Source organism: Diceros bicornis, chromosome 6 (genome assembly GCF_020826845.1).
Source record: "Diceros bicornis minor isolate mBicDic1 chromosome 6, mDicBic1.mat.cur, whole genome shotgun sequence".
NCBI lineage: Eukaryota > Metazoa > Chordata > Mammalia > Perissodactyla > Rhinocerotidae > Diceros > Diceros bicornis.
The window spans coordinates 11,849,995-11,994,173 of NC_080745.1; the positions used below are offsets into that span (position 1 = coordinate 11,849,995).

At 39.2% G+C, this 144,179-nt stretch overlaps 2 protein-coding genes across 5 annotated transcripts in view; both read right to left on the bottom strand.

Annotated features, from left to right (window-relative positions):
• Window positions 1-5,755: 5,755 nt before the first annotated feature.
• PTPN20 (protein tyrosine phosphatase non-receptor type 20) lies at window positions 5,756-118,189 on the bottom strand. Of its 4 annotated transcripts, XM_058542841.1 has the most exons (11): window positions 118,145-118,189; window positions 98,568-98,662; window positions 63,827-63,918; window positions 58,052-58,149; window positions 55,220-55,332; window positions 34,577-34,725; window positions 31,714-31,804; window positions 16,445-16,779; window positions 12,165-12,380; window positions 6,994-7,056; window positions 5,756-6,131 (listed from the first exon to the last, which is right to left on the bottom strand). In XM_058542841.1, the coding sequence occupies exons 2-11, from the start codon at window positions 98,599-98,601 to the stop codon at window positions 6,066-6,068; spliced, it is 1,257 nt and encodes a 418-aa protein (XP_058398824.1). In that variant the 5' UTR covers window positions 98,602-98,662; window positions 118,145-118,189; the 3' UTR covers window positions 5,756-6,065. The 4 variants fall into 4 exon arrangements, 2 of the variants coding, with proteins under 2 accessions (XP_058398824.1, XP_058398822.1); XM_058542839.1 differs by lacking the exons at window positions 31,714-31,804; window positions 34,577-34,725; window positions 63,827-63,918; window positions 98,568-98,662; window positions 118,145-118,189 and having other exon boundaries at window positions 6,105-7,056; window positions 58,052-58,147; XR_009220402.1 differs by lacking the exons at window positions 5,756-6,131; window positions 6,994-7,056; window positions 12,165-12,380; ... (2 more) ...; window positions 34,577-34,725; window positions 58,052-58,149 and having other exon boundaries at window positions 55,273-55,332; window positions 62,864-63,918.
• A 23,974-nt stretch (window positions 118,190-142,163) lies between these two features.
• The window catches only part of LOC131406942 (putative protein FRMPD2-like), a 10,755-nt gene continuing 8,739 nt past the window's right edge, over window positions 142,164-144,179 (bottom strand). The window contains exon 5 of the mRNA XM_058542843.1: window positions 142,164-142,577. Coding sequence (XP_058398826.1) covers window positions 142,230-142,577 — 348 coding nt within the window. The 3' untranslated portion in view covers window positions 142,164-142,229. The remainder of the gene's footprint in view (window positions 142,578-144,179) is intronic.

Consider the following 144,179-nt stretch of genomic DNA (forward strand, 5'->3'; position numbering starts at 1 on the left):
AGGGCTCTTGGAAAAAATCTTCTGAGTCTTGCATGTTGACATAAATTTGCATCCTTCATACGTACATCAAGGTCAGTTTCACTAGATATAAAATCCTTGGCTCGTGTTTTCTTTCCTTGAAAATCTTAAATACATTATTCCATTTTTTTCTGTCATAAAGTGTTACTTTCAAAAAGCCTGATAATAATCTAATTTTATTTTCCTCATAGATTCCCAAAAGATTTTTTTCTTCAAATTTCACTAGATAATTTCTTGGCATTGGTCATTCTCATTTGATATTCTCAGGTACATACTGTAATATTTCAATATGTAGTTTTAAATCTTTTTTATTTCAGGAATATTTTCTTGAATTATAGTTTACTATATTTGTTCTGTACCTTTGTCTTGGTTTCCTTCTTTAAAACTTCTATTATCTATATGTTAGTCTTCTTTGCCTATCATTGATATTTGTCATGCTCTCAAGTTCTGCTTTCTTTCTTCATTTTGTTTTGAAAATGTTCCTCATCTTAAGCCTTTTCTTTATCTGAATGTAACCATTATAGACCAATTCATACTGGCTATATTGTATCAATAACAAAATACCGAAGTTATCTTGCAGGGGCAATAAGCAAAAGCTACAAGTCACAGAGCTAGAGCCTGTGTAGAAGATGGAAACCTTGTCCTCAGATGACCTTAAGCCACCTAGGAACCAAAAGCTCCCTAACTACAGAACTCAATGTGACGTGAAAGCAACATGGGGAACTTAACAAGAAGGAAAGGGTCCCTTGATTTGTAGCACACTGGACTATTAAGAGCCTTACACTCCCACCATCCAATCAGATTCCGCCAAGCTAGCATTTTGCATAACCACCCCCATTCCCAACTCCTTAAAAGGCCATCCCCACTTCAGCTGTGGGAGACAGATTTTAGCCCTGCCTCCTGTCTCCTTTCTGGTCAACCCTGCAATAAAGATCTTTCTTCTATCAAAAGCCAGTGCTGTAGTATTGGCTTCTATGTGCATGGGGCAGTGAGCCCTTGCTCGGTAAATTTAAGGTGTCAGGTATTGTGTTTATTCACTTGTGCTCCTTCTAGTTTAGTCTTCATTTCTTAAATTTTTTTGTTTCTTTCTTGATTTGTCATACCATTTTGAATTTTTCTAATTCTGATTTTTGTTGTCCTTCTGTGTCTGATGTAATTTTTCCAATGACTTTAAGCTCATTTTGAAATACTAGGTTATAGTTCGATCTGTTTTTTGAGCATGTCTTTCTGGTATAGCCTCACTGTCTGTAGGGAGGCTATTAAGTTCCTTAGTCTTTCTTACAGTAACTTGTATGGGATTTGATCACCATACTTTTCTATTGCTCATTTTTATGTGAATTTAGTTTTCTTGAACTTTTAGGTGGCTTGTTCAGATAGCTCTCATAACTTCCTTGAGCTTGCCTTCTGAGGTTTTCTGTTTCTGATCCCCTCACTCACTTTTATATGGACCTCACTCACTTTTATATGGATCTTCTCTTTCCTTCATCCCTATTATCCCTTCTGCTCAATTTTGATCCTATAGTTTCTCCTCAGTGTGGGACTCTGTTCTGGAAAGGAGTCTTGGCTGGTCAGCTTTTACAGTAGACAGGAACTAGACTGCTCCAACCCTTTAGGCCTTACAAAAATACTCCTTGTACTTATTCCCTTTTGAAGTGGATGATGGCAATACTCATCCAGTTTCAGCTGCTGTCCTCAAATTATCCCACTACACTTTCTAGTAAATGTCTGTTGCCTATTTTGGCTATTTTTGGGTCCATGTGTTTGAAAATAAAATGGGTCCTTCACCATAGAGTTTGAGAAGCACTGATGTAGAAATCAAAGGAGGGAGAGATGAGTGTTAGGAGGCTTCATGGAAGAGGTGGCTCTTAGGCTGGGCCATGAAAGGCAGTCAAGGTAGGAATAAATTTTGATGTTCCCCAGGGCTCTGACCTTGGACTCCATCTCACTTTCTTAGGGGAGCTCATCCATTCCCATGCCTTCAAGCATCACCTTCAAGGCAAACATTCCCCCAGATCTAGGTCTTCAGCTCAGGAATCTTTTTAACATCAGACATGTAGAACTGCTTGGAGGTCCCACAGGTGTAACAAATTCAGCATGGCCCAAACCAAGAGCATGACTTTCCCCCTAAACTTTGTCACTGCATCCCACAACTTATGATATGTTGTGTTTTCATTTTCATTTATTTCAAAATATTTTCTAATTTCTCTTGTGATTTTGTTCTTTGACTCATAGGTTATTTAGAAGAACACTGTTTCATTTCCAAATATTTTGGAATTTTTGCAATATCTTTATGTTATTGATTTCTAGTTAATTCCATAGACATACTTTATAGTTCCTATCCTTTGAATTATATTGAGACTTATTTTATGACCCAAAATATAATCTCTGTTGGTGAATGTTCCATGTGCACTTGGAAATGATGTGTATTCTGCTGTAGTTTGGTGCTGTGTTCTATAAATGTCAATTAGGTCAAGCTGCTTGATAGTGTTATTGAAATCTTTTATATCCTTACAGATTTTCTGTCTACTTATTCTGTCAATTACTGAGAGAGGAATGGTGAAATATCCAACTATAATTATAGATTTGTCTATCTTTCTAGTTTTATCAGTTCTATCAGTTTGTGCTTCATATATTTTGAAGCTCTGGATTTGAAATGCTATTTAAAAGTAGCCAAAGCATACAATAAATTCACAAATATATATGAGTCTGTTAAGTCTATTTCTTGACTATTTTGCTCCATTGATCCATGGAACTGGTATCCCTATACCAGAAGCATTGTTTTAATTACTATGACTTTAGACAATACTTTGATTATTGCTAAGGTACCCTCTCTTCCTTCCCCACAATTAACTTTTCTTTTTTAAAAATATCTTGGTTCTTTACATGTATTTACTACTCATTTAGGATGTGAGCATCAACTGGTCAAGTTCTTGGTAAATTTAATCTTAAGTGTTTTATATATTTTATATATCCCTGTTGCTCAGAGATATTTTTCCTACTGAAGATATAGAAGAGGGATTGGCAGATTTTTTTCTTTAAAGGGCTAGATGGTAAATATTCTAGGCCATATGCGCTTATGATCTCTGCCACTACTAACTTGGCCATTGCCACTGTAGCACAAGAGCAGCCACTGACAATATGTAAACAAATGGGCATAAAACTTTACTTACAAAAACAGGCAACAGGTCAGATTTGGCCTGTGGGCCATAGTTTGCTGATCCCTGATATAGAGAAAGATTAATTTTTACATAGTTATCTTGTATCCAGACTTTGTAATGAATTTCTAATACTATATTTTAGTTGAGTCTATTATTTCTATGTGGGCAAATATACAAACAGAAGATCATTTTGTTCTAACTTTCCAATATTTATACCAATTATTTCTTTTTGTAGTCTTATTGCATTGGCTAGATAACCCTAGAGCAATACTTAACTATAGTGCTAACAGAAGGTATTGTTTTGTTAATGAGTCTCTATTTTTTCACCTCCAAATATGATGTTGCTATTAGTTTCTAAAAAATGTTCTTTACCACGTTCAAGTTTCAGATAGGATGGTTGTATTAGATATCTTTTAAGATCACTTCTAATTCAAATCGTTTCATTATGAGGTCATTACTTACTGCTTTTTGGTTGCGGCTGTAGACAAACTGAGTCTTCCACTGAGCAACCCATCACCTCCATTGAATTCCACTGACCTGTTTTTACTTAATAGATACTTTCCAAATCTTCTGGTTCAATTACTTGAACCTCAAGACAACACAGAAGAAAATTAATTTTTCCAGGGATTAAGAAAAATTAAGTAAGAAATGAAACTTTTTTGTTTTAGAGTTATTTAATGTGTTTTCCTTCGAGATTTTTCAATAAAAATAAATTACTGAAATGACCTTTGAGTAGTAAATGTAAACTTAACTGAAAATTCAATAATGCTCTAGATAGACTGGAGGTGAAAGGTCCAAAGAAAAATAAATTAGTAAGACTTGTATGAGAATAAAACCTACAATGTTTATTCTGAAAAGCTTTGGTCCAAGCTCATATAACTTTAAAAATATGTATTTAAAGTTGAAAGTTAATAAATGAATATATGCTTATATCTAAATATTTAAGAAGTTCCTCTAAATAAGCATTCAGATACTCAGAAAGGTGTTGACGGGAGTTTCATATTCATATCCTACACAAAAACTGATTTATTGTTGGTATGAAACTTAGTATTTCAATTAGTCACAAGTTTTTAACTTGAAATTCACTTTCTAAAAATGAAATAAAAACAAATGCAATCAGTACTTCCATATTTACTTATCTAATTTCCCTGAAAAACTAAAAATTAGTCCCAATATGAGGCACACACTAAAGAAGAAAAATGTTTACCATCAAGAATTGTGGAAATTTTCTTTACAAGAACACTTCAAGGCCCAGAAAATAAAAATACTCAGGCAATACATAGTAAACCTTGCATAGAGCCCCTCTCAGGAATATTGTTTTACACTATTATTTTACAATAGCAGAGAGAAAACAAAATTAGGGATACAGATATTAAAGGCCAATCATCAAAATTAAATTAATGTTTAGCATAGACTATTATTTATGTGAACAATGTAAATAAATAGAATCATCAATTTGATTTAATATAAAATACATTTCTGGCATATAATTATTTTTAAAATGAGAATTATCAATTTTAATTCAACCAATTCAAGTATTCATTCAGCCAAGGGAACAAAATAAGCCTCTTAAAAATTCAAGATTTATAGATTAATATTAGAAATTTTCTCAATATAATACATAGAATATTCTGATCTCCACGGAATTACACTATACAAAGACATGTATCAATTGCTTTATAGCTAATAATCAAGTATAACTGGCCACTAAAATTCCTTGACCAAAATATCACTAATTGTAGGAGGCAAAGTCCTATAATAAGATGAATGTAATAATGGCCACATCTTTTCAAAAACAGAACATAGAAGTTTTCGTTTTTACAACTATGAATTTGGTTTTCCAAAATCTGGTTCCCAAAGCCAACTTCTAAATGTTACAGCAGAGATGGGGCAGTAATGGAAAGAAATGATTTAATAGAACTCTGAAGAAATAAAATAACTATCGTAGATCTTAGTTTGAAAAGTATATCTGGCATAAGAGATACTCAGAATTACATAATAATGCTTATATCCAAGTTTATTGGTTAGCTCAAGGGCAAAGAGTAAGAGGCAAGTAAAATGTAATATTTGCTTTGAACAAAGCAGACTGAGTAACATGTTAAGCGTTAGGGTGGAAAGAACTCAAGCTGGGCAAAGTTTTCCTCCTGGCCTTTCTCTATAAACACCTATTTTAATTTTGAACGGTTCACCAGTGTGCTCATGTAATGGAGAGGAGGAGCTCTGCCCACCCATGACATGCTTCGCAGACCAACAGGTCCTTGTCCAGCTGCTCTAGAAAGGCAGCTCGTCCTCTGAGGTCCCCGTGGCCCCACGGAAGCGTGGAAGTAAAGGAAAATGGAATCCAATTTGCGTAGAAAGTTAACCCACCATAATTGGACTCGTTAATGAACTGAGTTATTTAAATACCAGCTAAAAGTATAGACTAGCTAAAAAACATGGGTAAGCATCTGTCTTGAAAATACCGGTAAGAGGTCATGCTATGATCCTGCAGTTTACTGGCCCTACATTCTCCCAGAATAAGGGCTTTATAAGGTCCTGGAAATCCTCAGCTCCATCTTTCCAAATAAAATGTTAATGAATATAGTTTAAGTCCTTTTGTGGGCTCTGTAATCCTTTCAACCAAATAGGCTGCAGTTGTTTTATGTAACTTTTGTTTCATTGGTAAATGTGGGAGGGTATTTTGATGTTACCTAAGTAAGATCAAGGGGTACACACTGTTCATCCCAAACCAAATGACGCTGCCTTCAAGAGTTGCCAGAAAGAAGATGAAATGAGACACCAAGAAAGCACATTGTACCCATAAGCAAAGCCCTTCAGCACAGCTCGAACGTGTTCTTTATGAGGAGGCTCCACTTGGTAATTTCAAGTGTGAAGCAACAGAAGTCTTTCTTAATGGAAAGTCAGAAGCTTCTGAAGAACTTCAAGCACAATTTTATAACAAAAGCAATACTGCTCCTACATACACATATATGAAAAACAATAGAATGTTAAGTAATTGAATATTCACTTTCAGAGAACACACTTGTAATTTTCAACCACAAAGGAAAGTTCCTAAAAAGAGCAAACATTTAACCAAGAACTTCTTTATGTAAATACATATTTTAAAATATCAAAAAGATAAGTTATCATAATATAGTTCTTGGTCTAGAACTAGCTTCTGAAGGCTTAACTGAACAGAGGGTTAACTGATTCTCAATCTCCATCTCCTTACATCTTCCCTGGATAAATCAAATTAAAACATTTTTTTAGATGCAGCCTCAGGTCTCTCAGGCAACTTCAGTTCAAATAAAACACTTCATATCGTTCAACACTGGCCTAAAAACAAGTCAACCTAAAGATTAGGGACCTGTTTGTTTTCATCATCCATACTCTCTTGACCTCCCTCTCCCAATGATTAGTAACTAATCTGTGACATAAACGGTATCCTGTTATGACATGCCGCTGACTTGGATATTTTAGTGGCGAGTAAAGATCCCTAAATTGCTATCCAGAAATTTATGAAAAATGACTTTAGGTATGTTACTCAAACAACATGGCATTATGGACAAAGCACGTGTTTGGGCATCAGGAGACTTTAGTTTCAGTCTTGGCTCCTCCACTCGGCACCTGAATGACCTTATGGAACAGACTGCATTGCTCTGAACTTGAAGTACGTCATCGGCAATCTCAGAGCAAAACTAAGGTCTACCTCAAACAGTGAGGATTCAATGAAATCATGTAGGTGAAAGAGCTTTATAAGGTTTAATGTGCTATACATACAATGTTAATCTTTCTATTCATTCTTCTCCCTATTAGAATTTATGTGGTGGGAGCTTACCTTCGTTTGAATCATGCCATAACGTTGTTCTCTCATTTGAGCCACTATGTCGCTGATGCTGAACTGCAACGGGATACAGTAATTTTGCATTATCCATATAAGGGAAAACACAAACTCAGATTGCCAAGTAAGTACTCCATACTTCTTTCCAGTAAAAGAGATGTCAAGATTTAACCAGAAAGGTCTCATTTTCAGTCATAAGAAAATGTACTATTTTTAACCTAGCCTAATGGATAAGGATGACCTGTTTAAATGGGTTTCCAGGAAAAAGCAGGAAGCAATCATTTATAACAAGAAATGCTCTCCAAACGAAATAACAACAAATTTGCCCCTGTGTATACTTTTCTGTTCTCCAAAGGGAGAACTTAAAGCAGCATTATAATTCTGGAAAGGTCTGAAGCATAGAAGACATTTTCTGGCCACGATGGTAACACAGCTGTTTCTCATATAAAAAGCCCTCTCAACTCAAATGGAGACGCTGAGCAACAGTTGGCCCAAAACCAGATTCTGTGCACGGAGACCAGCACTACCTAGCGTGGTCGCTGAGCTGGTGCAGGTCCGCAAACGGCTGTTGCTAATCCACAGTGAGTCCAGAAACTGGTAGTAAGTGCTTAGAAACTCTTATGGCAATGTGATAGTGGCAAAGCACCGAGGAGCATCATCAGAAGAACAGAATATAGACCAGCTCGGGTGTTGCTGAACTTGCCTGGCGAGTCACACGTGGTGCAAGCTGAGGACCAGTCACGTGCAGTGAGACCATGCTGACACATGAAATTTTAAGGTTTGTCAACTATAACCCAAAAGTATATAAAAATTAGGGAAAATGTAAGCATTCCTTTATTTTTATAACTTGTCATTTTTATAATAATTTAAAATTTTAATTAAGCCTTTAAAAGTTTTTATACTGAAATAATTATCAATGCACAATGAGTTGCAAACAAAAATGTACAGAGAGATCCTGTGTATCTAGCCTTCACTCAGTTTCCCCCAATTATACCATCCTATATAACTATAGTATAATATCAAAACCAGGAAATTGACATTGGTACAGTCCAGAGAGCTTATTCAGATTTCGCCAGTTTTATATGCAATCATCTGTATGTGTGTGTGTGTATGTGAGTGTATGTAGTTCTATGCAATGTTATCAGATGTGAAGATTCATGTAACCGCAACCACAATCAACATACATAACTGTTCCAACACAAGACTTCCTCAGGCTATCCATTAGAACTACCCATCCACCCCAATCTCTAACCCTTGGCAACCAGTAATCTGTTCTCTATCTTTACAGTTTTGTTATTTCAAGAGGATTACATGAATGGAATCATGTAATATCTAACTTTTTGAGATTTACTTTTTTTTTATTCAGCATAATTGCCTTGAGATCCATCCAAATAGTTATGTGTATCAACAGTTCATTACTTTTTATTGCTAAATAGTATTCCATGGTGTGGACATGTACCAGTCTGTTTAACCATCAAGTTACTGAAGGATATCTAAGTTGTTTACAGTTTCTGGATATCATGAATAGATCTGCTAGGAACATTTATATATAGGTTTTTGTGTGAATATAAGTTTTCATTTCTCTGGGATAAATACCCAGGAGTGCTATTGCTGGGGTTATATGGTAAGTTTAGTTTAGTTTTGTTTCTGTTTTTTTTAAAGAAACTGTAAAACTATTTTCCAGAATGGGTATACCATTCACGTTAATTTTACCTGGAATTATGATTCCTCACATATTGAGTTTTGTAGCCATTATTGATTGTGAATTGCTAAAACCACACTTGTGTAACTTACAAAGATGTACTGGCTAACAAAGCAAAGGAATCATTAAAATTTACTTGTCATTTACATAAAAAATGAAATAAGTTCAAAGACAAAAGAATTATTTTAAAGCATATTAAATTAAAAAGCCAACAGAAGCTGATGTTCAATATTTCACATGTAACAGTAATGCTTGGCAGGCTTACAAAATAGCACTTTGAATTGCTAAGACTAAAACTCCATATATAATTGCCAGGACAATGGTGAAAGACTGCACTAAGCATGTTTTCTTGGAAATTTTGGGTAAATATGTGGCAAAAAAAGATAAAGTACCACTTTCTAATGACACCACAGTTTGACAAATTCAGGGACTGGCTAATGATATGGAGTGGTATCAATTTCAGAAACAAATAAAAGTAGCAAAGTACTGGGGCCAGCCTGGTGACATAGTGGTTAAGATCGCGCACTCTGCTTCAGCGGCCTGGGGTTTGCAGGTTCGGAACCCGGGTGTGGACCTACGCACCACTCATCAAGCCATGCTGTGGCAGGTGTCCCACATATAAAGTAGAGGAAGATGGGCATGGATGTTAGCCCAGGGCTAATCTTCCTCAGCAAAAGGAGGAGGATTGGCAACAGAAGTTAGCTCAGGGCTCATCTTCCTCAGCAAAAAAAGAAAAACAAAAAAGTGGCAAAGTATTTACCACTGCAACTTAATGAATGCATAGATATTGCTAACATAGTGATTCTTTCAGTGTATGTGTGATTTGAACATGATGTGATAAGAAGGAAGAATTCTTCCTTTATTCAGTTTGATTACTGACAAACACAATTAGGTCTAAACTGTATAAAAATGCAAAGTACTACATTGTCACAAGTGTCTGGAGCTTCAGCTTTGTGTAGGATCATCTTCTGGCGGTGGAGCTGCAAGGACAAGAACACAGCCTGAGGGAGTGCAGAGATCAAGGCACTTAGGCCAGAAGATAGATCAACACACTGCCTCATCAACAAAGTCTCGAAACAAAGAAACCCCGCCCGATGAACTCAACAGTGTACTTAGTGGTGCAGTAAGACTTTTTAAGTATGTAAAGGCTAATATGTTAAATTTTAGATTATTCACTTCATTATGTGATAATGTGGTAACTGTTAATTAACAAATGTTATCACATGCTAAAGACAGTTAGAGGGGAAAGTTCTATTGAGAATGTTTGAACTACAGAGCAATCTGTGTTTCTGCAAGATAAGAGCCAGTTTGTTCCCAACGTGTCAAGGATTTTTGAGGAGGCTTGATTAAAAATGAAAATGGCTAGAAAAATAACAATTAATAAAAAGAAATAAATGGTTACATATTCTTAGATTTTCATATCCTTTAGCGTTGTAATTGATAAACTAATCTTAAAATGTCATAGGTCACAACTTCTCCAGCCGCACATGACTGGTATGCAGCCTGCAGCGTGTAAGACTCCCACGTGAGTTCCACACCACACAAACTGGTCTACACCCTCTTCAACAAGACCAACCCACTGTCATGCTCTTGGATGTCACAGCAATACACCAAACTGCTTTGAAAGTTTCTAAATGCTCACTCTCAATTTCTATAAACTTATCTTGCTGTAGACAACAAACATCCACAGATTGGTGTTGGTCCAAGACCATTTTTTAGTAGCTCTGGTGGACAAAATTTTTGAAAAGAGTAGAGAGGGGCATCAGTAAGAAGATTTGACAGTTCAAATCTCTATGGAAAGCGAATAAGGAAACAACGGATGTATTTCCTATTTTTGAACCACTATATTTCATCAAATCTAAGCATCCTTAATTGTAAGATGCATCATTATTTCACGTACCACTAAGAAAAACACTGTCAATTAAACTGACAGCTAACTTATTATAAGACACATTTTGAGTTTAAAGAAGGTATAATGTGGAAAAAAACAGTGTTCCTTGGACTCAGGAAATATAATACTTACAGGTTTTGAAGGGATATAAAATAAGGACAAATATAAACAAATTATTTTAAGAAATTATGATGGAGAATATATAAAAGAAAAATTATGCTAATACATTTTCTGCTAAAAGAATAAAACAACATCAGTTATGGGAATTGATAACATCAGACTCATACTACCTAAATTTTCAGCATTTTTGAGGAGGTCTATTTTTTTTTTTTGACCCCCCAGTTTACATTCATTCTTAGGAATAAAACTCTGAGTTTGTTCTGGAAAACATTCCTTTCTCATTCTTAGCCTTATGGCCTGGAGTGGTCCTAACTGGACCAGCATCACCCACAGTGGTGAGCTCAGGGAAGGGCTTCAGTGAGAAACAGTGAAATGCTAGGAGATACTGGCTCAAGCTTCTGAGAAAAAGAAACACCCCCTGTCCTACAGGGAGTTACTGGGAGAGGCCATTTTTGTATCCTCCCACACAACATGGCATGAGGATGGGGAGTTCTGGAACTGAGGCAGCCATTTTGCAGGGAAAGCCTCTCTCACTGTCGGGGAATGACTATGTAAAGCCAGAGACAGCAGAGATTTAACTTTTGTTCTGACAACAGCATAACTCTGCAGCATTCGCCTACCAGGGCAAATGCCTCGTCGCCCGTTTTCCTATGACTGAGGTGTGGATTTCTGTATCCTTGTGGTCACGGTAAGAGCCACCTGTCCCCTTATGCCTGCTAAGTAAACAGATGTCTCCTCTCCTCACTTTCACAGCACAGGGAAACGGTTTAGTACGTAAGCCTTTTTGGCCACAGAACTGAAGTCACATTCCCTAATCAGTTTAATCAACAATAAAGGTACTAGCACAATCACCATGTGTGTAATTCTTGTGTCTACCTCTTAGCTGGCTCCAAATTTAGGAGGAAAATAAAGAATTATTAATTGACTCAAAACCAACAATATTATTATTCCTTATTTTACATATGAGAAAACTGGGCTTCAGAGAGGATAAGCACTTTGCACAAAGTCACCGAAATCTCAAGTATGTGGCAAAGCTGGCAGTCAAATCTAGTGGCCTCTCGTTAACTCTCAAGTCTACCCTTTTCCCAGTGTGTTCACACGCGTGTATTTCTGTTCAGTAAAAACAGATACACTTCATCAACACTCTCTAACAAGACTCTAAAAACTGTCTGTGTGGAGGAGGGAAGGAAAAGGAAAATGAACTCACGTTACTGTGTACATACTATGCTCCAGACACGGTCCTAAGCCATTCCTTTGCATAATGTACTTTAATTCTCACAACCACCTCCAGGAACCTGCAGCAGTTAAGTGAGAAGCAGGTACCCAAAACTCACGTGCTTTCTGTTTACTAAGTTGCTCTTGAAGGACAAATATTAGTCTTCAGATATTAGAAGGCTGTTAAAAGTAGAGTGTTTACCAACAGCATTGGTTTATCTGCTTAATTCACACACTTACTGAAAAGTTCTTTTCAATGGCACAGAACACAACATCCACACATAGGAACACCCCTGTTCGGCCCACACCAGCACTGCAGTGAACAACCAGGGGTCCGGTAAGGTGGCTCTTCCTCACATAACGAATATACTTTATAAAAGCATCTACTGAGGCAGGAGTGCCATGGTCTGGCCAGTCGGTGAACTGCAAGTGTTTTACAGAGTGCCGAGTTCCTGTCTGTTGAGAGAAAGAGAAAGGGAGAGAGGAAAGAGGGAGGGAGAGAAAGAGAGGGAGGGAGAGGGAGGGGGAGAGGGAGGGAGAGAAAGAGAGGGACGGAGGGAGAGAAACAGAGGGAGGCAGAGGGAGGGAGAGAAAGAAGAAAGAGAGAGAGGGAGGGAAAGATGGAGGGGAGAGAGAGAAGAGAGATTTATCAACTTCTTACATTAGAGATCTCATTTCAATTCTGATATATCAATAATAAAATAATAATAATAATAATAATAATGGCTATATGGTAATACAATAATAAAAGTAAGAATACTGACAGGTAACATGAATTGAGCACTTATCATGTGCCAGGTACTGTGTTAAGGACTTCACATGCATTATCTCCTATAATCCTCCCATCAACCCCGGGCAGTAGGCACTCTTTTATCCTCATTTTACAGATTAAAAGGAAAGGATTGGGGTGACTGAGAGATGTGTGCTAGGTCAGAAGGCTCACATGTTTAGAGTGGGGACTATACTGTAAGCCTCCTGAATCCAAATCTACTGTCTCTCTTCTGCACCATGAGGCTGCAGAAGAACCAGGAATCCAAACAACTGAGAGGGAAAGATGGGCTAATACGTTAAGAATAAGAAAGAAAAGCAATCTATCTTAGCTTAAATATTATGACCCTAAATTTAATTTTGGAATTTTAAAATTTAAGTAAAATTAAAATTTAATTTTAATTTAATTTTAAAACAGGTAGCTGCTGTCATGTTGCTTGACCAGGGGGCACCAGCCTGCTCTGACGATGACGGGGTGGTTAAATGACCGTGTGACTGGCCTTTGGCCCCTACTCTTGTGCTGAGCCTCCTGGAAGCAGAGTCACGGAACTCTCTTCAGGGTTGACAGTTCACCCATCATCACTTCCAAAGAGATTACCCTTCCCCAGTGTGGAGCCTCATTTTACTTCACTGGGGACCCTCGTGAGGAAACTCAAGAGTTTCTTACTCCTCTGCCTCTCCCTAATGCATCTCTTTTTCCCAAATTCCAAATGAAAAAAAGTTTTCCTAAATTCCAAATAGAAATAAGTTTTCCTATGTTCAAAGTAGAAAACTCAAGTTTGATTCATTGGTACATAAAATTGAATGATGAAAATAATACTTGAAAATCTTGTGAAGGTACCAAGTTGAGGATAGCTCTCACCCTATCACATGACTCAGGGGTTAAATCTCTCCTGCCACTGCATGACCACTGAGAAATTGCCCAAAAGGGGCCCTCACTGCCTTCCTGACCCAGTGCCATGAAGGCAGAACCCCTGATGCAGATTCTCCAAACATAAACTTCATGGTTCTGAGGCTTGTGGGCCTCAGCCCAAAGGCCGCCATCCTAGACCCCTTGCCAAGCCTCCACAGGTGGACTCCAGCATTTGAATCCTTGCAGACAGATCATTTCTCTGGGCCTCCCACCTGGCCTATATTCTCAAAGCATGCTGTTCTCCTGCCACAGCACGTATCACACGTCATTTGGAACTGATGTGTTTGGTGTCTTCCTTCTCCACTAGACTGTAAGTACTCTAAGAGTTGAGACTGTGTCTGCTTTATGTCTCAAGCACCTGTCACAACACCTGGTTAATAGGAGGGGATCAATAAATATTAGGAGGGTGAGGGACCAGGCGAATCCCCAGGTGTACAGAGCAAGCACAATGCCGAGCACACAGCCAGCAAGCTCTCCATCAATGTCAGCCATTATGATTATGCTTGGCTTCCCTCGTCACCACTCTCCAGTCCTCCTTGTACTCCTCCAACCCTCCTCATACTCCTCTTTTCTATCCTCCCCACCCCCCCACTCCTCCATCTCTTCAGCTTCTTGCACTCAGGTCCCCCATCCTAGAGCAAACTCTTGGAAACCCTCATCATTTCCCTAAATGCTTCTTCCACTTCCTTGCCTTGCCTCCCACAGGCACTTCACTCTGCAGCCCTCTCTAAATGGGCCACTATTCTCCTGTGCTCCAGGTACCACAGAGCATAGAGATTAGGTTGCATACCCTTTGCTGCCCACCCCTGTTTCCAATTATTACTCCTTCTCCTTATATAAAAAATCCTATTCATACTTCTTAGCTTCATGTGCTCAGTGCTACCACCCAGCGGTTAAACCTCCTAGTCGATCGCCATATTCACTGAAGATTCTGACCCTTTCCCTACCACAGATTCTGACATCATCCAGCCCAAACTCAGGGTTTCAACAGCCCAACAGACACTCTAACATCACAGCATTTTTATTTCTCTCTTGCAGAGGAGACCTCTCCTTTCTTCCAGTCCTCACAATGATGATCACTCCTTGGACTTACCATCACCTGCAATATCCAGTATCAAAACTCTTCCAGTTCTTAAACTCCAACATCACTTTCTGACCAGGAGCTCGTATGCTACCACCTCAGTTGTGCTTCACTTCAACTCCAACAACAATGTGACGAAACAGAGCTCTCCTGTCCTTCATGTCCTCCATTTACTCCTAGTTGACTGGCCCCTGATTCCATTCACCTCCCTAAATTTAGACTTCATGGCTGATTATGTGAATCATTCTCTTATCAAACTGTCAACTTCTTTCATCCTTTGAATCTTGCCACATGTACTGGACAATATCCCACCCTGGGTCAGTCCCACAACCTGTGTTCAGGAATCCCATACTTAGGCTGCTGGGAAGAAAATAATCACACAGTTGCATATTTTATTGCTATTGCAAATTTATGGGTTCCAACCTCCAGCAACCCTTTTCCTGGGCATTGTCTGTGTCCCAATCAACTCCTTTGGTGATGACTCCAAACCTCGTCACTCTTTTTAAGCTTCTTGTTTTACTCCCACCCCCTTCATTCCTGTTGAACACATGTATCACCTACCTACTAATTAAATCCACTTAGAGCAATGTAACTCATCACTTTCTCCTATAACCCATTCCTTTTCTATTTTCCGAATCTATTAGAGCAAGAAATCTATGAATTATTCTAGACCAACACTTCCCAATAGAACTTTCTACAACGATGCAAATGTTTTAGATCTGTGATGCCCAAAATGGTAGCCACTAGTAACATGTGACTAAACACTAGAAATGTGGCTATTGCAAGTGAGGAACTGAATTTATTTTATGTAAATTTAAATAATTTAAATTTAAACTTAAATAGCCATATGTGGCTACCATACTGGATAGCATAATTTTTGACTACTCCTTCTATCACTCATAAGTCACAAGTCATAAGTCACATATAAGTCCTCCTGTTTTATCTGAAAAATACCGAAGTCTCTGCTTTCCATCTCAATGCCAACTGCCCTAGTTGATCATGCTGCCTTCTTACAATGTCTCTCAATTATCTTCATAATAAAGTTCATGCTCCTTAGCTGAAATCCAAGACATTTCATGTTCTGGCTGGTCCCTGCTTATGTTCTGTAGCCTCATTTCATCTCTCATTACTCCCTAGCATTGAACTTTTACACTCCAAAAACAGACTACTTATTTGCTATACATACCCTATGCTATTTTATATCTTGATCATCTACTTCCTCTTTCCATCTTTCTCATTTGGGTAATTCTCAAACCAGATGTCACCTCCTCCAGCAAGCCTTCCCAAAAACCCCAAATAAAGCTAAGTACACTTCCTTTCCAAGCCCCCAAAGTACCCCGTACAGATCTCAATATTACCACTGAGCACAGTAACTGGAAGTACCAATGAGTGCACCAAACTCTCCACTACTCAGTAAGAAGTGATGGTGCCTGGCACAGTGATTGGCATACCTTAAGGACTCAATACATATCTGTCATACATGGCAGAAGTAGCCGAAGTATATCCCAGGATTAGGCAACTTCCAATACTCACTCCCCCTCACCACCTCCCTGTTTCAATTTTTTCATCTCTCCAGTCAGAGTTTGGTTAAGGAGAAGCAGAAATGGTGTTATCTTAGTTTCTGGTATGAGGGAGAAGTAAAAATAAGTTACTTAAAAAAGAATCCCCAGTCTAAATCCTATCCTATCGCTAACTTCTTATCCTGACACGTTTATATAATGCAATATATATATCTAATAATGATTTTTTAAAACTTACGGACTTCCTCACAACTTGAAATATTCGAATGATGAAATATTGAAGTATCTGGTAGTTCTCCAGGAAGATATGACAGCTTTTCAATTCCAAAGGCTTCTTCATAGAAATGGGCCAATAATGGTGGCATTTGATAATTCCACCTTCTGTCTCTCTGGTTATCATGACAATAACATTAGAATTATTTTCCAAAACCATCTCCCAAAAGTCATCTGTGGTAGCTGGTAGTGGTCCTTGGGTAGCAATATAAAAATACTCTTCTCCAGAATTGACTATTCTAATATAACTAGCATTGATGTAGTCCTTGTTTTCTCCAAGAGGAACACGTGTTGAATCATCTATTACAAAAACAGAAATATCTGGTAGATAAAGGAAAAGTGGGAGATGCAATACACCCAAATTTCATCAAAGCATGTCACACAGGTAAACCCATTTATCTCTTTGACCAGTGGAGAAGATGGCATAGAAGTTTCTTTTCAAAAGGTTTATTTGAGTCCATGAATTTAAATTCTTTCCTCCCCAAAACCTACTGGCATGATCTAAGAAATATACAATTAGGGGAGTTCTTTGTTTTTTTATATTTTTAAATCAGTTTCCAATAAACATAGAAGGATGCCATCAGTATCCAGACACTTTGAAAGATTTCTGTTAGATATGGCACAAGCAGGATTAGGCCAAGGAAGGAACCTACTAGTCTGCAACTGAACACAACAAAGGAGGAGCCCTCTGAGGGAGCAAATGAATGACCTTCTCCTACAAATCCAGAGAACTTGCAACCCAGAGCAGCAGGGGCCAGGGGGAAGAAAGAAGACAAGACTGTGATAGTTGATCAGATACAAATCCTAGGATTAATGGAATTCTAGCAATGCCCCCACACAAGGCAGTCATCTTTTATGTCCATCCTCAGCTTTCACCTGGTGGAGTGGCATGCTAACCAAAGCAAAGACATTGTGGCAAAAGGATGCTACAAAGGGAATTTGCTCCAAGTAATGTGGGACTTATCTAACATGGACTACTACAACAAATATGAGAGGGGAAAACCAGCTACTTGGCTCAATAACACACTCTGTTGGCCCAGGAGCTCCTTTTTCACTTTACATGGACATCTGGAGCTCTGGCTGCACCGCGGCTCCCACACAGAGAATAAATGCACTCAGCAAAGGAGGCACCTTCCCTGCCACGCAGTGGCCTCACCAACAGCCCCTCACTACCACTCAAAGTCATGTGGACTACTTATCTCGCTATGACCAAGACAACTGAACAGGGGCTTACACAATTTCTGACAGAATCCTTTTCAAATTCCAACATAGCAAACATAAACCTCCCCTTGTAAATATGAATAAACAGGAAAAACAATCACTAGATATATAAAAATATCCAGTACTTCACAAGAGGAGACCATTCTGAGAAATCACAGCAAATGTTTTCCTTTCTATAAGAGCGAAGAATACTTTAAAAACTCCTATTTGTATTTTAAATGAAATCCGAGAGAACATCATTTTATCTTTTAAAAGGATAATATATATGTTTATTGACATAAATATGTTACATCATTAAATTATAAAGGAGGTAATAAGAGCATTATAGGGAGATCCTTCATCCTATATATGAACATACATACATTATATATAAACATATAATAAAAACTCTGGCAAGTATTCATCAAAATGCTAGCAGTGGCTATTTTATTAATCTAAATTTTTATAGTGAATATGCACTACTTTATAGTAGAAATGCATTTTTCTATTTTCAAAAAGGAGACTACTTGTGTGAAAATTAAACAATCTAAAACAATAAAAGCTTGCTTTCAGATAAAAACTACAATTGCTCAATAAAAGCCCTAAAAGTGAGAGGTAAACAGAAAAACTAGTGACTTAGAACACTGGCTTAAGAATTTTCCCAGAACTCAGAAAAAAAGATGAAAAAAATGACAATAACGATTACACTGCTAAAGGATGCAGAGCATATAAAGAGAATATATTAAAAGAATTTCAGAATCAAACTATGGAATACAAGTAAGAAAGAACGAACTCAAGTGATCACAGGAGAAAAGTTCCCCAAACAGAAGAGACAGTAACAGAATTTAGTGCAAACATGTGTACCAGGTCTGAGCAGCATGGTATGTACTCTGCATGTATCACCTCATCTGAACTTCAAAATAATCCTTTGATACTGAACACCCATTAGGTCAACAAAGAAATCAGAAATCAAAAAATACCTGGAGACAAATGAAAATGAAAATACAACATACCCAAATCTATGAGATATAGCAAAAGTGGTACTAAGAAGAAGTTTATAGCAATGCAGGCCTACCTCAAGAAACAAGAAAAATATCAAATAAACAATCTAACTTTACAGCTAAAGGAACTAGAAAAAGAAGAACAAACAAAGCCCAAAATCACTAGAAGGAAGGAAATAATAAAAATTAGCATGGAAATAAATGAAATAGAAACTAGAAAGATAATAGAAAAGATTGATGAAAATAAGAGCTGGTTATTTGAAAAGATAAACAAAATTGACAAACCTTTAGGTAGACTCACTAAGAAAAAAAGAGAGAAGGCTCAAATAAATAAAATCAGAAGTGAAATAGGAGAAATTATAACAATACCACAGAAATACAAAGGATTATAAGAGAATACTATGAAAAGCAATATGCCAACAAACTGGGTAACCTAGAAGCAATGGATAAATTCTTAGAATTCTACAACATTCCAAAACTGAATCAAGAAGAAATAGAGAATCTGAAAAGACCAATCACTACTAAGGAGATCGAAACAATAATCAAAAACCTCTCAAAAAACAAAATGGCTTCCCCAGTAAACTCTACCAAACATTCAAAGATTTAATACCTATGCTTCTGAAACTCTTCCAATAAATGAAAAGGCTGGGATGCTTCCTAACACATTTGATGAGGACAACACTACCCTGATACCAAAATCAGACAAGGACAACACAAAAAAGGAAAATTACAGGCCAATATCACTGATGAACATAGATACAAAAATCCTCAACAAAATATTAGCAAATTGAATGTGACAATATATTAAAAGGATCATATACCACAATCAAGTGAGATTTATTTCAGATTTGCAAGGATGGTTCAACATTCATAAATCAATCAATGTGATACACCACATTAAAAAATGAAGAATAAAAATCACATGATCATCTCAATAGATGCAGAGAAGGCATTAGACAAGAGTCAGCATCCATTTATAATAAAAACAATAAAATGGGTATAGAAGGAAAATACTTCAACATAATAAAGGCTACATATGACAAACCCACAGCTAACATCATACTTAATGGTGAAAAACTGAAAGCTATGCCTCTAAGAACAGGAACAAGACAAGGATGCCCACTTTTGCCACTCTTATTCTACAAAGTATTGGAAGTCCTAGCCAGAGCAATTAGGCAAGAAAAAGAAACAAAAGAGATCCAAATTGGAAAGGAAGAAGTAAAACTGTCACTATTTGCAGATGACATGATTTTATATATAGAAAACCCTAAAGAATCCATCAAAAAAACTATTAGAAATAATAAATGAATACAGTAAAGTTTCAGGGTACAAAATCAAGACACAAAAATCAGTTGCATTTCTATACACTAACAACAAACTAGCAGAAAGAGAAATCAAGAACACAATCTCATTTACAATCACAACAAAAAGAATAAAAAACTTAGGAATAAATAACCAAGGAGGTAAAAGACGTGTACACTGAAAACTATAAAACATTGTTGAAAGAAATCAATGAAGACACAAAGAAATGGAAAGATATTCCATGCTCATGGATTAGAAGAATTAACGTAGTCAAAATGTCCATATTATCTAAAGCAATCTACAGGTTCATTGCAATCCCTATCAAAGTCCCAATGGCATATTTCACGGACACAGAACAAAGAATCCTAAAATGCATGTGGAACAACAAAAGACCCCAAATAGCCATGGAAATCCTGAGAAAAAAGAACCTACCAAATGGGAGAAGATATTTGCAAATCATACATCCAATAAGGAGTTAATATCCAAAATACATAAAGAACTCATACAAGTCAACAACAAAAAAACAAACAATCCAATTGAAAAATGGGTAGTGGATATGAACAGATATTTTTTCCAAAGAAGATATACAGATGGCCAACAGGCACATAAAAAGATGTTCAACATCACTAATTATTACAGAAATGCAAATCAAAACCACAATGAGCTATCACCTCACACATGTCAGAACGGCTATTATTAAAGGGCAAAAAATAACAAGTGCTGGAGAGGATGTGAAGAAAAGGGAACCCTCATACACTGCTGGTGGGAATGTAAACTGGTGCAGCCACTAAGGAAAACAGTATGGAGATTTCTCAAACAATTACAAATAGAACTACCATATGATCTAGCTATTCCACTACTGGGTATTTATCCAAAGAACACGAAAACACTAATTAGAAAAGATATATGCACCCCTATGTTCATTACAGCATTATTCATGATAGCCAAGACTTGGAAACAATGTAAGTGCCCATCAATGGATGAATGGACAAAGAAGATGTGGTATATACATACACACAATGGAATACTACTCAGCCATAAAAAATATGAAATCTTGCCATTCGCGACAACGTGGATGGACCTTGAGGGTATTACGCTAAGCAAAATAAGTTAGATGGAGAAAACCAAATACCCTATGATTTCACTCATATGTGGAAGATAAAAAACCAACAACAACAAACAAACACGTAGATACAGAAAACAGATTGGTGGTTACCAGAGGGCAACAGAGGTGGAGGGAGGGCAAAATGGGTAAAAGGGGACATCTGGACAGTGATGGATGGCAACTAGACTTTTGGTGGTGAACATGATGTTGTCTATATAGAAGTCGAAATATAGTGATGTACACCTGAAATTTATATAATGTTATAAACCAATGTTACCTCAATAAAAAGTAAATTAGAAAAAACAATCCTCTGAAGGAGGCATATTATTAGTCATGCTTTTCAAATGAAGAATCTTTACTCAAAATGGCTGAGTAATTTGTTCCATATTATGCAGAAATTCTTCCAGACTCCTCATTCTACAAATAATTCCATGATCTGCCACCCTTCAAGGAAGACTCAGGTTTGCAGATGGAAACGCCTCACCAATGCCCAATGACAATATTGAAGAGAACCACCAAGACCTCAAGACCAGCAGGGGTTAAGGTCACAGAGACAGGAAGCAAAAATTGTAGATCACTAGAGGTAATAGTGAGTGGTGCCACTCTCATTTACAGCCCTTGATTCCTGAATCCTGGAAGAAACAGCACCATATATTGGATGCTAATTTAGAGCATATACAACCTCCTAGAGAACATTGCTCCAGCCCTGTGAGGTACTGCCACCCAGCTGGTACTGTAACTGAGTCTTCAAAAGGCCATTCCACTGCTCTATCAAGCCAGCTGCTTCAGGATGATGAGGAATATGTTAAGACCAGTGAATTGCATGAGCATGAGCTCATTGCCACAAATATTTGCCTCAAAGTGAGTTCCTTGATCAGAAGCAATGCTATGTGGACTACCATGATGGTTGATAAGGCATTCTGTAGGTCCACAGATGGTAGATTTGGTAGAAGCATTACATGCAGCGAAGGCAAATTCATACAAAGTGTCTGTTCTAGTACCAAAAAAGCACTGTTCCTTCTATGATAGAAGCAGTCCATTGTAATCAACCTGCCATCAGTTAGCTTGCTGATCACCCTGAGAAATGATGCCATATTGGGGCCTCAACGTTGGTCTCTCCTGCTGGCAGACTGGGCACTTAGCAGTGGCCATAGCAAGGTTGGCCTTGGTAAGCAGAAGTTCATGTTGCTAAGCTCATGCATAACCTCTATTCCTGCCAGCACGTTCATTTTGTTCATGAACCCATTGGCCAATTGTAAGGGTAGCTGACTGGTATCCACAGATTGGGCCATCTATCCACTTGATTATTAAAATCCTCTGCTTAAGTCACCCTTTGGTAAGCATTCACATGGGACACAAGTATCTCCATGTTTTTTGCCCAGAGAGGTCCACCCACATATCTCTTCCCAAGACCTCCTTGTGATCAATTTTCCAGTCATATTCCTTCCAAGACCCTGGCCATCCAGCTAAGCCATTGGCCACAGCCCAAGAATTGGTAGAGATTTGTACCTCTGGCCATTTCTCCTTTCAAGCAAAACAACCAACTAAGTGCACTGCTCAAAGTGCTACCAACTGGGAAGATTTCCCTTCACCACTGTCCTTCAGGGATGTCCCAGAGAGGGGCTGTAGTGCTGCAGCTGTCCACTTCCAGGTGGGGTGTGCAGACTGTGCAGAACCATCTGTAAACCAGCCCCAGTTTTCTATTCTTCAGTTGAGTGATAATAGGGAACGCCTCATGAGGCCACAGGTGCAGGTAGGAAAGAGAAGGAAATGCAGCAGGAGAGTGGACCATGGGCATTTTGGCCACTTCATGTAACTTACTTGTGCCTTCAGGCCCTGCTCAAGCCCGAACTTGAATATATCACTTCCATTTGATGATGAAAGCAATGCTGCTGTTCAGGCCCAACTTTCTGGCTTGAAGGCCCATGGTTAAGTGTTCAGTCTCTACTAAGGCCCAGTAGCAGGCCAAAAGCTATTTCTCAAAAGGAGAGTAGTTATACGAAGAGATTGGCAGGGCTTTGCTCCAAAATCCCACGGGTCTGAGCTGTGATTCACCTATAGGGGCCTGACAAGGCTCCAAACAGTATCCCTATCTCCCACAGATACTGCATCTACTGGATTATGTGGCCTGAGTAGCAGAGCAGCTTGCACAGCACCCTGGACCTGGTACAGAGCTTTCTCTTGTTCTGGACTCAAAACTGTTAGTTTTGAGTCTCTTGGGAAATGGGCCAGAGTAGCACACCCAAATGAGGAATATATTGCCTCCAAAGTCCAAAGATACCCACTAGGCATTGTGCCTCTTTTGGCTGTAGGAGGCGCCAGATGCAACATCTTATTTTTCACCTTACAAGGATTATTTTGACACGCCCCACACCACTGGACCTCTAGAAATTTCACTGAGATAGAAGGCCACTGAGTTTTTGTTGATTCATTTCCTACCCTCTGATACACAAATGTCTTACCAGTAAGTTTAGAATAGTTGTTACTTCTTGCTCACTAGGTTCAATCAGCATAATGTCATCAATATAATGGACCACACATCACAATATAATGGTGTGATGTCTTAAGTAAGTGAAAGGTGATCAAGATCCCTGTGAACTATGACATAGGGCAGGAGAGTTGATATATCCCTGAGGTAGGACAGTGAAGGTGTATTGCTAGCCTTGCCAGCTGAAAGCAAACTGCTTCTGGTGGTCTTTACTAATGGGTATGGAGGAAAAGCTTTTGCCAGATCAATAGATACACACCAGGTAACAGGGGATGTGTTAATTTTCTAAAGCAATGAAATCATATCTGGTACAGCAGTTGCAACTGGAGTTACCACCTGCTTCAGGTTACAGTAATCCGCTGTCATTCTCCAAGATCCACCTGTTTTCTGCACAGGTCAAATAGGTGAGTTGAATGGGGAAGTGGTGGGAATCACCACCCCTGCAATTTTTAAGTCCTTGATGGTGACACTAATCTCTTCACATTCTCCCCCATGAATGCAGTACTGCTTTTAGTTTACTATTTTCCTAGGTAGAAGCAGATCTAATAGCTTACATTTGGCCTTTTCCACCATAATAGTCTCCACTCCACAAGTCAGAGAAGCAACATGGGGATTCTGCCAGCTGTTGAGTATGTCTATTCCAGTCATGCATTCCAGAAGTGGGGAAATAACCACAGTGGTTCAAGACCCACTGCAACCTGAGCTAAAACTCCATTGATTATCTGACCTCCATAAGCACCATTCTAACTGATAGACCACAGCGACGCTTTGGGTCTCCCGCAATTAGTGTCAGATTAGTGCGAGTGTCAGTAGTATTGGCAAAGAAGACTCTTCAGAGTTTAGGGGTCTGCTGTGCCCATCTTCATCAGGATCTTCCCATATGTTTCTATGCCAATTTTCAGGATCCCACTCCTTCTCAATCAATGCCCTCACTTTAACAGCCAACACCCTGCATGGTTGGGAATTCAATTTGCATTGTAATTCAGCCATCTGCAGCATGAAATGCTGGGTTTGATTTTCAGCAGTCTCAGCTCCATGGCTACAGGAGATAAAGGCTTCTTTCAGGGCAAATATAAAAACTTTAGGTCATTAATGTGGTGCTTGAGATGGAAATTCTAATCCCTGAGATCATCCTTTTCTTTGTCCACTTGTCCAGTGCAATTAGGAGCAACCAGCCAATCTCATTATACTTATTAGTTTGATAAAAATATTTTAAGGTATCAAATACAGTGATCCAGAACCTTGCTTCCTACAATTATTTGAGTGGAATATCCAACAGTGAGATTTTGTGTATCTCTGTTGCCATATCACACCATGGATTACCAGTGCTCTCTCTACTACTGGAAATAGAGTCATTAATGCCTTCACATTTTATCAGATTAGGGAACTAATTCATAAAACATCCTTAAGGTTCTATTCCTTTAGAACAATTCTTGGTACCAAAATTTGTATTAGTCAGTGTTGTTCAGAGAAACAGAATCAACAGGCTGTGAGAGAGTGAGAGACATTTATTTTAAGTAAGAGAGATTTATTTTAGGGAATTGACTCACATGACTTGGGGGCTAGCCAGTCTGAAATTTGCAGGACAGGCTGCCAGGCTGGAGATCCAGAGAAGAGCTGATGTTATGGTCTTGAACCCAAAGGCAGTCTGGAGGCAGAATGGCTTCTTCCTCAGGGGACCTCCACCTTTTTCTCTTAAGGCCTCCACTGATTGGATGAAGCTCATCCACGTTATGGAGGGTCATCTGTTTTACTCAAAGTCTACTGATTTAACTGTTAATCACACCTGAAAATACCTTTACAGCAACATCTAGACTAGTATTTGACCAAATATCTGGGTAGTGTGGCCTAGCCAAGTTGATACATAAAATTAATCATCACACAAGCTAAAAATTGTAGTAAATGATTTGAAGGAGGAAGATCTTTCTTGAAACTTAAATTAGTTCCCTAAAAGACCAACTGAAAGAAAGAAAATAAAAACAAAACTAGGGAGAGATAGCAAGTACATGCAAAACTACAAAGAGGCAGAAGTAAAGAAATAATCAGAGAAAAGAAGAAAGTCTTAGAAGATAGATTCAAGAGACTAACCCTATACATCATAGGAGCTCCAGAAAAAGAAACAAGTGTAGATTGAGGAAGAGCAATGATTAAATAACTGAAGAAAGTCTCCTACAGCTAAAGGAGGATCGAATCTGCAGACTAACAGGTCCTGTGAGCTCTAGAGAAGACTGATGAAATGAAAAACACCTGGTAACACTCTTGAACGCCAGGAAAAATTAAAACGTTATAAGGTTTCAGAATAAAAGAATACGTTTCCTGTAAAAGAACAGGAGTCAGATTACTGTTATATTTCTCATCTAAAACACTGGAAGCTGGAGGACAGTGAAGTAGCACCCAAAGAAAACTGGGAGAAACGTACTGAAATCCCACAATACTAAAATCAACAAAGATATTCATTTATCGGGATGAAGAAAAAGGAGCAAGAGCTGCAGATGGGCCGAGTTTGAGACTCTTTACTACTTAGCCCACCTCTAACCAACCAACCAATGAACTGGAACAGAGACCTCAAACTAAGGGAAGATGGGAAGAAAAGGAAACAGTCGAGCCACAAGCCTTGCAAAATATAGTCTTATATCTATATAAAGAATGACTGAGAACCTATCATTAAGTGCTAAAAATGGTTTCTTGAAATAGAAAATAACATTCAGCACAGCAACACATATTAACAGTCTAGAAAAAGAATTCATGTCAAGAAGCACTACTGCATGGTGGTTAAGCCTAGGTTGAACCCCAGATCTGTCTCCTATTTGCAGTCTGACTGCAGGGAAAGTAATTAATCTCTCTAAGCCTTTTTGTAAAACAAAGACACGAAGAGTTCCAACATCACAGGGTATGGTGAGGGTTAGATGAGTTACTACCTACGAAGGACTTGGATCAGCGCTGGGCACACACAAACATATTACTACCACCCCGATTATTGTTATTATTTACTCTTACTATTGCTATTCTAGAATGGAACGATACAGTGTATTAGTCTGCTAGGTCTGCCATAACAAAATACTACAGACTGTGTGATTTAAACAACAGAAATTCATTCTCACAGTCTGGAGGCTAGAAGTCCAAAACCAAGGTGTCAGCAGGCTTGGTTTCTTCTAAGGGCTCTCTCCTTGGCCTGCAGAGGGCCGCCTGCTTGCTGTGTCCTCACGTGGCTTCACATTTCCTCTGTGCCCATGCATCCCTGATGTCTTGTTTTTTGGTGAGGAAGATTGGCCCTGAGCTAACATCTGTGCCCATCTTCCTCTATTTTGTATGTGGGTCGCTGTCACAGCATGGCTTGATGAGCAGTGTGTAGGTCTGCGCCTGGGATCTGAACCTGTGAACCCAGGCCGCCAAAGTAGAGTGTGTGAACTTAACCACTACACCACCAGGCTGGCCCCCCTGATGTCTTTTGAGTGTCCTAATTTCCTCTCCTTATAAGAATACCAGTCAGATTGGATTAGGGCCTAACCTAAGGGCTTCATTTTATCTTAATTACCTCTTTAGAGGCCCTGTCTCCAAAGACAGTCACATTCTGAGGTACTGGGGGTTAGGACTTTGACATGTGAATTTTGGGGGAACACAATTCAGTCTATAATGTACAGTATACACTCTTTTCGTTGGCTTTTTTTACACCATATGATTATTTTGAGATTCATCCATGTTTTTGAATGTCTCACTAGTTTGCTATTTTTCACTGCTGAGTAGTATTCCATTCTAGGAGGAAAGACCTGGCCACCCACTTCCAAAAAACTTGGCCACGAAAACCCTATGAATAGAGGTGGAGCATTGTCTGATATAGCGCCAGAAGATAAGAGGATGGTGCAAAAAACACCAGGCAGGGTTCTGCTCTACAGTTCACAGGGTTGCTAGGAGTCAGAATCGACTCAACGACACTAACAAGACAAGTATTCCATCGTGTGGGCAAACCACAATTTGTTTATCCACTCTCCTGTTGATAGACATTGGGCTGTTTTCAGTTTTTGGCTATTGCAAATAAAACTGATATGAACATTTATATGCAAGTCCTTATACAGGAGTAGAACTGCTGAGTCATATGGTAGGTATATGTTTAACTTTATAAGATAGTGTTAAACTCTGTTCCAGTAGTGGGTGTAAAACAATATCTTACTATAGTGTTAATTTCAATTTTCCTAATGATTAATGATGCTGAGCATCTTTTCACATATTTGTCACCCATTTATCTTCTTTGGTGAAGTGGCTCCTCTAATCTTTTGCTCACTTATTGTTGGGTTATTTGTCCTCTTATCAAATTACAGGAATTTTTTATATATTCTAAATACAAGTCCTTTGTCAGGTAAATGTTTTGAATGTATTTTTCTCCCAGTTTGTTGCTTGCCTTTTCATTTTCATACGTGTGCTTTGAAGAGCAATATATTTTTTAATTTGATGAAGTCCAATTTGTTTTTTTCCTTTGTAGTTTGGGATTTTTGTGTCCTATTAAAAAAAATCTTTGCCAAACCCAAGGATGCTAAAACTTTCTCTTAATTCTGATATTTAGGCCTATGATGTATTTTGAGTTAATTTTTGTATATGATGTGAGGTAAGGGTCATAGTTCATTTTTTGCTATATAATTTTTTTTGGTATAGCAATATGCAATTGTCCAGAACCACTTTTGAAAGATTATCCTTTCCTATTGACTTGCATCCTTGAATTCAGATCTTATCATCTGCTCTGCCCTCCTCACATGACTGTAGAGAACACTCAATGAGATATGTGAAAACATGCTCTGAAAAATTTAAAACTAATAGAAATCTCAGTCACTATCATTACTTGTTGGTTCTGAGTGTATCTTGACCCAGAGAGCTTATTCTCTCATCTGTGAAATAGGAATAATAATATCTGACTGGTCTACTTGAGAGGGATTTTATTAAGATTATGCATTTTAAAATGCTTTGTAAATTGTCAAGTGCTATAGAAATGCAAGATATTGTCTATACCTGAAAAATCTCTGGATTACATAATGAGGCCCATTTCTGCTTTGCACAGTAATACAGGGCCATAAATATGACTGTACAAGCTGAAACTTCAAAAAGATCCTCATAATCAACAGGACAAATTATGATTATTCCATAATACTTAAAAATTTTTGTCAAAACATTAGAAACCCTTTTACTGTTCATTATAAATGTATAAACGAAGTGGAAAAATAGCAAGACTAATATTTATTTAGAGCACTGTAATTTAAAACATTAGAAACATTGAAAATTAGAGCATTTAATTTGTAAAGAAAACTTATCAAGAGTTATTTGAAAAATGTTTGTGTCTTTTTGTCACATAACTCACAAGACAGCATCTTTTCCACCCCTTGGTGAATTATCAGACTCCCCTGCAAGTTTGGATCAGCTTCTACCCTTTTATCCTTTGCTTTTACGATGTTGTGGCACAGCTCTAAGAGTTCCTTTAATGTGAAGTTTTTTGCCAGCATCACTTCCTCTAGGATACCTTCATCCTTTCTGTCACAAGCACTTCCCTCATTTATGTCGCAGTGTCAACATTTTCCCGGTCAGCTATTTCTTTTATAACTCTCTTTACATTCTATTAGAATTTCACTCCCAGCACGATCACTTTTCCTTTCTTTTCTACAATTTCATCTTTGTTGGCCAATTCCCTCTTCTGATTATTTTTGTTATGTGGGTTTATCACTGAAAGATAAGGAGGCAACACAACTACGTGGTTTGCTGTCTGTGCGTGTAACAGGCACACAGTGACCACCTGCCAACATATTTTAAAAGAAGTGACGATTAGTCACTGATCTGATGTGCATCTGTTATTTACATAGTGATTTACAAACTAAAGAGCTAGAAGTTGTTTGTACCTTATGCGATTACTCACAGATAATATATAGTGACTACTGAGATTTGAATTGTGTTGTTGAGGGACTAGTGTTATTTAACTAAACACAGTAATGAAATCTGTGCATAGAGGAGCCATGCAGTGAGGACTGCCTGGACTCCCCTGTCCTGAGATGTGTGAGTTCCCCCATTGAGTGTTCTCAACATTTCAAGAGGAGGGAAAATAATTATTTCTCTGGCTTTCTTGACGTGAGTCTTCAGGAACCTCCTCTATTAATTCAAGAAATGTGTGGTGAAGAAATCAAAGAAACTTTCTATGATGGTCATTTAAGTAGCCTTATTTTAGATTAAATTACACTGTGGTATGACCTTCCTCATTTATCTATGAGGTAGATACATTAGTGAACTTTTAAATAGAACTTGGTTGAACAATAGTTGATTTTCTTTTAACAGAAAATCAAAAAGTTTTGCATGATTTTCCTTAATCATTTAACCTACTTTTTCATATCTTTGCATGTCTTTAGTTGTCACTTTTCTTATCCCAGAATAAAGAGTTCAAGCCAGATCAAACGTTAAATGTACCCCATCCCCTAAAAGAAGTTTCTTATAACCCTGACAGGTGCATTTTAAAGGCCTGTTTGCATTCAGTCTCTCTAAGGGCTAACTGCACATGTAGGGATAGGAATTATATAATTGGGAACTCTGACCTCTTGAAGTGGTACCAAATTGTTGGCGTTCTCTCTTAAAATGTTTAATAGTGGTTCATCACCCTGATTTCACAACAGCCATCAATGCACTTCTGTACACTCTCCCCACAGCTTCTTTTCTGTCTTCTGAGACAGCAGAATAAATTATTTTAACTAGCCTGGGAAGGTACTCATTACTTTTATGATCACAAAGTTATTTTAGATCTGAATGAACCAACCAAACACGAAAGTATTTACCCAGTGATGGCAGTCACTGTGTTCTACTCTGATCTTTATGACAACCACCTCAAGTCTAGTAAGAGAAACAGAAACGGAAACAGAGAATTAAAATACAGTTTGGTAAGTGAGGGAGGGTAGTCATAAGATGGTACAAAATTGTTAGAGAAACACCAAACCTAGCTTTGAGAAAACGAAGAAGGTCTGACCCAGCTAGCTCTGAAAGACAGTAGGGATTACCTCAGCAAAGGGAGGATAGATGGTTCTTGCAAGAATTGCAGGTTCCAAGGCCTGGAGACAAGAAAAAGAAAATGATGAATTCTAGAAACCAAAAGAAGTTCTGTGGGAGTGCTGAGGCTAGAGAGGTGAAATTTACGCCATGTGAAAGAACTTAACCATGACAGTAACAGAGAGCCAAGAAGAGCTTTAAAAGGAGAGTAACATGTTCTGATTTGCATTTTAGGAGTATCATTTCAGAAGCTGCTGTGAGTAGATGGGAACGGAGACAGTGAAGAAGACAGAGACCAGCTGAGAGATCAAATAGGCTCAATCTACGTTAGCAGCGGTAGAAACTGAGAGACGGGGAATGATTTTAGACATATTAAGGAGGTAGAATCAAAAGGATTTTGTGACCATTTTGGGATATTGCAGGTGACGCCAAGTTTTCTGGCTTGGACAACTGGGTGGAAGGTCAATTTGGAGGAAAAGAAATGGTAATTTAATTTGGAAAAAAGTCGACTGTGAAAGGAGTGTGAGGCATAGAATGAGATATCCTGCCTAAAATTAAAATGGTGCTGTGTTTTGTTTCCACTCTTCAGATGGCCTGAGACAGACAAATCCTGTGAGTAACCAGGTGGGGAGCGGAGTGGCACTGGCTTCACCCAGCACAGCAATGTGTAGGGCCCTTTGGAGACAATCAAAGGGCAGCCTTCTGTCAGAGGGAAGACTGACAGCTTGACTGTCCAGGACACAGGATATAAATAACCCCAATTGTACTTGTGTCTAAACAAAATGGCCAGAGAAGGTGGTCAGGGCTTGGGGTACCAAAAGTGACAGATATCTCAGACTACTAGACTTTATGTTTTCAGTGGTTCATGAGAAGCAGCAATGCATAAGAACAAGGTTGAAGGACTGCTGTAAATAACCCTGGGACAGTGGCTGGAAGAAGTACCTAGAAGAGAAGACTTGACCTTCACCATGTCCTAGCATATCCAAGAATACGCCCAGGCCACTCACTGCTGGCTACCAGAGCTCTTCATCGTGGCCACAGGTCAAATGCTTAATTCTAAAAGCCATACAACTCACTTTTTAATCTTTTCCCAAATGTAAACAGGAAAATAATCAAAACCATTTTTAGCTTACATGGAAGAACATCTCGGTATCTGTTTTTGTCTCTGTTGCGTGGTTCATTCCCAGAGGTGAACTCACCAGGTAGGTTCTTATATTCTAAAGCCTTTAAAAGGTAAGAAATATAAGTCATGTACTTACTATAACAAAAAAAAAACAAAAAGAAAAAAAACTGCCTCTGTTTACTGTTCATGATTGTTAAACCCCTATATGACATGACTTGACGTTAAGTATGTTGTGTGATACGCAGACAAGTCAGAACCCCATTTAAAAAGTACTATATAAAAGATCTCAAATTTGAGATGTCAGTTGACAAGTTGCTTGAAGAGGAAATGTTAAATTCTCTGGAGATACTTTCTCCCTTGAATTTCAATATTTTTCCTTTTTCATAAAAAAGCCAATACAGAAATATTTACTTCTTAGGACCTACCCATAAATCTATCATTTTATAAACAAAAATAATAAGTAACTACAACAAAAATATATAAATATATAAACAAAAAAATACAAACAATCTCACAATTTACTCCTTGCCCCATGAAGAAATTATAGCTAGGATACTAACTAAAGAATTCTTCCTTTCAAAAAAATTTCTTTACCCAGTGCGAATCCAACAAACATTTGGTATGTACTCGGCACTGCTCTAGATATTGGAACACAAAGATGCACCTGAAAATTGCCTCATCCTGAAGGAGCTAACGGAGCAGTTGGAGATGCAGACCTGGTCAACGTACAGATACTAGTATAGATGACAGCACTAGATTGCACCTGAAGGGATGAGAAGGAAAGCTCCTAGAAAGGAAGCAGCACTTGAACTGGGCCTTCCCGAGTCATTGGAAGTTATGAAATATGAAACTCTGTGTGTGGAAGGAGAGAAGAGCAAAGATGGCTGGGGAGCATCCCAGGTGGGGGACAGGAATAAAGACACGGAGCATACAAGTCCTCTCAGGGAACTGGTGAACAGTATGGTAACGAGGGCACAGAGAAAATGATCCAGCCCAAAAGAAAACTAAAACTACCTGGGAAGGCCTTGTTCCCTATACAAAGGAAAGTGAGAGGCACCCAGTCCTACTCTATTAGAATATTTGTGGATAAAGCCTGAGAGTCTGGACCTTTTAAAAGCTCTTCAGCAACTCTTGGGTAGCTAACTCGGCACCACCAGTCTTTAAACACATGTTGGCAAATACTGCCATGTGGAATGAGAATCCAGTGAAGGTTTTAAGCAGTAGGATAATATGATCAGATTTTTACCTTTTTAATCTTTCTGCAAACCAATTCTAAAATTAATCTGGTAAAAAAAATCTTTAGGAAGAACCAGAACAATTTTGTAAAAAAAGAGTAATGAGGGGAGACTAGTCTTAACAGATGGTAAAAGATAATATACACCTACATTAATTAAAAGAGTTTGGTACCAGTACATGAATAAACAAGTCAATGGAAAAAGTCCAAGAATAAATTTAAATATATGTGGTGCTTCAGAATATGATAAAGTGGCATTTTACATCACCAAAGTTTCAAAAGGATCTTGGAACAACTGTATAGCTATATAATGTTTGGTCCCTACCAAATACCTTATAACAAATTAAATTCTAGCTGTATTAAAGATTTACACATTTAAAAAATCATAGAAGTATTATTTAAAAAACATGAAATAATTATTATGACCCTAGAGTGAAAGGGGCATTCCTAAAAGACAGAGAAAACTCTGAAGCCCAAAAAGAAAAGATTGTCATGTTTGATCACTAAAAATTAGTAGTTTCTTCTGGGCCAGTCCCATGGCGCAGTGGTTAAGATCTGCACGCTCCACGTCAGCGGCCCAGATTTGCGGGTTTGGACCCCGGGTGCAGACCTACACCACTCATCAGCCATGCTGTGGCGGTGACCCACATATAAAATAGAGGAAGACTGGCACAGATGTTAGCTCAGGGCTAATCTTCCTCAGCAAAAAGAGGAAGATTGGCAGATGTTAGCTCAGGGCTAATCTTCCTCACCCCCTCCTCCTCCCCAAAAAATAGCTATTTCTTCTTAGTAAATGTGTGTGTGTGCACAAATAACAAAGTAAAAAAATTTACCGCATATAACACATACAAAAGGGGTAATTTCTTCATTATATAAAGAATAAGAAAATATATATCATTATATAAAGATAAGAAAAAGAATAAATATAAAATTAGGCAAAGACCTGGAACTAGCAGTTCACTGAAAAAAACATGAAAGGCTTAAAAACATATGGAAAGCTAGTCCTTGGTTTTCAAATAAAGAAAAGCAAATTAGATCATTAACAAGAAATCATTTGTCATTTAAGACATAAGCAAAGATCCAAAAATTTGATATCACAAAACACTGGTTGTCTGTCCAGGAATTTGTTCTAAAGAATACTCACACATTTGCACAGGCCTGTGAAGAGGGGTGATTGTTTATAACATAACAGCAAACTCTAGAATAATCTAAATGTCCATCAGAGGGGACTATTTAAAGAAAAGGTCTTTATCCATATAATTAACTGCCACACAATACTTAAAAAAAACAAGATAGAGCTCTATGTGCTGATAATATATTTGGAAATTATTTCTTATGTGGAAAAAAATTTTTTTAAGGAAAAAAAGGGTAGAATAGTGAGTAAAGCACTGTCAACAATTTTTCTGGAAGTTTATATGATAAACTTAATAGTGGAAAGGGGGTCTAGGAAGTCAAGGGAGAAAAAGAGAAAGACTTTACCCATTATAACATTTTATGTTATTTTATTTTTTTACTATGTACACCCGTTACTTTAAAAACAAAAACAATGTATTCAGTCAAGAAAAAGAAAAGAAACCCTCTGGTAGTGATGTGGAAACAGAAATCACACACAGACTTTTGTTAAAACCAAAATGTTTACCATAAATTCCTGGATGATTTCATAGTCTGCTCTTTTTTTCTCGAGCATTTTAAAACAATCCTTGATAGCTGATTGCTCATGAAAACTGAATATTAATGGTCGAACCTGAGCCAACTGAGCTAGCTCCCTTTCAGAAACAATTTGTATACCTAAGAAAGAGAAAAATTCACATTTGTAAGTTACTTGTATGTATATGAAGGCAGATTTTATTTTTGTTGTTGGTTTTCTCTTAAGTAAAGGCATAGCCATTTAAGGATTAATGGAAGTTTATTTTTCCAGAGGTGAAGAGTCTATTATTGTGAAAAAAAGTATCCTTGTCTTAGAAAAATTGTGACTACGTACCTTGAAATTACACAAAACCCACTATTCTTGGAGAAAACTGCCAAGTGCTATAAATATAACAGATGCAGTAGACTGAGAAGTGTTCTGTTTTATAATGTGAATTGGGTGTATGTATTGACAATTATGCCAAGAAGTGCATGTATGAGACTTGGGTGGGAAAAAGACAGAACTTTTGCTCTCCCTGGGACCAAGTGTTTGGAAGTTCCTGGAGTTTGAGATGAGAGCATGTGGAGAGTGTAACACACTTCTTACTCTAAAACAGATCAAGCACACACAAACACACACACATATACACACACATCACATACACACATCACACATCTCAAGGATTGAGAGGATCTATATGATGTAATTAATAAGATTTAAAAATAGATATATATAATGTATATATCTATATATAGATAATATATATTGTTATATAGTTATACACTTATAACTATATAAGTGTAGACCATACAGTCTATATCTATATAGATAATATATATATATTATATAGTTATACACCTATAACCAATAATAACAGAAGAGAATACGTTCTATTTAATAGTAGATATGGAAATCATTTTTTTAATATGATGATCTTTTAGGTTTCATTGACAGTCTAGATTCCAAATATCTGAAATTTTACAGATCATGTCCACTGGTCAAAATGCAATAAACCTAAAAGTCAACATTAAAAGAATATTTTTAAAATTTCATATTTTTGAAGTAAAATGCTCAAAGGAAACCAGTTCTCAAAATCTCTTTCCAAAGCCAAATAATATGAACAAAAATCAAGTTAATAACAGCAAAAAATACACAAGAAGCAATTAAGCAGAAGAACAGGCACAAAAAAGAGATAGAAGTTTCTAAGAATCTGCACAACCCTGGGAAACTCATCTTGTCTTGGAACCCTACTATACCCAAAAGCCCTGTGTAGGGTGGGAGAGAGAGACTACTGGTTGGGAGAGACAGACACAGAAATCCTACAATTTCTCACAAATATCTCTAACTTTAGCAGGAGAGGAGGTCTAGGAAGCCCAGAAGCAGAGATAAAATTCCCACAAGAGTAGCAGCCATTTTGATCACCTTTGATCCCCAAAAGAAAAACCCTTAGAACTTGTCCATTGTGTTCCAGTCTTGTTGGAAAAAAAGCTGAGAGAAGGCAGAGAGGAAAGGGAAGAAAAGGTAGAAAGACTGTAATGGACACTGTCATTGACTCCCCAACACTGATTCTACCCCGACGGTAAGTTAAAGCTATTTGTAATTATTCCACAATAATTCCCTTGCCAGTGAATAATCCAGCAGCAGCTAGGTGATTTGGGCCAATGGGAAGCAAGAAGAAGATTGTTCAGGGCTTATGGGAAAGGGAAGCAAGCCTCTTTCCCACCTCCATCCCCTGCCAGAACAAAAACCCAGAGGCGTAAGTCCCCTGATTACCACAACCAGCCCTATTGTGACCATAAAATGAATGAGCTGAGTATAGCAAATACGAAAAAAACATAAAGAACCTATATTCTTGATGACATCACTGAGCAACTGATCACATTGAACCTGGAATACTTCCTACCTCTGGACTTCTATTATGGGATAAAATGTATTTCTTTATTGTTAATGTCATTGTGAATTTGGTTTCTTTTTATTGCAGCCTGTTCTAGGAATTCTAATCAAGGTGTATAGGTCAGCCTTGGGCTGCAGATAACGGCAATCATTACAGAAAGTGATTTTTACATAAAGCCGGTTCACAGAAAGGAATTTTATCCATCTGTTTGGTGCTGACAACATCATTGGGAGGGTTTGAAGAGCAGGCACTTCCCCACTATGATCCAAAAATAACACAGCAGAATGGTCTGCCAAGAAGAGCGCTACCTTTGCCACAATGTGGAATCTGAGGGAGCTGGACACCACTGCTCTGAGTGGTGGTTCCTGGCTGACACCACCTTAGCAACCACGGAAGAATGAGAAAGCCACCATGACTGCTGGCTCTAGTAATGTACCACCTTCCTATAGTGAGGCACTAGGAATGTCATGCCTGCAATCGTGTGTACCAGCAACGTGGATGCTTTTCTACACATTTAAATCTTGGCTAAGTGCATATGACTGGTCAAACCCACACTAGCTACCAGGATGTCTAGGAAATGTAATTTTTATTTTTCCTGTCTGGGCCATACAGCAAGGTATGCTAGGAAGAGGGTGTGATCGACATTGAGTAAGCTGATCTACAATATTTGCCATACAACAATTCATCCACACTCTTGAGCTTTCTGCTCCTTTCCCCAACCCTTCAGCACACTCGTCGCTGTCCTCAGGCAAAATCCAGCCCTCAAAGTTTAGTTTATAATGGAAGATAACTAGATTCAAATAAAACAGAAGGAGAGCCAAGGAGAATTCATTCATGTTCAATTAGAAAAGTCAAAGAGATGCAGAGCTATACATGTTAGTGAACAAGATGGAATAAAACAGAGAGATGCAGAAAAAAATGAATAATGTAACATAGTATGCAAAATTTTTTAACACATTCTGAATAAAACATAACCTAAATTGTAGCTCCACCATCTGTAGGAAGATGTAATAAAAGTATGAATTATTTTAAGAGTTCAAAAATGAGATAAAACAACAGAATGAGGTGAAGAATAAGTTTACAGACCTAAAAAAACAAAGGCCAAAAGTACATTATTATAGCACTGATAATTAAATCAAACACTGCAAGAAACAAAGTACAGTTGAAAATGGACTCATTCACAGGATAAAGACGTATACATAAACGAATGAAGAGAAGAAAAGGTAAAAAAAAAGAAAAAAAGATAATGCACATAAGGACCCTATCAGAAGCTCAGGAGAAAAACTGGAGACAAGGTGAGGAACTCAGGAAATCCTTCCTCACGGTGCAAGCTTGGAGAGGGGAATGTAGCTTCTATAGGAAAGGCATGAAGCCACACCTGGTTCCTTTTTCCCTATCTCCCCTAAGGATCAAAAGCATAGGGAGTTGGGAGAAGGGCAGCGAACACTATTACCCTCAAGGTACAGGTTAAGACCCACTAACATTGGGGATAGAGAGGGGAGGGAAGCATCCTGGGGTCAGACCATAACATACCCCACACCCCTGAAACAGGGAAGGATAACTCAGGAGGCACTAACTCTAAGACCCAGGGACGCTGCACCTGTCTAAGTCCAAGGCTGAACAAGGACAGAAGAGAATGCCATTCCCACCTGCAACCATGTTAGCAAGCAACAGAATTACAAATAAGAGCACTCTGTTGCTGGGGAATAGACAACATCGTAGATAGGAACCTTCTCTGAGGTGCAGGCACCATGGGGAGACCTAAAGCAGAGGGCAGAACAGACACTGAGGTAACCCCTCTGGCATGCCATTTTCCACTCTAAGCACAAGGGAACAATACAGGAACTTGAAGCTGGTGGTGCACTGAGAGTAACCACAGCAACATCAAAACCCAAACCCCGGGGCCGGCCCCATGACTTAGTGGTTAAGTGCACGCACTCCGCTACTGGCGGCCCAGGTTCAGATCTCGGGTGCACATCGATGCACCGCTTCTCCGGCCATGCTGAGGCCACATCCCACATACAGCAACTAGAAGGATGTGCAACTATGATATACAACTATCTACTGGGGCTTTGGGGAAAAAAAGGAGGAGGATGGGCAATAGATGTTAGCTCAGAGCCGGTCTTCCTCAGCAAAAAGAGGAGGATTAGCATGGATGTTAGCTTAGGGCCTTCCTCACAAAAAAAGAAAAAAAAAAAACAAACCCAAACCCTGTTCAATTCCTGACTAAACTGACACAACTCCTCACACTGAAGGCCTACCAAAGGAAGAGGCATGTCCATTTTTATTTACCTCAGCATATAGAACACAAGATATCCAGATTTCAACCAAAAAATTATACAGCCTCACAAAGAAGCAAGAAAAGAAAAAATAAAATAAAACTGTCAAGAGACGAAGCTATCAACAGAACCAGACAGATATGACATAGATGTTAAAACTACCAGACAATGAATTTAAAATAACTAAGATCAATGCTAAAGGTTTAGTGGAAAAAAGTAAACAACATGGATGAACAAATGGGAGACTTCATCAGAGACACAAGGAACCATAACAATCAAGCAGAAATGCTTAAAATGAAAAATACCTTAATAGAAATAAAGAATACCATCAATGGGCTCATCAACAGGCTTGAGACAGGCAAGAAAAGAATCAGCAAACTTAAAAATAGGTTACTAGGCATTACCCAAACTGAAAGAGAAAAAAGAGGGGGGTGGGGGTGGGAGTGGGGAGGACACAGAAGAGACCATCCAAAAGCTACAGGCCAGTATCAAACAGACTACAATATTCCTATAATTGGAATCCCAAAATAGGAGAGAGAGAGAGAATTGGGCAGAAGAAATATTTGAAATGATAATGGTTGGGAGTTTTCCAAAATGAATGAAAGACAACAAGCCTCAGATCCAAAAGCTCATCATAAACAATACAAGTCAGAAGACAACTCAGAATCCTATAACCGACAAAAACATCTTTCAAAAAAAAATAAAGGAGGGGCCTGGTGGCACAAGCAGTTAAGTGCATGCGCTCCACTGCGGCGGCCCGGGGTTCACCAGTTCAGATCCCAGGCGTGCACCGACGCACTGCTTGGCAAGCCATGTTGAGGCAGCATCTCATATAAAGTGGAGGAAGATGGGCACAGATGTTGGCCCAGGGCCAGTCTTCCTCAGCAAAAAGAGGAGGACTGGCAGATGTTCGCACAGGGCTGGTCTCCTCACAAAAAAAAATTAAAAATAAAAAAATAAATAAATAAAGGAGAAATAAACACTTATACAGACAAACAAAAACTGAGAGAGTTCCTTAGTAGCAAACTTGCATTACAAGAAATGTGCAAGGAAGAACTTCAGGCAGAAAGAATAAATATATTCCATAAATATTTATATTCCATAAATGTAGTTAAATGTAAAATTTTCTTTTTTTCTTAATTTCACTTCTCTGGAGAATAACTGGCTATCTAAAACAAAAATAATGACTATGTATTTTGTGATTATTGTGTCAAATTAAAATGTTTGACAATAATTGCACAAAAGATGGATGGGAGAAATTAGGAAGACACTATTATAAGGTTCTTACAACACATATGAAGTGGTATAATGTTATTTGAAGATAGAAAAGATAGACTGTGAGAAATTAAAGATGTATATTGTAAATCCTAGGGTGAATAAGAAAACATTTTTAAAAGAGGTATAAATAATAAGTCAATTGGGAAGATAAAATAGAATCACAAAATAATCCAAGAGAAGGCAGAAAAATAGGAAAAATGATAAAGAATAGAAGGAATAAATAGAAAACAATTAGCAAGATGGTAGAGTTAAATCTAAAATGATAGATAGGGCCGGCCCCATGGCTTAGCGGTTAAGTGCGCGTGCTCCGCTGCTGGCGGCCTGGGTTCAGATCCTGGGCGCGCACCGACGCACCGCTTCTCTGGCCATGCTGAGGCCACATCCCACATACAGCAACTAGAAGGATGTGCAGCTATGGCATACAACTATCTACTGGGGCTTTGGGGGAAAAATAAATAAATAAGTAAAATAAAATGATAGATAAATGCAAACAGTCTACATACATCAATTAAAGGACAAAGATTGAGAGATTGGGTTAAAAAGCAAGGCCCAACTATAAAATGCCCATAAGAAACCACTTTAAATGCAAAAACATAGGCAAGTTAAAAGCAAAAGAATAGAAAAACATATACCATGGGAACACTAGTCAAAAGAAAGTGGAGTGGCTATATTAATATCAGAGAATATATCAATAACAAAGTAGACTTCAGACCAAGGATATCACCAGGGATAAAAAGGTCACTAACGGGGGAGGGAGGGGTGAATAAGTAGAGCAGAGAGGATTTTCAGGGCACTGAAACTATTCTGTGTGACACTATAATGGTGGATACACGTCATCATACAACATTTTGTCCAGACCCACAGAAGGTACAACACCAACAGTGAACCCCAATATAAACTATGGGCTCTGAGTGGTGATGTGTCAATGGAGGTTCTATTGTCACAAATATATCACTCTAGTGGGGGATACTGATAGCGGGGGAGGCTATGTATGTGTGTGCGGGGGCCGTATATGTGAAATCTCAGTACCTTCTGCTCAATTTTGCTGTAAACTTTGAACTGCTCTAGAAAATAAAATCTACTTTAAGAAAAGATCATTACTAATGATGAAGGGATCAATTCACAGAGAAGACATAACAATGCTAAATGTGTATGCACCTAACAGAATTTCAAAATACACGAAGTGAAAACTGATAGTGCTGAAAGGAGAAACAGAAAAATTCACAATTATAATTAAAGATGTCAACACTCTTCACTCAGGAATCAATGGAACAAGTACAGAGAAAATCAGTAAGCACATAAAAAAACTGAACAACTTGACCTAACTGACCTTTATAAAACAGTCCTTCCAAAAACAGAACAAAAATTCTTCTCAAGTGCACATGGAACCTTCCCCAGATAGACCATATTCTAGGCCAAAAATCGAACTTTAATAAATTTAAAAGAATTAATATAAAGTATCCCCTTGGATCATAATGAGATTAAACTAAACATCAATAACAGATATCTGGAAAATCCTCAAATACTTGGAAAGTAAAAAACATAGTTCTGAGCCAGCCCTGATGACCTAGTACTTAAAGTTTGGCACGCTCTGCTTCAGCAGCCTGGGTTCAGCTCCTAGGCACGGAACCACACCACTCATTTGTCAGTAGCCATGCTGTTGGGGCAGCTCACACAGAAGAACTAGAATGACTTATAATGAGAATATACAACTATGTACTGGGGCTTTGGGGAGGACAAAAAAAAAAAAAAGAGGAAGACTGGCAACAGATGTTACCTCAGGGCGAATCTTTCCCAGCAAAAAAAAAAAAAAAAAATACTTCTAAGTAACCCATGAATCAAAGAAGCAGTCACAAGAGAAATTAGAGAATATTTTTTAAAAAATAGACTTCATTGTTAAGAAGAGATTTATATTTACAAAAATAATTAGTAGATAATACAGAGAATTCCCATATATCTGCTGCTACAGTTTCCCCTATTATTAATATCTTACATTAGGATGGTACATTTCTTACAATTAATGAACCAATATTAATAGATTATTTTTTAACTAAAGTGCATGCTTCATTCAGATTTTCTTAGTTTTTCCTTAACATCTTTTACTGGTCCAGGATCCCATCTGGGATTCCACATTACATTTAGTTCTCACGTCTCCTTAGGTTCCTCTTGGCTGTGACGGTTTCTCAGACTTTCCCTGTGTCTGATGACCTTGACAGTTGGAGGAGTGCTGATCAGGTATATTCTAGGATGCTCGCTATTGCAATTTGTCTGATGTTTTTCTCATGATTAGCCTAGGATTATGGGTTTTGGGGAAGATCACAGAGGTAAAGTGCCATATTAATCACACCATATCAAGGATACATACTTATAAACATGATTTATGACTAGTGATGTTGACCTTGGTCACCAGCTGCAGCTGTGTGTCAGGTTTCCCCACCACAGAGTTATTCTTTATAAGCATACCCTTTCCATATTTTACTCTTTGGAAGAAAATCACTCTGTACAGCCCACAATTACAGGGTGGGAGTTATGCTCCATCTCCTTTATAGTGGAATATCAACATAATTTATTTGGAACTCTTCTGCATGGGAGATTTGTCTCTTCTCTACATTTATTATTATATTCAATAATTTATTTATATCAGTATGAACTCACAGATATTTATTTGTACTTTGGGTTCTTATCCAGCGCTACAATGTATTGTTGCTTCAATTGTTCCAGAATTGGCCACTGAGAATGAGAAAACATTTTGAATTGAATATAAATAAAAACACATCAAAATCTGTGGAATGCTGCTAAAGCAGTATCCATGGAAAGATTTGTTGTATTAAATGCTTATATTAGAAAAAAAGAAAGAACTCATATCAATAAAGAAATCAATGAGGAGTGATGGTGGAGTGAACCCTTCCCTCAGACTCTCCCCGCTAAGGTATGACGAAAAAGACATTCATAAACCAACAGAGGACATTCACACAACACAACAGATGTGTTAGAGATCCACACAGCCACATGTCTGAAGCCCCCAGGAAGAAGTGGAAGGAAGTAAGGGGATCTCCTCTCCCTCCTCCACAGCGACCTATGCCACGGGACTGCACGCTGCACTGAGAGGAGGTGGGGAGTGGCAGGTCTCCCAGGAAGACCTTTGCTCTCCGAGTTGCCTCCCAGCTGTGGGAAAACTCCACACAGAGGAGGCCAAGGAACTGCAGGGGTATCTTCATCAAGCCAGCACCCCAAGAGAGCAGACAGACAGGACAGAGTGAGAACGCCTCCAGGATTGCCCAAACAAAACAAAGCGCCTCTCCCTCGACCTGGCGCACCAGCTCGTCTGGTCAGCCAGAGCAAGGGACCCCAGCCAGAGCACATGCACATATGTGTGTAAAGCAGCAGTGCAGGGCAATCGCAGATGGGCCTTGTCAGCATAGATTTCAAAGGACAGGCACAGATGCCAGGGATCGCAGTTGGTTCAGAATACACAGCTCCTGCCATCGCCCCCTCCCCCAGTGGCAGAAGGTGGAATTTGCAACCAGATACTTCCACTATGCAAAGGCACAAATCCACCCTGTCAAATAGCATGAAGAGGTATATCAAAACTCCAGACCAGAAGGAAAATGACAATCACCCAGAAATCAATCCTGAAGGCACAGAAAATTACAATCTAAATGACAAAGAATTCAAAATAGCTATCATAAGAAAACTCAATGAGTTACAAGAAAATTCAAAAAGACAGTTCAATGAAATCAGGAACAAAATTAATGAACAGAGGGAATTCTTCACAAAAGAGATTGACACTATAAAGAAAAAACAATCAGAAATGTTGGAGATGAAAAACACAATGAATGAGATAAAGAAAAATCTGGAGACCTTGAATAACAGAGCTGATATTATGGAGGACAGAATTAGCAACTTGGAGGATAGAAATATAAAACTGCTTCAGATGGAGGAGGAGAGACAACTAAGACTAAAAAGAAATGAAGAAATTCTCTGAGAAATATCCGACTCAATTAGGAAATGCAACATAAGGATTATAGGTATTCCAGAGGGAGAAGAGAGAGACAAAGGAGCAGAAAGCTTGTTCAAAGAAATAATAGCTGAGAACTTCCAAAACCTGGGAAATGAGATGGAATTACAGGTAAAAGAAGCTAATAAAACTCATAATTACATCAGTGTAAAAAAGACCTTCTCCAAGGCATATATTACAAAAACTGGCAAAAATCAATGACAAAGAAAAAATATTAATGGCAGGAAGGCAGAAGCAAATAACCTACAAAGGAACCCCTATCAGGCTTTCAGTGGCCTTCTCAGCAGAAACCTTACAGGCAGGAGAGAGTGGAATGATGTATTCAAAATACTGAAAGACAAAAACTTTCAGCCAAGAATACTCTATCCAGCGAAAATATCCTTCAGATGTGATGGAGAAATAAAAAAACGTTCCCAGATAAACAAAAGCTGAGAGAGTTCATTGCCACAAGACCCCCTTATAAGAAATAATCAAGAAAGCCCTCATACCTGAAAAAAAAAGAAAGGGTTTACAAAGCCTTCAAAAAGGAGATAAATAGGCAGACAAAATCAGAAAATTTCAGCTCTCTATCAGAACAGGTTAGCAACAATTATAACATTAGCGATAAAGGGAAGGAAAACATCAAAAATAACTATAATCTCTTCATTTTAACCACAAGCTCACACACAAAACAGAATAAGTTGTGACAACAATAACTTGAAGGGCAAAGAGGAACGGGAAGGAATCTACTTAGACTAAGGAAATAAGAGGCCATATCAGAAAATGGACTATCTCATCTATGAGATTTTTTTATACAAACCTCATGGTAACCAGTAAACATATAATCAGAACAGAGACATAAATGATAAATAAGGAGAAAACCATCATAGAGAACTACCAAACTGAACTGGCAGTCTGAAATACATGGGACGAGAAACAAGGGAAATACAAAATAACCGGAAAACAAGTGATAAAATGGCATCATTAAGCCCTCATATATCAATAATCACTCTAAATGTAAATGGAGTGAATTCTCCAATCAAAAGACACAGAGTGGCTGGATGGGTTAAAAAACAAGACTCAACATTATGCTGCCTCCAGGAAACACATCTCAGGTCTAAAGACAAACAGGCTCAGAGTGAAGGGATGGAAGACAATACTCCAAGCTAATGGCAAGCAAAAGAAAGCTGGTGTTACCATACTTGTATCAGACAAAGTAGACTTCAAGATAAAAAAAGGCAGTGAAAGACAAAGAGGGGCAGTATATAATGATAAAAGGGACACTCCACCAAGAAGACATAACACTTTAAAATATATTTGCACCCAATACAGGAGCACCAAAGTACATAAAGCAACTAATAACAAACCTAAAAGGAAATATTAACAGCAAAACAATAATAATAGGGGACCGTAACAACCTACTTACATCCAGAGAGAAAGTCAACAAAGAAACAGTGGAATTAAACAAAAACTAGACTAGATGGACTTTTTATATATATATATATATAGAGAGAGAGAGAGAGAGAGAGAGAGAGAGAGAGAACACTCCATCCAAAACCAGCAGAATATACATTCTTCTCAAGTGCACATGCAACATTCTCAAAGATAGACCATATGTTGGGAAAACAAGGAAAGCCTCAATAAATTTAAGAAGATTGAAATAACATCACACATCTTTTCTGACCATAATGCTATGAAACTAGAAATCAACTACAAGAAAAAAGCTGAGAAAGTACAAATATGTGGAACCTAAACAACATGCTACTGAACAACCAATGGATCATTGAAGAAATTAAAGGAGAAATCAAAAAATATATGGAGACAAATGAAAATTAAAATACATGATACCAACTCATATGGCATGCAGCAAAAGCGATCCTAAGAGGGAAATTCATAGGAATAAAAGCCCAGCTTAACAAACAAGAGAAACCTCAAATAAGCAATCTTAAACTACACCTAATAGAACTAGAAAAAGAAGAATAAACAAAGCCCAAAGTCAGCAGGAGGGAAATAATAAAAATTAGAGCAGAAATAAATGAAATTGAAGCCAAAAAAAACAGTAGAAAGGATCAATGAAACTAAGAGCTGGTTCTTTGAGAAGATAAACAAAATTGACAAACTCTTAGCCACAATCACTAAGAAAAAAAGAGAGAAGTCTCAAATAAATAAAATTAGAAATGAAAGAGGAGAAATTACAATAGACACCACAGAAATACAAAGGATTATAAGAGAATACTATGAAAAACTATATGCCAAAAAATTGGACAATCTAGAAGAAATGGATAAATTCTTAGATTCATACAACTTCCCAAAACTGAATCAAGAAGAAATAGAGAATCAGAATGGACCAATCACAATTACAGAGATTGAAACAGTAATCAAAAACCTCTCAAAAAATAAAAGTCCAGGACCAGATGGCTTCTCTGGAGAATTCTACCAGTCAAAGAAGATTTAATACCCATCCTTCTCAAATTATTCCAAAAAATTGGAGAAGACAAAACACTTCCTAACACATTTTACAACCCAACATCACCCTGATCCCAAAGCCAGACAAGGAAAACATAAAGAAGGAAAAATGAACATAGATGCAAAAATCCTCAACAAAATATTGGCAATCAAATACAGCAATATATTAAAAGATCATACACTATGATCAAGTGGGATTTATACCAGGGACACAGGGATGGTTCAACATCCACAAATCAATCGATGTGATACACCACATTAACAAAATGAGGAATAAAAACCACATGATCATCTCAATAGATGCAGATAAAGCATTTGACAAGATCCAACATCCATTTATAATTAAAAAAAACTCTCAGTAAAATGGGTATAGAAGGAAAGTACCTCAACATAATAAAGGCCATATATGACAAGCCCAGAGCCAACATCATACTCAACGGGGAAAACCTGAAACCCATCCCTCTGAGAACAGGAAAAAGACAAGGGTACCCACTCTTGCCACTCTTATTCAACATAGTACTGGAGGTTTTGGCCAGAGCAATTAGGCAAGAAAAAGAAATAAGGGGTATCCAAATTGGCAAAGAAGAAGTGAAACTCTGGCTGTTAGTAGACGACATGATTTTATATACAGAAAACCCTAAAGAATCCATGGGAAAACTATTAGAAATAATCAACAACTACAACAAAGCTGCAGGGTACAAAATCAACTTACAAAAATCAGTGGCATTTCTATACTCTAATAATGAACTAGCAGAAAGATAAGTGAAGAATACAATCCCATTTACAATCACAACAAAAAGAATAAAATATCTAGGAATAAATTTAACCAAAGAGGTGAAAGACGTATACAATGGAAACTGTAAGACATTATTGAAAGAAATCGATGATGACATAAAGAAACAGAAAGATATTGCAAGCATGTGGATTGGAAGAATAAACTTAATATGTGATAAAAGCATATTTAAGTTCAGTTGTGAAAGGTGGTTTATTTAGTGAATGGTGCTCGTGTAATTGTCTAGTTGGTTCTCTACACCTCTGCCATATTTAGCAATTAACCACAGATGGACTAGTGATCTAAGCAAAATGAATAAATGAATGAATGAATGAATGAAAATTCTGGAGAAAATTCAAAAGAATATTTGTATATTCTTCCAGTAAAGAAGACCTTTTTAAACATTCTAGAAACCCGAAATGTTTATGAAGGTCTCCCTTCTTAAGGTAGTGGCAAGGGGAGAAATTACAATATATTTGTCAGACAGACAAGGTGTTAAGATTTCAAACATGTGAAGAGTTCCTACAAATTAATAAGAAAAAAATGGGCAAAGGATATAAATATGCAAATGAAAGAAGAGGCTAATAAACATACAACAAAATACTTGCTCTCACTAGCAATCAGGATAAGGTGAATTAGAGTAATAAGGAAGTGCTACTTTTCATTCACCAAATTCACAAAAATTAGAAAAAGAGTTATCTAGTGATGATAAGAGTGTGAGAAATTGGACCCTTCCAACAAACCAGAGCAAGAATAAATTGCTCTAACATTTTGGAAAGAAATCTAGTATTGTCTACTAAAATACAAGTTGAATGTATACTTTTTTTTTAAAGATTTTATTTATTTATTTTTCCCCCCAAAGCCCCAGTAGATAGCTGCATGTCATAGCTGCACATCCTTCTAGTTGCTGTATGTGGGACTTGGCCTCAGGATGGGTGGAGAAGTGGTGCCTCGGTGCGCGCCCGGGATCCGAACCCGGGCCACCAGCATCGGAGTGCGCGCACTTAACCACCAAGCCACGGGGCCGGCCCTGAATGTATACTTTGACTTGACCATCTTACTTCAGGGAATCTAACCAAAATAAAAGCACCAGTACCAAGGAAATGTGTGTAAGAATATATATTGTGGATTAGTAATGGGGAAAAGTCAAATGGAGAATGGGTGAGTTTACTATAGCATGTCTGTAAAATGGAATATTAGGCAGCCATTAACATGGTGCTAGAATATGTGTTAACCTATATACATAATATAATTTAAGTTTAAAAAAATAAGATTGCAGAGTAATGTATAGCACAATTTTTATTTAAACTTTAAGCAGAAAATCTAAGTTTTTATATCCTTGTGTGTTCATAGAGAAACTATTAATATTGGTTACTTCTGAGTCGAGATTTCAGATGATGGGAAGAAATTATTAACTTTTTCTTTATATTTCTTTGTATTGATTTTTTTAATATAAGCATATATTAAGTTCGTAATTTAAATTTTTTTAAATTTGGACTTTTAAAATATTTTATTAAGGATCAAGTAGGTGCAAAATAATAGATAAATAAAATATCTTTAAGGTATAAAAATAATAACAATACACTACCCAGTTTAAAAGAGAACATTATCATTGCCTCTGATGTCCCCATGCGCCCTTCCCCTCCTCCTTCGGGAACAACCACTATTCTGGATTGTGCTATCATTCCTTTGATTTTGTTTGTTTTGTTTACCACATATGCTCTTTTGCGTATGCTGCAAATTTATGTAGATGGAATCATATTTTCTTTTAAATCTTGACTTTTATGCTGAGACTACACCTAGATGAGTTTGTTCATTTTCAGATTACACAAATACACTACAGCTAATTCATCTATTCCAGCGTTGAAGGGCATCTGCGTTTTTCACAGTTTAAGGCTATTACAAACGAGGGCAGTATGAAAGTCTTTGCACGTGTCTTCTGGTGCAGAAGGGAAAGCGTGTCTCTAGCTAAACAACCAGGAAAGGAACTGCTAGGGCGCTGGGTATGGGCATATTAAAACATGCCAAGTTGTCTTCCATTGTGCCCCATACTCACCAATACTGACTACTGTCACATTTTTTAATTTTTCAGTCTAGTCAGTGTAAATTGTTATTTCACTGTGGTTTAGTGTTCACTTCCCTGATTCAAAATTAGGTTGAACATATTTTCATATTTCCTCTTCTGTGAAGTGCCTGTTGATGTCTGTGTTGGTCAGCTTGGGCCACTATAACAAATTACCATCGACTCGGTAGCTTAGACAACAAACATTTATTTCTCACAGTTCTGGAGGCTAGAAGTGTAAGATCAGGATGCCAACATAGTTGGGTTCTTGGTGAATGCCCTCTTCCTGGTTTACAGATGGCTGCTTTCTTGCTATATCCTCACAAGGTGGAAAGAGACAGCTCTAGTGTCTTCATCCCTTATAAGGGCCCAATCCCATCATGAGGACTCCACCCTCACGACCTCATTCAAACTCAATCACCTCCCAAAGGCCCCACCTCCAAATGCCACCACATTGGAGATTAGGGCTTCAACATATGGATGGGGGGGGCATTCAGCCCATAGCATTCTTCCCCTGACCCCCAAAGTTTATGTCTTTCTTACATGCAAAATACATTTGTTCCATCTCAACAGCCCCAAAATTCTTAACTTGTTCAGCATCAGCCCTCAAGTCCAGAATCCAAAGTCTCATCTAAATATCATCTGAATCAGATACAGGTGAGACTGGAGGTAAGCTTCATCCTGGGGCAAAATTCCTCACCAGCTATGAACCTGTGAAACCAGATAACTTATGGGCTTCTAAAAATACAATCATGGGACAGGCATAGGATAAACATTCTAATTTCAAAAGGGAGAAATGAGAAAAGAAGGTGATGGGTCCCAAGTAAGTCCAAAACCTAGCACTGCAAACTCCATTAAACCTTAAAGCTCAAGAATAATCCTTTCGGACTTGATTCTCTGCCCTCCAGACCCACTAGGGCAGAGGCCCTGCCCCCAGACCCCCTATGGCAGCGGTCCCACCTCCTTGGCTCTGCTGGGCAGTGGTAGCAGTCTTGCCACCATGGCTCTAGGCAGCCCTGCTCTTTGTAACTGAGGTGGAGTACACTCAGGGCCTGTGGTGGGAGTGGCAGCCCTGATGATCTCTGAACTGCCCTAGAGGTCATTCTTTCCTTGCCTTGGAGAATAGTGCCTGACTTCCTATTGAGATGGCTGATTAGGTCCCTGGCTCACACCCATACTAATATTCCTATCAAACAGTCCACACCCCTCAACTTCTCTTCCAAACACACTTTCTCTTTTTATGTAATATGGATAGGCTGAGAATTTTCCAAATCTTTAAGTTCTGGTTCCTTTTTGCTTAACAATTCCATCTTCAATTCATTTCTCTCTTCTCATATTTTACTATAAGCAGTTGGGGGAACCAAGCTACCGATTCAACAATTTGCTCAGAAATCCCCTCACAAGTTCTGCCTTCCACAAAGCACTAGAACACAAACACAATTCAGCCAAGTCTTTGTCACCTTATGACAAGGACCACCTTTCTCTATTGTCCTATAGCATGTTCCTCATTTCCATCTGAGGCTTCATCAGAATGGACCTTACTATCCATATTTCTACCAACATTCCGTATGTGATTATTTACGTATTCTCTAAGACGGAAGCTTTCTCTACAGCTCTCCTCTTTCTGTTTTTGAGCTCTCACCAGAATCACCGTAGAAGTCTCTTCACAACAATATCAGCTTTTTCTAGCATGCACCTCAAAACTCTTCCAGCCTCTACCCATTACCAAAGCTGCTTCCACATGTTTAGGTATTTGTTACAGCAGCACCCCACTTCTCAATACCAATTTCTGTCTTAGTCATCTTGGGCTGCTAGGCTGCTATAACAAATTACCATGGACTAGGGGACTTACAGAACAAACACTTATTTCTGACAGTTCTGGAGGCTAGAAGTTGGAGATCAGGGTATCCTGGTGAGAACCTCCTTTCTGGTTTACAGATGGCTGTTTTTGTGCTATATCCTCACGTGGTGGAGAGAAAGAGCTCTGGTCCCTTCATCCACTTATACAGGCACCATTTGCATTAGGAAGGCTCTATCCCCATGACCTCATTCAAACTCAATTACTTCCCAAAGGCCCTATCTTCAAATGCCAACCCACTGGGGATTAGGATTTCAACGTACCAATTTTGGGGAGACAGAAAAGTACAGTCCATAGCAATGTCTTTTGCCCATTTTTCTATTGGGTTGTTTGTCTTTTACTTATTAATTTGCAGTTCTTTATATTTTCTAGTCATTAATCCTTTGTTAATGCAGACCCTGGGAGAAGCCTAATCTTCGTCCTAAATGAAACTGAAAAGGAGGGAACTGAGAAGGGAAAAGCAGCTTCTGTCTGCTTTCCCCGGAGACCGGGCCTTGCTTCTAAGAGCTAGGCCATGGCATTATCCTGTTGTACAGAAGTAAATGTCATTTATCACCAACACTAGTTGTCACTAGGGGACCATAAGAAAGCAAAACAAAATCATCTAGTTATCATATCTAAACACAGAACTCCAAAGAATAACCCTAGATATACCAACTACAAGTTTCTTGTTCCTCTATCAGTCAACATGTCACCCCTTTTCCTTTAAAACCCCTCAAAAGCGCCTGCTTGAATAGACACTGATCTTAGATCATGGGCTTCCCGCTGTTGCTGCAGCAGCAGTTTGAATAAAGCTGTCCTTCTTTTTTCCGACTCAGTCTAAGAATATTCCCAAAGACTTAGTTCCATGGATGTTTATCATATCACTGTATAATATAGTAATATTTTTAGAAAAACTACCCTAGGTGAACAACAAGAAGAGGTCGACTATATAGATAATAGTGTGGTCATAAAATGGAATATTATTTGGCTTTTAAAAACTGTAGGGTAAATATATACTTACTAAAAAGATATATTTACAATGGAATATGCTCTGTTTTTTATTCTAAAAATAGATTTATATTCAAAATTCCACTTCTGCCTAAAATGTAGAAAGCTAGAATAGCATTACTCATATGCTATCAACATATAAAGTTGAAGAAAAAACAAAATAAAACAATTTTTGAACCAATCAGAGAGTTGTGATTGCAGGGCAACCAAGTTGGAAATTTAAGGAAAGACAGACTCCTCTAAGAAGAGACAGGTCACGAACACTGGCTCACTTGTAGCAGGTGATGGGAGAAAGAGATGTCAGAAACTATACAAGTGGGAAAGAAGTATCCAGATAAAAAGCTTAATATATTGCTGAAGGCTGAATGTGGGCTAGTGTGAGAGTACAGAACCCCAGGAAGCCACAGATACAGAGAGTATACACACCATCGCAGACTCAACAGACCTCCAGTAGGTGCTCCAAAGAAGGACTGAAGACAGAGTGGGAAATGGAAGGAATCCTTCCTTCAGGGGCGTAGGCTCGGAGGAGCAGAGCCACCGCCACGGTGGTAAACGTATAAAGCCTCACTTGGACCTACCTCCCTTATAGAACAAAAGTCTTAAATTGTGGTGGGAACAGCAGCAAACCTTGTTGTGCACAGGTGAAGACGCACTGCAGTTGGGAAAAGAAAAACCCTCTACTCCTGGAGGAGGAGCAGGAAACTGTCCTGAGCTCAGGATCCTTTACCAACACTATTATAAGTCTCCTACCACTAAGTGAGGGACGGGAACCCTCTCCCACAGTAGACCTGCCAAAAATAGAAGGCAGAGTTTGGAGGCCATAGAGAGGAGGGCAGCATCATAGACAAAGCCCCACCACTGAGAACCAGGGACAGAGGACCTGCCTAAGGCTGACACTGGACTACAACAACAAAGAACTGCCTTGCTCTCCTCTCCAGGCTAGCAAGCACCAGTCTACTCCTGGAGGAGGGGCACGAGGGTGGAGAAGACCCCTTCTGAAGCACAGGCACAAAGGGAAGGCCTAAAGCTACGGATAGAACAGGAACGTTAAGAGAAACTCCCCAGCACTCCAGCTGCCACCCAAAGTACAAGTTAAATCTTGAGGAATTTTAAGTCAATAGTTCACTGTAGATAATGACAGCAACACAAAACCAAAATCCAACTCATGTCCCAAACATGCTAAATCAACAACCTACACTAACGGCCTAGCAGAGGAACAAGCATGACTATTTCCAGGCATAAATTCTATTTACCTCAATCTCTACTTTCCTACACCCAGCACCAACACTCTATCAAAATTTATGAGGCACACAAAGAAGCAGCAGCAGCAACAACAAAAGTCACTGTCAGAAAACAAAGCGATCAACAGAAAAAACTCAGAAATCACCCATCTGTTAGAATTATCAGAGAGGGAATTTTAAATAACTACAATTAATGTATTTAAGCTCTTGGTGGACAAAGGTGGACCCCCTGAAGGTCCACCTTAAAAGGTGGACAAAAATGCATGAACAGTCGAGGAATCTGAACGGAGATGGAAACTATAAGATAAAGTCAAATGGAAGTGTTAACAATGAAAAACACTGTAAAAGAGCTACAGAATGCTTTCAACGGGCTCATTAGTAGACTCAACACTGCCGAGGAAAGAGTCAATAAACTAAGATTGGTTGATAAAAATTACCTTAACTGAAACACAAAGAGCAAAAAAGAGTAGGAGGGAAAAAAGTAAAAGGCCTATTGGTACAACCTCTTTGGAACACGGTTTGTCTGTTATATGCTTATGACTCACAAATCCCACTTCTAGATATTCACCTTAAAGAAACAGAAACTTAGGTTTATACAAAACCAGTATGTCAATGTTTGTAGTGCTTTTATCCATAATTGCCAAAATCTGGAAAACAATCCAAATGTCCTTCAGCTAGTGAGTGGATAAACAAACTGATGTAGCCATACAACAGAATACTATTCAGCAAAAAAAAAAATCTAAATACTGATAAATGCAATGGTGTGGATGAATATCAATAGCACTACATTAAGTGAAAGAAGTTGGACTCAAAAGGGAACAAATTTATGATTCCATTCATAAGACACTTTGGAAAAGACAAAAGTAAAGAGAACAAAAACTTTACCCATTGTCAGGTGCTGGTGGTGGGGTTAGGAGTTGACTACAAAAGAGCACAGAGAAATTTGAGGGGTGAAGGAAGTGGACTGTATCTTGATGGTGGCGGTAGACCTTTGTCTAATCTCATGGAACCATATGCTAAAAAGGGTGAATTTTACCATATGTAAATTGTACTTCAACATTTACAAAGTAATTTTCTTGTAAACTATTTTTATGTGAGACCTGTATTTTAATAATTGCATAGTGTGATATTGCCTTAATTAGATTTGATATTTTTCAAATTAAAAAAAATCATTAGAGACGATGATTCTGGCACTTGTTGGGAAGTTGAAATGGGTGATCTCTAAGATGTTCTCTAACTCCCAGGTTTTGAGGTATATGATCCCCCAAACCCACACACAGAAATTATACATATATATTCATGGTTATATTTACATTTATATTATACACAAATGTAAATACATATACACAGAAAAAAATTTGGAACAATCTTCAGTACTATTATTTATTTTATCATATATATTTGTATTTCCTTTTTTCCACAACCCATGATTACGTGTCACCCAAAAAAAAGGTATTATTTCACTTACAAAGTATACACTGTGCAACAAATTAAAATTAAGGAAATGAGGAAGCAGATGATATTCAAGTCTATACAAATCTATAATTCCTAGTTTAAGAAAATAATAAGACCTCATTTTATTAAGATGACATGTTTGATATTAAAATATTTAAAGAAAGGGTAGAAATTTGCCCTTATGAATGTAGGGTGTGGAGCATTTTCTTCATTTTTAAAAGAAAATCCTAGAAAATGATGTTTTCCTCATTTTAAAAAGTTTCTCCTAGCTCTTTCCTGCATTTATATTAGAAATTTCTTTGTGCATATCTCTGAAATACAGCCTTTTCAAGAATCTGCTAATAAAATAGGCTGCAGTCCTACCGTGAAGCTGAGGGGAGACAGTCTGGGACGGCCCTGCAGGCTCTTCCTCCTCACTGCTCCATCTGTCTCTTAGGAAGGAGTTTCTGACTGACCACGTGATGGGCTCACTGTCACTGAAAAAGAAATTTATATATTTGTTCATGGTTTCAAACAACGTATACATTTAAGAAAGAGTCTCTGGTAATCTACATTAATTATTCAGTAAAGCTTCGCCTCCATTTCAGTTCAGCCACCCAGTTCCACTGCCACCACCTGGAACTGGCCGCTGCCAAAGAGGTAATTCTGCAGTGCCAACGTCGGATCACATTTCCTCCCAACTTCACCTGGCTTGCAAACTAGCCGCCTCGGATCAATCAACCTATTCACCTTCTTTCCTTCTTTACCTAGGCTGTAGGAGAAAAGTACTGGGGTCTCTGGGGTTTCTGATATCAGCAGAGAGCCATTTTGAAAACACTGGTAGGTCCCTGTTGGGTTTCCCTAAAACCATTCCTCCACCGCAGCTAATTCTGAACTACCACCCTCACATAGGCCCTATCTTAATTCTCTGCCTTAGTAAAAATGTAGCCCCTTATAGAAAATGCAAGCCAGAAAGCAAGAACTCTTTCAACTTACTCTCTTTTAAAATGCATACTTAGATGCACCAACATTCTTCATTACTCCTTACTTTCTCCTTGCTCAGAATTAACCCTTCCACATTCTCAACTCCATGCCTTCTGCCTCCTCTAAGACATTTTTCCGAAGTTATCTTTTCTTATATATATATATAATTAATCTCTTCCTATCTACAAATTCTTCCATTTTATAAGAATACTTGATTCTCTCTCATCTTAAAAATAGAAAACCATTTAAACTTTCTGTCTCCATCTAACTACTGCTCTAACTCTATCAGATTTTTCACATACTAGCCCACACTTGCTTCTGTTTCCTTTCCAGCTTCTCACTCTCCATGTACCATTGATACTATCTGCTTGGCTCTTGTTGCACTTTCAGTTGCAACCCCGCTTAACAAAAGCCTCCTCATTTGATTTCTGGGTCTAATCTCCAAAGTCTAGAGAAAATTGTCCCTAAAACTCAAATTTAACTACACCTGCCCACCAACTACCAAGGCTCCTTACTGGACACATAAGTTTAGGATGCTAGCAATCTGGCCCCCGCCTACTGTTTCATCATCATCTCTACTCATTTCCTTCACGCACATTATACTTAATCTTAACAAAATGAATGCCTTTTTTTTTTTTTGCCGCTAGAGGTAATTTCAGGTTTCTTACTCTTTCTCCTCCTCTTTTCTGTTTACTATAAATATCTTATTATTCTCCATTTCCTGCCAGCTAACTTCTACCTTGCTTCCAGCAATCCTCCTTCTAGATAAACAGATGATGATGATGATGATGATGATGATAGATAGATAGATAGATAGATACATAGATAGATAGATAGGTAGATAGGTAGGTAGGTAGGTAGATAGGTAGGTAGATAGGTAGGTGAATGGATGGATGGATGGATGGATGGATGGATGGATGGATGGATGGATGGATAGACAGACAGACACATGTATGAATAAAACAAAAAGACTCCATCTTTCTTTCATTTTCATTCTAATAGTCTAAATAAAATGTATACTCCTTGGTTTCACATATATTGAGTTCCTTCACACTCCAGCCCACACTGTGTTTTTGGCTCTACGTCTCATCTTCTCAAGGTTCATGGCATTCTAATTCACACATACCCTACAACTCTCGACACATAACATTTCTCACCATTAATGAGGATTTTCACAACTCCTTACCTTAGCTCAAATTTCTTCCCCCATCTTGAAATGTTCCTCCCTCTCCTTTTACCCACTAGATTTCCATTTATTTAAGATCCTAAATCCAACCAAAATATCTTTTCCTCAAGGAAGCTGGTGAGGAACTATCCCCCGGCATAGCTCTCTGCCTTCGGTACCCACAGTCCTTGGATTTTGACTCTATAATAATATTTACTACATTGTATTTAAATTTGTCTTTTACATGTCTCTTTCCATAATTAAACTGTAAACTAAAGGGAAGGACTACGTAATATTATGTATTTGTATACAGTGCTTAGTACATAATTAGTATCTACCAATTAGTATACACTATTAGCATATAACAGTATCTCAAAATGCCTTTTGAATTACTATTATTTGTTCATTTAACTACTTCTGAAAGTTGTATACACAAGTTTTATACTATACACATTATTATGCAGTGATTGTAGCTAATATTACTCATAAATCTCTAAGGAAATATGGCTCAATAAAATGTTTCCTTATTTGATATGTTTTTGCATGTAACACCTAAATTTGAACATTTTATAAGCATGAAACCTGCCATTTCTTTTCTTTTTCTGATGGAAATTGACTTTTCACCTGGTTCTTTATATTTGTTCCATATATAGAACCAAGAATTCACCATGTTAATAGTCCTATTGTTTCTGGCGCATTCTTTCTGTCTGGAAACGGATGTCACTGCTCATAAGACTTAGCTGTGTGCTGAGCTTCACCAGACCTCAGGTACACCGCCCTCCAAGAGCACACACAAGAGCACGTGTACAGAGGCTTGAGAACTGCCAACTGTCCAGACGAGAGAGAAACGGAATTCTGTGGGAATAGCTTTTTGTTGTGTTAACACCATATTTACAAGATTATAAACATATCCTATTTCTAGCCAAATAAGGTTGTACTTACTACAAAGAGCTATATCTTAAAAACTTAATCAAACATTTGTGGGCCATTATTTACTATCTCCACTTAGAGGGCTAGCTATGAACATGAATAAAGAGAACACTCACTAAATAACTCACAAGTTATACCTTTCTTCAGCCTCTTTAAAAAGATCCTCATAAGCACTATGTTGGAAATTCTGAAGAGGGAGTTTTACCTTCTCTGAGCTAATTTCATTTTCAAAAACCTATAGGCATAGAAAAAAACAAAATTATGGCTATGATTTTAGGAATACACAGTTTAAAAGAAATATAATTTCTATAGCTTCCTAAGAAGAACAATAAGGTCTTAATAATAGAATTAAAACCACAATCACAGTGTGATTTCTATTCCTAGAAAATCACTTAATATGTATATCTCCTATTAAGTATTTTCCAATCTGTCAAAACAGAGTACAGAGTACTATGCATACACAAATGATTTTTATTGAATCACTCAACTTACTTTCCAAAAGTTGATAAAAATAACCTTTATTTTTCTTTAGGAAAAAAACAACAGATTATTACTGCAGCCCAGAGGAGATGCTTATAACGAGTACTTATCATATTTAGCGTACCATTAATATAAAATTCCTAGCACGATATTTATTTTAGTACTTGTATAACTAATCCAGTAACTCTAAGTATGTGTCAGCCATGAGATTGTGTACTGCCTGATGAACATTAGTTCACTTTGTTGCATTTGCAGCCAGCCTCTTGCACAGTACCTGGCCCACTGGTAGACAAAATTGAATATAATTAGAGAGAAAAAATCACATTACAATAAAGATTTAGTAAACAATATCTTAGACCTCAATTCTGCTTCAATTAATCCATTCATTCGACAGTTCTTTTCTGGAGGCCTAGTATGTGCAACACCGTCCTAAGGGCTATGGATAAAACACTGAACAAGAAAGGAGTGTGTTCTGTCCTTGTGGTACACATATATTCTCACGGGGAGAGAGAAAATACACAGCAAGCATACAAAACTTGCAGCTGGTGAGAAGTGTTAATGCAGCAACAGAGTATGGTGATACATAACAGCCACGTACCTGAAAGAGAAGAGGAAGGGCTAAGCAAGGAGACAGGGAAGCACCCTGAGCAAGAGCAGGCCCACGTCCAGGCAGCCTTCCATGGTCTGGCCTCCGCCTAACTTCCACCCTCATCTCAGGCCTCTCTATTTCTCCTGCATCATCTCCAGACACAGCCTATGTCCTGTCTTTTCATCTTTTTTAAGTGTCTTTTAATGACTTTGATTTTGTAAAGCTTATTAATCTTTTCCCCTGTTGCTAATATGTGTGTGTATGTGTTTGGCTTAATTCCATGAAACTTCCTAGACCTGGAATACTTCTTGTAGGTATATATATAGCTATCATTCCAGAACATCGACCCAAACACAATTAATTTTAAAAATAAGCATGTTAATGGAAAGATGTAAACAACTACCCAGTATTCCTATCAAGCAAATTCATTTTGCTGAACAAGTCAAAACATGTAACTTACTATGTTTTTAGCCTAACATGAATAAGGATTGCGTGAAATATAAGGCTAACATATTTCAGCAATATGAATTTTAGAATATATTTTAGAATATATTAAATTCTAATGGATTAGCTAACTGTGATGTTGAATAATATATAAAACATAAATTAAAAAATTTTTTTCCTAAGGGAATAAGAAAAATATCAATTCTCACATATTTTTCTAAAATTCATTAAGCTTTGGTTTTAATATCTGGGGATTTAATTCACCTAGAAACGATTTTAGCGTAAAGTCTACCTTGCTCACTCCACTCAACCACCAACAATGATCTTCCTTTCACCTGGACATTCACAAGATCCAACAGGCCACACCTGGCACCAGGTGAGCTTTGCAAAAGGATACAGGAGAGGAGCCCCAACCCGTCAGCAGGACAGTCTCAGCTTGCCCTCATCAGGAGTCCTAACAGTGCTCTAACGTCAGCTCAGGTGTAAGGCAGTCAGACTACACGGGTGGGTACCTAAGTCACCCTGGCTTAGAAGCTCTAGCTGCACAGGAACCAGTATGTCTTATAACAACCCATGAACCTAACCTCCGGGGATCACAGCAAGGGGCTTCCCACATTCACTCCATTTGTACACTCAACAAGACATTCATCACCCTAGTCATAATCCTTCCAGTCCAGGAGTCATTTTTACCATAACCAATGCTGCCTAAGTAACACAGCTGATATTCCATCTTTACCAGGTTTCCAGAGAAACGGGACGTGAGAAGGCCAACACAAAATCATTTTCTCGTTGTGAAGAAAAAAAGTCTGTTGACCTTTCCTCACAGGAAATGCAGTTTTATTTTTCCTATTAGAATAACCAATTGTACCAGCACCATTAATTGAGCAGACTATTCTATCTACCATGCCACCTGTCATATAAAAGGTTCCCATATACCCCTGGGTCTTTTTCTGGAATCTCTGCGCAGTTTCACTGGTCTTATCTGCTGCTTCCTATGCTATCACCACATTTCCTCAGTTCCTACAGCTTTAGGATAGGCCTTCATCACCTGCAGTGCCAGTTGCTCCCTCCACCCCAGACATACTTTTCTTTCCTTTCCTCACTGTCTTGCCTATTCTTGGCCTTGTTTTCTCAAGTAAGTTTTTGAATCAGCTGATCAAATCTCACACTTAGACACATAAAAAAGAACTTTAATGGGGCCGGCCCAGTGGCGCAAGTGGTTAGGTGCGCGCGCTCCGTTTCAGTGGCTTGGGGTTCACGGGTTCAGATCCCGGGCGCACACCGACACACCACTTGTCAAGCCATGCTGTGGTGGCGTCCCATATAAAGTGGAGGAAGATCGGCACGGATGTTAGCTCAGGGCCAAGCTTCCTCAGCAAAAAGAGGAGGATTGGCATCAGATGTTAGCTCAGGGTTGATCTTCTTCACACACAAAAAAAAAAACTTTAAAATTTTTATTGAAATTAAATTAATTTTGTAGTTTCAATTAGGGATAACTGTTATCTTTATTAAGTCTTATTATCCATTAATATGATCGAGTTACCCATCAAAACACTTCATGATAATAAAGGCAATTCACATCTTTTCTTAGATTTACTCCTACATACTTTATATAGCTGCTATCATTGTAAATGTAATGATATAGATTACACATTATATTTGCTAACTACTGCATGATGAGCAAACCACAAGTTTTTATATGTAGTAATTTTGTATTTATTCTATTCTAAATACTTTAACTTTCCATTATGATTTCTTCTTTGGCCCATGAATCTAGAAGTACGTGTCTTTAAATTCCAAATGCATGTTTCATCTTTTTGTGGTTGACGTCTAATGAAATTTCTTTGTCAGAGACCACAGTCAGTACTATAAAGATTATCTTACATTTGTTAGATATATTTTGATTTGGTACATGGTAAATTTTTATACATGGTCCATGTATGCTTCAAAAGAATGTTAAGTTCTCTAATTTAGGGATTCAAGTTCTATATATGTTCATTATATCTAGCTTGCTAATTGTTTTTTTTTTGTAATTTTTATACTCTTAACTGTTTAATGTATCAATAAAAGAGATATTTTAAAATGGTCCACTATCATAGTGAATTTATCAATTCCTCATTGCAATTCTGTCAAATATGGCTTTATATATTCTAAAACTGTTATTAGGAGCTTATAAATTAAGAATTTTATATCTTCCTTGTGAATTAAACTTTTTAGTATTATATAGTGACCACTTACTGCCTAATGCTTTTTGCTTTTAAGTCTCTTTTGTCTGATATAACTATAGCTACACTAACTCTCTTTTGTTAGTGTTGCCCTGTGTATTTTAATTCTTTTACTTTAAAACATCAAGGGGAAATGTTCCCCAAAGATTCCTTCTTATTAAAGTACATGGATGACCAATAAAGTAAATGAAATGAGTTCTACACAGATGACCTAGTCCTGAAAATTAGTTTATCAACACTTATTGGTAGAACAAATCCCTAAAAATTAATTTCAGGAGAATCGGCACCGGAATGTGGAGATTATGAATGAGATGGGGTGGAGGAAAAGAATTCGGGTAGTGCTATCACACCAACACAATCTCTCCCATCTCCAGCAAAACAGGTTTAAAAACATTTGCACACAACTCATTTACCAAGAAAAAGTGACCTCACCTGAGTGAGAAGTCCGAGCATAATTTAAACCTGAGGTATATTTTAAGTCACGCTTCAAAATGAACTTGATTACATTTATCAAAGGAGCAAACTGTTCTGGACGGCTGCAATTCAAATTAAAGGCTCACTTGGGACTCGAATATGTCTTTGATTAAATTAAATGTGATTTGGCTAGCAATGTCAAGAAGGCACAAGGAGAAATACACTAAATTAGCAAGATGCCAGGTCTTTTTGGAGACTGCTCACTGAATCAAATTAATGTCAAATTAAAGAAAAGCCTGGATAAATTTTTCCAAGGAGACTCAGTTAGCTTTTCTGCCCTACATATGCCAAGGATTTATGAGGACAAAGTGAAAACAGTAAGACTAGGAGATAGGAGCCTGGTTTCTGGTCTTGTCTCTGTACTAAAGAGCTGTGTGATGGCAGACAAATCATTTCAGCTCTCTGGACTCAGTGTCTTCACCTCTCAAACGAGTGTTGGAATAAAAATTTCTTTATTTACCTTCCAAATCTAACCATCTACAAGTCTATGAGTCTAGACAATTCCTAGGGACAGCATCATAAATGAAAGGGTATCAGTGGCTATATTAATTGAGTCACGAAATGTAAGAAAAGCAAATTCTGATAAAATCAGCTGATTTTCCCAACATACTCTAAAAACCATCCAGAAATGTTCTAAGATACTCTTTTCTAAAAGGAAACTTTAAAGCACATCAAAGCTCATCCTAGATGGGTCAAGCCATAAAATATAGAGGGGGAAAAAAAACGATAAAACATACTCAGTTCTAGAAGGGAGTCAAGTACGGTTACATAAAGGATCTACTCAGGACATTCTATGAAGATGCTCACTTCCAAATCGTCTCTCCTACAAGTAGAAAATCATTCTGATCAGAGAATAGTATCAACAGTGGGACTGAGAGCCCAGCAGTACACTAAGAGTTAGAGACTGCCAGCCAAAGATGTGATGGTAGCCTTGATGGCCACCTTACATGTCACAGAGGAATGGACAGACTCTTATTTGAGAGAACAACAAACCACAAGGTTGTTTTTCAAAGCCACAGCACAACTGTCAGCCCTGGGTGGGGGTGGCAGCTGAACTAGGCAAGTGGGGGAAGCAGTGCTTGCTCTTGGTAGTGATTTTTCTCTCTGTTAATGCTGGAACTTGCAGAAAGTGAGTATGAGGACAGCAACACGATGGAAGTCCCAAAGCTCCAGTAGATTCCATAAGAGATAAAAATGGAAGGCATCCACCAGATGAAAATGCATTTCCCGTGTTGTGCTCTAACCCTGGCAGTATCTCCACGAGGAAGGTAATGTGTCAAAGTGAGAATTTTTGCCCCATATCTTTTGCAATCCTCTACTTTCCCATAGTTTGGAGACACTGCCCCATGCTGTCTCTATCAATTAAAAATTCCATCATCAGTATATCTAAAGTCCTTCAAATTTTATGTGAAATTTATTTTTTATCTCTTTAGTAGAACAAAATGAAATAGATGCCACAATAAGTAAAATTTCCAGAATAGCACCAAAAAGGATTTTCTTTAGAGTTGCAAAAAGTCTCACTCTTTCGAATCCCTATTTTGGTCATCTTCAACATCAGAGTAACACAGAATTGAGAAATCACTGTGGTAAGGAGAACAAAAGAAATGCCTATTCCTTAGAGAGCTTGGTGAGGGATTTGGTCATTAGCCACAGTCCATTAGCAGGGATCTCTCTTCTTCTAGTTTTACCTCACGGGTCACTGGTCTCAAAGTCTTTTCCTCACTTGATGAAGGTGAAGTCTCCCAGAAATTCAGGTCTTTTGTATCACTGTCATCTCCCTTCTGATCTTTTCCTGAACAAAGAGAAAGAAAGCATCGATCAAAGGCAAAGGGATACACAGAAGGAAAGGTTGAGGCTTACTGAGAAAAGCAAGGCTCCATGAGGGGAATTTTCCCCTACTTTTCCTGTTTTAGAGTCATCTCATCTTTATTTCCAATATTAATCATTTCTATCCCTGCTTTGAAAAAATAGCATAGCAAACATGATCCTTCTTCTAGGATTATCCTCAGGAAGTAGATTTTCAAGCAATCCCTTTGTTCCTACTTCCATGTTATTCAAGAAAGTACTCTTCAGTAAATCCTAAATATATACAACCTACAGAACCTATGCACTGGGATCTACAGAATACAGTTCTTCTGTGTTTCAGAGTCTACTTTTTGGATAAAGAATAGTGTGTTATATAAGTCTCACTTTAACTTCTTGGATTAATAATAAATAAATTAGAAATATGTTAATGTATATATAGAAAGTTGTTTTAGGCTTTATTGAGGAATGTAATATGAATCATCCCTAGGAAACTCATTGCTGGTTTTATTATAGGCTTGATGCTAATTATTCTGCTAATTTCAGTGCACAGAATCTTTCAGATAGAGGCCAAGGGAGATAATTTCTCTGATTTTAGAATTGAGCACTCAGAGTACTATTTCCTATATCATGACAGCCTTAAATATTACAATTTAGAAATTTTGTGACATGGCATATTACAAAATCAACAGTAAAAAATATAGTGAACAAGTACTTTGGAAACTAAAAAGTGCATTCCTGAATGTGTTAAAAAGGAAATCAAATATGAGGCCGGCCCAGTGGCATAGAGGTTGGGTTCACACGCTCCACTTCAGTGGCCCAGGGTTTGTGGGTTCGGATCCCAGGTGTGGACCTAAGCACCGCTTGTCAAGCCATGCTGTGGCAGGTGTCCCACATATAAAGTAGAGGAAGATAGGCATGGATGTTAGCCCAGAGACAATCTTCCTCAGCAAAAGAGGAGGATTGGCAACAGATGTTAGCTCAGAGCTAATCTTCCTCACCAAAAAAAAAAAAAAAGGAAATCCAAGAGAAATTATGAACTATTATAACATATGAATTAATTTTATAAGTATACATTAAAAAATATCAATGAAAGGACAACATATAAAAACTAATATGGAATAGCTAAAGCTGTGTTTAAGGGGGAAATGTATAGTTTTAAATACATTTATACAGAAAAACAAAAAAACTGACAAAAATGAATTTCGTTTTCAATCATAAAGGCCAAGAATAACTGAGGAAACCCCAAAAAAAAGTAGAATGGAAGATACGATAAAGAAAAGTAGCAAATAGAAAATACACTAAAACAACAGAATAATCAACAAAATCAAAGACAAGTTATTTGAAAAAGACTTAAAAATACACAAATCTCTTTCACTACTCAACTGATAACACTTAAAGTGAAAAAAGGCACAGCCCAGATCCAACTATCCTTTTTAAAAATAATAAGCAAATATTATGAGCATCTTTAGACAAATCTGATGAAATGGAAACTTTTATAGAGAATTATAAATTATCAAAATCTACTCACGAATATGTGGAAAGCCTGCATAGTATAATAACCATTTAAAAAATTAAACCAATAAGCAAAAACCTCACCCTCAGGAGAAGAAAGGCATCTGGGCCCAAACAGGTTTCCAGATGAGATTTTATCAAACTTTCAATGAACAAAAATCTCTTTCTTATGTAAATTGTTTTGGAGAATTTTTTTTTAAAGTTACCTGATTTATATTAAAAGGTTAGTAAAATCCTGACATGAAAACAAGTAAAACACAAGTAAGAAAAATTATAACCCAAACTCAAAAATGAACACAGATGCAAAAGTCCTAAAAAAAAATATTACTAAATGATGCAAAGGAAAAAATGTGTAGAGTAATTTAGCTTTATCACAAGAATTGAAATATCAATATGCTCAGTATCAGAAAAATCTATCAACGTAAATCGGCATACTAAAAAATTTTAACAGGGGCTAGCCTGGCAGCATAGTGGTTAAGTTCCCGCACTCTGCTTTGACAGCCTGGGTTTGCGGGTTCAGATCCCAGGTGTGGACCTACACCACTCACCAGCCATGCTGTGGTAGTGACCCACTTATAAAATAGAGGAAGACTGGCACATATGTTAGCTCCCGGCTAATCTTCCTTAAGTGAAAAAAAACAGGAAGATTGGTGGCAGGTGTTAGCTTGGGCAAATCTTTCTTAGTAAAAAAATAAAAAAATAAATAAAAGACAGAAATCACATTATCATCTGAACATATAATGAAAACTCATTTGAAAAATTCAATAGTCTTTCAAGGTAGAAATAGAGGGAACTTCTTTAACTTATAGAAAAGTCTACCTATTCAGAAAATTGAACCAATATTATACTTAATGGTAAAACTTTAGACATGCTCTGTTTTAAGGAAAATGTAAGAACGCCTGCCACCACTACCCTTACTTAACATTGTATAAGATACAGGGCCCAAGCAATAAAAAGAAAGAAAAAAGAATAAAAAGCCGTAAGGGTTGGAAACAAAGCAAGTAAACTGTTATTTGCAAATACTGTAATTGTCTACATACAAAATTAAACAGACTATAATCAAACTATTAGAAATAATAAGAAAGTTTGACAGGAGAGCTAATTCAAGATCAATAAATTAGAAACATTCCATATACCGACAATAACCAACAATACATTTCAACAAAAGAAAATATGTCATTCACAATAAAAATAAAAATATAAGGTAACTAGAAATAAATTGAACCAAAAGTATGCAGTGAAAATTGCAAAATTTTATTGAAGGGTACAAAAAATAGAATAAACAAATAAAGAACCCATATTCATATAGGAGAAAACTCAATATCATAATAATGGTAAGTATCCTCTAAATTAATCCATAGATTCAATGCAAATCCAATCAAAATTGGAGCAGGATGTGTGGGTATATGTGTGTGCATGTGCATATGTGTGTAGACAAACTAGAGAATACAAGTCTAAGAAAAGCAAAGACAACTCTGGAAAAGGTGAACTGATTGGAGAAAATGCCCTATCAGATATCAATACTTATTATAGGCTAAAGTAATCAAAATAGTGTGAACTTGTGTAGGGATAGAAAAATAGATAAATAAAAGAGAATAGGGATTCAAAAACAGACTCAAGTACATAAGAGGATTTGCCATTTGATAGTGGTGGCATTGCAGATCAGTGAGAAAAGTACTAAAATATATAGGGTTGAGACAATTGGTTTCTCCACCAGAAAAAAGAAAAGATTATATCCCTACCTCGCAGCATAATGAGATCAAAGATCAAAATATGCAAAATAAAATAAAAGAGGCCATATTTATTATCTCATGGCAGAAACGGATTTTTGAATTATAAAAGCACAACTAATAGAAGAAAATTTTGACAATTTTGAATATTCAGTTAAAAGATATTATCAACAAAGATAAAAAAAATAAACATTCACCAGGGAGAAGTGATATACAGACAGAATATATCTAGGATATATAAAGAATGCTTAAAATTCAATAAGAAGACAAACAAGCCAAAAGAAAAAAAAATGAGTAAACTATATTAAACTAGCTGATATTCTCAGTTGCAAGTAACAGCAACCAACTATTGCTGATTGGAGAATAAAGACAGTTTACCACATGTCCTCTGGGTAACTCCTTTAACCATCAGAAAAGCTGGGCAGTAAGACATGGTCCCCTGAATGCTGCAGAGTGCACGTCTAACACTCCTGATACTGAATGCTAACAGTGAACCATATCCCCCCATAGCCTTTGACATTGAATATCACTGAAACTACTGCCTCATGCCAAGACTCAAAGGATAGGGAATTCTGCAAACCTAAGAAAGCAGCTTGAAACATTAGGGAGGCAAATTAAAAAGAAAAAAATGTCCATAAGAATTATAAACAAGCAACTCACAGAAAACTTACAGGCCAATAAATATATAAAAAATGCCCAGATAGGACATTAGCAACATGGCAGAGTAAGCTGTTCCCTGTATCTCTTGCCCTTTGAACTACACCTAAATGGACATTCATTATCAACAGAGGATACCCACATAGCACAACAGGATGCCTGAGAGACTCAGACAGCTATACATCTGAAGGTGGATGGACTAACTCCAGGGAGGTGGTGGAAATAGGTAAGCACTCTCTGGCCCCTCATCAGCCCTGTGCACGTATGCAACTGCTCTTCTGTCTGGAGCGCCTATAGTACCACTGTGGCCCTGAGGGTAGGAGCACACGCAACTGTGGGAACAGGTGATGGAAGCCCTGAGGCCCTGCGTGATCACTTTTCCATCTAGTGGGAGAACCCAGAGTGCCGCTGCAGTCCCACGGAGTGGCCAAGGCTCCGACCCCATGGAGAGGCCCCACCCAACAAGCACAGCCACCGGTGCCACTGGAGAAAGAGGCAGTGGCAGATGTGCACGCCCGGGCGAATGATTTCCTGGCTGTGGCAAACGCCCATAGTACCGCTGCACCCCTGAAGGGGGGAGCGCAACTCAGCGTCACTGAGGAAGCAGGCGGCAGCAGCCTTCAGCCCCCGCATGATTGCTTTCCTGCCAACTGGGAGAGCCCACAGCGCTGTTGCAGTCCCAAGGAGTGGCCCAGGCTTGGACCCCATGAGGAAGCCCCATCCACTAAGCACAGCAGTCAGTGTGACCTTAAGAAGAGGCAGCAGCAGATCTACGCACCCAGATGAACGTTCTCCTAGCTGGTGTAAGCGCCTATAATACCTCACGACTTCCAGCAGACAGGGTGGAATCTGAAACACAACTCCTGCTTCCCCCCGTGGTAGCAGGGGGGAATGCCCTGGCAAAAGATTAGTTCATCAAACAACATGAGAAACTACAGCAATAATTCAGAGCAGAAGGAGAAGGACAATTTTCCAGAAACCAACTCTGAAGTCACGGAAATTTACAATCTAAATGACAGAGAATTCAAAATAGCTGCCATAAAGAGACTCAACGAGTTACAAAAAAACTCAGAGAAACAGTTCAATGAGCTCAGGAATAAAATTCATGAGAAGAAGGAATACTTCACTAAAAAGATTGAAATTATTAAAAAAAAAACAAACAGAAATTTTGGATATGAAGAACACAATTAATGAAATAAAAAATAATCTAGAATCCTTAAAAAATAGAGCTGATGTTACAGAGGAAAGAATTAGTGATTTAGAGGATAGAAATATAGAATCATTTTAAGTGGAGGAGGAGAGAGAACTAAGATTTTTAAAAAATGAAGAAATTCTTCAAGAAATATCCAACTCAATTAGGAAAAGCAACATGAGGATTACAGGTATTCCAGAGGGAGAAGAGAAGGAGAAAGGAGCAGAGAACTTGTTCAAAAAAATAACAGCTGAGAATTTCCCAAACCTAGGGAAAGAACTAGACTTACAAGTACATGAAACCAATAGAATTCCTAATTGCATCAGTGGTAAAAGACTTTCCCCAAGGCACATAATAGTAAAACTGGCAAAAGTCAATGACAAAGAAAAACATTAAGGGCAGCAAGACAGAAGAAAACAACCTACAAAGGAACCCCTATCGGGCTTTCAGTGGATTTCTCAGCAGAAACCTTACAGGCTAGGAGAGAATAGAATGATGTATTCAAAATACTGAATGACAAAAACTTTCAGGCAAGAATACTATATCCAATGAAAATATCCTTCAGATATGATGGAGAAATAAAAGCTTTCCCAGATAAACAAAAGTTGAGGGAGTTCATCACCACTAGACCTCCTCTACAAGAAATGATCAAGGATGCCCTCATACCTGAAATAAAAAGGCAAAGGTCTACAAAGCTTTGAGCAAGGGGATAAATAGACAGACAAAATTAGAAAACTTCAGCTCTCTTTCAGAACAGGGAAGGAAATACTTAATTATAACTTAAAATATAAAGGGAAGGAAAGCATCAAAATTAACTAGAAACACTTCAACTTAGTCACAAACTAACGACACAAAACATAATAATTTCTAACAGCAATAACTCAGACGGGGAAGAGGAAAGGGATGGAACCTGTGTAGGCTAATGAACATAAGAGACTATCAGAAAATGGACTATCTCATCTATGAGAACTTTTATAGAAACCTCAAAGTAACCACTAAATAAAAAATAAGAGCAGAACCACAATTCACAAAAAACAAAAGAGAACACTGAGAAAGCCTCCACAGAAAAGCCCCAAAATAAAATGGCAAATAATGGAAACACAGAACAACCAGAAAACAAGAGATAAAATGGCAGTATTAAGCCGTCATATATCAATATTCACTCTAATATAAATAGATTGAATTCTCCAATCAAAAGACACAGAGTAGCTGGATGGATAAAAAAACAAGACTCAACAATTAACTACCTCCAGGAAACACATCTCAGCTCTAAAGACAAACATAGACTCAGAGTAAAGGAATGGAAGACAATACTCCAAGCAAATGGCAAACAAAAGAAAGCAGGTGTTGCTATACTTATATCAGACAAAGCAGACTTCAAGATAAAAAAGACAATGAGAGACAAAGAGGGGCAATATATAATGATAAAAGGGACTTTCCACCAAGAGGGCCTAGCACTTATGAATATATATGCACCTAACACAGGAGCATCCAGGTATATAAAATGACTATTAACAAACCTAAAGGGAGGAATTAACAGGAACACAATAATAGTAGGGGACCCTCAATACCACACTTACATGAATGGATAGATCAGCCAGACAGAAAGTCAACAAGAAAATAGTCAATTTAAATGATACACTTGATGAGATGGACTTAATAGATATATATAGAGCACTCCATCCAGAAACAGCAGAATATACATTCTTCTCAAGTACACATGGAACATTCTCAAAGATAAACCATATGTTGGGAAACAAGGCAAGCCTCAATAAATTTAAGAAGATTGAAATCATCCCAAGCATCTTTTCTGACAAAAGTGCTACAAAACCAGAAATCAACTACAAGAAAAAAGACAGGGAAGTCACAAATAGGTGGAGACAAAACAACATGCTACTGAACAACCACTGGATCAATGAAGAAATCAAAAGAGAAATTAAAAAATACACGGAGACAAATGAAAATACAACATAACAACTCTTATGGGATGCAGCAAAAGCAGTTATAAGAGGGAAATTCATGGCAATACAGGCCCACCTCAACAAACAAGGAAAATCTCAAATAAGTAATCTTAAACTACACCTAACAGATCTAGAAAAAGAACAAGTAAAGTCCAAAGTTAGCAGAAAGAGGGAAACAATAAAAATTAGAGCAGAAATAAATGAAATAGAGACTAAAAACACAGCAGAAAAGATCAATGAAACTAAGAGATGGTTCTTTGAGAAGATAAAAAAAATTGACAAACCCTTAGCCAGACTCACTAAGAAAAAAGGAGAGAAGGGTCAAATAAATAAAATTAGAAATGAAAGAGGACAAATTACAACAGATACCACAAAAATACAAAGGACTATAAGAGAATACTATGAAAAACTATATGCCCACAAATTGGATAACCTAGGAGCAATGGATAAATTCTTAGACTCATACAACCTCTCAAAACTGGATCAAGAAGAAATAGATATTCTGAATAGACCAATCACAAGTAAAGAGATTGAAACAGTAATCAAGAACCTCCCAACAAACAAAAGTCCAGGACCAGATGGCTTCTCTGGAGAACTCTACCAAACAGTCAAAGAAGATTTAATACCCATCTTTCTCAAACCATTCCAAAAACTTGAAGAAGATAGAATGCTTCCTAACTGATTCTGTGAGGCCAACACTACCCTGATACCAAAACCAGACAAGGACAACACAAAGAAGAAAATTTACAGGCCAATATCGCTGATGAACATAGATGAAAAAGTCCTCAACAAAGTACTGGCAAACTGAATACAGAAACACATTAAAAGGATCATACAGGGCCGGCCCGGTGGCTTAGCGGTTGGGTGCGCACGCTCCGCTGCTGGCGGCCCGGGTTCGGATCCCGGGCGCGCACGGACGCACCGCTTCTCAGGCCATGCTGAGGCCGTGTCCCACGTACAGCGGCTGGAAGGATGTGCAGCTATGACATACGACAATCTACTGGGGCTTTGGGGGGAAAAAATAAATAAATAAAATCTTTAAAAAAAAAAAAAAAAGGATCATACACCATAATCAAGCAGGATTTAAACCAGGGACGCAGTTAAACCAGGACTGGTTCAACATCTGCAAATGAATCAATCTGATATACCACATTAACAGAATGAGGAATAAAAATCACATGATTATCAACAGATGCAGAGAAAGCATTTGACAAGATTCAGCATCCATGTACGATAAAGACTTCCAATAAAATGGGTATAGAAGGAAAATACCTCAACATAATAAAGGCTATATATGACAAACCCACAGCCAACATCATACTTAATGGTGAAAAACTAAAAGCCATCCTTCTGAGGATGCCCACTCTCCCCACTCCTATTCAACATAGTCCTGGAGGATTTGGCCAGAGCAATTAGGCAAGAAAAAGAAATAAAAGGAATCCAAATTAGAAAAGAAGAAGTGAAACTCTTGCTGTTTGCAGATGACATGACTCTATTTATAAAAAAACCTAAAGAACCCATCACAAAATTATCAGAAATAATCAACAACTACAACAAAGTTAGAGGATACAAAATCAACTTAGAAAAATCAGTGGCATTTCTATACACTAATAAAGAAATAGCAGAAGGAGAAGTCAAGAATACAATCCCAATTACAATCATTACAAAAAGAATAAAATATCTAGGAATAAATTTAACCAAAGAGGTGAAAGACCTATACACTGAAAACTATAAGACATTATTGAAAGAAATTGAAGAAGACATAAAGAAATAGATAGATATTCCATGCACGTGGATTAGAAGAATAAACATAGTTAAAACGTCCATATTACCTAAAGTAATCTACAGATTCAATGCAATCCCAATCAGAATCCCAATGACATTCTTCACGGAAATTGAACAGAGAATCCTAAAATTTATATGGAACACAAAATCCCAAATAGCTAAAGCAATCCTGAGAAAAAAGACTAAAGCTGGAGGCATCACAATCCCTGACTTCAAAATATACTACAAAGCTGTAGTAATCAAAACAGCATGGTATTGGTACAAAAACAGACACACACACATCAATGGAACAGAACTGAAAGCCCAGAAATGAAACCATACATCTATGGACAGTTAACCTTCACCAAAGGAGCCAAGAACAGAAAATGGAGAAAAGAAAGTCTCTTCAATAAATGGTGCTGGGAAAACTGCATAGCCACATGCAAAAGAATGAAAATAGACCATTATCTTGCACCATACACAAACATTAACTCAAAATGGATTAAAGACTTGAATGTAAGATCTAAAACCATAAAACTCCTAGAAGAAAATATAGGCAGTACACTCTTTGACATCAGTCATAGCAGTATCTTTTCAAATACCATGTCTACTAAGGCAAGGGAAACAAAAGAGAAAATTAACAAATGGGACTACATCAGACTACAAAGCTTCTGCAAAGCAAAGGAAACCATCAACAAAACGAAAAGACAACCCACCAACTGGGAGAAAACATTTGGAAATCATATATCCAACAAGGGGTTAATCTCCAAAATATATAAGGAACTCATACAACTCAACAACAAAAAAACAAACAACCCAATCAAAAAATGGGCAGAGGATCTAAACAGACATTTTTCCAAAGAAGATATACAGATGGTCAACAGACACATGAAAAGATGTTCAACATCACTAATTATTATGGAAATGTAAATCAAAACTACAATGAGATATCACCTTACACCAGTCAGAATGGCTATAATTACCAAGACAAAAAATAACAAATGTTGGAGAGGATGTAGAGAAAAGGGAACCCTCATACACTGCTTGTAGGAATGCAAACTAGTGCAGCCACTATGGAAAACAGTATAGAGATTTCTCAAAAAATTAAAAATAGAAATACCATACAATCCAGCTATCCCACTACTGGGTATTTATCCAAACAACTTGAAATCAACAATCCAAAGAGATTTATGCACCCCTATGTTCACTGCAGCATTACTCACAATAGCCAAGATGTGGAAGAAACCCAAGTGCCCACCAACTGATAAACGGATAAAGAAGATGTGGTATATACATACAATGGAATAATACCCAGCCAAAAAAAAAACCAAAATCATCCCACTCGCAACAACATGGATGGGTATTATGTTAAGCAAAATAATCCAGACGGAGAAAGACAAACATCGCATGATTTCACTCATATGTGGAAGATAAACACACGGACAAAGAGAACAGTTTAGTGGTACCAGAGGTGAAGGGGGTTGGGGGGTGGGCGAAAGGGGTAAAGGGGCACATATATATGGTGATGGATACAAATTAGACTACTGGTGGTGAGCACAATGCAGTATATACAAAAACTGATAAATAATAATGTACAGCTGAAATTTCACAGTTATAAACCTTTATGACCTCAATTAAAAAAAATGCCCAGCGTCACCCAATAAACAAAGAAATGAAAATTAAAATACCCTACCACTGACTTTCACTCCTGCCCATGAGGGATTTACTGTTGCAGGACTTAATCACACCCAGAAAATAGGACAAAACACATGAAACAACAATTTTCAGACACTGCACAACAGATTGTGGTCCCTGAGAGAGGAAAGACAAATGAGGTGAGCTTTACAATCGCCAAGATTAAGGCCTCAAGTTGTTTCCAGGCTACAGCTCAGGGTAAGGAACCAAAGGGAGTCCGTGATCTCCCTGAGCTGAGGAGAAAGAGGTCAAAGTTCAGAGAGGCTAGGGCAGGTCGCATTTGTGGGGCAGAGTGTCAGAGAAGAGCGAGCTATACAGAGCAAGAGAAGTCTGAATGGATCTGCTTATATGTAGAGGACAATCCCTGATGCCCAGGAAGAATCACTGAAAAGCAGCAGGCCAGATAATTCCTAGAGGTTAGTAAGGGCTAGGAACAGTTTGTTTTCTCACAAGCCAGGATGAGGAGACCTCATAATACATGGGTCACTGGGGACAGTGCACAGAACAGACACTTAGTAGTAAAACTAAATCATTCCCAGAACCACGGCTACTCTGAATCACCTATAAAAAGCTTAACAGCCAGCCTCAAAAAGGATTAAGTTACTTGAACTTCAAGTAACATAACTCCAAGGCAAAAAGCACCCAACATTTTTCAAAAGAATACAAAAAAAAAACCCAGCACCCAAAATCATAAAATTCACAATGTCCAGCATCCAGGTGATAATTAACAGGCATGCAAAGAAGCAGGAAAATATAGCCCATAACGAGATAAGTCAATCAATGGAAATACACTTAGAAATAACAGATGATGAAATTTGTAAATAAGAACCTTTAACAAGCTACTATAAATTTTATAAGGGTGTTCAAAGAAATAAAATAATATAATAAGAATAGAAATGAAAAATGTAAAAATGAGACCCAAATGGAACTGCTAGAGATGAAATACAGTCATGCACCACATAGACATTTCAGTCAATGATGAACCACATACACAATGGTGACCCCATAATACTAGTACCATATAGCCTAGGTGTGTAGTAGGCTATACCATCTCAGTTTTTAAGAGTATACTCTCTGATGTTTGCACAACAATGAAATCACCTAACAATGCATTTCTCAGAACATGTCCCTATTGTTAAAAAACACATGACTGTACACAGTATATGAACTGGATGGAATTAATAGCAGATAAGACAGTAGAAAAGAAAACATCAGTGTATGTCAACATATAGCAATATAAGTTATCCAAAATGAAGCACAGAGGGTGGAAAAAAGAGACTGAACAGACATTCAGCAAACTTTAAAAAATAAAGTAGGGAAATGAGATATCTTGCTAACACTAGTCAAAGGAGAGCTGGAATAGCTAGATTAATAGCAGACAAAGTAGACCTCCAAAGGAAGCATGGTACCAAGGATCAAGAAGGACACTACATAATGACAAGGGGTTGAGATTAGAAACAATTCAAAATATATATACAACTAACAGCAAAACCTCAAATTACAAGAAGTAAAAAACTAATATAATTGAAAGGAGAAAGATACATATCTACAAAACTCTTTCAGAATTTGAAATAACAAATAGAAAAAATATCAGTAAAGATATGGAAGACTTGAAACACACTATAATTCACACTGTCCTAATTTAAAAGTATATAGAACACTTCACTCAAAAACAACAGAATACACATTCAAATGTCCACGAAAGATTCTCAAAGATCATACATTGGGCCATAAACACAATTCTCAATAAATTTATAAGCTATGAAATTATAGAGATTTTATCATACAAATTATAAAATATATAAATATCAGCAGATCAGAATGGAAATAAATTAGAAATCAGTAATAATAAGATATACAAGAAATCTCCAAATATCTGGAAACCAAACAAGTAATTTCAATTTAACCAATGAGTCAAAGAAGTCACAAGGGGATCTACAAACTATCTTAAACTTCACAAAGGTAAATAAAACAGCACATTGAAATTTTAAGGATAGAGTCAAAGTAACGTTTCGTGGACATGTATAGCATTGGATACTTCTATGAGGAATACAGAAAGGCCTAAAATCCAATGATCTAAACTTCCACTCTAAGAAATTAGAAAAAGAAGAGAAAATTAAATTCAAAGAAGCAGAAGAATGGAAATGGTGGTAAGAACAGAAATCAATAAAATAAGGAGAAAAACAATAAAATGGAACCAACATCTTGTTCACTGAAAAGATCAATATAAATGGTAAATAAATATCTTGACAGATGAATTGAGAAATAAAAGACAGAACAAACTAACAATCTCTGGAATGAAAGGGAGGACCTCACTACATTTTCTACAGAAATTTAAAGGAATATTATGAACAATTTTATGTCAGTAAGTCTGACAACTTAGATAAAATGAACAAATAATTTTAAAGACACAACCTACGGTAGCTTACCCAAGAAGAAATACATAATCTGAATTCATAATTAAAAATTCTCCCACAGAGAAAACACCAGGCCCAAATAGCCTCACTGGCAAATTCTACAAAATATTCAAGGAAAAATACCAATTCTACACCAATTTTTCATAAGACTGAAGAGAAGGAAACACTTCCCATCTCTTTTTGTGAGGTACACTACCGTATTGGTCTGCTAGGGCTGTCATAACAAAGTACCACAGACTGGATGGCTTAAACAACAGAAATTTATTTTCTCACAGTTCTGGAGATTGGAAGTCCAAGATCAAGGTGCTGGCAAGTTTTATTTCTCCTGAGGCATTTCTCCTTGGCTTGTAGGTGGCCGCCGCCTTCTCATGTCCTCACATGGCCTTTTCTCTGTACATGCATATCCCCAGTGTCTCTTCCTCTTCTTACAAAGACACTAGTCCTATTGGATCAGGGCCCCACCCTTATGATGTTATTTAACCTTAATAAACTCTTTAAAGGCCCTATCTCCAAATACTGTCACATTGGGGATTAGGGCTTCAGTATACGAATTTTGGGAGAAGACACTTCAGTTTATAACAACTATCTTGATACCAATATCAAAGATCTTAGGAAAAAAACTACAGATAAACATCCTCTCATAAACAGAGATGCAAAAATTATTAATAAAATTTGGCAAATCAAATCCAGAAATATATAAAAATGACCATACATCAGGACCAAGCAGAGTTCATCCAAGAATGTAAAGTTGGTTAACACTTCAAGAGTAATCAATGTAATTCAATATATGAATATACTTAAAATGAATCATCTCAACAAATGCAGAAAAATAATTTGACAAAATTCAATTCCCATTTACTTAAAAAAAACCCTTGGCAAACTATGAATCAAAGGGAACCCTCTCAAGCTGATAAAGGACATCTACAAAAAACCTATGAATAACAACGTAATTAAGAGGAAAGACTAAATTCTTTTCCCCTAAGATCCGAAACAAGTGAAAGATGTCTGCTCTACTACGCCTTTTCAACATTGTACTAGAACTGTTAGCCAGTGCTGTGAGGCAAGGAAAAGACGACAAAAAGGTTGCTACAGAAGAAGTACAAAATATTTATTCAAAGATGATATGATCATCTATACAGAAAATCATGAGGATTCTACAAAAAAGCTGTTAGAAATTAAAAATAAATTTAGCAAGGTTGTAAGATATGTAGTCAGACTACAAAATCTATTGTATTTCTGTATGTTAGCAAGGAATAATATAAAACTAAAATTTAAAAATTTAATAATATAGAAAACCTGAAATACTTGGGAAAAAACTTAAAACATGCTTAAGACATATACACTGAAAACTACAAAGTATTGCTGAAAGAAATTAAAGAATATCTAAATAAATGGAGATATATACATCATCTTTGGATCGGAAGACTCAATATTGTCAGGATGTCAAAATTCCCCACATTGATCTACAGATTCAACGCAATCTCCATCAAAATTCCATCAGGAATTTTTTGTAGAAACTGATAAGCTAATTCTAAAATTCATATGGAATGCAAAGGGCCTAGAATAGCAACAATAATTTTGAAAAAGAACAACACTGGAGGACTTACACCACCTGATTTCTACACTTATGATGGAGCTATAATAATCAAGATACTATGACATTCAAAGAAGGATAGATGTATAAATCAATGGAACAGAACAGAAAGTCCAGATATAATACTACACATATATATTCAGTTGATTTTTGAGAGAGATGCCTGGGTAATTTAGTGAAGAAAGGATAGTTGTTTCACAAAGTAATGCTGGAATAACTGTATTGGCATTAAAAAAAGAACCTTAATCCTTATATAACACTATTAAATAAAAAATTGGTCAGCCAATTTTTTGGCTGGTCAGCCCAGTGGCATAGTGGTTAAGTTCACACACTCCGATTCGGTGGCCCGGGGTTCACCGGTTCAGATCCTGAGCGCAGACCTACACAGCACTCATCAAGCCATGCTGTGGTGCATCCCACATACAGAATGAAGGAAGATGGGCACAGGTGTTAGCTCACAGACAATCTTCCTCAGCAAAAAGAGGAGGATTGGCAACAGATGTTAGGTCAGGGCCAATCTTCCTCAACCAAAAAAAGAAAAAGAAGCAGCAAAATAATTCACAGATCTAAATGTAATAGCTAAAACTATAAAATTTACAAATAAACAGGAGAAATGTTTGTGATTTGGAATTATGCAAATATGTCTTAGTATATAACAAGCATGAAGGTTAAAAGAAAAACTGATAAATTGTATTTCCTCAAGATTCATTGTTTGATTAATTCTAATAATTTCTCAGAAGCTTTCTCTTGGATTTTAGACATAATCAATAATTTTTATTATTGTCCTCTATCACATTTTAATTTCACCTCTTTGATCCCGGTTCTGTCATTTCTGGGGAGCACGATCCAGGTGCACTCCACTTTGGCAGCCCAGGTTCACGGGTTCAGATCCTGGGCACGGACCTACATCACTCATCACCCATGCTGTGGTGGCAACCCACATACAAGATAGAGGAGGAATAGCACAGATGTTAGCTCAGGGCTAATCTTACTCAAGCATAAAAAAAAATAAAAAGAGCAAGACCTCCAACAGCTGTTAGCCCATGGCAAATCTTCCTCACCAAAAAAAAAAAAAAAAATTCTTATTTTGCTTTCTCTCTCAGAAATGTACCACATTGTTGACCAACACCTCCCTATTAAAACAGTCTCATCTTGGCTTCCCTGGGACACCACTCCTGGTTTTTCTCCTATCATCCCACAACTCATTCTCTATCACCTTTGCCAGATCATCCTCTACCTAGATAGTAAATGTTGCAATTCTAAGAACTGTTCTTTCCTCAAGATGTACAATATCTCTCTGGGTGATCTCATCCATACCCAGGTCTTCAATGTTTATACACAAATGAATCACACATGTTTATCTCTAGCACAGACATGTCAACTATCTCCTGCAGAGAAAACTTCTTACTCTATAGCTCCACTTGGATCACAATCATCTCAACCTTATTATAAGCAAATTTGAACTCTTAATTTCCCTGATGTCCCCCACACAACAGCCATCACCTCCAACAACATCTGATCCTTTCCCACTGTTCTTTCTTCAGTGAAAGGTAATGACAAAGTTCTGTTTTAAGCATGAAAGATAAATTGAAAGTTTTGGAAAGGAACTGAATGGAAAGACTTCTGTGGTTAAAAAGGAACCCAATAGTAAGACTAATACTAAAAAATATAACAACTGAAACTAAGATGTCAGTGGTGAGTTTAACAGCACATTGCAAAGAGCTAAACAGAAAATTAGTTACCTAAAAAAAAGTCAGAAGAAACATGGAGTGACAAAAAACAGAAAATACAGAAGAGAGGGGAAGAAACAGAGCATACAGTAAGAAGGTGTAATATAGGTAAAATTGGAATCTGAAAAGGAGAGGAGAGAAACATGACAGAAATAACATGTGAGTATATAAAGACTAAGATTTTTCCCCCCAAAAGAAGACAAATTACCTTAAAAAAGCAACAGTTAGACTGAGGTGACTTCTCAATAGCAACAATGGAAACCAGAAGATACCGCTGAAATAAAATAACTGCCAAACTAGAATTCTATGCCCAAGGAAAATATGCTACAAATACAAAAATGAAAAACATATATATTTGAAGATGTATCAAAACAGAGAGACTTCATAAGCAGCAGACCTGCTGTCAAGGAAACAGTAAATGGTATTTTCAAGCAAAAGGAAAAATGAAACTCACATGAAAGGTCAAAGATGTCAAAAGGTGTAAAAATGGTAAATACGTAGGTCAAGCCAATTAAATATTGACAGTCTAAAACAATGATAATAATAACAATATATGTATGGAATTAAAACAGGATATATACATGGCATGAAAGTTAGAGAAATTTGGTGAAGAAAACAGAGTTAAAAGGTACCAAGGTTCGCATTGCCTGGGAGGATGGGAAGAGGGGACATCACTACAGATCCTACAGACATTAAATGGACAATAAGGAAATATTACTAAAAACTATGCTAACAAAATTAACAATTTAAGGAAATAAATTTCTTCAAAGACAAAATTTTTTTTTGTACATGGGCATTTTAATAAAATATAGTCCCTCTGCCCCACCATTTTTTGTTTTTAATAGAATGCTCCTTATTTTAGTTTTATCTGAGATCTTCTCATTATTAAATTCAGGTTATTCGTTCTTAACTGGAATACCGCATAGGTGATGTTCCTTTCTCAGGGTTTCACATCTGAAAGCTTATACCATCCATCTCTACCTCATTGTTGATGTTAATTTTGACACTCATTCAAAGTGCCATTCAATTTTTCTCCTATACGATTTTATCCTCTCTTACCATTAATAAGCAGATGGTGGGGAGACACTTTGCGACCATACACACATCCTGCTCTTCATCAAAATTTCCACCTAGATTTAGTATCTATTGTTGATTTTTGCCTGATTCAGTCATTTATGATGGATGCAAAATGATGATTTTCTAACATTAGCACTCTCTCCACATTTTTTTATTGTGGTAGGGTAGTATAAGCCCTGACAATTGTCTTTTTTCTTTTTTATAATGCAAGTGCCCAGCAAGCTTTGATTGTTGAGGCATCCACTTCAAAGAGGCCTCCATTTCAGAATGATGTCAGCAACAAAGCAGCATGAGTTGTTCCTTTTGTCTCTCCGCTCTAAGTTACAATGAGTAGAATGGCCACAGAACAACAAAGGATCCCCTGCATAGCACACGAGGATGCCAGGGAGATCCATACATCTGTACATCTGAACGTGGGTGGATTACACCTTGTGGGGGCAGCAGAACCAGGGGATCAGCAGCAGTGGCTCCTGAGACTGGAGGCTCCAGAAACCGTGGTGGCACCCACGACTAGAGGCCCCAGGAACCACGGCAATGCCTGTGACCCAGCAGCTCTCCTTCCCCAGCTGGGACAACAGGACCTGAGACCCTGGCCCTCCCAGCAGCCAGGGCTGAATCCAAGACTCTAGTGCCCTGGGCAGCGGTTGTGGCACCCACAACTTGAAGTTCCAGGAACTGTGGCAAATCCTGAGACCAGAGGCAACAGGAACCATGGCAGTACCAGCAATAAGAGACTCTTGGAAATGTGGCAGCACTCATGACCCAGCCCTCCTCTCCTCCAGCAGCAGCAGTGGTGCCTGCAACCCTGGCCCGTCGGCAGTAGGGGCTGCATCCAAGACCCTGGTGCCCCCGGCAGCAGTGGCAGTACCTGCAGCCTAAGGCTCCAGGAACCTACAGTGGCACCCATGACCAAAAGCTCCAGGAACCACAGTGGCACCTGTGACCCAGGTACACCCGACCTTCCACTCCTGTGGAGGTGGTGGTGGCACCTGCAAATCTCACCCACCTGGTAGTGGCAGCAATGCCCATGAACCCAGAGCCCCCAGCAGTGGCAATGCCAGCACTGCCAGAAAACCTGGTAGCAACAGCAGAGGTGGCACATGTAACTCCAGACCCCTGGCCACAGTTTGTGGCACCCAAGGCCACAAACAATCAAGAAACAGCTGCAGTGGCACCCACCACCCCAGCTCCCCCACCCCCGATGGTGGCACTTGGCAACCCGACAACCCTGGATGCAGTAGAGGCACCTGTGACCCCAGCTCACACCCCACACTCCCCTTCTGCCTGCCATGGTAGTGGAGCCCACAACACAGGTGACCCAGGAAGCAGCAGAGGCACTTGCCAGCATGGTGAACCAGCGGCAATGCCCATGACCACAGCAACACTGGCAGCAGCAAGACACTAGTGAACTCAGAGTCACAAGCAGCAACAACAAGAGCACCAATGACACCTCTGGTAGAGGTAGTGGAGGGTGAAAAGTGCAAGCTCTCAGATATAACCAGAGACCATCCAAAAACAGCAGAATCAAAGTAAACAAAGCCTTCCCTAAATAAGAAAGGTTTCATCAAGCACCATGAAAACTTATAGTAACGTGGTATTACAAAAAGAAAATTACAATTCTCCAGAAACCAAACTGAAGTCATAGATGATTGTGATCTGACAGAGAATTCAAAAGAGCCATCATGAAGAAACTCAATGAACTACAAGAAAATTCAGAAAGACAGTTCAATGAGCTTAACAATAAAATTAATGAACAGAAGGAATACTTTACCAAACAGATTAAAATTCTAAAAAAGAACCAAACAGAAATTCTGGAGCTGAAGAACTCAATAGACAGGATGAAGATGACAGTAGGAAGCATTGGAAATGGAGCAGACTATATGGAAAAGAGAATTAGCAAGCCTGAAGATAGAAATCTAGAAATGATTCAGGTAGAAGAGGAGAAAGAACTAAGATTTTTAAAAAATGAAGATAGTGTACAAGAAATATCTGACATTATTAGAAAAAGCAACAAAAGGATAATGAGTATCCCAGAAGGAGAAGAGAGGGAGAAGGGAGCAGGGAGCTTATTTAAAGAAAAAATAGCTGAGAACTTCCCAAACCTGGGGAAGGAACTGGTTATACAAATCCATGAAGCTAATGAACACTCAATTATCTCAATTGCAAAAAGACCTTCTTCCAGACATGTTATATTAAAACTGTCAAAAGTAAATGACAAGGAAATAACTTTAAAGGCATGTAGGGGAGAAAAAGACAGTAACCTACAAAGGACCTCCATTAGGCTATCAGCAGATTTCTCAGCAGAAACTCTACAGGCCAGGAGAGAGTGGAACGACATATTCAAAATATTGAAAGATAAAAACTGCCAGCCAAGAATACTCTATACAACAAAGCTATCCTTCACATATGAAGAAGAAATAAAGGCTTTCCCAGACAAACAAAAGCTGAGGGAGTTCACCACCACTAGATCTTCCTTACAAGAAATGTTGAAAGGAGCTCTTCTACATGAAACAAAAAGGCAAAAGTACACAAAACTTTCAGTAAGGGGATAAATAGACCAGAACATTCCAGAGCTATTACAGAATAAGATGCTAAACACTTAATTATAGCATAAAGATTAAGGAGGAAAAAGCATTAAAAAATAACTAAAGCTACTTTAATATGGTAATGAACTCACAACATAAAAAAGGATAATTTGTGACAACAAAAACAAAAAAGGGGAGGAGGAGAAGGATGGAACCTGTATAGGCAAATGAAGAGAAGACACTATCAGCAGAAAAAGGACTATTTTATCTACAAGATGTTTTATACAAACCTCATGGTAATCACAAAACAAAAATCTAAAACAGAGACACAAAACATAAAAAAGAGAGGAAACTGAGAAAAAGATCATAGGAAACCACCAAATTAAAATGGCAGGCAGAAATACAAGGGAAAAGAAACAATGGATATATAGAAAAACCAGAAAACAATAGATAAAAATGGCAGTAGTAAATTCTCATATACCAATAATCATCCTAAATGTAAATGTATTGAACTCACCAAGCAAAAGGCACAGAGTGGCTGGATGGATTAAAAAACAAGACCCAACTATATGCTTCCTTCAGGAGACTCATCTCAGCCCTAAAGACAAACATAGACACAAAGTGAAGGGATGGAAGATAATACTCCAAGCAAAGGGTAGACAAAAAAAGCAGGTATAGCCATACTTATATCAGACAAAATAATTTCAAGCCAAAAAAGGTAATAAGAGACAAAAAAGGACATTATATAGTGATAAAAGGAACAATTCATCAAGAAGACATAATGTTTGTTAATATATATGCACCCAACATAGCAAACAACAAAATAAAACAACTATTAACAGACCTAAAAGGAGAAACTGACAGCAATACAATAATAGTAGGTGACTTTAACACCCCACTTACATCAATGGATAGATCATCCAGACAGAAAGCCAGCAAGGAAATAACAGCCTTAAATGATACATTAGACCAGAGGGACTTGATATATATAAAACATTCCATCCAAAAACAACAGCACACACATTCTTCTCAAGTGCACATGGAACATTCTCAAAGATAGACCATATGTTGGGACATAGGGCAAGTTTCAATAAATTTAAGATTGAAATCATATCAAGCATCTTTTCCAACCACAACGGTATGAAACTAGAAATCAACTAAAAGAATTAAACTAGAAAAGTCACAAATATGTGGAAATTAAACAATATGCTACTAAACAACTATTGGATCAATGGAGAAATCAAAAAATACATGGAGACAAATAAAAATGAAAACACTACATACCAAAATCTATGAGATGCAGCAAAAGCAGTACTAAGAGGGAAACTGATACCAACACAGACCTACCTCAAGCAATAAGAAAAACCTCAAAAACAATTTAAACTTATACCTAAAAGAACTAGAAAAAGAAAAACCAATGAAGCCCAAAGTCAGTAGAAGGAAGGAAATAATAAAAATCAAAGAAGAAATCAATGAAATATAGACTCAAAAGACAATAGAAAGGATCAACGAAACTAAGAGTTAGTTCTTATAAAAGATAAGTGAAATTGGCACACCTTTAGCTAGACTCACTAAGAAAAAAAAAGAGAAGGCTCAAATAAAATCAGAAATGAAAAAGGAGAAGTTACAAAAGATACCATAGAAATATAAAAGATCATAAGAAACTACTACAAACAATTAATAGGAAATCTAGAAGAAATGGATAAATTATTAGAATTATACAACCTTACAAGATTGAACCATAAAGAAACAGAAAATCTGAATAGATCAATCACTAGTAAGAGATTGAAACAGTAATCAAAAACCTCCCAAAAAACAAAAGTTCAGGACCAGACAGCTTCACTGGTGAATTCTACCAAACAGTCAAAGAAGATTTAATACCTATCCTTCTCAAACTCTTACAAAAAATTGAAGAGGGAATGCTTCCTAATTCATTTTATGAGGCCAACACTACCCTGATATCAAAATCAGATAAGGACAACCCAAAAAAAAGAAAATTACAGGCCAATATCGCTAGTGAACACAGATGCAAAAATCCCCAACAAAATATTAGCAAACCGAATACAACAATACATTAAAAGAATCATACACCATGATCAAGTGGGATTTATTCCAGGGATACAAGGATGGTTCAACACTTGCAAACCAATCAATGTGATATACCATATTAACAAATTAAAGGATAAAAATCATATGATTACCTCAATAGATACAGAAAAAGCATTCGACAAGATTCAACATCCATTTATGATAAAAACTCTCAATCAAATGGGTATAGAAGGAAAGTACCTCACCATAATAAAGGCCATATATGACAAACTCACAGCTAACATGATACTCAATGGTGAAAAACTGAAAGCTATCCCTCTGAACACAGGAACAAGACAAGGATGCCCACTCTCTTTTATTCAACATAGTACAGGAAGTCCTAGCTAGAGCAATCAGGAATGAAAAGAAATAAAAGGGACCCAAATTGGAATGGAAGAAGTAAATCTGTCACTATTTGTAGGCAACATGATTTTATATAGAGAGAACCCTAAAGACTCTCATAAAAAAACTATTAGAAATAATAAATGAATACAGTATAGTTCCAGGGTACAAAACCAATATACAAAAATCTGTTGCATTTCTATACAATAACAACAAAATAACAGAAAAAGTAATTAAGACACAATCCCATTTACAATAGCAACAAAGAGAATAAAATACCTTGAAATAAATTTAACTAAAGAGGTGAAAGACCTGTACACTGAAAACTATAAGACTTTACTGAAAGAAATTAAAGAAGACTCAAAGAAATGGAAAGATATTCCATGATCATGGATTGGAAGAATCAGCACTGTTACAATGTCCATATTACTTAAAGCAATATACAGATTCAATGCAATCCCTATCAAAATCCCAATGGCATTTTTAACAGAAATAGAGCCAAAAAATCCTCAAATTTGGATGGAACCACGAAAGACCCCAAATATCCACAGCAATCCTGAGAAAAAAAAGAACAAAGCTGTAGGAATTACACTCCCTGATTTCAAACTATACTACAAAGCTATAGTAACCAAAACAGTATGGTGTTGGCAGAAAAACAGACACAGATTAATGGAACAGAATTGAGCGCCCAGAAATAAACCCACACATATATGGACAGCTAATATATGACAAAGCAGCCAAGAATATACAATGGAGAAAGGAAAGTCTCTTTGGTAAGTGGTGTTGGGAAAACTAGACAGCCACACGCAAAAGAGTGTAAGCAGACCAGTATCTTCTTACACCATACACAAAAATTAACTTAAAATGGACTGAAGACTTAAATGTAAGACCTGAAACCCAAATAACTCTTAGAAGAAAACACAGGCAGTACACTCTTTGACATCGGTCTTGGCAATATCTTTTTGGATATGTCTACTCAGGCAAGGGAAACAAAAGCAAAAATAAACATATGATACCACATCAAACTAAAATGCTTCTGCACAGCAAGGAAACCATCAACAAAATGAAAAGACAACCTACCAAGTGGGAGAATATATTTGCAAATCATATATCCAATAAGGGGTTAATATCCAAAATATATAAAGAACTCATACAACTCAACAACAATAAAAAAAAACTGCTTAAAAATGAGTAGAGGATCTGAATAGACATTTTTCCAAAGAAGACATACAGATGACCAACAGGCACATAAAAATATGTTCAACATCACTACTTATTAGGGAAATGCAAATCAAAACCATGAGGGCCAGCCAGAAAAGACAACCCACCAACTGGGAGAAAATATTTGCAAATCATACATCCAACAAAGGGTTAATCTCCATGCTATATAAAGAACACACACAACTGAACAACAAAAATACAAACAACCCAATCAAAAAATGGGCAGAGAACCACACATATACGGACAGCTAATTTTCGACAAAGGTGCTAAGAACATGCAATGGAGAAAGGAAAGTCTCTTCAATAAATGGTGTCGGGAAAACTGGACAGCCACATGCAAAAGAATGAAAGTGGACCATGTGCTATCGCCATTCACAAAAATTAACTCAAAATGGATCAAAGACCTGAAGGTGAGACCTGAAACTACAAAACTCATAGAAGAAAATATAGGCAATACACTATTTGACACTGGTTTTAAAGGAATCTTTTCGGATGACATGCCTACCCAGACTAGGGAAACTAAAGAAAAAATAAACAAGTGCGACTTTATCAGATTAAAGAGCTTTTATAAGACAAATTAAACCAGAATCAAAATGAACAGACAACCAACCAGCTGGGAGAGAATATTTGCAAAACATATATCTGACAAGGGGTTGATCTCCATAATATATAAAGAACTCACACAATTGAACAACAAAAAAAACAAACAACCCGATCAAAAAATGGGCAGAGGAAATGAACAGACACTTCTCCAAGGAAGATATACAGATGGCCAATAGGCACATGAAAAGATGCTCAACATCACTAATCATCAGGGAAATGCAAATCAAAAGAACATTAAGATACCACCTCACGCCCGTTAGAATGGCTATAATCACCAAGACAAAAAACAACAAATGTTGGAGAGGATGTGGAGAAACAGGAACCCTCATACACAGCTGGTGGGAATGCAAATTGGTGCAGCCTCTATGGAAAACGGTATGGAGATTCCTCAAAGAATATAAAAATAGAGATGCCCTATGATCCAGCCATCCCACTACTGGGAATCTATCCAACGCACCTGAAATCAACAATCCAAAGAGGCTTATGCACCCCTATGTTCATTGCAGCATTATTCACCATAGCCAAGAAGTGGAAGCAACCTAAGTGTCCCTCAACTGACGACTGGATTTAGAAAATGTGGTATATATATACAATGGAATACTACTCAACCATAAAAAAAGACAAAATCGTCCCATTTGCAACAATATGGATGGGCCTGGAGTGTATTATGTCAAGTGAAATAAGCCAGAAAGAGAAAGACAAACACTGTATGATCTCACTCATATGTGGAATATAAACCAACACATGGACAGAGAAAACTGGACTGTGGTTACCAGGGGCAGTGGGGGTGGGGGGTGGGGGGTGGGGGGTGGGCACAAGGGGTGAAGGGAGTCATATATATGGTGATGGACAAACAAAAATGTACAACCCAAAATTTCACAATGTTAGAAACCATTAAAACATCAACAAAAAAAAAAATGGGCAGAGGATATGAACAGACATTTTTCCAAAGAAGATATACAGATGGCCAACAGGCACATGAAAAGATGTTCAACATCACTAATCATCAGGGGTATGCACATCAAAACTACACTAAGATATCACCTTACACCCGTTAGAATGGCTGTAATCACCAAGACAAGAGATAACAAATGTTGGAGAGGTTGTGGAGAAAAGGGAACCCTCATACACTGCTGGTGGGAATGCAAACTGGTGCAGCCACTGTGGAAAACAGTATGGAGATTCCTCAAAAAATTAAAAATAGAAATACCATATGATCTAGCTATTCCATTTCTGGGTATTTATCCAAAGAACACAAAAACACTAATTCGAAAAGACATATGCACCCCTATGTTCATTGCAGCATTAGTCACAATACCCAAGACTTGGAAGCAACCTAAGTGCCCATCAACAGATGAATGGATAATGAAGACGTGGTATACACACACACACACACACACTGGACTACTACTCAGCTGTTAAAAAAAGATGAAATCTTGTCATTTACAGTAACATGGTTGGACCTTGAGGGTTATGTTAAGTGAAATAAGTCAGACAGAGAAAGACAATTACCATATGATTTCACTCATATGTGGAAGATAAACAAACACATGGATATGGAGAACATATTGGTGGTTACCAGAGGGAAAGGGGGCGCAGGGAGGGTGAAGGGGTAAAGGGGCACATCTGTACAGTGACAGATGGAAACTAGGTGAACACTACACAGTCTACACAGAAGTCAAAATATAATGAAGTACATCTGAAATTTACATAATGTTATAAACCAATGTTATCTCAATAACAAAAATTAAAGTTAATTAATTAATTAGGGCACATCCATAAAATGGAATTCTAAGCAGCCTCCCAATAATTCTTTCATTCCAAGCAATTCATCTCTGCTGTATTCACCACTGACTCCTGTCCTAGATTTTCAGATACTATCCTAAATTCCCCTAATTTCTATCCCAATGCCCTTTCAAAGGCTTTCAAACTTGATCAAGCTGTACTGAGTCAAAACAGTTTGTGAAGTACAACACAATTAGTTATAAATAATAATTAAAGAATAAAGTTGTGGGTCATACATTTGTAAGTTATATTAGAAGTAAAGTGGTTAACTTAATAATATCATTCTGTTAGGCTGTCTGACAGAAAAGGTCACCATTTCAATGCCCTGTAGAACGTTAACCAGTTTTATTTCTAATTGAGCAAACTTATTTCAAAATGCCTTTCCTAATGGGTGATACATACTCAGTTCCTTAAAATGTTCTTTCAACCAGCTTTATTCTCTCACTATTCCCTGATTATTTAATGACTTGAATAAATTATTTGAGACAGGTTCTTTCTATATTTGTATGGGTTTTCCTCTAATATAATGTAGCTAAATGAACTGACACTTAAATGCAGAGTGATTTTTCAAGCATATATGATTTTAACCTTTAGAAAAAAAAGGATTGTGTCTACTTGTCTACAATGCTTTTGAGAATTTTGCCAAATTTTAAGCTTGCAAAATTTGATCTGAGTAAACGAAGAACCCTCAAGTTTACTAGACTTTGTACTTTTTAAATAACCTAACTTCTCTAAAGGAATGCAAGGCTCTGTTAAGAATTAATTTTTCTATAAAACAAAAAGTTGCTAGACTTACCCATTTTTTTTCCTTATGCCAGACAGCTTCCTCTCTATAAATTTACACAATAAAATGGTATTTATTATCATAATGGCATCTTATTGTCTAGTTAGATTTTGCATTAAATAGTCTAGCAATAATCCCTCAAGAGATTCCCTTATATAATTCTATTCAAAGTTATATAGGTTTGTATTAGACAATAATGACTTCATCCTTGCACAGCACAGCTGTTAACAAGGTAAGCCACGGCCTCGTTCTGTAATCCTTGATCCCGCTTCTGCCTCCAGAGCACCACAGGGTGGGTCCTTTCACAAGGGCTCCTGGCGCATTTGCACACTGGTGTACTATCTACTGCTACATTCTCTTCTCCAGGGTAAACATCCCTAGTTCCTATTCCACTCCCTTAGAATCCTTACTTGTCCTACAGTGAAAATAAATGTGATGACGCTCACTTCATGCCGGAGAAATGCTTTATTCTAGCCTCCGGTTAGATAATTTGATAAGCTGATAATCTGATGCTATTCTGATTCTAGAAAACACTCCTTTACATGTGACCTGTTTTATTCTCCCTCACTGGAAGCTTTTAGGATCGTTTCCCTTGTTGGGAAATTTCACAGTAATGTGCCTTGGTGTGGTGTCTCTTCTTCCTTTCATTTTGCAGGGTACTTGAACTTACTCTCAACCTAGAAACTCGTGTCCTTCAGTCTGGAAATGTCTTTTCAATAATTAGCTCCTCAAAAAAGAACAAAGCTGGAGGCATCATAATCCCTGACTTCAAAATATACCACAAAACTATAGTAACCAAAACAGCACGGTACTGGTACAAAAACAGACACACACACATCAATGGAACAGAACTGAAAGCCCAGAAATAAAATCAGACATCTTTGAATAGCTATTCTTTGCCAAAGAGCCAAGAACATACAATGGAGAAAAGAAAGTCTCTTCAATAAATGGTGCTGGGAAAACTGGACAGCCACATGCAAAAGAATGAAAGTAGACCATTATCTTACACCATACACAAAAATTAACTCAAAATGGATTAAAGACTTGAATGTAAGATCTGAAACCATAAAACTCCTTCAAGAAAATATACATAGTATACTCTTTGACATCAGTCTTAGCAGCATCTTTTCGAATACCAAGTCTACTCAGGCTAGGGAAACAGAAGAAAAAAATAAAGAAATGAGACTACATCAGACTAGAAAGCTTCTGCAAGGCAAAGGAAACCATCAACAAAACGAAAAGACAACCCACCAACTGGGAGAAAATATTTGCAAATCACATAACCAACAAAGGATTAATTTCCAAAATGTATGAAGAACTCATAGAACTCAACAACAAAAAAACCCAATCAAAAAATGGGCAGAGGATAGGAACAGACATTTTTCCAAAGAAGATATACAGATGGCCAACATATGAAAAGATGTTCAACATCACTAATTATTACAGAAATGCAAATCAAAACTACAATGAGATTTACCTTACACCTGTCAGAATGGCTATAATTACCAAGACAAAAAATAACAAATGTTAGAGAGGATGTAGAGAAAAGGGAACACTTATACACTGCTTGTGGGATGCAAACTGGTGCAGCCACTATGGAAAACAGTATAGAGATTTCTCAAAAAATTAAAAATAGAAATACCATACAATCCAGCTATCCCACTACTGGGTATTTATCCAAAGAACATGAAATCCACAATTCAAAGAGATTTATGCACCCTTATGTTCACTGCAGCATTATTCACAATGGCCAAGAAGTGGAAGCAACCCAAGTGCCCATCAACTGAGGAATGGATAAAAAAGATGTGGTATATATATACAAGGGAATACTACTCAGCCATTAAAAAAAGACAAAATCATCCCATTTGCAACAACATGGATGGACCTTGAGGGTATTATGTTAAGGGAAATAAGCCAAACAGAGAAAGACAAACACCATATAATCTCACTCATATGTGGAAGATAAACATACGGAAAAAGAGAACAGATTAGTGGTTACCAGAGGAGAAGGCGGTTGAGGGGTAGGCAAAAGAGATAAAGGGACACATATGTATGGTGATGAATAAATATTAGACTCTTGGTGGTGAGCACGATGCAGTCTTTATAGACAATAATAATGTACACTTGAAATTACACAATGTTATAAACCAATATGACTTCAATAAAATAATTGAAAAAAATAATAATAATTAGCTCCTCAATCTCTTTTTTTTTCCTTCTCAATTCCTATTAGTTAAATGTAGCCTGTCTTGGATTCATCCTCTAATCTTATCTTTTTTCTATCTCTTTATCTTTTTGTTCTATTTTCTGAAAGGTATCTCCAACTTTATCTTCAAACTCTGAATTTTCTATTTCTGCTAACACGTGCTAAATTTCTGAGAGCTCTTGTTTGTTTATTGGATGGTCCTTGTTTTGAACACCTTGTGCATGTTCCTCAATGCAATATCATCTCTTAGTTCTCTGAGAATATTAACTACAGCATCTACTTGTTTTCTACCTGCATTGCCTCTGAATTCATTTCCACCCCGCCCCCCATTTGTTTATTTGGTTCACTCAAAGGCTTTCCTTAAATACTCAGTGACCTTTGGCCATACATTCATGCATAACACTGAGATACTGAGAAGGTGATTGGGAGCTGTGTGTGTGTGTGTGTGTGTGTGTGTGTGTGTAGCTCCTTGACTAGTAGTAGTCCTTACTACTAGTCATGCGTTGCTTAACGACAGGGATGCGTTCTGAGAATTGCGTCATTAGGCGATCTTGTTGTTATGCGAATGTCATAGAGTGCCCTCGCACAAACCTAGATGGTACAGCCTACTACACACCTAGGCTATATGGTACTCATCTTATTGGACCACCATCGTATGTGTGGTCCGGCATTGACCAAAATGTCGTTATGTGGCGTAGACTGTATATGATAATTGAGAGAGACACACACACATTGTCCTTTAATTGTGGACTTCCCCAAGTCTGTAGATCTTTTCTCTTGGGCAAGCCAATTTCCCCAGGGAGAAATCCTCTCATTTTCTGCCTGGAGAGTATAAATCTGGCTGCTAGCATTCTGAGAGCTGAGGGGAGGAAACAGGACAGTTGAGGGGAAGGAGTGAGGGGGAGTCTTATCACTGTGTTAAGTGCAGACTCACAACTACTTCCCCCCTTTTTCAGTCTAATATCCCACTCCCACTCCTAGCTCAGCCAACCTCCAATCCAAAAGAACTCCTCCACCTCCACCTCCCTATGGAGCAAGCCTCCTGTCTTCTGTCAGAAGGGAAGAACAGTTATCTTGCTGCACAAGCTGAGAAAAGGGATCTAGGTGTCTAAAAAATTCTAATACAGACTTTAAACCAATCATCCTGTTTTTAGCTTCACTTTCACTCAGTACCTGCAATTCCTGAACACTTCATAGGTCTAACGTGAAAATCATGTAGTTTCTTATTGGCTACTTCCCCTCCCCCTGGCAGTTGGGTTTCTTCTCCTCTGCTCTGCAAAAGTCATTGTCCATCTGCTTTACATTTTCCAAATGGTTAGCCTTTTTCATCTGCTATTGTTCCCTCTCCTGTTAAGATGTTCTTGTGGGTTTACATCTTTTCATTATCTCTTCAGTAGGATTTCTAAAGGGAGCATGCACTAACACATGTGCTCAATCTGCCATGCTTTAGTGCAAGGATCTCTTAGGTCCTTGTCTGCCTGAATATATTTTAAGCACAGTTTATGTGGTCACATCCTTCTAGAGCTGGATTTTTAACATACAAACAAAAAACTTTATTCCTACTATTTTTCACCTTTCCAGATCTGCTGAGGTCCCTTTACTATAGCACTTTCCCCACTCAACTATTACAGGATTACCGTTTATATTACAATTTACCTACATACAAACTTCCACAGTATATTGTAATCTCCTTGGAGAGGCCATGCTTTATCTACTTCCTTATTTCCAACCCAGAATACAGTGCCCAGATCAGAACATGCACTAGATAAATGTCTATGAAACAATGAATTTTGTTATCAATTGTCATTGTGTAATCCATCATATTACATGTTTCTCTAGCAGTTAGAGTACTTTTCCTAGGTTTGGACAAATGCAAGGTGCTGGACAACATGGAAAGCTTTTCTGTTATGTGGAGGGGGTGGAGTGGTGCCCTTCCATCATGGATTCTAGATTAGTAGACTAGAATGAACAAGGCATTTTCTCAAAATCATGACAATCACTTGGCCAGAAGAAGAGTCAAAATCAGAATCAAAGAAGGAAAGTAACAGGTCAAAGCTGGAGAAGGGGTGCTAAGCATCAGTTCAAGGAATGAAATATGAAGTGGAAAGCTAGAAGAGCAGGACTAAGTCACACAAGGCGTACGAAGCCATAAATTAATGGGATCCATGAAAAATGAAAAGACATCAGAGACTCATTTTTATGTGTGCACATGTGTGGCTTAGGGGCAGATAAGAAAGTTTAAAAGTACCAGTCTGGATAGAACACCCCCTTCTCCCATCCTACTCATTCACAGATTCCATACCCTTGGGATAAGGCAAGGATGTTCCTTTTTTGCCCAATCTGAGATCCTTCCCCAACAAAGTCTCTTTGAGCCTCAAGTTCCTATGAACTCCTCTGGTGTCCAGCCTTTCTCCTTGGCTGAAGCACTGGAGCAGGCCTTGGTGAAGGCTGTTCGTGGAGCATATCCTGAAAGTCCAGGCTGCATGGCAACGCCCCACGGGCTGAGTACGGTCATAAGGGGACAGTAAGAAACAGTGAAAGATAAGGAAAATGTGAATGGATGAAGTACTGGTAGTAAACAGGTAGCAACCTTCATAACTTGAGTGATGCAGGAAGCACCCAGAATGCAGTCTTCAAGCATACTGAAAGGTCAGGTGATAGATATTTTATTGGAATTGAGTGAGTAAGCAATGCTGTACCAGTTGAGGCCTAGGAGCAGCCCCTGGTGTGGTATCCAATAAATCATTCTTGTGGATTGAGACTCCGTGACCAAGTGCCAGAGTCAGGATGGCTCTAGATAGAGTATAGAACTAGGAATGAAGGACATAATTACCATGAAAGATGCATGGACTGATTGTGTACTTGTTGTACATTAACACAGCATTTGGGAGCTATGTACCCTGTCACTTTACCCATACAAGGCACAGTACCAAAAGTACTTCCCAGTGACTCCTTTAAATACTCCATATCTGGCTTATTGATAGGCAAACATGAACTAAGAGGGCCTTAAAAAGTACAAGATACAAATGTGGCCCTCTCTCTAACACATGAGTGGGAAGGTCAGAAAGAAATATCTCTCAAGAAAAAGCGGGGTTGACTGGGGAACCAAAGATGAACCAACACAAAGAACCTAGTGGTCTGTTTTGTCATGGACATTTACTATAATGAGAATTGTGTTCTCTTCCAGGACACTCAGGCATTGACAGAAAGCAGCATAAACCCTGGGCTAGCTAGCTTAGGTCCTAATGGCTCTGTAAATTCAGAATACTGGACCTGATGCAATAAGGTCACCAGAAATTTCAAGTCATCACGGTTCAGTTTTAAAGGAGCCTTAAACATGAAGAAGGCTGAGGATCTTCACACACATAGATATCGCCAATGGGATATCTAAGTGACTGGTAAACTAGTTAAACTAGTAAATGAATCCCCTGTGTATTCCGCCATTTTCAGAATCATAAAAGGATGATTTCTGATTCCAGCAACCATTGCTAGGCTCAAGTGCTTATTTGTCTGGCCTTGCAATAGGGTTCCAAGGGAGGCTTTGGGGCCACCAAGTGCTCCAAGCAAAGAATTCCCTGAGGTTTGGTGGTTTGGGTCATCCTAACCTTAGGGTGGCCAGGAAGAAGAGGATGAGAAGAGCTTCCTCTTGATCTGGGGCTGCTCTAGACAGCTCTAGGTAGAGGCTGGTTTAACCTGTCTTGTCTTAGTCAAACTCAGTCAGTTCTTAAAGATCACTTCATTGTTTCCTAAGGGCCCACAAACCATCTCTTTGGTAACAGAAATTTGCCATAATTCAAAATTGCTAATCTGTCTTTTCCTAAAGGACAACATATTGTAAAAACTACAGATCAGTAGTACCTCTTCTGTCTCTTTCTTCCACCACTAAGAACAGGTCTGAGAAAACGTTCAACTCAACATTTACTAAACGTCTGCAACATACAAAGTACTGAGCTTGCTTAAGCAAAGAGGAACAAGACGCAACTTTTATCCTCAAGGAGTCTGCAAGAAACATAAAAATAACTGTAATACGAGACAATGAGCACTCTAATAAAGATATAAATAAAGCCTTATGGGAGCCCAGAAGAGAGAATACAAATTCCAGCTGGGATTCCATGAAAACTATAAACGCTTTTAATAAGTGATTCTGGAACTATGTCTGTGGCTAAAAATTTTAATTCATTTAAAGTAATCTGGTGCTTGCTCTCTCTGTTTCTCTCTTTCTCTCTCTATTTTGGACTTTAAATTCATCTATATATTTAACTTTTCAATTTTGCAAAGCATTCTCTTTCCTTGAAAGAGGTGGCAATAAAGATCAAAACTATAAATTACCATAACACAATGTAGTACTTTTTGAATATAGAAAAATATATTTAGAATCTAAAAAGTTCTTCCAATAAAAATATGAGAATTGCTACTTTCACAAAAGGAAACCCACCCATTTTGGCCACTTGCATGTTAATTTGCAAATGTCTTAAGTAAATGGGTGCCTCAACTATCTTTTTGTGTGCTGTTTCTATCCTTTTCACAGAAGCTAAAATAAAGGCAAGGAGTGTTTAGGACATAAAATAATTTCTTATTTTATTTATTTATTTATTCTTATTTATTCTTTCGAAGCTGAGTCAAAATTATATTTTAAAAGACTCCAGTACAATTTATAACTTCATCAGATTCTTGAGTAGAAAGTGAGACAATAACTAATTGACAGAACTGTTAGCTCACAGTTAGTTCAAAAAGGAAAAAGTAACAAGCAGATTTTTAAAAAAATCAAGTTACACAAAAGGAAATAAATAATCCTGGATAGTAATCAGAGAAATGTAAATTAGAGGAAGCTCAAGGCACCATTCCATAACAACTAAATTAGCAACATTTCTTCATGCTATGATAATACCAAATGCTGGTGAGGTTACAGTATAACTGGTATACTGCTGGTAGCATGCTTAGCCTCTTCTAGAAAACAAAATGGTAATAGATAGTAAAATTAATACAAAATTCAAACTCATTAGCTCTGGGACCCCAATGCTGAGAATTTATCCTAAAGAAAGAATTCAACCAAAGAATAAGATCTATAAATATCAACATCTTGTCAAGAGTAATGCTTCTAATAGAAGGAAAAAAGACTGGAAACAACATACATGCAGGTCTTTCAGAGTGTACACAGGACCAGGGCTTCTGGAGTCTGGAGTGCAGGCCAGAGAAGGAGCTGGCAGGGACTTTAAGCTCTGGCTTAAACCTCTAGAGGAGGAAGCGACACTGATTACAAGGGCGGCAGGGTAGAACAGGGACCAGGATCTGAGCTGAACACAGAAGGAATGAGGAAAGGTATAAAAGAAATGTTGAAAAATGATGGCAAGCTATTAATGCTTGAGGCAAGATAATGACAATATGAGTCAGTTGGGAGACAGGTGGCATCTAATGAAAACACTGTACTAGTGTTAAGTACCAAAAGCCATCTTCTTTGTGTTTTTGTGCTTTCCAAACTCTCCTCAACAAATATATATTACATTTATATATAATCAGAAAAAATGTTATTTGAAAAGAGTAAAATAAAACACAAGAGTCTAATCCTTGCTTCTCTAAGTGTGATGGTTTGTTAGAAACGCAGAATCTTGGGCCCCATCGCAGACCCAGTGAATCAGAACCTGCAGGCTCCCAATCCACAGGCGGTTCCCACGCATATTTACAGTCTGAGAAGCACTGCTCTGGCTCCTCCTGTCCCCACATCCCCCAAAGTGTGCGATGCGTGAGAACTTACTAGAATCTGCTGCAGCCTTCCTGGGGGAAGACATGTTGTCCCCATGCCCGGAGGAGATGGGTAAAAGGCTTCTGCAGGTACTGGAGCCTTGTGTCCTGAGAATCAGGCAGAAAGAAAGTCTAATTAGCATCCTGTGGCCAGCACATAATTGCTGTTCACCTGGTCAAACACACAATGCAAAGGCACTTCCATTAGACAACTGGAGTCTTCACAGCTTTGACATACTATGACTCATTTATTCAGTCACTGTCACCCAGTGACTTAATTCTTTTAATGCCACACTTATGCTGATGTTGGTACTGAGGATTCAATATCAAATGGATAAGAATTAACTACAGAGCCTGTCTTCAAGGAGTTCATATTCAGACTATAAAAAGTCCTCACAGGATAAGTATGTTTTTTCTTTTCTAATCTTTGCCATAATAGGCCTGTAAGGTCATGTCACATTACTGTCACTGGTGAAAACCTAGAGTAGTTTTTGTCTGGTGATCTTTCCATTATTTACTTGCAAATGAAACGGGACTACTATAATCTGAATCTAAAAGTTAACGTTTTATATATTTTAAAACTTTGAGATGTAGGATGCTAAGAAAGAATATTTAAAACATGGAAGTAAGGCAGAAAGGTAGGTAGCACGCCCTTTCAATGTTATATGATGATGATGTTTAACAGGCCCTCCTAAGGATTATTTAATTATGTAGAGAAATTGTACCTGTTCAAATCGTTGTTTACTGTTGACTAAAAGTCCTAGACTTAGTAAATTACATGTTAGCCTACAGATTTTTGTCCAATGGAGATACAAATAATTTCTGACTGATAGAAAAGATAACACCCAAGATTCTAATTTATTGCCCTGTCGGACATTAACCAGGCTTTTTCAATCTAACCTGGCATTCTTAACCTAACACTGGTTTAAAATGCCTACAAAAACCTAGATCCTCAAAATATTCTCTGAAATACCTCTGCCACCTTCCTGGTTCCTTCATTAATTAATAAATTGAATAAAATCTTTAACATGGTTTCATGTCAAATTTTAATGTCACATTTTTAATTTTTTGAAAATTCTACTTTGATGAAGGGGAAAAAAATATCCTTTTTTAAGAGAAGGACAGCAATGGCCTTGTGACTGGTACGGAGATACTTGACTTAAGTGATAGAAGTAGACCCGAGAAGTTGAAGACCTCACTGTTAACTAAGAACCATTAAGAGTGACGCACAAGCTTCTGCCTCCCAAATACATGATTGAAGATATTTAAACTAATACAATCTTAAAGACAATTTAAATGAATTTCCTTTAGAAATTTTGTCAGACAATTCTTAAATACTCCTTGATAACTGAAGATACTCTTACTTATTTAAATTACCAGGGTTTAAAGATGCTATCTCTGCATTCCACCAAGTAAACACGTGAATGGCCTTGCACCCAAACAACCTATCCTCTTTATACAAATACACGCACACGCACACGCACACGCACACACACACACACAAATCAGTAAGATCTCTCTAGCACACAGGTGAGCAGACTGAAATCCATATTAATCCATACCAACAGTCATCAGTTTCAAATATTCCATAAGTTAGCAGTGCTTCCAGAGCAAACAGCTCTGATCAGAAACACATGCCCATTTCTGGTGCTTGTTAGTACAGTAAGTTTGAAATAACCCTATAGAAACACAAAATCGAACTGGATGAATTTCTCTTCTCTTACATTTTATCTAGTGTATCTTAGAACAAATATACAAAAGAATATCAATATTAAGCTGATTAACATTTAATTCAATTTTTGAGTTGTAGCTACTATAGTAAATCAGCAATAGTGTAAGATTATACAATGCATCATCAAAAAATGTCTACTGCAGCCTAGACAGTCTATAAAGTCTACAAAAGTAAATTATATAATAAAAACTGAATCTTCATTTACTATAAAGCAAAAGAAAACTTTTCAGGAAATATAGTGAAAGCTTCTACCTTATTACTCACGTCCCCCCGTGCCTGGCTAAGTAAGCCCCGCCAGTTCTCCTATAATTTCTGTTTTTTATAACGATCTCTGGATTCATCTCCCCATAGTTGGACCATAAGCATCTCGAGGGCAGGAACTGTAACTTTTTCATTTTTGCATCTTTAGTGACTAGCACACTCTAGACACAAAAGGAATGTTTGATGGATTAACTAATTAGTTAATTCCATGAAAAGAGTGTATGCATCAGCAGGTTATCTGCATAACCATGTCAAGAACTCCAGGAAGTCCTGGAGGTCAGATCTCTAAATTAAAGGCTTCCCTCCATCTCCTGGGGAAGGTGCTGTAGTATAGAAAATCAGGGAATGAACTCTGAGAAGCGGGAGACCTAAAAAAATTATTACTTGTTTTGCGATACAGCGCTGAGGACAGAGAAAAAAGCTCTAATATGGCACTACGTAGTCCCATCTGATCAGAAGAGGAAGAAAACACAAGAATGTGGTTTACCCAGGCTGTAAAAGCAGGACATTTTTCTTCAGGAGTTAGAATGACATAAAGAAGAGCCAATTAATGCTGTACGTATTCTCAAACACTCAGTTGGGGTACTATTTTCAGTCTATCTCAAACTCTCTCAAAACTAAAGCAGATGCTAGCAAAGACCATTTCTTCATACTGGACTTTATGTTGGATGCAAGATGCCAAAATATAGAATTTGAAATGACATTCTCAGCACCTTGCCCTGGAAATTCTGACCTCTGGAGCTAAGGCTACTTCCAATTCTTTTGAAAGTTCTATCATGCCTCACTCTCTGAGACCTGTACTGGACAGGAAAGAAAGGGACGAAAGAAACTCCAAATGCCCGACACAGAGTAATCTTCCCCTACCTGAATTCACCTGAAGGCTAAGAGCTCCTTCCTGTGAAATCTATATTTCCAGTGATTCCCAGTATAAGCTTCTTGGACTATTAGTAATTATTTAGCATGTTTTATACCTTTTAAGAATTGTTGTTAGTTTAGTCATTTTTTTAAAGGAACAGTGTTGTTGCTTTTTCTGATTATAAAGGTAACCAATATTCACGTAGAAAGTAAAGTTACCATTAAGAAACTTCCTTTTGATCAGTGGTTTATTGGTCCTTCTCTGTAATGTGTGTGTGTGTGAGGCAGGAGGAGTGAAGGGCTCAAGTGCTGCCTCGAGAGCTGCTGGCAGTCCCGGCCAGTGCGATCAGGCAAGAAAAAGAAAGAAAGGTATTCAGATTGGGAAGGAAGAAATAAAACTGTCTTTATTCACAAGATTAAAATTTTTGTACAAAATTATACCTCAATAAAGCTGATTTTTAAAAAGCTATAAAAAATTAATCTACTTTAATAAGAGTAAAATAAAATGTAAAAATAATCAAAAAATAATCAAGTTATTAATGAAAGTTTAAACATTAAAAAAATAGTTGTTACCACGAATCATAGAAACAAGAGAGAACTGTCATCCCTCCTGGGTCCTCACCATGCTGTTGGCATTACAATCCTTGGAACCCTACGTCAACAACACTTAGTCACTCGCAACCCAGGGACTGACACAGTTACCAGGAGCCATGTTCTAAGCAAATACTGTTTCAATTATTAGAATGGAATTAGTGAAAATAACTACTCACTAAAAATATCATTTTAAAATGATTCCATCATCTGAATGCTTCTGCTATTTAGACGCCAAGATAAACAATCTACTGTTTGTTTAACTCATGACATAAATTGCTTTGGCATATTCCCTCAAAGCACCTGAAATCAGGTCCATCTGTCTGTCCATCTGTCTGTTCTTCCTTTTTCCTTCCTACCTTCCTCTCTCTCTTTTGGCAGTACGCCAGTAATTACACGAGAGTTCTTATTTCAAAACATATAGTTCCTGTACCTCTAATCAGTAGACCTTGGCTTGCATAACCCTAAGAACTACTTATTCATAGGGTACAGCTGAACCTTTCCATAACTGAGATCATGTCAGTCTGGAACATATGCACATTACATATGTGTGCTGACAAGAGTTAACATAGCAGGCCTGAGCTTGCAATGCTTAGAAAGGCCTGCTTGCAAGGCTGGCCCTTGACTGGCATCTGTGAACTTGCCTGGTAAAACTTTCCCTAAATGATATGAGCAGCCCACTGTGCTTAGACTATGAAACACCTGCTTTCCTTCTGGACGTCTGGAATTTCAGTGACTGCATCAGTCACAGACACTGTGTGCCTCCATAACTGACCCCTGAGAAAGACCCTGGACTCCTAGCCTCAGGCGAGCATCCTTGGTAGACAACACTTCACACAAGCTGTCACAACTTGTTGCTGGGGAATTAAGTGCATCCTGTGTGACTCCACTAAGAAAGGACTCTGGGAAGCTTGCACATCTTTCTTCCTGCAAAGGACTGAATGTTTGTGTCCCTCCAAAATTCACATGTTGAAACTCTAATCCCAATGTGGTGGTATTTGGAGGTGGGATCTTTGGGAGGTAATTAGGCCATGAAGGTAGAGCCCTCATAAATGGGATTAGTGCCCTTATAAGAAGAGGCCAGAGAGCTAGCCAGCTTTCTTTCTGCCACGTGAAGATACAAAACAGGATCGTAGCAGTCTGCAATCTGGAAAAGAACCCTCACCCAATCTGGAAGAGAACCCGACAATGCTGGCACCCTGATCTTGGACTTCTAGCCTCCAGAACTGTGAGAAATAAATGTTTGTTGTTTAAGCTACTCAGTTTATGGTATTTTGTTATAGCAGCCCAAAGTGACTGAGACAAAAATTGGTAGGAATAAGTGGGGGTGCTGCTGTAACAAATACTTAACACAGAAGCAGCTTTGGAACTGGATAATGAGTAGAGGCTGAAAGAGGTTCGAAGTGCATGCTCGAAAAAGCCTAGATTTCTGTGAACAGACATTTAAAGGCAATTCTGGTCAGAGCTCAGAAAGAAAAGAGGAGAGCTGGAGAGAGAGCTTCCATCTTCCTAGAGAACACCTCAGTAACCATGAACAGAACGTCGGTAGAAATATGGACAGTAAAGGCGATTCTGATGAGGTTCAGACTAAAATGAAGAACATGTTACTGGACAATGTTAAAGGATCAAGTGCAAAAGGTGGAAAACATATACAAACCAGTAGAGAATTTAAGTAGAGTGACAGAAACTACTTTAAAAAGCCAAGTAGAAATGCTAGAAATAAAAAATAATATCAGAGATGAAGAATTTCTTAGACAGGCCTATCAGAAGACTGAACACAGCTGAGGAAAGAAGCTGTAACTGGAAGATGGGTCAATAGAAATTATCCAAAATGAAACAAGCAGAAGATGAGTGAAAATCACAAGATCATTCAAAACTTATGGAACAATACCAAATGGCCTAATTTATGTATCATTGGAGTCACCAAAAGAGATAGTAATTGAGAAGTTTCCAAAATTAATATATGATAAAAAATAACCAATCAAAGAAACATACAGAACCCCGAGCAGGGCCAAAAAAAAAAAACCCTACATATGCCAACAGAAAACTGAGGTTGCTGAGCAAACCACCACCCCAAAATCTGGAGATACAGGCAAATACAGAGACTCACAACTGAGATTGGCTTACCTAGAGCACAAGGTACCAGAGCCCGTAAGGAGTAGGAACAATTAAACAGTAACTCTGACAAAGTGCTGGAGGCTGAGTATGGACTACTTTCAGAGTTAAAAATCCCTGAAGGGAAGGTGGTCAAAAGCTACTAACTTCCAGTTATAAAATAAATAAGTCCTGGGGATGTAACGTACAGCATGGTGACTATAGTTAACAATACTCCACTGTATATTTGAAAGTTGCTAAGGGAGTAGATCTTAAAAGTTCTCATCACAAGAAAAAAAATTCGTAACTATGTGTGGTGATGAATGTTACTTAGGCTTACTGTGGTCGTCATTTTGCAACATATACATATAAGAATCATTATGTTGTACATCTGAAACTAATATAATGTTATATGTTAATTATACCACAATTTTAAAAAAATGGGCAAAAGACAGACACTGACCAAAGGAGGAAAAGAAACTGCCAACAAGCATGTGACAATATCGCAACACCATTAAATAACAGAAAAATGCAAAATAAAATTGCAATGAGATACCACTACTCATCAACTAAAAAGACCAAAATAAAAAAAGATAAAAATTGTAAGTTCTGGCAATGATTTGGAAAAATTACATGTTGGCAATAATTTGGAGAAACTTTTATTCTCATTCATAGTTGAGGAATGTAAAATGGTACAAATGCTTTTAAGTACAGTTTGGAAGTTTCTTATTATATGAAACATGTACTTACCACAGAAGCAACATGTTCACTCTTATCTACTTAACCAAGAGAAACAAAAACTTAGATGCACACAAAGATGTGTTCATCAATGCTCATAGCAGCTCTATTCATAATAACTCCAATCTTAAAACAGCCTAAATTCCCCTCATCAGGTGAATGTATAATCATATGCTTGATTGAAATTCTATTCCAAAATAAAAAGGAGTGAAGTGGGGAAAAAAAAACTTGAGGGTCCAGACTTAGAGGGTTCCCCACACTTGTATGGATTTTACCTCCAGGAACTCTACCAGGTTCTCATGCGGAAGAATGGAGAAAATGACCCTTGTGTTTCAGACAGTGGGGGCGGTGGGGGGGTGGGGATGGAGTAACCATTTTGCAATGCACCTAGAGAGTTCTCTATAATCGAGACCTGCTCTCCCAGGAAAAGTTCTTGACTGGAGACTTACCTGACCTGGAGGAAGGGAAACTGGTCAACTCTAGCCCCTTCTAGCCATCCTGTCTTATGTAAGGGGAAAAAAGAGACTAAGAAACACTTCTGAATCTCACATTCCAAGGACTCAGACCCACTAACAAATTAAGATTTAATCATAAGATTATGCAATGCTTCCCTTCCTCAAAACCCTACCATATAAACTGGGCTTCAGTATGTTAGCAGTGGATTATAACTGAAAAAGCTGCAAGTCACAAACTCTATTTAAGAAGGAGTTCTTAGGGAAACCCAAAGACAAAAGAGGTGGGGAAAGGAAAAAAAACAAACAAGGACACTAAAAGAAATTGTAGCCTCTGGTACCTACAGCTATAGGAAATATGAAACAGAGCCCAGCTTCCAGCCAGATTAACATAAAACCTCACTCTAAAAGCCTAAATACCTCAGTTCCTATTACCCAATACACCATGTTTGGCTTTCAACAAAAATTACAAAGCATTCTAAATAGCTAAAAAAAACACCTCACCATCTGAAGAGACAAAGCAAGCATCAAACCAGACTCAGATATGGTGAACATATTGGAATTACCAGACAAGGATTTAAAATAACTAAAAGCTCTAACAGAAAAAGTAGACAATGTGGAAGAACAGATGGGCAACATACACAAAGAGGTGGAAACTCTAAGAAAGAACAAAAAGGAAATGCTAGAAACCAAAAACACTGCAACAGAAATGAAGAATGCCTTTGATGGGCTCATCAGTAGAGCGGACATGGCTAAGGAAAGAATCAGAGAGCCTGAAGATTTGTCAACAGAAACTTCCCAAACTAAAAAGAAAGAGAAAATTAAGGGGGAAAAAAAAAAACAGAACAGAATATACAAGAACTATTGGACAATTTTAAAAGGTGTATATGCATAATGGGAATACCAAATGGAGAAGAAAGAAAGGAAGGAAAGGAGGGAGGGAAGGAAAAATAGTGAAGTAAAAATGGTAGAGAATTTTCCAAAATTAATAACAGACACCAGATCACAGATCCAAGATGCTCAGAGAACACCAAACAGGATAAATACCTAAAGGATATCATATTCAAACTGCAGAAAACCAAAGACAAAGAGAAAATCTTACAAGAAGGCAGAAGGGGGTAAAAATACCTTACCTATAGAGAAACAAGGATAAGAATTACATCGGATTTCTCGTCAGAAACTATGCAAGCAAGTAGACTATAGAGGGGGACATTTTAAATGTTGAAAGAAAAAATCACCAACTTAGAATTCTGTATCCAATGAAATTACCCTTCCAATGTGAAGGAGAAATACAGACTTTCTCAGACTAACAAAAACCGAGGGACTTTTTCACTAGTAGACCTGCCTTGCAGGAAATATTAAAAGAAGTTCTTCAGACAAAAGGAAAATTCTATGGGTCAGAAACCAAGATCTATATACACGAAGAAAATCTTAGAAGGAATAAATGAAGGTGAAATAGAACCTTTTATTTTTCTTATTCTTAATTGATTTAATAAATAACTTTTCAAAGTAATAATAGCAACAATGTATTGGGTGATTACAGCGTATGGCTAAGTGAAATGACGGACAGCAATGCTGTAAGGGACAGGAGGGAAAAATTGGGACTACTGTGTTATAAGGTAACTGAAATACCCATGAAACAGCATAGTATCATTTGACAGTGTACTTACACTAACTGTAAATGTATTCTGCAAACACTGGGTAACAACTAAAAAAAATAATTTTTTTAATTAAGAGGAGAGAAAATGATTTAATTGACTATAAAAATGATAAATTAAAATCAGGGAAGGCAGAAAAATGGGGAAGATAAAGAAGCAAAGAACAAGGACAAGTAGAAAACAGTTACAAATACAGCAGACATTAAACCAACTATACTAATATCACTTTAAATGTGAATACTCTAAATACATTCACATGTCAGAGTAGATTTTTTAAAAAGACCCAAATATAGTTGTCTACAAGAACCCAACTTTAAATATAAAGACAAAGATAGTTTAAAAGTAAAGGGAAAGAAACAGATGTAGCATGCTAACACTGATCAAAAGAAAGCTATAATGTCTATTTTAATCACAGGCAAAGCAGATTGCAGAACAAGGAAAATTATGAGAGGCAAAGAGTGGCACTACATAACGCTAAGTGGTCCATTCTCCACAGGGACATAACAATCCTTAACACGTATGCACCTAACAACAGAGCGTCAAAATATGTGAGGTAAAAAATGACAGAACTACAAAGAGAAATGAACAAATCCATTATTATAGTTGTAGACTTAAGCACCTTTCTATCAGTAATCAACAGATTTAGCAGGTAGAAAATCAGTAAGGACACAGTTGAAGTGATCAACACCAGCAATCCACTATATCTGATTGACATTTATCAAATACTTCATTCAACAATAGTAGAATATACACTCTTCTCAAGCTTACATGGAATATTCACCACATCTTGGATAGGCTGCATCTTGGGCCATAAAACACACTCTAATAAATTTTTTAAAAGTAGAAATCATACAAAATACGCTCTCAGACCACAGTGAAATTAAACTAGAAATAAAAATAGAAGGATAGCTGGGGATGAAATAACATGTGATTAAATAACACATAGGTCAAAGAAGTCTCAGGAGAAATTGAAAAGTATTTTGAACTAAATGAAAATGGAAATACAACTTACCAAAATTTGTGAGATGCAGCAAAAACAGGGCTTAGAAAGAAATTTATAGCACTGAATGCATATATTAGAAAAAATAAAAATATAAAAATCAACAACTAGGCTTCCACCTCAGGAAATTAGAGAAAGAAGAGCAATGTAAGCCTGAAGCAAGCAAAGAAAAGAAATCATCAAAATTAGAGCAGAAACAAATGAAATTAATAATAGAAAATCAATAGAGAAAATCAATGAAACCATATCTGGCTCTTTGTAAAGATAAATAAAATCAATAAACCTATAGCCAGGGTAACCAAGAAAAAAAGTAAGAAGATACAAATTACTAATATCAGAAATGAAAGAGAAGTCATCACTGCTGAGTCCATGGACATTAAAAGAATAATAAAAGAATATTATAATGCTCCAAAATTTGATAACTTAAAGAGACTAATTCCTTATAAAATAGTTACTACTAATACTCACAAAAGGAAAAGTAGATCATCTGAATAGGCCTATGTCTACTAAAGAAGTCAGATCAATAACTAATAAACTTCCAATATGAAAGCACCAGACCCAGATGGTTTCACTAGTGAATTCTACCAACCAATTAAGGAAAAAAATCATACCAATTCTCTCAAATCTCTTCCAGAAAATAGAACCATAGGGAACACTTCCTAATTCATTCTACGAAGCCAGCATTGCCCTAACACCAAAACCAGATAAAGATATTAGAAGAAAGAAAAACTACAGGCCAACATCACTCATGAACATAGATACAAAAGTCCTCAATAAAAATATTAACAAATTGAATCCAACAATGTATAAAAGAATTATACACCATGACCCACAGAACTTATTCCAGGTATGCAAGGTTGGTTCAACATTTGAAAACCAATTAACGTTATGCAACAAAACGGGCCAAAGAAGAAAAATCATATGATCACAACATATGCAGAAAAAGCATTTGACAAAATCCAAACTCCATTCATGATAAAAATTCTCAGAAAACCAAACTAGAGGAGAGGAATTTCCTCAACTTGATAAAGAAATCTACCAAAAAATCTACAGGTAATTTAATGCTGATAAACTGGATGCTTTCCCCCAAGATGGGGAACAAGAAAGGATGTCCTCTCTCACCACTCTCATTCAAGATTATATTAGAAATCCTAACTAATGTAATAAGGCAAGAAAAAGAAATAAAATGTATATAGATTATAGATTGGGAAGGAAGAAATAAAACTGTCTTTATTCTCAGGTGACATGATTGTCTATGAAGAAAATCCCAAATAATCAACAACAACAAAGACAAAGAACAACAAGAACAAAGAACTCCTGGAACTAATGAGCAATTACAACTAGGTTACAGGATATAAAGTTAATATACAAATGTCAATTCCTTTCCTATATATCAGTAACGAACAACTGAAGTTGGAAATAAAAAACACAGTACCGTTACAGTACCGTTACATTAGCTTCCCCTAAAATAAAATTCATAGGTATAAATCTAACAAAATAGTTACAGGATGTATATGAAGAACTCTACAAAACTGATGAAAGAAAGAAAAGATCTAAATAAATGGAGAGTTATTCCATATTCATGGATAAAAAGACTCAACGTTATTAAGATCTCAATTCTTCCCAATGTGATTTACAAAGTCAATGCAATCCCAATCAAAATCCCAGCAAGTTATTTTGCGGTTATCAATAAATTCATTCTACACTGTATACAGAAAGGCAAAAGATCCAGAATAGCCAGCACAATACTGAAGAAGAACAAAGTTGGAACACTGACACTACAGGATTTCAAGACTTACTATAAAGCTACAGTAATCAAGACAGCATGGTAGTGGTGAAAGAATAGACAAAATAGATCAATAGAACAGAACAGAGAGCCCAGAAATAGACCCACACATATACAGTGAACTGATCTTTGACAAATAAGCAAATGTAACTCCGTGGAGAAAGAATATTCTTTTTGACAAATGGTATTGAAACAACTTGACATCCATATGCAAAAAAAAATCTATACATAGACCTTACACTTTCACAAAAATTAACTCAAAATGGATCACAGGCCTAAATGTAAAACACAAAACTATAAAACTTTTAGAAGATAACTGCATCAGTGCCCAAGAGCTACCATAACAAAGTACCACAAACTGGATGGTTTAAAAGAACTCTTAAAGCTCAACAATTAAAGAAACTCAATTTAAAAATGGGCAAAAGATCTAAAGTGACACCTCACCAAAGAATATATGCAGATGCAAACAAGCATATGAAAAGATGCTCAACATCATATCTCATTAGAGAACTGCAAATTAAAGCAACGAGATGTTACTAAATACCTATTAGAATAGCTAAAATCCAAAAAACTGACAATACCTAATGCCGATAAGGATGTGGATTCATTGCTGGGAACACAAAATGGTACAGCCTCTCTGGAAGACAGTTTAGCAGATTCTTACAAAGCTAAACCCAGGACTGCCATAAGATCCAGCAATTGTACTCCTAGGTATTCACCCAATTGATTTGAAACTTATGTCCACACAAAAACCTGCATCTGGCTGCTTTATTTATAATCATCAAAAACTGGGGAATAAAAACTGAAAGCAACCAAGAAATGAGCTATCAAGCCGTAAATAGATACAGAGAACTCTAAGCGAAGGCAAGGGAAAGAAGCCACTCTAAAGAGGCTACATACTGTATGATTCCAACTATACGACAAGTCCTTCATCAGATATGTGTTTTGCAAACATTTTCTTCCATTGTGGTTTGTCTTTATTCATAATTTTTTTCTTTCATGGGTCATCCTTTTGATATTGTACCTAAAATTCATTGCCAAAACCAAAGTCACCTAGATTTTCTCCTGTGTGACTGTTGTGGATGATTGCGTCCCCTAAAAAGATATTTTGAAGTCCTAACCCCCAGTACCTGTGAATGTGAACTTATTTGGAAACAGGGTCTTTGCAGGTGTAATCAAGTTAAGATGAAGTCCTAATCCAATGATTGGCGTCCTTAGAAGACAAAAGAAATTTGGACACAGACACAGAGGAAGAAATCCATATGACAAGAGAGGCAAAAACTGGAGTGACATGTCTCCAAGCTGAGGAACACCAAGGACTGCTGGCAACCCCGGAAAGTTAGGAAGAGGCAAGGAAGGATCCTTCCTAGAGCCTTCAGAGACAGCATGGCCTTGCTGACACCTTAATTTCAGAATTATGCCTCCACTACGGTGAAAGGATATACTTCTGTTTTTTTAAGCCATCCAGTTTGTAGCACTTTGTCATGGCAACCCTAGGAAACTAACACATTTTTTGGTACCAGAAAGTGTAGTACTGCTGTAATAAATACCAAAAGAAAGTGGAAGTGGCTTTGGAATTAGGTAATGGGTAGAGGCTGAAAGGGTTTTGAGGCACGTGATAGAAAAAGCCTAGATTGCCTTGAAAAGACTGTTGGTAGAAATATGGACGTTACAGGCATTTCTGGTGAGGGGTCAGAAAGAAAAGAGGGGAATAGTGGGGAAAGTATTTAGTGTCTTAGAGAATATCTATATCATCAAGAACAGAATGTTGCTAAAAATACGAACTTAAAGATTTGTCTCGTGAGGCCTTAAAGGAAATGATGAACATATTATTGGACAACGGAAGAAGTGATCTCTGCAGTAAGTTGGCTGAATTATGTTCTATTGTTGGGTAGAAAGTCAAACTTGTAAGTAATGAACTTGGATATTGAGCTGAGGAGATTTCTAAGTAAAGTGTGGAAGATGCGACCATGGTTTTTCCTCACTGCTTATAGCAAAATGCAAGACGAAAGAGAGAAATTGAGGAAGGAATTGTTAAGCAAAAAGGAACCAGCACTGGATGATTTGGAAAATTCTCAACCTAACCAAGATACGCTCTGGAAAAGGACGAAGGGTGTGGCCGGACAAACTTTCACCAAAGAGATTAGGTGTGTGACTCATGGATCCAGTCAGCCCTCTCAGCAGAAAAACTGCTAGCTAGGACTGAAGGGGACAGAGCCAGAACGAAATGAAGGAAGGCCGTCAGATTTCTGGTATTCTACAAACAGGAAACAGGCTGCCCGCAGGGTGCTTCTGCTGCTGCAAGCCAAGTCGGGGTCACCTTCACTGAGGGCAGCTCAGAGGCCAGCAGGGCCTCTGTGGGCCCAGAGGGTGGACTTAGCCAGAGAACTATTCTCAGGCCTTGAAATCTAATGAAATTTGTCCTGCTGTGTTCAGGACTTGCTTGGAAACTGTAACCCCCTTTTTCCTTCTAATGTCTCCCTTTTGGAATGGGAATGTCTATCCTATCCTATACCATTCTGTTATATCTGCTTCTGTTGGAAGCAGATAAAATGTTTTCCAGGTTTCAAGAAAAACAGATGTATATGAATTTTGCCCCAGTATAGACCATACCCAGGATCTCACGCATCTGATTTAGATGATTAGAAGATGAGATTTGGGACATTTTGAGTTGATAATATTTTGATGAGATTTTGGACTCAGAGTTGATGCTGGAAGGGGTCAAGACGCTCGAGAATGTTGAGATGGAGTGAATGTATTTGGCACACGGTAAGGACATGACTTTTGGGGGTAGAGGGAAGATTATTTTGGTTTGAATTGTGTCAACAAACTGAATTGTGTTGCCAAGGATTGTAAGCAACCACCAAAAGGAAGGAAGAGGCAAAGAAGGACCCTCCCCTAGAGCCCTCAGAGAGAGTGTGGCCCTGCTGACACCTTGATTTCAGGCTGCTAGCTTCCAGAACTGTGGGAGCAAACATATCTTAGGACACTTAAGAGTACAAACCACAAAAGAAAAAACTGGTAACTGGACTCACAAAAATTAAAAACTTCTGCTCTTCAAAAGATAGTATTAAGAAAATACAAAGATAAGCCATGGAATGGGAGAAAACACGTATCTGAAAAAGGACTTGTATCCCAAACACATACATACCCTTATAACTCAAAAAGAAGAAAAACAACCCAATTTTTTTTAAATGGGCAAAAGATTTGAAAAGATACTTCACCAAAGAAGAAATAAAAATAGTAAATAAATATATGAAAAGATGCTCACCACCACTGGTCAACAGAAAATGCAAAAGAAAACAATAATGAGATACTACTACATACCTATTGTTGTTAGTGCCCTTGAGTCAACTCCGACTCCTAGCGACCCCGTGCACAGCAGAGCAGAGCCTGGCCCGGTCTTTCTGTGCCATCCTCTCACCTTCCGGTGCTGCAGCAATGTTCTACTGCTATTCACAGGGTGTTCGTGGCCAATGTTTTCGGAAGTGGGTGGGCTCCTTCTTCCAGTCTGTCAGTCTAGAAGGTCTGCTGAAACCTGTCCCCCATGAGTGACTCTGCTGGCATTTGAAATACTAGTGGCATAGCTTTCAGCATCACATACCTATCAGAATGGCTAAAATGAAACACACACACAAAACACCAAGTAGTTCTGGTGAGGATGTGGAGCAACTGCAACTCTCACGCATTGCTGTTAGGATCACTCTACTCATTACCCTGTTTTATTTTTCTTAAAAGCACTTTTCATTACCTTAAAGTTTGCCTGTGTATGTAAGCCCATATGTCTCTGCTCACATTTACTGTTGCTCTTCCTCAATGTAAATGCCACGAGGCTGGTGACCTCATCTGTCTGTCATCATGTGTCACCTCAGCACCAAGAAGAATGGCACGAAGTAGACACTTAATACATATTTATTATTAAATTTAAAGGCAGGAAGGAGCAGAAAGGACACTAAGATAAGTGAATGTATGGAGGCAAGGAACCCAGTCACTGCACCCTACAGAAGGACAACCTGCTGGCGTAAAAGAAAATGAATTTAGACCACCAGGAGGCTACATGGCGTAACGCAGAGACTGCCCATTTCAGCTGCACATCAGAATTATCTGGAGAGCTTTGCACAATCCTGATTCCAGGCTACTCCAAACCAATGAAATCAGAATCTCTGAGAATGGGACCCAAGCATTGATCATTAAAGTTCCCCAGGTGATCCAACTGCACAGTCAAGTTTGAGAAGCACTGAGGAAATGGAATCTAGGCCTTGCAACTGTACACAGCTGTGTGTAAATCTTGGGCAAGCTACTTAACCTCCCTCAGCCCCAAAATTCTCATCTACAAAATGAGAATGATACACACCTCCCCGAGTTGCTATAAGATTGCAATTGTATAGAAAGCTCTCAGTAAATGTTAATTCTCCTCCCCAGGCAAATTTGATGAAATCTTTATGGCTTAGTGTGATAAATGCTAATTCAATCATCAACTCATATCTTTCATTGTTACCTGATTATTAAATTGAACATTTGCATTGGGAAAGTTTAGCAATGCTCATTTTTTTGGCTTTCCTGATAAGATGCCACCTGAAGCTATGTCTATTTTAAATCTAGGAGTAACTAAACTATGGAGGGAAATCTAGCTGATTATTTATATCAGTGACTCTCAAACATGACCGCAGGCTAGAATCCCCTAAGAAGCTTTTTTAAAAATACTGATACCAAATGTCCAGACCTCATCCAGGCCAATGAAATCAGAATCCCTGGGGTGGGTCCAGAGCATCAGTATTTTTTAAAAAGCTAATTGCAAGATGATTCTAAAACACAGTCAGGGCTGAAAAGCACTGATTTGCACTAACAATATCCCACGCTAACTGCACATCCGAGTCACTCAGGGAGCTCCTAAAAAACAGATTGATTCCAGAATCTGTGGACGTGGACCTTGTCATTTTGCAAAGCTTCATAAAACTCCCCCCGGTGATTCTGATGCAAATCAACTACTTTATATCATGCATTTACTCTCCCTGTTGTGTACCAGCAAGATCATCAGAACTTCCACTGGCGTCCCACGCCAAGTCTGCCCAGTCCCTTCTAATCAGTAACTGACGCAACACATCATAGTAAGTCTGAATTTTACAGATCTTTTCAGAACATTTTCACGTGTAGCCCCCTGACCCACATCATTTACCGTACGCTGTGCCCAGCACTGGCTATGCAGTCCATCGGCCTTTCCAATCAAATCCCTCCAATGGGCTCCCGATTTGGGAACGGCAAAATGGCACCACATTACCCCGCCAGCCTTACTTCCCTTTAAGTGATATGCAGTGCAGGACTAATGAAATGAACCTCATGGGTCAGCTGACTCTGAATGAAGTCCAAGTTGTTTTCTGCACCTAGAAGCAAACTGTTATGTTTGCTTCCCTCAGAGAGATGATAAAATTAAAGGAAACAAAGGTGATCTCTGAGTTAGGAGCATTAGTAGAGTGCCCTGCAATTTTCAAACTCTACCTAGCTACTGTACCGGGACCCTCAGAGAATGATTTTAGGGGAGTCAATCAATCAGTACACATACCACTATGGTTACATGACCAGGGAGATGATAACAACAGCGTTTAAACAACCAGGCACTATTTCAGGCTTAGTAAATACATTAACTCATGAGATCCTCAAAAGAACCCAATCAGGCAGGACTATTATTATTCCCATTTCATGAATAAAGAAACAAAGGCACACAGAGATTAAATGATTTGCCCAAAGTCACATAGCTAGTAAATGGCAGTTTTTGAAGCCAGGCAATCTGCTGCAGTCGGTTACCTTAACTTCTCCAGGAGAGTGCAGACAAGTGATGGCCAAAAAGTCTTTTAAAAAAGTTCGTCTGCAGCAGAAACTGGAGATCGGACTATGTGTACCTTGGGCAAGTTACTTAACCTCTCTGAGCCTATTTTTATATCTAAAAAATAGGTGTAATAATAGTACCTGCCTCATTGAGGTGAGGCGAGGATTAAACAAGATTATGCACATGATGTGCTTCGAACAGTGCTTTGCACTTTTAAGAGCTGCCAATGTCAGCCATTATTATTACTTGAATCATAATACAGCCCAAGTGGTCAGGAAGAAATGAGAACCTATTAAACTGAAAATTTCCCCTGGTAATCTTAGATCTTTAGATTCCACAGATTCCCACTACATCAGATCCAATATGAAATGCAGTAGTAAAAGATTTTCACAAAAATTTAAAAACTGCCACTGTGACAACCCCCCCAGCCCAATCAGCCCAAGACTATGAACTGATCTGACAAGAGAGAGCTCTATTTGCTACAGTTTGGCTCTTTTTAGCAAACATCCTCAATTATCAAGCTGTATAAATGTAACCACACCAGGAGTCAGACGTCCAAGTAGCTGCAAACTGCAGTGGACTCTGGGGTCTGATTGGAGAACATGCCACAGAAGACCCTTTCAGGTGGCAAATGTCTGCCCTCCTGTCACATTTGTATAAACAAAAAAACAAAATGAGAACTCAAACAAAAGTAGGTAACATTCATCATGTGCTTGCCACCGTATTAAATACTTTCCATGTATGATCTCATTTAATCCTTACAACATCCTTCCAAGGTTGAACATTCCCATAGAAAACCACACAACCCTGCTGGTTGATCTCACTTTAAATTCATGACTACACATCTCAAACGGGGACTCAACACTGCCTGGCAATCCAATCCACTTCCCTAGTTAGTCCACCTTCCCACTCTCCAGGAGGACTATGTCACATGTCTCTCCTCCGAGTTCTAACATCTCTTCTCCTCTCCCCTGCTGTCCTTACTCTCAGCCAGTAATTGCCTTCAGACAGACGGTGCCTCTACACCTATCTGCCTCTGCACCCACTGTCTCAGCTTCCCCTCTACTTACAACAGAATATGCATTCCTGCTCATTTCAAAGCCAGCTACCCACCTGCTCTGGGGTCTCCTCCCCTCTCAGTTGTTCACAGACTTCTACCTGCAATGTTTCCTTCTCTCATCTGCATCATTTCTCCCTTTCTATAAATTCAATCCCATTGGCATATAAACATATTCTAGTTCCTTCTATCTTAAAAAACAATTCCACTTGACCTTAACGCCCCTCTACACCACTAAAGTTGCTGTTAAAATGATTATAATCCTCCTAATCGCCAAATCCATCTTACACAGTAGCATTCACCATGGTTGCCCACCGCCTCCCCCTTTTTTGGCTTCCCCTCCTCTTGTTTGTGTACGCTCTCAGCCTAGGTGGTTTTATCCAGTCCCATAGTTTAAATACCATCTATATAGTGATGATTTCAAAGACCAACTCTAGCCCTGACATCACCCAGGACTTCAGACTCAAATTCCCAATGGCCTATTTGACATCGCAACTGAAAAATCTACTAGGTGATTTATGTTTTGTATATTTCACCACAGCAAAAAAATAAATCTACCATGACAGATGGAGAGAGAGATGGAGAGATGAATAGATATGTGAAAAGACAAGGGTAGCTAAGTGTTAATGGAAGGATGTAGGTTGTGAGGGTCCAGAATTCACTGTACAATCTTTCCAAATATACTGTTCATATGTTGTGTGCTGGAAAAAACCCACTAGGCATCTCAAACCTAACATATTCATAACAGAATTCTTGATTCCACCTCTTCCAAAAATGAAACCTAACCCCCATCTACAGTTTTCCTCTTCTCATTAAACAGCAAAGCAAAAAACCATGACTCAGCCTTGAACGGTTATCTCCCACCTGGAATATAACTCCATGAAGGCAAGGACCTTGCCTATCTTGTTCATCGATATTCCCAACTTCTAGAACAGTACCTGGCAGCAGGAGGTGTTCAAAAAATAGCTGTTGCATTAAATGATGAATTAATACTCTGTTTCTCTCTCGGCCCCTCAACCCTCACTGGTCCTTGAGTGAGAACGGAGTTCTTGGTCTCCAAACCTTCCCAGCCCGGGCCAGTGGAGCCCATGTCTTAGGACACGATTATGGCTTCTTACCAATCATATCAGCTCTATGCTCCTCAACCAGAGTTCAAGGCCTTTCTTTACCACAAAGCCAGTGTTTCCTGTCCCAAACCTGTCACACACAGGAACCAAAACACATGTCACAGTACAGCCGGGCATCACCCTGCCCAGGCCGAGTCTCCCCGCAGGCATCAGCGGACTCTGGCCTCACAACGCCCAGGGCCGTCCAAACCCAGCCCAGGCAGGTCTCCTGGTGTCCGGGGCCCCAGGCCACTCCTTCGGCTCCTGGGCATCAATGGCAACTTCCTCTCCCCCAAGTCCACCCTCTCAGGCCGCAGCGCTGCGGTCTCCCTCCCCGCCCCCGTCTCACCTGGCCCCCAGTCACCTAGCCTCACCTGCACATGTCCCGCATGCCCCGCCCGGCCCCAACCGCCCGTACCCGCCCTCCCCAGCACACCTGGCCGGTTAGGACGCGCAGGGAGCCCGCAGGCCCGGCGGAGTCGGTGCTGTCCAATCCCGGAGGCGCCCGCGAGCCTGCGCACTGCAGCCTCGCGCCGCGCCGCCGCCCTCTGCTGGCCGGGCCGGAGCCTGCAGTGCCTCCTCTGCTGGTCGTCCGAGGCACTGCAGCGCCCACCGTGGACCCAGCGGTAGGCGCCCTGCCGTCGCTGATCCGCTGCCCAGTCCTTGCCCCTCTCCCAAGCCAGGCTCATAATGCCAACAACTCTATGAGCCATGCCCACATCCTCAGCCACTGAGGACTGTGTTCTCTAGGAGTGCTCACCTGGTTCACACCTTCCCTAAGCCCGGTCCTGAGTCCCAGAGGGGCCAGGGTAGGAGATCGGTTTGCAGTGTGGGAGTGGGGCCAGAGTGTTTGGGCATTTTGGACAGGATAGACTTTTGCAGAAGGAGTCACTTGCCTGTGCCGGAATGTGAGGTCAATTGGCTACTGGATCAGCCGAGATACTTTCAGGTAGGGTGGTCAGTGTAGGGAGAATTCAGGGTATAGACATCACCGCAAACAGGAAGCCAGAACCTTTTAATCTTGATGAGCACACCTTTCTCCATCTGGTCCTGACCAGAGCTGGCTAGCGGATCCAGTTCCCCTGAAGGCATGATCAGACCTGCCTCACTTAGCCCACAGCTTTCAGTGTTGGTCCAAGGAGAGAGCCATATCCTTCAGCCCAACTGAGACTGAGCCAAAACGGCCACCCTCTGTCCAGGCATGAAGGGGTCAGCTCCCTGCTGCCTGAGTCACTGACCATAGATGCCTTCTCTCCATTAGAGGCCTCCCCTTCCCTCAGCAGCCAAGGCACGCCCTGGCGAGCCATACCAGAGCCAGGGTAGGATTTCTCCTTAAAGATGGACTCCATGTCTGATGTTTCTTTTGTTTCTCACAGTGTCTAACATCAGAACTCTGCATGTGGTCACCATTTCACAAACATGAGCAGCAGGAATGAATGGAAATGTTATAAATATTGTTTCCTACATAGATTGCTGTTGGAGGACACACAGAGGGAAGAATTCCCACCCACAGCATCTGGAAATCCCTGAATGGAGACTAAACGAACACTTGGTGGAAGTGGACCCTGAGGTCTCATCCTATCCCCCAACTTCCTGCTAAACCAACCACACAATACTCCCAGAGACTACCGACCCAGAAGGCTCTCCTTGGCTGCTTCTGTTTTTACCAGTGAAAAGTTCAAAGAACTATAAAGTTTAGCACTTTACCAAAGTTTCTACCATTCCTTGGAGGCCTTCTCAAGCCCTCATGTCTTGCCAATTGCCAGTAGTGCAGGGAGTCTTGCTCTGCTAGTGAATTGCTGGTGACCTCAGGCAAGTTACTTCCCAACTTCTACCTCAGTTTCTCTTTTTTAAGAATGGAGACATAGGGTTGTGAGTGTTTAATCAGACAAAGGACAGAAGCATCCATCACCATGTCTGGCGGTAAATCTTGCTTTCCTTTCCCAGGAGGTTAGATGCACACATTTCCCTAGGGTTGTGGCTCTCCCAGGGTGTCTGTGCTCACTGTTCCTATCTCTCACTCCCTCTTTCTCTCTGAGCAGAGGACGCACTGCAGTCACGGTCTCTGTCCTGTTGTGGGTAAGGCTGGATGCCATTCACAAATCAGGCCAGAGGTATTCATGCACCAGACAGGCATTCCAAAAGCAGAGTCCAGAAGACCAGGTTGCTCAAGTTACCTTTCCTCTTGGCCCCAGGACTCAACCTCACAGAGCTTTCCACAATGCAACCCCAGGCCCTCGCTCCTCAAAGCAGACCTGATGCCACTCTGCTCCTCTAGCCCAGGCCTCAGCTTTGCCTCTCCTCTGGGCTCCTCAGTCCATCTCTCCAGGTCCCCTTTCTAGCCGAGCTGAAGAGTCTCTCAGTGGTCGCCTCCCTGCTGCCCCCTAGACACCATCTCCTCATGTCCTGCTTGGCCCTAGGCTGACTGCAGATGCCTGGGGAACCTCACATGGGGAAGCAGCTTGATAGCACAGAGAAGTCATGCTGATTCTGGATTCTCACAGTCTGCATCCTTGCCTCCGATCTGGGCATCCAGACTCCCTTCGGGATGCACCACGAGGGCCAGGCAAATGTCTGCTCTCTGCTGAGATGGGGCCCATATGCTCCTTTCAAGTGCAAGAATTTACTACCAAAATGGCTCCTCACCCCAAGCCATGGGTCTCCAGACACAGAGAGGACTTGTGAGGGCCTCCCAGACCCCAGTGGACAGCTCACACCCAGGAACTCAGAACCCAAAGTCATTTCTTCACAGTCCCTAAGGCCCATGCTCAGTTCAGGGTTTTCTAAACCTGGCCTGGGGCCAGGGAAGAGCAGATGACTAAGAACAAGAAACACTGACAGAAAAAAAAGAATGATTTCAGTGACACTACCCTTCCACAGGATCCAGCGTGGTACAGTCCTCGACTTTGCAGCCCGGTTTATTTTTGAATGGTGTTCTTCACATCTGGCACCACCAAGTGTGAATGGACGAGGACCGTGAGCTTGGAAGAAGCTGTGGGGCCTTTTCTGTGTGTTAACTTTCTCTCTGCTCAGCTTTGAAACACTTCACATAAAAGACTCTATAAAAATAAATTGTGGAAAGTCGAAGGCCAATAAAAATCCCAATGGAGGCTGAAAATGACTTTATTTAAAGAGCAGAAGGACATGCACTTACCTTGTTGTGAATTCCCAGCTGCCTGGTCCCTGAGCCTGGCACATGGTAGATGCCCAATAAATATGAATTGATTGATCCCTTAGTTTGCTCAGGAGAGCAAAGTCGTTTGCAGAGCTTCAGCTAGCCCACGGCTCTCCATGCACACGCCACAAGGAGAGAGACTCCTTAGCCTTCGATGGGAGAGTACTGCTAAGTTGGCGGGAGAGTCGTCCAGAAACTCTTGTACATGGATGCCTGCCTTCCACTCCCGGCTCTGCCTATTAACAGTAAAATGAGGATGTGGCAGAAAGTGAACTGCAAACACTGCCAGATTCTGGGAGAAGAGCTGGATTCATGCCTTTCAGTCCTCCTGTATTACCATTTGGTCCGTGCCAAGCCCTGGGCTTTCCAGCAAGAATATAGATGTCACCATCTTATTGCATCTTGCTAGCTGGACAGAATAGGGTGCATGCAAAAGACAATTTCTTTGTTTCTTTCCCATGCCATACAAAATCAATGCCCGGGTGCATTTTTTTCTGGGCCCTTGCATATAAAACCTTGGGCAGGTCCATAACTTTGAGCACCCAGAACAGTCCCATTTCAGTGTCAGACTCCCTCTGACTTCTGATCTAACTGTTAGGCTCTTTCCACCTGGAGGCCAGGACTGCGTTGGGCTGGAAACAGCCCTGGGAAATGGGCATGTCAGTTTCCCCTTTCTCACCCAGCTTCACACCCACATCCTACCCTCCAGGCTCAGCGTCTGACACCTCTGCAACGGGAATCCAGCTCTGGGCCCTCTGTGCTCGGCAGATGTTTTGAGCTGGCTGTTTGTCCTGAGAAAGAATCTCATGGTTTCCCCCAAGAATTCTCCTGTGAGAAGTCTCCAAGTGCAACTCCATTGCTTGGGTGATGTTGCCTCTGGCCAGCTGTTTACAACACCCTCCCCTACTCCTGCCTTCCCTGGGCCCCTGGGTACCAGTGTATTTACGTAGTTTTTGTCATAAATAAAGGCATCAGACAAATGGGTAAGTGGAGGCCAAAATGCAGACTTGGCTTTATCCCTCCATGAGGGGCTTCTCAAAAGGAGGAAGGGCCACCTTCGTGTGATTCATCAGCCACAGGAAGGTGCCTTATTATGATTCTCACCAATGCACCCTCCGTGTGAGCTGAAGCTCTGGCTCTCTCTGTTTGGGTCCATGTAACCCCTGCGTGTTTTACAGCAGCTCCAAGCTGTGCCCCGCTCATAGGTCCACCCAACTATAATAAGGACTTATGCATCCTTGCCCTACCAAGGGTATTGGCAGTTCTCTCCTGGGACAGTCCTCTCTCTCTTTGCTCTCCCACCAGGCATGTTGTTTCAGCCATCACCTCTCACCTTTAGATTGCTCAGCTATGGGTCAGACACCAAGGCCTTGTGTCCCCCTCAAATTGCAGGAGATACATGTCAAGCCTTATAAATTATGCTCTTAAAGTTCCTCTCATGCGGGCAGAGGTGAAGGAGAAGCACTGCTCTCCCTCTCCCCTTCCCTCCCCAAGGAGGGGAAACAGGTGTGGAAAGGGAAATGCCATAGCATTCCAGTAACTCTTTTCAGAGGAATTTTCCGTTTCTGGCTTCCTTACCCTCCAAACCCTTATAGACTATGGGTGAGTGATCACCAGTGCTGCTGGCTTGCCAGAGGAGGTGACTCTTAAGGCATGAGTAGGTGTCAACTGAATGAAGAAGGGAGAGTGTGCCACATGGAGGTGTCTGGCACAGAGCAGCACAGGAAGGAGCATGAGAGAGCATGGCATGTTCTAGGGTACCACAAGCCACTCCATATGACAGCATGAGATAGAGTCTAAGGGATGGTCAAAGAGGTGGAATTGGAGTTGGAGAACTGAGTTGCAGCCAGATCCTGGGGTGTTTTGCCTACTATGCTATGGACTTTGAATGCTATCTTGTAGGACTAGCCATCAAAGGATATTAACAAGGGAGTCCCTGTTTTTATTTGCCTCTTAGCATGCTGTCTTTGGGAGCAGTGCAGAGAGGCACAGTGAAAGGGGAGACTTTTTTGGTGAGAGCTAAGAATATTGATAAGAAATGTTCAGAGAATCTTCCAAGCAGAGTGAAATAATTTCTTAATTTTTTCTCATTTCTCAATCTTTCTAATACAATCTTGAAAGCCACTCATTGTCCTTGTTTTGCCAAGTCCTTAAGGAGGCATCGTGACTGAGAGAGAAGGGCATGGGCTTTATTTCAGAGTGACCTGGGTTTTATTCCAGTACCACTCTTGTTACCTCCGACAAATTATTGAACCTCTCTGAGTCTCAGTTTCCTCATATGTAAAAATGACCCTAATGATATATGAGGCAAAATCAACTAGATTATGCTGCTACAATAAATGAACCCCAAATCTGAGTCACTTAGAGCAGTCAGGGTAGGATTCTTGCTCTCAGGGCATGTCCAGTGTCGGTCAGCTGGAAGCTCTGCTCATGCCCCCTGACTTCAACTGCAGGCTGATGGAGCACCCAGCGTCTCACACATTGTGGTCACTGCAGCCGATGGAAAGGGAGCTCTGGAGGGCTCTACAATTAAATGTCCCAGTCTAGAAGTGGCTCGAATTACTTCTGCTCACAACTCTGGTCAGAACAAGTCACACAGCCCCACTCCAGCACCAAGGGCCCCTGTGTGACGACCACAGATACCTGCCCCGCGGGGCTATAGGCGGGATAAAGGTAGTTACAAACACAAAGTACCTGACACAGAGCTTGAAACCTAGCAGGTTCTGACAAAGCTCTTCTATGAAGAGCAGCCTCTACCCACAGTTATAGTTAGGACTCCCAGCTTCTCACTAAGTCCTTGAGGAAAAGGATTGTATCCTCAATAACACAGGTAGACATTGAGGCTTCTGTTTCAAAACGATAATAGGAAATTCAAAAATTCCAGTAAAGGAAAGCTTGGTAGAGAAACAGAAATGCAAAGAGATCAGGATTGGCGAATGTCTCTATCTTTGAGTCATAGACATAGAGGGCCCTCAAGGATAGAATTTGGGGAAAGGCAGTTGATACTCTTGTGTAAGTTAGAAGATTTTCGGCTGCAAGTCCAACTGGCTTAAACATGAGTCAATTTATTGCCATGAGAATGCCAAGGCCTACTGCAGGGCAGGGTTCCAGGTTGGTCGATTCAGCAACTCAGTTTTGTCAATAAGGACCAAGATTCTTTCGATCTTTTTGCTCCAGCATCCACAATGTTGATTTCAGTTGGCTTCATCTTAAGACTGGTTCCTCTTGAGGTCATGGAAAGGCTGTCAGAAGCTATCCAGTGGGGTAGATAAATAATTGCTTTCTGGAAACTTTCCATAAAAATGCATGGGGAACTTCTTTGAAAGCTCTTGCAAAATATCTGCTTATGTTTCATTGGCTTAAATTTAATCATTAGTTCTATCACTAGCAAAAGGAGTTGCCTTTAAACCAATTGGGTCTTACCCTGGCAGAAAGAAGGAGGAAAGGATGCTGAATAAACAACTAATAGTCTACTCTGTACCCACTGAGAATAAGCAGGTCTGATTTTAGGAACTGATTCAGAGATAGAAGGTTTTGACTGCTGATCTTAGAAGATTGTTATCAAAGAGACGGGGTGACATGGTAGCGTGTGTCTATCAATCAATGAGGAGTCTGATGAAGAAGCACAGAGGAGACTCCACATCCTTCCCTCTCCTCTCTTCATCCACCCACAACCATGAGATGTGTCCATCTACACTTGCCTTTAAACTCTGCCTCCACCTGCTGCTCCCTTTATGTGGTAGAGTTTTATAGCACAGCTATCTTTAGGGTCCGTTCTACAGAATCTCTTGTAGATAAAGCCACGTCATAGCATTGCTTTGAGTCCCAAGTTACTGGACCCCTTGCAATGGAATTAAAGACGATCGCACCTTAGTGAAAATGTCCCTCTGGGGTACCTCATATCCAGAGATATCTCAAATTCAGAATATACAAAACCAACCTGATCACCAAATATGCTATTCCTCCACAATCCCCGTTTCACTTGACGGGCCCACCATTCCTTCTGCTCTGGAATCAGCAGTGGTCTCCAAAGTGATCTGATTACTTCTTGTCTTTCCCACACCAATCCTTCTCCAGCTCTCAGACCAGACTAATCTTCTGATTGGAGTTCTGATTATAACAAATACCTGCTGAAAAGCCAAGTTCAGTTCACTCTCTGTCCCCATCCCATCTCTTGGCTCCTCTCCTGCCTCTCAGCCCCCTGCTGGCTCTGTCTACATGCTGCATCTTCATTGCCTCCTCTCCATGCCCCTCACTGCCTACACCACTCTTCTCAGAGGAAGGCCTTGATATCCCATCCCTGTCCCTCCCCTCAGGCAGGATTAGTATTCCATTCTGGGAAAAATCCCTGTTTTCTATACAACATTCATCTCTATACCATCATTACAGCATTATTCCCATTGATTATAGCCATGTATTTGTAGTTTACCTCCTTCACAGGATGCGAGCTCCTGGTGGGCAATCAGCATCCACGTTTATCCCTATCCCCTGAGCCTGCCCAGAGCCCGCTATACAGGAAGTGCTCAATGAGTGGGTGTCAAACTGAAAATGGGGCAGAGACGTGTAGAGCTGTTCCAGTATTCTTCTTGTTTCCTTTTCTCCGTGATTGTTTGACTCGGAAGCTGAGTTCTTTATTCCACAGCAGAGATCTGTGTAGCTGAAGGACAGAATTGTAATTTATGAAAAAATACCACAAGTGCCACAGTGGTGGCACTGACTGTAGACGGGCTGTCTGGGAGTCGTGGGCAATTCAGACACGTGGGTAGCAGAGGCTGGGCACGCCCAATCTCCGTCTATGGACGTGTCACTTTGTGTAGAACCCGCCCTGCCAACATGTGGAACAGCCATGGCATGCTTGAAGCAGAGCTGGGAAGACCATTTTTTTAAATAAACTTTTTATTTTGAAATAATTATAGATTTACACACAGTTATAAGAAATAATACAGACCATTTCCTGTCCGCTTTACCCAGTTTCTCCCAGTGTAACATCTTACACAACTAGCACAATATCACAACCAGGATGTTGACGTGGATGCAGTCCATGCCTCTTGTTCAGGTTTTCTCAGTTTTACTCGTACTCGTGCGTGTGTGTGTGTGCGTGTGTGTGTTAAGTTCTGTACAATTTTATCACATGGGGACTCAAGTATTCACCACCACAGTCAACATACAGACCAGTTCCGTCACCACAAGGATCCCTCCTGGTGCCCTTTTATAACCACACCCACTTTCCTCCCTCCTGCCCCCCTCCGCCCCTACTCCCTCCTTAACCTACAGTAACCATGAATCTGTTCTCCGTTTCTATACTTTTGTCATTTTAACTTCCTTTGTTTGCCCCTTTAAAAGTTAGCATTTCAGACAAGTCACTAATATCTGGGCAACACAAGTCAGTTAGGTATCTTCTTTTGCATAGCAAATGGAACAAGATCTAAAAAGAGTTATCATCTCCAGTGGTGTTATCAGTGTAGAAAAAAATAGATATGCTTATATGGTCCAGGGTGGGGAGGGAATATAAATTTGGAATTAGTTTTATGGTCAGAGGAACATATACTATATAGTTTGGGTTTTTGCAGTTTAAATCAACTTTATTGATATATGATTTACATATAATAAAATACATTCACTTAAGTGTACTGTTAGGCAAGTTTTGACACAAGTGTACCCATGTAACTACTAACCCAATCAAAATAAAGAAAATTTTCATCACCCAAAACATTCACTCATGTCCCTTTGCTGTCATTCTCTCTCCACCCCCCATCAAAGGCAAACATTATTCTGCATTCTGTCCCTATGGGTTAATTTTTCCTGTTTTAAAATTTCAGATAAATGGAATCATATAGCATGTACTCTTTTGTGTCTAGCTTTTTAACTAAAAAATAAAAGTTTTGAAATGTCTCCAGAGATGTGCATTAGTAGTTCTTTCCTTATTATTACTGAGTAATTTCAATGTAGTTCCAATTTTACTAAAATTTTTTAATGCATTTACTTATTGATAGATTCTGTTTCCAATTTTTGCCCCTTATGAGTAAAGTTGTTATTAACATTCATATTTAAGTCTTTGTGTGGATATATGTTTCATTTCTCTTGAGCAAATACCTAGATGTGGAATTGCTGTATGTATGTTTAAAGTTATAAGAAACTACCAAATTATTATCCAAAGTGGGTGTACCATTTTACATTCCCTCCAGCAATATATGAAAGTCCTGGCTGCTCCACTGGCTTGCCAGCACTTGGTATGCCCACTCTTTTGAATTTTAGCTGTTCTAGTAGGTGTGTAGTGGTATTTCATTGTGTTTTAATTTGCATTGCTCTAATAACTAGTGATCTTGAGCATACTACCATGTGTTTATTGGCCATTTGTATGTCTTTTGAGAAGTATCTGTTCAAATACTTTGCCCATTTTTAAATTGGGTTGTTTGTCTTCTTATAGAATGATAAGTGTTTGAAATACAAGTTCTTGATCAGATATATATATTGTGACTATTTTCTCCCAGTCTATGGTTTGCCTTTTCATTTTATTACAGGTGATTTTCAAAGAGCAGAAGTTTTTAGTTTTAATGACATCCAATATATCACTTTTTTAAATGACCAGAACTTTAAGAACTCTAGCTTAAGAAAATGAGAGCATCAGCTTCAATTTGCTACATGTCTGTTATTCACGTGAGATGCTTGAAAATTGCAGAATTGGGCTAGAATCCAGACAAATCTTACAAAAGCCCATGAATGTGACAGCCACTTTTGTTTATGTTAATAGCTATAATTTTGTGGGTATACTATGCAATAAGCAGTATGCTCAGTACTTCACATACAGTCATGCATTGTTTAACGATGGGGATACATTCTGAGAAATGCATCAGGAGATTTCGTCATTGTGTGAACATCATAGAGTGTACTTACACAAACCTAGATGGTAGAGCCGTCTGAACACCTGGGCTATATGGTGCTAACCTTATGGGACCACATCATATATGTGGTCTGCCATTGACTGAAACATTACACAGTGCATGACTGTATAACTTTTCATTTAATCCTTATGAAAAGGCTTACTAAAGAGGAAACTTGGATTTAGAGTAATAAAAAAGTCAACTAAAGGCTTAAATATTATCAGTGCCAGAACTCGAGTCTACCTGACTCCAAAACCCTTTGAATCTTAAAATCTATTCAGGGGCCAGCCCCGTGGCTTATCCGTTAAGTGCGCACGCTCCACTACTGGCGGCCCGGGTTCAGATCCCGGGCGCGCACTGATGCACCGCTTGTCTGGCCATGCTGAGGCAGCGTCCCACATACAGCAACTAGAAGGTTGTGCAACTATGACATACAACTATCTGCTGGGGCTTTGGGGGAAAAAAAAGGAGGAGGATTGGCAATAGATGTTAGCTCAGAGCCGGTCTTCCTCAGCAAAAAGAGGAGGATTAGCATGGATGTTAGCTCAGGGCTGATCTTCCTCACACACAAAAAAAATCTATGCAGTATCCTGTCTAAGAAATCTTTGTATATGTCAAAGTCATGAAGATATTTTCCTATGTTTTCTTCTAGGAGTATTATATTTTAGTTTTTAGTTTGTGTTTGTGACCCATTCAAGTTCGTTTTTATATATGGTATGAGGAAGGACTGAAATTCATTTTCCCACCTATGGGTATCTAGTTGTTCCATCATAAATTGTTTTTAAGACTATCCTTTCCCCCAATGGGGGAAAAAATGTTACATAAATGGAATCATACTGTGCAAGCTTTTGCAACTGGCTTTTTCTCAGCATAACTCTCTGGAGGTCCATCCAAACATGTATCAATAGTTCCCTTCTTTTGGTACAGATGTCCCACGGTGTGTTTAACCATTCACCTAGCTAAAGGGCATCTGCATTGTTTCCAGTTTTTGGCTATTACAAATAAAGCTGCTATCAACATTCACATACAGGTTTTTGTGTGAACATGTTTCCATTTTTCTGAGACAAATGCCTAATATGCAATTGCTGAGTCTTATGGTAATTGCACGTTTACTTTTTATAAAAGACTGCCCAACTGTTTTCCAGAGTGACTGTACCATTTTACATTCCTGCCAGCAGTGTATGAGTGATCCACTTTATCCACATCCTCACCAACATTTGGTGTTGTCACCAGTTTTTATTTTACCATTCTGATATGTGTATAGAGAGATCTTACTGTGGTTTGAGTTTGCATTTCCCTAACAGCTAGTGAAGTTGAACCTCTTTTCATGTGCTTACTTGTCATCTGCGTATCATCCTCTGTGAAATGTCTGTTCATGTCTTTTGCCTATTTTCTAATTGGATTTTAGGTGTTTTACTGTTGAGTTTTAAGAGTTCTTTATATATCTAGATACTACTCCTTTGTAGGACATGTAGTTTACAAACACCTCCCAGTTTGAAATTTGACTTCTCATCCTCTTAACAGCATCTTTCTCAGAGCAAAAGACCAATTTACCAATTTTCCCTTTGACAGATCGTGCTTTTGCTGTCAAATCTAAGAACTCTTTGCTTAGCCCTAGATTCCAAAGGTTTTCTCTTTTTTGTCCTAAAAGTCGTGTAATTTTCCATTTACATTTAAGTCCATGACCCATTTTGAGTTCACTTTTGCACAGGGTGTGAAGTTTAGGTCAATGTTCATTTTTTTACCTATGGATGTCCAATCATCCCAGCACCATTTGTTAAGAGGTTATTCTTTCTCCATTAAATTTTTTCTGTACCTTGTCAAAAATCAGTTGGGAATATCTGTGTAGGTCTATTTCTGGGTTCTTTATTCTATTTCATTGATCTATGTGTCTATCCCTCTGCCATACTACACCATGTTCACTACAGCAGCTATAGAGTAAGCTTTCATATTGGGTACAGTGATTCCTCACACTTTATTCTACTTTTTCAGGATTTTTTAGCTATTCTAGGGCTTGTGCCTTTTCCTATAAATTTCAGAACATATTTTTATTTGTATAAGGTAAACTATATTTAAAATATTAAATTAAAAAAACGAATTTTAGAATAAGGTTGTCTATGTCTACAAAATATCTTGGTGGGAATTTGATAGAAATCGCATGAGACCTATAAATTAATTTGGGGAGAATTGACATCTTTACTATGTTGAGCTGGGAAGCCCCTTATTGCTCCACAATTTAGTGGTGAACATGTCTATGTCTGAGCAACCTCATACAAATGGTGTGCTGGCACATAATAGGAGCTTCGTAAATATTTACGGCAGAGAGGGAAGATGGGAGGGCCAAGCAAAATCTTGAAGCATTTGGATCAGTTATTCTCAAATCTGGCCTCACATACAATCTTCTGCTGAGTGTGGTAAAAGTACAGATTTCTGGGCTTCACCCCAACCCTGCTGATTCAGAGTCTGCAGGAGTGACGCCAATGAAGCTATATTTCTAACACCCTCTATAGTTGATTCTTAGGTACAGCCAGCTTTGAGAATGTATGATGTGGAAGCCAGACATGGAAACAGTTTGCAGGCAACGAGCTGAGTCCCTTAGGACTGCACTGTTCTTTCTGACATTTGCCCTGAAACAAAGCAAGGGGCAGCTGCGATCAAGACCGTCTATGTCAAATTAACAGGTTCTTCATGAGATATGGCTCAAAATGCGTAAACAGGCCGGGAAGTCGGGGGGGTCCTCTTCCACAAGGAGGAGGACTAGACTCATTTCAAACCTGTAGCCAAGTATTTCTTTTCCAAAGAGGAAATAAGCAACCAGAGTGCAAGCAGTTCTGAAATTGTAAATACTGTTATTTATTCACTTCATTGCACACTTGATTAATTCCCTAACCTCGAGGCCCATGAAACTGTGTAATGGTGCACCAAGAGAGCTGGCTCCAGCCCTGAGAGCATTTGAAACAAGAGGGCTCAGATGCCTGGAAACTTCTTTTTTATTAACAGCAGAACAAGCCAAGTGACCTATAAGACCTTTCTATCGTCAAGAGACCAGGAAATTAGGAATAAAAGCACATAGAGAAAAGTTCATAAGTTAGGTTTTAGACCACAGCCTTTTCTAAACCTTTGTCTTAGTTTTCTTTTGTCTGTTGTTGCTTTCTTTCTTACTTTTTTCTTTTTGCTGTTTTAGTCTCTTCATTTCAATGAAAATTCATTATTTAAGTGATAAATCTGTAAAAGTAAAGGAATTTTTATTCCTTTATTAGGAGAATAAAATCTATTCTCCTAATCCCATCACCCAAACACTGGGTGATTTCTGTCCCATTGCTGAGCATTCTCGTGTCTTCATTGCACGTCTCCATTGCACACATGCTCTTCTGTTGCTGTAATCAGTTGGGCACAATTTTGAGCTATTATATCAAACACTTCTAAGTTGTGACTTTTTTCTATTTATTTTTATTGTTTTCTTGTCTGCATAATATTCCATTATGTTACTATACTATAACTGTGTTTTTTTCACCATATTGTCTCTAATATTACCATATTTTTTCTATTACCATTTCTATTTTATTCTATTCTATTCATTTTTTTCACCGTGTTGACATAATTGCCTTTAATATTACCATATTCTAAGGCATTTTCACCATTTTCAATTTGTCGTTTTTATCAAGAACACTGCAATGAACATCTTAAAATATACAGATTTTTTTCTTATTCTGAATTATTTCTTTGGGATGAATTCTCAGGAATAGCATAAGCACTTTTATGGCTTTTGATATTTCTGAGTACACTAGCTTCACCAAAATTTTGCCAGAATTGGATTGTGTTTTTTAAAATTTTGCAAATGTGGTGAACACAAATTAGTACAGTGACATTATTTTGATTAGACTATGTTTTTGTCCATGATTTGTATTTTTATTGTATACACTGTCTATTGAAATCCTTTATTAATCTATTATAAATTATAATGGGCTTTCTAAATATTATAGATATTAATCTTTACTCACAATTATATAAATGTTTTCCCAAACCATTGCTCCTATTTTTACATTAATTTTTTTATTGTACAGAAGTTTTAACTTTTTCAATATTGTCAACTTTGTAGTTCTTCTTTGTTATGCTTTTTGTCTACTGCCGTAAGCCAGAGGAAGCTTATTATTCCTCTGTCGATTTGATAAAACTAGAGTCCATTTTTTACCAGTTTTTCTCTGATGTGTTTTTTTGTATTTAATCAATCTGTATGTGATTTAGTAATTGAAGTGAGGTTGAATTTAAATCATTTTCTCCAGCTATCACAGTTCCAGCTATGAAGTTGCTCTCCCTCCCCCATGCTGAGATGCTGACTGCCATGTGTCCCCCAGTATAGAGCACTGAGTGTGTTCCTTGGCTCACACTGTGGTCCATCGGGTCTATTTCTTTTGTGCATTTGCTAATCCCACATGGTTTTGGTCTTTTGTTATGGTGGTGGCTGTGTGTCCTAATGTCTGGTAACGCTGGATCTCCCACTTCACTCTTCCTTTTTTATTAGATGTTCCCATCTTATTTTTCCTTCACATAATCTTTAGAATCAGGTTGTTGAGTCCAAAAGGAAAATGCTTTTAAAACAATTTATAGTCAAATGGAGTTGCATAGGAAGAACACAGAAAGATCTCAAAACAAGTTACTCCCAAGACCTTTGAGCCAAGTCCCTCAGCAGATTCCTTTGAGGGAACTGGGGCACTTTGAAAACCGTGGACACTCCTTCAACCAATGGAGATCTAAAAAGTGCAAACTGGATCATTGTATCTATCCCAGAAAGTGTGAACCATAGCAGCAGCGAGACCTGGCCCTGTCCTGGTTTATCTTGATATAGGAGGTTGGTTCTCAAGTTCTTTCACAAGAGCGAGCCCCCACCCCCTAGACATAAGTACAAGAGTACTCACACACCCACACAAAGCTTTACTGACATAAACCCCAGAACTGACAGAGGTCATGGCCACTATTCAAAATGAGTCTCAGAAGTGACAGGCATGATCATTTGAAGTTGGTTCTTAACAACTGGGCTAGACCCTCCATCCCAGATCATCTTCTCAGGGACCCACAGGCTTATTTCCCGGTGGCGGAGGCTGTGGGTACATTCTCTGGACCAAGGACATCTGAGGGCTCTCCCACGTGATCACGGTCAAAAGGACGTCCGTGCGGAAATCCTCGGATTCTGCCTTTGAAGACTGTGTTCACCTAAAACAACAAGGAGCTCTTACCGGGTCACCTCACCATTTGACCAGCAGCCTTCCCTAAATAGAACAGTTGGATGGCCTTCCTAATCTCACCGGACAGCGAGGGTTGGTTTAGCCTCATCAGAGAGAAACATTATGTGAGGGAAAAAGTAGGACTCCTGACACGTGATGGAAAGACCTGTGTGTTACACAAGTCCATGTGGAAAGACACATTCTAGAGGAAATGTAAAAATGCACCAAAAGTAGAATCAGACAGATGCAGGGTGAATCCGCCCCTCCTAGCTGTAGGATCTCAGACAAATTAAATAAACTTTGTAAAAGAGAAATTAGAATACCATTCAAAGTCGATGTGAGAATTAAATTAAATCGTTCATAGAAACTAGCTGTGTACTATTACTGTCTTAATGTCTAAAATGACCAAACAAAATAATTTGTTATATAGATTTAAAGGACGCACTACTGCATCCATAAGCAAAGTCGTCTTCATACCCTCCAAGACGTCTCCCCACTCCCAGGACGAAAGAGGGAATATAGACAACAGAGGTCCTTAGTTTTGGGGAGTTGTGGACCTCTCAGAGAATTTAAAGAACGTCAAGAGCTGCTTTGTCCAAAAGAAGCAAGTAAGTCAATGTTCTAGGAGCAGAGGTCCAGGACGCCTTGAAGGACGTCTGCAGGCTGCTCACTCCTTGAGTGCTCACACCTGCCACCAGCCTCTCACCAGCAGGGAGGACAAGCGACTGCGACGGGACTCAGCCTAACTGCACCCATACCACCGTCCATAGCTGAGGGCTATGCAGTTCACCCCAGGTCCTGACACTCTTGCCATAAGGCAGTATTCCCCCCTCCCCACCCCACCCCTCATGTTAGGGCACGGGTCTGACAAAGTTGCCTAGTTCCTGTCTACATGGAAAAACCCAACAGGATCGAGTGCTTTAATAAAGCTGCGTCATATCCCTGCGTCATCTTCCTCCTTTATGATTTATGATAAAAATAGCTAACACCTTTGGAGCCTTTACTACATGCCAGGCAGTTTGCTAAACACCCAACACACAATGTCCTCTAACCCTTATGATATCAGCATGAGGTGGGTTTCATCATCGCCGTTTGGCAGTCAGTCAGCTGAGTCTTAGATGGTTTAAAAGCCATTTGCTGCAGGTCACCCAGCTAGTAAGTGGCGGAGCCAGGCTTGGAGCCTGAGCGCCCCCTACTGCAAAACCCTGCTCTCTCTATTCTGCTCTCTACAGCTCCCTCCAGGGCACTGCAGATCTCCTGGGACATTTCATAAGTACTGACACTTGTGCTCCTTAGTTGCGTCCCTGTGGGTCCCTGAAGCATTGCTGACCCTATTTTCTCTTAGCTTCCCAGCCCTGAGGAGGGCTGACTCTGTCACTTACTCTCTTCCCTCTAGGAAGATTGCCCTCCACATAGAAGCTGATCCCTGATTGGTCCACACTTTTGTGAATCCATAATGCATCATTCCCAAAGTTGTCAGAGTGTTCAACTTCCCCATAAATAGCATGCATGGTCTTCAAAGCCTCCATGACATCCCCTCTATTAACCTGTTGCTTTCTATTTCAGATAAGAACCAGCCTTTTGTTATATTTGAATTTCAAATATCCACCCGCCTTATCAACTCACCTGCCACTGTCCTCTAAGAATCCAGTTCAATCATTCGTGGTGAAAACGTAGCTGAGACACCATGGAATGAAAGTGAATGAGTGTGTTTCAATTACACCTAAATCTTCATGAGCCGATGTCTCGGTAAGTGTCAATGCGCCCTGAAAATGTGTTTATGTGAAAGTTTCTTGAACATTCAGCACTTTTTAAAAACTGGAAATACATATGTTGTAGGCACTTTAACAGAAAGTGGTGTGGTTTACCAACCTGTCAAGAGTTTAACCCAGCCTACTCGCAGTCTGACAGTTTTCCTTGCACTTACTCCTCCCATGTCTTCTTCAGCATGACCCGGCCCTAGCCTGGTGACCTAGGCCCAACTTCTGGCAGCGTCTTGTGTTAACAGTTCGACTTTCTTGATCAAGAAAGAGCTCACTGTGGAGCCACAGCGGCTCAGCACGAAGGTTCCCATTACGTGATACCAAGACTCTTCTCTGAAATCTATCTAGCCCAGGGGCAGGCAGGGGCAGACCAAACAGGAATCGGCAATTGACAAGCAACCCACCAAAAGAGAGAGGCCTGAGGAGAAACCGTGCACCCAGCCACGTGCTGGAGGCAGCAGAGGACAGCACTGAACCCTGGTCCGTGCAGTGGGAGACCTGGGGTTGAATTCTGACTCTGTCACTTACTCACTGTATGACCCTGGGAAAGTCCCAAATGTGTCATCTGTAAAAGGGGGATGGTGATAACTCTAACTTATAGGGTTGTCATAGAACATGGACCATGGTAAGTGATCAGTGAAAACGCCTGCCATGATAATGTGTGGCCCCTAGAGGGGAATGCATGATGCCCGTGAACCATCATCCTCCCAAAGTGGACTGAAAACAAAGTACCACTAGAAGAACTCAGCCCAGCTGCATTCCACCCAGACAGAGTGATACCCACCTGAGGCACCATCATCTGGGTCCACAGCCTCCTCTAGATCTTCCCATTCGCTCTCACTATCAAGGGACTCTTCCAGAGGCAAAGACTCTGAGAGAGCACCCCAAGAACAGAACTGTGGCAAGGGAATGGTCCCTGCATCTGCCTCCAAACATTCTCCACAGGGCAGCTGGCCTTCTGATGTAGAGTTGACGGTAAGATACACTTCATCCTCCGTGGTGGGAGAAGAGGCTTCACATGGACGGCACATGTCACCTTCTTCATCACCCATGTCCAATTCAGGACTAGAAAACAGAAACCCATGCATCCTCCAGCATCGATCAAAAATTCCTCTCCCCGCCTTCCCTTGCCTTTGAGGATGCTCATCATGATGCACGATGAGAACCAGGCAGGGTTCAAACAGTTCCTGCCAGAGACTGCTCTGGGACCAGAAGGTGACCAGTGGATGAGGCATGGCCCCCATCCTTGAGGAGGCCCGAGTCAATGGGAGGAGCCAGCAGTGAACAAATGCTACAATCCAGGTAGTATGGGCTAGGGTAGAGGCAGCACAGCATTACAGGAGCAGGGGGAGCTCCTTACCAAGCCCAGGAGACCACGGGCGACTTGCCAGAGGGCACGGCTTTGAACCAGAGCTATGACCCAGTTCTAAGACTCCCCTGCACGTGGGGAGTCGGTCAGATCTCGGGCAAGTTTCTTAACTTCTCTGGGACCTCAGTTTTCTCATCTGAAAAATGGGAAGGTCAAGAAACTTACAAGATTGTTGGGATGCTTAAATTAAATAATTCTGATACAGACATGCATGGCTCCTGGTGCAGGGTAAGTTCTCAGTAAGTAGGAGATGTCATTATTACTACCATGATTACGATTAGTATTTCAACAGATGAAATTACATGGAAAGGGCTAAAGCAAGAGGTTGGGAGCAACTCAAGCAGGTGACCTTCAAAGCACTTTGTGCAAATATCACATCCTTTTCTGAGCGCTGAAAAAGTGCCTATTTGGAGAGGCAGCCAGCTAGAGTGACATTTACTCCCTGTGTGACACAGGAAGCAGATGAACGGTGAGGCTCATTGTCTGGCGATGAAGACGCAGATGCCACGGTGAAAGAACAGACCTTCCAGGGGCTGCCAGAAGGTCATCGCACATGCTTTTTGATTAGAAAGAGCAGTCCATGCAGATGGCGGAGCATTTTGCACAGAGCTTCAAACACGCAGAGAAGGTGCTTAGAAAATATCTGTCGAGAGTCTGGTTAGAGAGGATGAATAGGAAAAGCTAAAAAAATGCACACAGATGTAGCTTTTTACCAAATATATGAATCCTTGCTTATCAGCCTCTTCCCCACCCCCAGATCAATGGGTTGGCTTTGTTACGTGCCCCCTGCCCTCCCTTCCCCTTTCCCGAAATGCCTCTTTCCCTTAAAATCATCTCGGGCACCTCCCAAACCCCTATACAGCTGGCTCTTCTCCCCCCTACAGAGCCCAAGTATCTGTCCCAACCTGAGTTTCACTGCCAAAGAAACATATTTCTGCACATGAGAGCTGCAGGGTATATGTAAAAAAGCATTTCACGTAAATAGACTCCTGTATAAAAAGGAGACGGTATGCTACGAGGAACATTCACTTTAAGCAAAAAATATTTAAAACTTGCTAAGCACTTTGAGGGAAAATTGGTTTATAACCTTAAAGTACTTGAATGAATTGTGTCAAAAATGTTTTTCTTATAAACATAGGAAGGGAACACTGTGGAAGTTTGTCGCCCAGGCCCACCTGCCATCACCCCCTACCCCCGCAGCAGCCTCTCCCTCCCCCTATCCCTCCCTGCCAAGGAGAAGCAGGAGGCAACATGTGCCCATCTGCCAGGGCAGCCCCTGTTGCCCACGCCTCACCTCCCACCACCAAACTCCTCCAACTTTTCTAAGGAGCTCCTTGCTCTCAGGGTTTGATTCGGGCCTCCGCTACTGGCCCTGCCCTGACAGAGACCTGTCAGCCTGAGGGGCAAGAGGCAAGGTGCTCAGCCTGTCCGGAGAGGGCTCAGTGGTCCCCAGGGTGAAACCCTGCCACCAGTCAGGGAGAATGCCACCAGGCATTCCTTCCACACACGCCCCAGGCTGCTCATGGAGATCTGACCTGGAGTTTGATTGTGGGTGTGGCTAAAGGTGAGCAGGGAAACAATAGGCACAAGAAGGTCCCTGGGAGTCCTCAGGCAGCACCTATTTCATGGAGGGGGCAACACTTGGAGATTTGGGGACTCGTGAGGACAGCAGCATCGCTTTAGAGCAAGGCCAGATGTTGTGGCAGGTGGACACACCAGGCAAAGAGACAGAGTCCTTCACCCAGGGCTCAAGCCCCGCTCAGGGCTTCTGGGGATAATGCGGCAGGACTGCCATCTAGAGCCTGAAGGGCTCAGGATGCTCGGAGCTCTCTGCTCGCCCTCAAGTACATTTAATGACCTCAGCTGCTCCCTGCCCTCATCCCCTCCCTACCAATCTGTCTGACAAAAGGAGACTTTTATAGACAGATGGGACCTAGAGGAGACTCTGGAGACCCTACTCGGGCTCCCTGCCCAGCCACCTCCCCCACACCAGCTGGCAGGGCCCCAGAACCACGCCCCTCCAAATCCTGCAACTCTCCAGCGCCTGCTTTTAAGGAAAGGGACCCAGTTCAGCTCTGAGGTCAGTGAATCCTTGTGAAGCCTCTGCTCACTATAGGATATTAACTGAGCACAGAAGACACTGTGCCCAACTTCCCTGGACAGCTGTCCTTTAGGACTTGAGCCACCAAAATCATGCCCACCTCCTAGGAAGACAAGTCAAATGAGCAGACAGCATTTCAGGCCTGAAATACTAGGTATTGTAATTGCCCTGTTTACTGTGGTTAAATTCATAACAAAGTTCAGGTTTTGTCTCTCTTCATGTGAGGCTCAGCCTTCTCCGGTTCTCTAGCATCAGGCCCCACCCAATGTCCCCGTTAGCCCCGCGCGTGTAGCCGGGAGCTTGGGGCTGAGACCTCTGCTCCTGCCAGTGCCGAGTTCAGAGTTCGGCAGGTTGAGTTTGCCGTCTCTACAACATCAAGTAGAGAGGTCTAGTGGACTGCTGGGTGCAGCTCAAATGACAATCCTGAGCTGGAGATGAATATTTCGGAGGTGTCAGAGTGGCATGCCTGGCTGGGTGTGTACTGGGGCAAGGGGTTTCCCTGGGGAGCCAGCAAGTGTGTGGAGAGAACCCTGCTGAAGGCGGCACCCAGACCCCAGCCCACTGTGGGATCTTTGATGCTGTGCTAGACCCCTTCTGTGTCTGGCCAGGCGTCTGCCTCACGCACTCCCCTCCACTTCACAGGGGTCCCCTGTGCCCTCCCACCTGAGTGACAGCCCCACTCACCTGGCAGCCTCATGCCTCAGCCAGCTACCCTGATGTCACAGCTGGCGTGGCAGCTGCAGCTGAGTTAGACCTTCAGCCTCCTAATCATCCTTTGCTGTTCCAGGAACAGCGCCTCCCAGAAGGTATACAGTAACTTTAGGTTCCTTTCAAGGACTCCAGCTTCATTTTGCATTCTTAATAATCAAGAAGACCTATATCATCACTTTCACTAAATGATACTTGCTGAAACTACACATATGTTAATAATACAAATTTAACTATATGTGCTAGTCAGAGAGAGAGAGAGAGTAACCCTAAACATTCTGCAATGACCAACTTTCCACTCAATGAATATGGACCCTGAAGTGAACACGAGCGGGAGACTTGAATCTGCCATCCCCTCATTCCTATGAGGCCAGCATGTAAAGATAAGCACTTTGCAGACAGCATGGCCCATAAACACAAACCACCAGACTTCTTCTGAGGCTCTACCAAAGAAAATGTGATCTGCTCCCACACAAGGGGAGCAAATAACATCACACCTTCCAACGTGACATCCAAAGGTAACGTGACTTGTGATTTTTGCCTTATGCCCTAACTTTAGAAACTAACCCTGCATCAGATGTAACTGATGCCTAGTGCCAAGTCATCCCTCCGACAGGCACATAATTCCGACGTCCCTCCATGAAAATGTACTATGCTTCTTTATTACAACATGGTTCATAAAGATCTACTACTATATGGTAGAGTCTCCAGACACGCAATGTGGTAAAAGAAGAGAACAAGGAAGAAAAGGTAATATCTCATCTTCTCTATGAACACTCTGGGTTTACCAGGGTGCGGGCAGCCCATCTGGCTTTAGGAAGTAGCCACCTGGCAGATGGTAAGTTCTGGCAATTTGCTGAGAATTTTGATTGATGGGACCTGTCTTTTAGCTGGAAATAGCTCAGGACAGGGAAAGAAAACTGACTGGTGTTGAGCTCCTGCTGTGTGCCAGGTGCTGTGACAGCACTCTGCGCTGTCATTGCTGTTGACCTGCACAGTGCCCTGTGGAATTGTCACAGTCTTCCTTTACATTTGAGAAGCCTCCAGCTCAGGGAGGTCAACTTTCCAGGCACACTAGTAAATGGTAAAGCTGAAACCAAGGTTATGTGATCAAGAAGTCCGTGCTCGTTTTGTTCTAAGCTGCAGAAAGAGAGCTTGACTCACAGATGCCAGAAACAAAGAGGCAGTTGCCTGGGACAGCAACCTCAGGAGGGAGCTGCAGACACTTCTAAGTGGGGTTTGCAAAGCGCCACACCCCCACCAGGAGCTGGAGAAGCTGTGTTCAGAGATGGCTGGGCATGTGCTGTGCTTTTCCTCCTGTAGGGGGCAGTCACTAACTATGTGTGGTTAAGGGCAAGCCAATGTCTCGTTGGAGAAGATGCTAACATGGTTTGAATCCTTCCCTCAGGGAGATAAAAACGTTCCTGAGTGGGGAAAAGAAGATACAGCAAAAATCAAGCCCTCAGGACTCTTGCGTAACTCTGAGATGGGACAACCCCCTCCAAGGATGGCAGATTTTGGACATCTGGTATACCCTTGCAAGTAGAACTACTAAGCCAAATTTAATTTGATCCAGAAAAATAAAATAACATGATGTTTCTTGGGAAAAAAAACAAAGGAATGACAAAAAGATCGGAGGAAATAGGTGTCTACTTAGAAGATAGAGAAAGGCAGATTTCCCCTTAATATAAGGAAGCACTTTCTGCTTAACAACTACATGATAATGAAATGGGCCACCTCAAGAGGTAGCAAGTCCCGCACCTCTCAAGGTATTCAAGCCAAGGCAGGCCCCCTACTTCGGGGATGGTACAGAGCAGATTCCAGCACGGGTATGAAGTTGGATTAGATCTTTTTTTTTATTGAATAGCCATGAGACTCTGAGTCCACAAATGAAACAGTGACTACCTATACTAATAATTAGTAAAAAAAAATAATAATAATACTATTATTAACAACTGATAACTATATTAGATTACAGGCACATGACAAGTCAAACTCCAGGCTATTACCTAAACCCAGAGTCACTTTACAACGCAGCACTCAGGGTCTCTGTCCATCACCCCAAACTATCTGGCAGTAAAACCTTTAAAAATCCGAAAGAGTGGCCCCATGCCTACAGGGAAGTACGGTTCCTTTTATATTTCCTACCAGCTCACACTAATAGTTGTCCTTGGATAAATCCCTAAAGGTTATTTCCTTTATCATTTGATCAAGTATACCAATTATTGCCTAGAATGCAATTGTAGGGAACTATAAATCCACTGGTGTTTATGTGTTTTCAGACAATGAAAATGAACACCACCGATGACGGGGCTTGGCCCTCTGTTCTACTTTGTAAACTAGCTTGTCTCTGTTTGGATGGCACAGCAGTCTTGTTAGAATTGTACGTGAATGCTTTCCGGGAACGTATGCCTGGCTCCGTGTGTCACACATCTCACCCTGCCTGCCTGCATCACACCGGCTGCTTCCTCCTTCATGTCACCTACTGTCCCTATAGATCTGCCCTTGTCAGTCTTCTAGGATGACCAACAGAAAAGAGCCATCTAATCTTGGTGGGTTTATATAGCGGCAAAAACAAACCATTGTTCTTGGTTACCGGCGTGCTTTGTGCCTGGGGAACCAGCTAGCACACTGCCGATAACTGCCTAGGAGCAGTATCGTACCCTCTCCCAAGATTGGTATCCTGCTCTCTGCTCCTAACAGGTTTCCATGCACTTTGGGTGACTGTAATAAATACTGCCAGACTGAATCAAAGAGTATGTTTTCCATCGGAACAGGACTGAGAACTGAAAATACTGGGCAGGGGGGGGCTGGGGAGCAGAGGGGAAGGGGCACACAAATGCAGGCTAAGTTAAAAATGGCTATTAAAGTGAATGTTTCAGCCTGGTTTTGAAGATGTAGATGTGTTTTTTTTAAGCTGATGTTGATTGTAAAGCACTGTATTAGCAATAGAAATGATGGTGCATACATACAAGGGGACTTTTCTTTCTTACCACAGTGCTTTAAGGGGCCCTGCGGGATGCAGGACAGAGGTGTGTGTGCTGGGAAAGACCCCCGAGGCCTGCCGCCTGTAGGCTTCAAGGGTATCAGAGGACCACTGGGTGGGGTTTTCTTTCCCAAAGGCTCACAAGCTGTGGTTACAGCAGCTCAGACCTCATGCTTCTCTTGTCTCCACCTCCTCTCCAAATGCCTAGAACAGTGCTGGGCCCAGCAAGCATCTGAGCATAGTCCTTGATTGCTTGACTGTAATTTCTAGCAAGGAAAGCATACAGTTTACAAAATGCCTGCAGACGTGGTGATTCTTACCTGTCAAGTCTCCTGATATCACAAACCGAATAGCAGTTTTGCCTCACATCCTTTTCCAAAGAGGTGGCCAACGTTGATGCATCCATTTCTTGGTGAAGTCTGCATAGATGAGGATGGGAATCCTGAGGACACATCAAGGAAATGGCCCAGGGTCTCTCTACATCTTGGTCCCATTGTGCCTCTCTGGTGGCCTTTTGGAAAGACTCTGGCTTGAGACCCAGGCCTTCCCCTGTGTCCAGGGAGGCACTGTCCCTCCGACTATCCTCCTGATCCAGGCTGGGGCTCTGCTCTGTGTCCGTGCACGTTGCCCTGGTAAGTTCTTTGTCTGCTGAGAGCATGGGTATCTATTAAAAGAAATGCTAAGGATTACTGAATCCATAGTGCACACCGAACAAGATCTAAAAATTACTTCTTCAAAAAATAATGTTTTTTTGTTTTTGTTTTTGTTTTTTTTGTGAGGAAGACCAGCCCTGAGCTAACATCTATTGCCAGTCCTCCTCCTATTTTTCCCTTTTTCTCTCCAAAGCCCTAGCAGATAGTTGTATGTCATAGTTGCACATCCTTCTAGTTGCTGTATGTGGGACGCCGCCTCAGCATGGCCCGACAAGCGGTGTGCTGGTGCGCGCCCAGGATCCAAACCCGGGCCGCCAGTAGCGGGGCGCGTGCACTTAACCACCAAGCCACAGGGCTGGCCCCCAAAATAATGTTTTTTTAATGTGATTATAGAGCAGAGCAGTTAAGAGATGGGCCCTGGGGTCAGTGCCCTCTGTCAGGACCCCAGCTCCCTCCGGGCCCTCAACGACGCACTTAACCATTGCTCAGCCCCTTAGCTTGGGGATGTTAGAAGCTCTCAATAAATGCAAGCATTGTTTTTTTAAATAAAAAATATTTTGTAAACTTAGAAAATATGAAAACAGAAGTAACAATGACTCTTTATCTCCAATAAGAAATTTTTTTAAAAGTCTCTCTGTCTGCGTCTGTCCTCATCCAAGACAGCCCATTTTCGCAGCCTCAACCCCTTCCCATCAGGATGCCACTTCCTGGGTCTCCTCCTCACCTCTCCAGACGTTACTTGATTCTCCTTAACTGCTTACACCCCTGTTGGGCCCTTTAGGCTATGATTTTGATAGCCCACTATGATGTGCTAACACTGCTCAACTTTTTATAAGAAAAAAAAAATCTGTGCTTCAAAAGGAAACTGTGCATTGTCTATAGCACAACGTTCTGGGTTATCTGATTCTAGCTGTATTCGTTGCTTTTAGTTAGTTCTTAACCCTGCAAAAATAAACATGTTATTCTTTGAAACCCCTTTTGAACCAGTTTTAACACCTGCTGTGTTTCCTCACTGAATGACTTAGGTCAAATCTTGAATGTGTGTTCATTTTTACATCTATGTGAAAGTCATGATTTTATCTTCTCCTGAAAATTATCTTTTAGCACTTCCACCCATGACCTATCTCCCTGGTGTCATAGAGCACACGGATTTCCGTGCCACCAGGGCTGTGCCCTGCCCCCGCCCTCACCTATAACAGGGGAACCTTTCCTCTGCCACCCAGCACACTGGTCTCCTTACCTTTCTGATTGCCCACTCCCCACAATGAGAGGGGGATACACCCCCAAATATGAACTTTTACTTAATTATAAACCATAAACACAACTCTACTATACATAATGTACGTTATAAAGGGTATACCAAAAATCAAAATTTGAAATGGAGCAGATAAAAAAGAAACAGTAAGCACAGTTACATTTTCTCTTATGCTCCTTGGGAGCCCTCCCAACTCTCATTTTTAACCGTCCCTCTCCCTCTGGCTCCTCATCCCCAGTACTCTCTCTCCAGCAACCCTTCCACCTCTTCAAGGTTCCAATAGATGCACGGCTCACCCTCCCCCGCAATGTCCTCACTTCCCTTTCACTCTGCTTAGATTCCATGGCTCTGCCCCATA

Excerpts from the sequence above, each read along its gene's own strand:
- PTPN20 (XM_058542841.1), bottom strand. The coding sequence starts at position 98,601 with ATGTCTTCCCCCAGGAAGGCTGCAGCAGATTCTA. Across the intron at positions 63,919-98,567 it reads GAAGGCTGCAGCAGATTCTA|GAAAAGATCAGAAGGGAGAT; the intron begins GTAAGTTCTCAC and ends CTCTTTGTTCAG. Across the intron at positions 58,150-63,826 it reads AGGAAAAGACTTTGAGACCA|GTTTTTGAAAATGAAATTAG; the intron begins GTGACCCGTGAG and ends CTATGCCTATAG.